This window comes from Balaenoptera borealis (genome assembly GCF_965194805.1).
Source record: "Balaenoptera borealis genome assembly, chromosome: 15".
Taxonomy (NCBI): Eukaryota; Metazoa; Chordata; class Mammalia; order Artiodactyla; family Balaenopteridae; genus Balaenoptera; species Balaenoptera borealis.
The window spans coordinates 11,854,165-11,993,703 of NC_138871.1; the positions used below are offsets into that span (position 1 = coordinate 11,854,165).

General features: G+C 45.4%; 2 protein-coding genes, 2 long non-coding RNA genes and 3 pseudogenes across 11 annotated transcripts; 3 read left to right on the plus strand and 4 right to left on the minus strand.

The window, feature by feature from the left end:
• The first annotated feature begins 12,805 nt into the window (after window positions 1-12,805).
• Window positions 12,806-17,549, plus strand: CHCHD5 (coiled-coil-helix-coiled-coil-helix domain containing 5). The gene is made up of 4 exons (XM_082357904.1): window positions 12,806-12,944; window positions 14,146-14,286; window positions 14,388-14,553; window positions 17,375-17,549. Coding segments are annotated over exons 1-4 (333 nt in total). The 5' UTR covers window positions 12,806-12,942; the 3' UTR covers window positions 17,399-17,549.
• A 142-nt stretch (window positions 17,550-17,691) lies between these two features.
• Window positions 17,692-28,637, plus strand: LOC309612306 (axin interactor, dorsalization-associated protein pseudogene; annotated as a pseudogene). Its single transcript has one exon. The product of its transcript is annotated as an axin interactor, dorsalization-associated protein pseudogene (transcript).
• A 96-nt stretch (window positions 28,638-28,733) lies between these two features.
• LOC309612328 lies at window positions 28,734-35,145 on the minus strand. The gene is made up of 2 exons (XR_014235094.1): window positions 34,323-35,145; window positions 28,734-34,004 (listed from the first exon to the last, which is right to left on the minus strand). It is a non-coding gene; the product is annotated as an uncharacterized lncRNA (long non-coding RNA).
• Window positions 35,146-37,286: 2,141 nt separating this feature from the next.
• On the minus strand, window positions 37,287-69,676 carry LOC309612324. The gene is made up of 3 exons (XR_014235088.1): window positions 69,071-69,676; window positions 66,276-66,345; window positions 37,287-37,950 (listed from the first exon to the last, which is right to left on the minus strand). It is a non-coding gene; the product is annotated as an uncharacterized lncRNA (long non-coding RNA).
• LOC309612321 (large ribosomal subunit protein eL21-like) lies at window positions 38,953-41,757 on the minus strand (annotated as a pseudogene). Its single transcript has 2 exons — window positions 41,447-41,757; window positions 38,953-41,078 (listed from the first exon to the last, which is right to left on the minus strand). The product of its transcript is annotated as a large ribosomal subunit protein eL21-like (transcript).
• LOC309611720 (cleavage and polyadenylation specificity factor subunit 5 pseudogene) lies at window positions 38,953-49,005 on the minus strand (annotated as a pseudogene). Its single transcript has 2 exons — window positions 41,593-49,005; window positions 38,953-40,492 (listed from the first exon to the last, which is right to left on the minus strand). The product of its transcript is annotated as a cleavage and polyadenylation specificity factor subunit 5 pseudogene (transcript).
• A 299-nt stretch (window positions 69,677-69,975) lies between the features above and the next one.
• On the plus strand, window positions 69,976-85,359 carry SLC20A1 (solute carrier family 20 member 1). 5 transcript variants are annotated; one of them, XM_082357831.1, is made up of 11 exons: window positions 69,980-70,189; window positions 70,652-71,267; window positions 71,427-71,567; window positions 71,760-71,845; window positions 76,972-77,068; window positions 79,521-79,640; window positions 81,168-81,440; window positions 81,563-82,121; window positions 82,714-82,899; window positions 83,450-83,534; window positions 84,378-85,359. In XM_082357831.1, exons 2-11 carry the CDS (start codon window positions 70,922-70,924, stop codon window positions 84,537-84,539), a joined length of 2,055 nt encoding a protein of 684 aa, XP_082213957.1. In that variant the 5' UTR covers window positions 69,980-70,189; window positions 70,652-70,921; the 3' UTR covers window positions 84,540-85,359. The 5 variants fall into 5 exon arrangements, with proteins under 5 accessions (XP_082213961.1, XP_082213957.1, XP_082213958.1 ...); XM_082357832.1 differs by lacking the exons at window positions 69,980-70,189; window positions 70,652-71,267; window positions 71,427-71,567; window positions 71,760-71,845; window positions 76,972-77,068 and adding an exon at window positions 77,198-77,216; XM_082357834.1 differs by lacking the exons at window positions 69,980-70,189; window positions 70,652-71,267; window positions 71,427-71,567; window positions 71,760-71,845; window positions 76,972-77,068 and adding an exon at window positions 79,921-79,999 and having other exon boundaries at window positions 77,223-79,640.
• The last annotated feature ends 54,180 nt before the right edge of the window (window positions 85,360-139,539 follow it).

Sequence of the window (139,539 nt, forward strand, 5' to 3'; positions counted from 1 at the left end):
AAGGTCTTGTCTAAGACTGGTCCCCAGGAGGGAGCTGCTCCCCTGCTCCCAGGGGGCAGAAGAGTCCGAATCCAGCCTCACGAGGGCACCGCGTCCTCCTTTCACCTGCAGCGTGCCTGCCATCACTCAGGAAGGCTGTTCCTGTAGCTTCTCTAGGACACAGCCACAGCTTCCACCTCTTTCCCAAATCCTCCCCTGCCCAGCACCTTAATACAGGCCTGAGAACACGGCAGGAACCTGCAGGTATACCCTCCTCCAGGCCTCCCTGCCCTGCTTAGACCGGCAAACGGCTGGAATCCAGAAGCTGGAATCGAGGATGGAATTTTTTTTTTTTTGTCTGGGTCGGCTCTTCGTTGTGGCATGCGGGATCTTTCTGTTGCGGCGCTCGGGCTTCTCTCTAGTTGTGGCGTGAGGGTTTTTCTCTCTCTTGTGGTGGCACACGGGCTCCAGGGTGCATAGGCTCTATAGTTTGCAGCACGCGGGCTCTAGTTGACATGTGTGGGCTCAGTAGTTGCGGTGCGCAGGCTTAGTCGCCCCACAGCATGTGGGATCTTAGTTCCCTGACCAGGAATCGAACCCACGTCCCCTGCATTGGAAGGTGGATTCTTTACAAATGGACCACCAGGGAAGTCCCCACTGAGGATGGAATTTATCACAGTTCCGATTTTTAAACTAAAGGGCCTACGATGGAGAAAAGGGGGCAAGAGACCCCCTCAGAGTATGTGGTTTCCTCTAACAATTTCCTGTGCCACTATTTCCACAGGACGGGAGGCCCTGAATGCCTACGTCACTGAGAAAAGGTGGAAGGTGGCTGGCAGGGCGTACCCGCTCACCGCTGTCCTCACACCGGGAGACTTTGCATGTGTTGGGCTCCTCAGGATTTGCCTCCCCTCCAACATGCCCTACAACCTCAGATCAGGAGTGGGGAGCTTCCAGAAAAGATAGAAGGAAGCCCAAGAGTTGAGGGTGGTGGGTGAAGCCACCCGAGAGGAGAGGAGCCCATGGGACCAAGAGACCCTCTCCTGGTCTACAGAGCCTTCTCGTAACACCCCGTCAGGAAACCACCTGTACACCCAGGCACCATCACAGGCTGCCTCGCAGCCCCTTCAAGGGATCGAGGGTCAGCACTCACTTTGCTGCCAGGTCGGAGACCATCTGGTCAAAGTCATGTCTGTGCTGCCTTCCGTGACGGCCCTCAGTCTGGCCAGGGATCGAAGCCCTGAACTGAAACTCTCTCCGGGTCAGTCTACAAGTGCATCCTCCCATCCACCACCCTGCACCCACCCCATCACACAACCCTGCCCCTCACCAACTCTGACACGCCCTCCCTGGAGGGCTCTATGCTCGGTGAAATAAGCTAGACGCAGGAAGACAAACACTGCATGATCTACTTGATATGTGGAATCTAAACAAGTCAAACTTCCCTGGTGGCGCAGTGGTTAGGAATCCGCCTGCCAATGCAGGGGACGTGGGTTCAAGCCCTGGTCCTGGAGGATCCCACATGCCGCAGAGCAACTAAGCCTGTGCGCCACAACTGCTGAAGCCCGTGTGCCCAGAGCCTGTGCTCCGCAACAAGAGAGGCCACTGCAGTGAGAGGCCCGCGCACTGCAATGAAGAGTGGCCCTGACTCGCTGCAACTAAAGAAAGCTGGCGCGCAGCAACGGAGACCCAGTGCAGCCAAAAATCAATGAATAAATAAATTAATAAAAACAAACTCTGGAGCTAAAACATAATTTAAATAAATAAATAAAATTTAAAAGTCAAACTCATAGGAGCAGAGTAGCCAGGCCCAGGGAGTGGGGGAAATGGGGAGATGTTGGTCAAAGGGCACAAACTCAGTTACAGGATGAGTAAGTCCTAGAGACCTAATGTACAGCATGGTGACCACAGTTAGCAATAATGTATGATGTACTTGAAATCTGCTAAGAGAGTGGATCTCAAATGTTCTCATCACACACACACAATGGTAACTATGTGAGGTTGATAGGGATAGAGAAGGATAATTAAATGGTTAGTTCAGAAATCCCACTAGGGGATTAAAGATAGAAAGGAAATTTTAAGAGAGTCTAGGGGACTCTTGTAAGCTAATGACACTCAAGAAAAGGATCCAGGAATCTAGCAACAATCTACTCTACCTTGAAGGAACACCAGGCACATTCAAGTGCCAGGCACACTCAAGCCACAAATCCTGATAGTTAAAACACAAGACAATAGGGAACTCCCTGGCGGTCCAGTGGTTAGGGCTCTGCACTTTCACTGCTGAGGGCCCGGGTTCAATGCCTGGTCGGGGAGCTAAGATCCCACAAGCCATGTGGCGTGGCCAAAAAGACAACAAAAAAACCACAAGACTATAGATATGGGGTCTATGTCTTGTTACATGAAGTCGGGGAGTTAATGGTCCTCGAAAAGTATCATTTCTGCATGTAGCCAAGACAGGACTTTGTGTAGGTGAAAGGGTGAAGAAACTAGGTGAAAGGGGACATTATACCAAAACCTGAGATGAATTACCATATTTTAGTATATGTCACCACCCTAATATACATAGGATTTAAATAGCACCATGACGGTCTCAAACCATATAGGGTTAAAGGAGGATCTAATGATGTAAGCCTTGATGTCTACCCAAGAATGAGGAAAAAGGTGGTCTTCTCCCCTCCCCACTTTTTCTTTGATTATAAAAATGGAGCCCTCTTTGCTCTCGGGGCTGTGCTCCCTTGCCTGCCCGCTTGTCTCTCTCACAACTGTCCTATGCTAATAAACTCACTCTTTGAATGCCACTTTACCTCACGCTGAATTCTTTCTGCATCAAAACAAAAGAACCTGAGCTTCAGTAAGTCCTGACACCAGGTGAGCAGTTTCAATGAAAAGACAGTGGGCTCGAGTCCCCTCCTAAGTAAGGGGTCATGGGTTCAAGTCCCAATCTGAGTTCTGGCTGGGTTCAAGTTCCATCCGAGAATGAGTGCGGTTTCAAGGTGATGGATACGTTAACCAGCTTAACTGTGGTAATCATTTCACAATCTATACGTATATCGAAACATCACATTGCACACCGTACAAATATAATTTTCATTTGTCACACATACCTCATTAAAGCTGGGGGGAGAGGGGAACAAAAAAACAAAACCCTGATATGCCCTGACCCCTTCCCTCTTTCCCTGGCCAGTCCCCTTCCAGACAACCTGCTCCCCTATCCCGTTTCTTTCACCACACCCTTCTCCCTTCTTGCTGAAATGTGCAAATCTCACATAAAATCAAACAGCTGATTCTTCGTCTCCCTCTCAATCTCCCCCAATTCTCAGTGCTATTCTCAGCTAAGCGTCAGGAAGAAAGCAATTATTAACCCTGCTCAGAGGGGCTTGCATTTTTGAATAGGTACTTTTTAACCTAAATGAATCTTTTTTAAAAATAAATTTATTTATTTATTTATTTTTGGCTGCGTTGGGTCCTCGTTGCTGCGCGTGGGTTTTCTCTAATTGCAGTGAGCGGGGGCTACTCTTCGTTGCGGTGGCTTCTCTTGTTGTGGAGCACGGGCTCTAGGCGCGCGGGCTTCAGTAGTTGCATCACACGGGCTCAGTAGTTGTGGTGCACCAGCTTAGCTGCTCCGCGGCATGTTGGATCTTCCCGGACCAGGGCTCGAACCCGTGTCCCCTGCATTGGCAGGCGGATTCCTAACCACTGCGCCACCAGGGAAGCCCAACCTAAATGAATCTTTAATTCAAGGGGGAGTTGTGTTTTTGTATATCTGTTTTTGAGTGTTTCTGCTTCTAGGATACTCCTCGAGGGCAGCAATACTAGGACCTCCATTCTAGATGAACTGGCCTAAAGGAGGGGCTTCCTTTCTGCCTCTCTGGCTTCTCACTGAAACCTCAAACACTATTAGGGGTAGACTTACCTTGGGAAGCTCACTAAAAACAGAATCCAGGGCCCCACTCACCATCTCACTCAGTGTATAAGCCAGAGTCCTTATAATTGCCTGTAAGGCCTCACCCATCCAGCCTCCTGCTGCTGCCCTATCTCCCTCATCATTCGCCACATGGCTCCCTCTACTCCAGCTAAACTGGCCTGTCCTCGTGTTCCTTGAATGTATCCTGCATGTTCCCACCTCAGGTAAGGGCCTTTGCATTGGCTGTTCTCTCTGCCTGGGACACTTGTCCCTGCGGCTCCCTCTCTCACCCTCTTAGGCCTTTGCTCAATGGTACCCTCTCAGGGAGGTCTTCTAAAGTTCTGCACCCAATTCCAAAGGGTGGAGTGTTCACCACCACCAAGCAATTCTCCAGATACCAGCTGGGTGTCCTATAATTCAACGGAATTCTGATCCTATTGTTACCAAGCTCGGTTCATTTTCCCAACACGCAGCAAGCCAAGCACTGAGATGCCGAGGTTTGCAGCAAAGAGTTTACTCACGAGGCAGCCAAGCAAGGAGACGGCAGAACGAGTCTCAGATCTGCCTCTCCAAAGGGATATTTATGGGATAAAGAAGCAGGATGGGACTTCCCTGGTGGCGCAGTGGTTAAGAATCCACCTGCCAATGCAGGGGACACGGGTTCAATCCCTGGTCCGGGAAGATCCCACATGCCGCAGAGCAACTAAGCCCATGTGCCACAACTACTGAACTTGTGCTCTAGAGCCTGCAAGTCACAACTACTGAGCCCATGTGCTGCAACTACTGAGGCCCGTGCGCCTAGAGCCCGTGCTCTGCAACGAGAAGCCACCACAATGAGAAGCCCGCGCACTGCAACAATGAGTAGCCCCCGCTCGCTACAACTAGAGAAAGCCCGTGTGCAGCAACAAAGACCCAACGTAGCCAAAAATAAATAAAATAAAATAAATAAATTAAAAAAAAAAAAGGGGTTTCCCTCGTGGTGCAGTGGTTGAGAATCCGCCTGCTAATACAGGGGACATGGGTTCGAGCCCTGGTCTGGGAAGATCCCACATGCCACAGAGCAACTAAGCCCGTGTGCCACAACTACTGAGCCTGCGCTCTAGAACCCGCGAGCCACAACTACTGAGCCCACGTGCCTAGAGCCCATGCTCCAGAACAAGAGAAGCCACTACAATGAGAAGCCTGCACACCGCAACAAAGAGTAGCCCCTGCTCGCCGCAACTAGAGAAAGCCCACACGCAGCAACAAAGACCCAACACAGCCAAAAATAACTAACTAAATTAATTAATTAAAAAAAAAGAAAAGAAGCAGGGTGGCCTTAGTTAGGCATGGGGAAGGGGTGGCTGCAGGTAGGGAAAAGTGAGGTGTTCTGCTCAGGCATACCTGAATTACATGCTTCTTCATGAGATGCATGTTCAAAAGTTAGTTCAGATCATTAGCATGATCTGAGGGTGGAGTTTCCAGTGCTCTGACATCAAAAAGTCATTCATCCGACACTTGTGCAGGCCCAGTTCTAGGGTCAGTGGTCTCAACCAGTCTTAATGAAATTGAGCGGAGCCCTGCAAGGCCGTCCCAGTGGCAGGCCCCTCCATGTTCCCCCACCTCCGTCTTAGTTTCTCAAGTTTCAGAAAAGAGACTCAAGCAATTAATCATTTAAGAAAGGGCAAAAGCAGGGGAACTCCCTGGCAGTCCAGTGGTTGGGACTCGTGCCATGGCCTGGGTTTGATCCCTGGTCAGGGAACTAAGATCCCACAAGCCGCATAGCGCAGCAAACAAACAAACAAACAAAAAAGGGGCAAAAGCAGGAACTAAAAGTTCCATCAGAAGGAAGTCACACACCCTGCAGCCCTCAACCCAAATTTTGAATATAAAAACTTTCCCCCCCAAACCATGGGGGAGTTTGAGGTTTTTGAGCACAAGGCATCGTTCTCCTTGCTTGGCCCTGCGATAAACCTTTCTTTGCTCCAAACTTCATTGTTTCAGTTCATTTAGCCTCACTGTGTGTTGGGCACGCAAACTTTTTAAAATTTATTTATTTTATTTATTTTTGGCTATGTTGGGTCTCTTGCTGCACGCAGGCTTTCTCTAGTTGTGGTGAGCGGGGGCTACTCTTTGTTGTGGTGTGCGGGCTTCTCATTGCGGTGGCTTCTCTTGTTGAGGAGCACGGGCTCTAGGCACAGGGGCTTCAGTAGTTGTGGCGCACGGGCTTCAGCAGGTGTGGCTCGCGGGCTCCAGCAGTTGTGGCTCGTGGGCTCTAGAGCACAGGCTCAGTAGTTGTGGCACACGGGCTTAGTTGCTCTGCAGCATGTGGGATCTTCCCGAACAAGGGCTCAAACCCATGTCCCCTGCATTGGCAGGCAGATTCTTAACCACTGCGCCACCAGGGAAGCCCCACGCAAACTTTTTTAACAAGCTGTTCCCTTACCTGCTGTTCTGTAAGACAAGCTCAAGAATTTCTGTTAGTCACCAGTTTCTGTTAACCCACTGGGGCAGAGTTTCCCTATCTACTGAGAGATAGCATCAGATTCCACAGCTTAAGGGCTCAGTCCTACAAGACTGCCTTCCCTTGCCCCCCGTACGCACACACACTTCAGAGGGCAATCCTGAGTCCAGGTCGTCACCTGTGCTTCTGACCAACTGGCTACAGATTGGAGGTTTCAACAGTCCCCTCCTTTTGATCAATTAAGTTACTAGAGTGGCTCGCAGAACTCAGAAAAAAAACATTTTACTTGCTATATGACCAAGGATATAACTGAGGATGTAACTCAGAACAGCCAGATGGAAGAGGTGCATAGGGCAAGGTATGGGGAAAGGGCTTGAATGAAGCTTCCAAGTTCTGCAACAGGCCACTCTCCCGCAGCTGCACATGTTCATCAACCTGGAAGTTCTCCAAACCCCTTCCTTTTGGGTTTTTATGGAGGCTTCACTACATAGGCATGAGTAATTAAATCACTGGCCATATATAATTGATTAAACCTCTGGCCCCTTCCCTCTCCCCAGAAGTCAGGAGGATGAGACTGAAAGCTCCAACCATTTAATCACAGGGTTGTTTCTCCTAGCGACCAGCCCCCATCCTTAGGTGTGGCCCCAAAGTCACCTCATTAACATAACAAAAGACACCTTTGTTGCTCTCATTTTGTAGGAAATTCCAAGGATTTCAGGCGCTCTGTGCTGAACAGTGGATGAAGACCAAATATATGTTTATTATAATCATATCATCACACCTTCCCTGGACATTCTACCGAGAAAGTTGTCACCCTCTCAACACTTCCCATTCCCTTCCCAGTTTGATCATCCTCTTTAGCGTTCATCACTCATTTCGTATATGCTTTTCTTTTTATTTTTTTTATAACTTTGGCAGCAGTGTGGTGGATTAAGTTATGCAGAGTGAGAGAGAGACAAGTTAATCAGTTATTTTGATTTCAAACTGAGAAATGTTGTTTTTTATTTTATTTTATTTATTTATTTATGGCTGTGTTGGGTCTTCATTTCCGTGCGAGGGCTTTCTCTAGTTGTGGCAAGCGGGGGCCACTCTTCATCACGGTGCGTGGGCCTCTCACTATCGCGGCCTCTCTTGTTGCGGAGCACAGGCTCCAGATGCGCAGGCTCAGTAATTGTGGCTCACGGGCCCAGCCGCTCCACGGCATGTGGGATCTTCCCAGACCAGGGCTCGAACCCGTGTCCCCTGCATTGGCAGGCAGACTCTCAACCACTGCGCCACCAGGGAAGCCCAGTATATGCTTTTCCTATTTACTGTGATGACTGTTTCTCCCACTAGAATGTTAAGATCCACTCTGGTACTGTTGAAATAAAACTTTACAGGCTCAAGATAGAGCCAATGGAGCCCTGGGTGCCAGGCCTGCAAACCGAAACTTAGGTAACTTTCATATCCCTGTAATGCTCCACTTGACCAGAAGCACAGTATGTCCAGTTAGCCAATCCCCAAATGCCAAGCCAACTCTGGGCTTATTTCCTTCTTCCTTCTCACCTCAAATAAGGTTGAATATGTGGCCCGAGCCTATCAGATATTTTCTGTTTCTCTCTTCCTTGTTCTTTATTTTTCATCCTATAAAAGCCTCCCGCCTTCCACCCCATTTTGTGGTTCTCTGCAGACTGTCTGCTTCACGAAGTGTTAAAATTTGTATCACCTGAATTGTCTTCTTTAACTTTTTATCAGTATAAATTTTTGTCTGTTTTATTCACTGCTGTCTCCCCAGCTGGTAGAACAGTTCCTGGCACATATATGGCACTTAATAAGTATCATATTAGTGTGCGAAATAAAATTCATATTTATGACAAGAAAAAAAAATTTTTTTTTTGGCTGTGTTGGGTCTTTGCTGCTGTGCACGGGCTTTCTCTAGTTGCGGTGAGTGGGGCTGCTCTTCATTGTGGTGTGCGGGCTTCTCATTGCGGTGGCTTCTCGTCACAGAGCACAGGCTCTAGGCATGCGGGCTTCAGTAGCTGCAGCACGTGGGCTCAGTAGTTGTGGCATGCGGGCCCTAGAGCATGCGGACTTCAGTAGTTGTGGCCTGTGGGCTCAGTAGTTGTGGCTCATGGGCTTAGTTGCTCCGCGACATGTGGGATCTTCCTGGACCAGGGATAGAACCCGGGTCCCCTGCATTGCCAGGCGGATTCGATTCTAACCACTGCGCCACCAGGGAAGCCCAAGAAAAATGTGAACATAAAAATTCTTCTCTGCCCTTTGGTCTCCCCTCTCCCCACCGCACTGTGCATTGTGTATCTGCATTATGCATTGACCAAACCTCCCCACTCAGCAGAAATACCTACTCAACCATAAACAGCAACATTCTCCTAGCATAAATAGACAACTCCTTAAAAAATTACGTTCCTTCTTGATCTTATAAAGGGTCACATGACCCACTGTGATGGTGCTCAAATCTGGAATTATGTAAACTGTCAATAATACATCATTTAATGTACAGCCCTCCGTCTCAAAAAACTTATGTAAACTGTGTCTTGACTTCTAAAGGGTGGAACAGTTCTCAGAACTTTCTGAGATGCTCCTCCCAGGTTATTATCCTCAAATTTGGCTCGAATAAAATTTTCCAGGGACTTCCCTGGTGGCACAGTGGTTAAGACTCCGCGCTCCCAATGCAGGGGGCCCGGGTTTGATACCTGGTCAAGGAACTAGATCCCTCCTGCATGCCGCAACTCAGAGTTCACATGCCACAACTAAGGAGCCCGCCTGCTGCAACGAAGACCTGGCACAACCTAAATAAATAAATAAATATTTTTTAAGAATAAAATAAAAATTTCCAATTCTCTCTTAGATCAACTGATCAGTTTTTTGTCAACAGTGAATAACTGGATCTCATGTTACTGTCAACAAAAAATTAATCAGTGGTCAATCTAAGACATGGAAAATTTTACTCAAGCCAACCTGAGGCTCATAACCCAGGAGACAGTCTTTCAGGAAGTTCTGAGGACTGTTCTGCTTGTTAGAGGTCAAGGCACAGTTATATAAGTTTTTGAGACAAAGGCTTATACATCAAAGTAACATATTGACAGTTTACACAGTCCAACAAGGAGAGTAGTGGGTCATCGTGATTGCTTACAGGATTGAGAAACGAATGTTATCTCCTAGGAGTTACTTTGCTGGTGCCAGGAGGAAATCGCTTTTTTTAAATCTTTGTCAAGTAGGCATTTCTGTGTCTTCTTAGGGGATCTAGTTGATGTATAATGCAGATGCCCAATGCACAATAAAAGGGAGGGGGTAGTGGCTCAAATGGGCAGAGAGAGAATTTTGTTTTCCTTTTTTTATTTTGAGAATTTTATGTTTAAATATTTTCTTGTCCTGCCTTAAAAACAATTTTATTTCATCATTATCCTCATGCAATCCTATGAGCACGCTGTTTCATTCATTCCACTACTACTCTGCCAGGCCCCATGCTGTGGGGTAGCCAGCAGTGACCATGACACAGATACACAGCCCCTTCTCTCATGGGCTTCACAGGGCTTTGAAGTAGGCAGAAAATAAGCCAACGCATATATACAGTAATAATTGTAACAAGTAATAAACAGAACCAAAATTAAAAGAGTCGGGAGGTCAGAAGGGGGCGCACTCACACCCTAACACATAACTGAACCCAACAGGAAGAGGCTCTTCTTCCCTAGCAAGAACTCAGCCGACGAGACTGTCAGGACTTCGCCAATAAAAAGCCGCTAAAGTTCAAACTCCCAATCCCTCCAATGGACTCTTTGTTTACTACAGTCCTCCCAATTTCCTTTTCCCCTCTTTAAAAGAGCTCTCCTCTCCTTGCTATGCTGGGACCTGCACCTGGCTTGCTATGGTTGCAGACCTGTTAACTGTATTTCTTTACTGATCTCGAATAAACCCACTTTTGCTGGAGAGATAACTGGCAGCCTATTTGTTTTAGGTCAACATAACAAACTCTGATAAGGCTAGAAAGAAAATACAAAGTGCTCCATACCAGGTGCTTTGCATATGTCATCTCAGTTTCTACACACAAGGAAATCCTGAAACATCTGTTACAAGGAAACTGAAACACAGAGAGAAGTACTCTGTCCGAGCTCTCAGGTTCAAACCCAGATCTGCTTCACTCCAAACCCTAGGGTCACTTGGGTCTCCCTTACCTTTGATTCCTAGGGAGGAAGTTAGTTACACTCTTGAGCCACAGGCCAAAAGGCAACTAGAAGTTTGGAGGCATGAGTGTCAGACGTTTGAAACCCTTCCCTGGAGGAAGCATATTACCTGGATTTTGGGATAAGACTCAGGGGGAGGGCATAGGACAGGTTAAGATTTCACTCTCCCAGGAAGGGAAAACATGAGAATTTAGTCTACATTTGAAGCCAAAGAGAAGAGATGCTGACGCTGTTCCCTTCCTCTCTTCCAGGCTCCATGCTAAAACGCTCACATACACTATGTCTTATGTGAAGAATTTCACTGCTATCATCCCCATTTTACAGACGAGCACACTTGCAACCAAGCAGGACCCTTTGGGGCCCTCCCAGAACACACCTCCTCCCCATGTCCTCTGCCTACCTTCTGTCTGTAGAAAAACTTTAGCCTCCTGGGCCTTCCCCGAGTTCCAAAGAGTAAATTTAATCAGAGAAGTGAGAAAATGCAGAAAGGAAAACACTCAAACAAGACAAAATAATAATAGTTTAGCCATTAAACAAAGTCAAGGCCCTTTAGCTCCTCCTCAGGGGCTACAGATAATATTCTGAGCCGTGTACTTTGAGCTGTTTTGCACATACTGAGACCCTCACCAGATGGAGGCACGTAGACCCCAGATTGGTTGGAACCAGAAAGTTGACGATGCTGACTCCCACCAGCCAATGAGAAGAATGTCTGGAGCTGATCACACACCCCACAACCCCGCTCCCTCACCCTGTCTTTAAAAACCTTTCCCTGGGAACTCCCTGGTGGTCCAGTTGTTAGGACTTGGTGCTTTCACTGCCCTGGGCCCGGGTTCAATCCCTGGTCAGGGAACTAAGATCCCTCAAACTGTGTGTCGTGGCCAAAACAAATAAATAAAAAAATAAAAGAATGACATAGCCGTTGCAGGTATGACAAAAACTGGCTAGAACGGATCAGGCCCAAGATGGAGGAAGATTCAACTTCCAGGAGACCTTGAACCTCATTATACACTAGCATATGCAAACAACACGCCCACAGGTGCCAGGACACTTCTGAGGCTGACCACAGGAGGCCAAAAAGTGGGCAGGGACCCAATTCCTGGAAATCCCCGCCCCTTCCCCTAAGCAGTTAGAATGCTCCTCCCACTTGCCTAAGAAATTACCCAGCCGATAAAAACTAACCACCCTAACCACTCCATATTTCCGGGCCACTCTCCCCTTTTGAGATGGGTTGCATTCTGCTTACGGAGTTTATCTCTCTAAATAAATCCACTTCTTTCCTATCACTTTGTGTCTCACTGAATTCTTTCGGCAACCAGACAGAAAAAACCTGAGCTTCCTTAAGTCCTGAGACCAGGTGTGCGATCTCCATTAAAAGACAGTGGGTTCGAGTCCCAGCCCATGGGGTCCAGTCCCATCTGAGCTGTGCTGTTTCAGTTCGGTAACATACATGAGACTCCAATCAACTGTCACTCACAAATGGCTCTTGTTCCTCTAAGCCACTATGATTAACTACATTTTATGTTCATTTTGGCTCACCCTGGGTCTGGAAAAACCTCTGCACACAAGACAGCAGGACTGACGCTCAGTTCTCTGACCAAGGGATACTCACACGGAGCCTCATACCTGAAGACAGCCGAGGAGGCGGAAACGCTGTCATATGATGAAGAATTACAGAGAACTAACTTCCCCAAGGTGGCAGGGAGCCAAGACTAAAACTCACGTCCACCATGGCTTCATAATTTATGCCAAGGGGTAGGGGACACGGTCTGGGTGACCCAGGCTGAGTAGACGAGAGGTCCAGTCCTCCTTCTCCTGCTCCCGGGGTGACCCGCTTCCCGCCCGCTCCGCCTCGCGTACAACCAGCGTCCCCAGAGGCTAGTGAGCGCATGCGCAGAGCAGAACGTGCAGAGGGGCATCAGGTGTCAGGTTCCGTGTCCGGGCGCCCAGCAGCCCGCAGCCACAGCGCCCAACCAAGCCGCGAACGGCAGCATGTCGAGGGGTCGCAGCAGCGGCGGCCGCTGGCCACCAGCTCCAGTAAGGTGGCTAAAGGCGCGTGCGGCTGCGGCCAAGTACAGGAGCGGCGCACACCAGCGCCGGACTCCCCTTAAAGCGGAGGTACCGCGATTCTTCCCAGTACTTCCGGTGAATTCCCGGTGCCGCCAGGGCCAGCCGGAAATGGAAGGGCACAATGTACCGAGCCGGCTGGGGCCGGAAAGTGGCTACGCAAGGCGCCACCATTAGCGGTCGGGGCCGGAAGGAGAAGTAGGGCGCCGCCATGACGGGTTGGGCCTAAAGGGAACGGGGCTGCCTGTCAGCTCTGCGACCGGGAAAATCCGAGGCAAGGAGGGCTGGGCTGGGCGCCGCCATGACAACCTGATACCGGAAAAGGCGGGGCTATCCTCCCTCATTGATCCTCCTCCGGCATCGGCCTCAAGATGTGAGTAGCGGGAGCCCCTACTCCGTACCTGCCCCCGTATTCTTTCTCTTCCCCAGTGATCTGGACTTAGGCCAGGACTCCGGGAAGAAGGATTGGCCTTTCTGTTCCCTGGAGATCCGAGCCTTAGGATTGAGCGCTGTCCTTCACGAGCCCCAGTTCTCCGCGTGTTCAGGCCCCGCCCTCTGAGCGTTTAGGCTCCGCCCCTCTTCCGGGTGATAAGGAAGGACTTTAAGGTCCAGGCTCTCAACACCCGAAGACTTGACCCCCAAAACCCCGGGTATCGTCCCTGACCCTGCAACCCTACGACTCCAGACTTATGCCAGGACCTCTAGGACTCCTAGAGCCGTCCTTTTAGAGCTCCAGGTTCCTCCCCCTGGATCATCTGACTTTACCTTTTGAAACTTCCGGGTCTGTCGAGTATCTCAGACCTCACCTATAGGGCCCACAGACTTGTTCTTAGACACCACTGATCTCACGCTGGAGTTCCAGACCTTGTTCCCAAGAACTTGAAGAGCTTATCTGTAGGACCCTCCAGATTTACCCCAGAGCCCCAGCCTCACCCAGGGCTTCCAGATCATGCCCCTAGGACCCTGAGACCCACCCCAGGACCCCCAAACCTGCCCCAGGGCCTCAAGTCTCACTTTCAGTACCCCTGTCTTCAGGTCTCATCTCTAAGACCCTCTGGTCAAGAGACCCTTCCCCAGGACCGAAGACCTCACCCCTTGGACCTCTAACCCTCACTTTTAGTTCCTTCGAACTCATTTAGGGCTCCCAGGTTCTCTCGGAAAACTCTAGGTGTTACTTCTAAGGCCCTAAGCCTTCTCTGCATGATTCTCAAGCCTAAACTGGCGGATGCCTAGACTCCCAGACCCTTCTTCCAGGACCTCCACAGCCTGCCTTGGAATAATCAGACCTTTTATGCAGGACCTCCACTATCTCCCCAGAAGCTTCCAGCCTGCTCCACAACCCCCAAGGCTCATGCCTTACCTCTCTACCTCCCTGGCCTTATCCCAGGACCCTTCAGACTCTGAGATTTGCCCAAGACCCCATAGATATACTGTATATCTGTTTAGGTACTGTATACATTAAAAGTATATATACTGTATACTCACTCTGGGGTGAGTCTACACCCCAGACTCGGATCAGAACTCCCTTTCTTGCCTGCTGCCTGGAATTATCCTCAGACTGTCACGTCCCACAGGCAGGCAGCCCTGGAGGTCACTGCTCGCTACTGTGGCCGGGAGCTGGAGCAGTACGGCCAGTGTGTGGCAGCCAAGCCTGAGTCATGGCAACGAGACTGTCACCACCTTAAGATGAGCATTGCGCAGTGCACGTCGGCCCAGTGAGTGTGGGCAAGTACGGGGCAGGTTGCCGGGGGGGGGGGGGGGGAGGTGGGCAGTGGGGTGGAAGTCTCCCTGGGCCTGAAATGCCCTGCCCCTGCAGCCCAGTCATCCGGCAGATCCGCCAGGCCTGTGCGGAGCCTTTTGAGGCCTTTGAGGAATGTCTTAGACAGAACGAGGCAGCCGTGGGCAACTGCGCAGAACATGTGCGCCGCTTCCTGCAGTGTGCTGAGCAGGTGCAGCCGACACACACACCCTCTACCGCAGAGGTAAGACAGCGGCTCCGCATCTCATCCCACCCCTGCATCTTTCTAGCTGCTCAGAGTAAAGACCTTGGGGTCAGCCTCAGCCCCACGCAGACCTTTACCGTGGATCCCGCTTCCAGAACATCAGAACGTGTTCCCCTCTTACCCATTCCATAGTCCCTGCTTTAGTCCCGCCATCTCCTCCACCCCTCCACAGCCGAGATCCCTGCCCCAGCCTTCTCCCTGGTCTCCCTGAATCCCCTCTTACCTTGCCTCCGTGCGGTGGCCAGAGAGAACATTTAGGAACTGAAAACTAGTCACATTACACCTTCGCTTAAAGCTCTTCAGTGACTTCTCATCCACACTGAGAACAAAATCCCAGGTTCCTGCTGGTTCTCTGTGTTCTTCCCCAGGCTGACCTGATCCACCTCCTCCCTTACCCACTCTCCCTTTCTCTTCCTCACTGCCTCTCAGCTGTATGGGCAATGGGGGTAAGGATGGGGCAAAAAAGTCTTAACTGTTTTTAATGTATACAGTACCTAAACAGATATACAGTATATCTATGGTATTAAAATGTCATGGATGGGTGCAATTTTTAAAAAATGTCTAAAAAGACTCCTTGTGGGGGCAAAAGGTTGAGAAACGCTGGTTTAGATGTTTACTGTCTCCCCCACTGGCCTGCAAGCTCCAAAGGCAAAAGACACATCTTTCACCAGCTCCCTCTCAAGCCCCTCTCATTTGCCCCTCTCTCGGTTCCTGGGGCCCCATCTTCTCTATTCGCACCCAGAAGAGAAGCCTTCTCTTGGACCTCCATGCTGTCTGTCTTGGACCTCCATGCTGTCTGTCTTACCTCAGTCAGTCCATTCTCCGTGAAGGTCCCAGAGTGATCCCAAAGGAACTCTGACTGCACACTGCTTCATGGCTCGCGTTGACCAGGCCAAGTCTACACTCCGGCACAGCCTCTCGGGCCCTGCAGGATACGGCCTTTGGCCCTACCTCTACCCGACATCCACCTCAAGCTCTGTGTTTCGTGCCCCAGTGAACATGCAATTACTCGAATGCCGGTCTCTCCTGCTGCCAGGCTTTTATCTCACTGTTTCCCTCTGCCGGGACTGCCCTTCCTATTCCATCTGGCTAATTCTTATTCCAGCTTCGATGTCACCTCCCTCAGAAAATCCCGTCATGGCCCATCTCCATCCTCCCAAGATGCCTGTGCTCCCTCCACTATGGCTTATATTTTACTGCTTTGTAACTGCTTCCCTCCCATCGCCTGTTTCAGAGGCGTTCTTGGCTGAAGACTGGGGGAATGCCCTTCTACCAGGTCCTGTAGACATTGGGTTGTTTTTTTTTTTTTTTAATAAGACACAGATAAGTGAAAGGTTCAGGTTCCAAGAGCAGACACCAGTGAGATGGACTTTCAGAAAATATTCAGTAATGATTGCATACTGTTCACACTAGTTTATTAATTCTGTTTTGGTGATACTTCTTGCAAGTTTTTTGAGCATCTGAACAAAGACCCCACCTTACTATCTTAGGGCCAGTTGCTCCCTCCCTCCTGGAATGAGCAACCAAGGCTCTCCCTGGTCTTCCTGGGGTCACCCCTGTCCTGCCCCCCGCTACTCTCTGTCTCCCCGCTGGTAGCCAAAGGAGCTTTTAAAAAGGGAAACTGGGTCACATCTGTCCCCTTCAAAGCCTGTGATTTTCCAGTGCGCTCGGAGTCATTAAGCCCACACCCGGCTCCTCCTCACTGTGCGCTCCTTCCCGGTGACGGCATCCCAGCTGCAGCTTTCCCTCTGACTAGGGGCAGTGAGATTCAGGCCTCCTCTCTTCTCTAGTCTCCACGATAGCAAGCACACAGGCTCATCTCATAAAACATGGTATAAAGACGTCTCACGTTGACGCAGCTGACAGCGTGAAGTGCTGCTTGTACCTCCCTCTCCGCACACCTCTGCTCTGTACCCTGATGTAGTTTTCTTCATAGGATTCACCCGCTGACACATTTTTGTTCACTGGTTGTCTGTCCCTCCCTAGAGTCAGAGATGTGTGTCTGCTGCATCCACTGCCAGGAAATTCTAAGAATTTTTCACATGATCTGAATTTTTAAATTGTCATCAATTTGTTCTTAATATCCTCGTATTATCTTAAGGTCTGTCAAACCTGTAACAAAGGCCCCTCTTTCATTTCTCTCTTTTTTTCTTTTGGCTGAGCCATGTGGCTCGTGGGATCTTAGTTCCCACCTGGGCCCTCGGCAGTGAGCGTGTGGAGTCCTAACCACTGGACCGCCAGGGAATTCCCCCCTTTTTCATTTCTTTTTTTAATTTATCTTATTTATTTATTTATTTTTGGCTGCGTTGGCTCTTTTTTTTTGCTGCGCCCGGGCTTTCTCTAGTTGTGGCAAGCGGGGGCTACTCTTCCTTGTGGTGGGCGGGCTTCTCATTGCGGTGGCTTCTCTTGTTGCGGAGCGCAGGCTCTAGGCATGTGAGCTTCAGTAGTTGTGCCACACAGGCTCAGTAGTTGTGGCACACGGGCTTAGTTGCTCCGCGGCATGTGGGATCTTCCCGGACCAGGGCTCGAACCCGTGTGCCCTGCATTAGCAGGCGGATTCTTAACCACTGTGCCACCAGGGAAGCCCCCCTTTTTCATTTCTGACATGGGTTATTTGTGTCTTCTTCCTTTTTTTCTTGGTGAGTCTTGACAGGAGTTTATCAATATTATTAATCTTTTCACAGAATCTGCTTTTGGCTTTGTTGGTGCTCTTTATTTCTTATATTTGTTTTTAATTTTTCTTGTGTGTGCCAGGCACACAAGAGGTGCTAGTAGATGTCGATGTGGCTTTTTTCTGCAGGCACAGCCACTTCCTGCCTCCTGAGGACCCTTCAGACCGTAGGAGAACTGGACATGAGTGACTGCACTTGATGCCTCCACCCCTGAAGAATGGCCAGGTGGCGTCCTGAGGGCTGTGGACATGGGCCTGGCTTCCCTGGACATCAAGACTCACAATAAATAAAGACTATACCAGGCTTTGGTTCCTGCCTTCAGCACCTGCGGGGCCCTAGCTTCACCAGTGTGCCAAGGAGGGGCCTGGGGCATGGGGCAAGCTGCTCTGTCTGTTCACCAGGGTTAAGGTGACCCCTCTTCCCCCCTCAGCTCTGCCAACATCAATTTCCTGTCTCCTGCCGCACGGATACGGAGAAGGGCTCCTTCTCACTTTAACTCTAGCATTTACAAGTCTTCATTGAGTGTTTCCTGGAGGCTTAGGGGGCAATAAATAACACACCTCCTTCCCTCTTGAGTTCAGAACCAGTTGAGCAATAGACATGGGCATGAGGCAATGCAGGTGAAAACACTGGCTTTTGTATTGAAAAGAGCTGCATCGACGGATGTGGCTTAGAGTTTGCTGCACTGGACTTCTCTTCTGTCTTGGTTTGCATCCTTCCAGAGTCCAACCCGGAGAATTTGAGTACAGGTAGTATCTGGGGGCATGATTCCAGGAACACTCGTAGGGAAGTGGAGAGGTGTGACAGAGAGGAAGGCAGCCAGTAAAAGGTGCATTACCAAGCCGGTCACTGCTGTGGGCAACTGAGGCTCAGTCCCACCTGGGACTTCTGGGAGACGGCACAGAACATACCTCAGTTCTCCCATCCCAGGGGCAAGGAAGTTGGGGTGTATGTACACCAACTCCCCATCTGACATTGAGGGATGTTTTCATGGGCATTGACTGCCCTATGCGTGGTCGAGTGCCCTCCTGCCACCAAGAGAGGGCCCTGAGCAGAGAGCAGTGGGAAGTCAAGTGAGCAGCCTTCAGCACACAGGAGAGGGTGCTGAGTGGATCGGGTAGGTACCAGCAGTGGCTGCTGCAGCTTCTTAATGTTTCTCTGCAGGATTACAGGCTCCGTGGGCTTAGCTGGTTGATCTGTCTTCCTGCAGGGGCAGGTCCTAAAGGGCAGAGGGTAGACAGGCAAGTATGCCGAGAGAGATAGCCCAGAGCCTGCACCCAGCTTCACCATTCAGATAAGTTGCCCTGCCCTGGAGCGTAATCCAGACTTACAGAAACTGGAAGTGACTGGTCAGCGCCGACCGGACTGGCCATTTGAAATCTAAGGCTTGTGCTCTGGCTTGGAAACATGAGCTGGGAGTCTCTCCTGGGGATTTGACACCTAAGACAAAGGAAGTCGTTGGTTGGCTTAGCAGCCAGGGTGGGGGTCCTGTGCAGTCAGGGTTGCAGGGGCCCTTGGATGCCATGTGGCCCAAACAAGAAAACCCAGGTTGTGGAGAGAGGATTGTCATCAGTTCCTGTGGTCCCTGGAAGGGCTGCTTGGGTCCTGGTGGCTTTCTGTTCCCAGCTCCAGTTTCCTTGGGCTGTGGATTGAGCCCTCAGACTTCTGTGTATGTTTTCAGCCAACCTGTCTTCACTTGAGTAAGCTAGGGTGGGGTTCTCTCCATGTGACTGAAAGAAGTGATAAGAGCAGACAAAATGGAGGTGGAGACCACGTTTTAGATCGTCTCTAACACGCCTGTCTTCCACTAGGCTAGACCAGCTTCCTTATATGGTGGGTCTCAGGGGTCCACGAGAGCAAAAATGGAAACAACGTCACCGCATTTACCACATTCTACTAGTTGAAGTAAGTCATGAGGCCAACCCAGATTAAAGGCCCTGGAGACTCTGCCTCTTTTTTGGCGGGGAAGGGACTCCACCTCTTGATGGCGTTTGCCTGCAAAGAATTTTTGCCCATATTTACCCATAAAAACTTCATAGTTTCTATTCTTGCGTCTGTTTGGGTAAAAATGTATTTTTCTAAGAATTTTTCACATGATCTGAATTTTTAAATTGTCATCAATTTGTTCTTAATATCCTCATATTATCTTAAGGTCTGTCAAACCTGTAACAGAGGCCCCTTTTTCATTTCTCTCTTTCTTTTGGCTGAGCCATGTGGCTTGTGGAATCTTAGTTCCCACCCGGCCCCTCGGCAGTGAGCGTGTGGAGTCCTAACCACTGGACCGCCAGGGAATTGCCCCCTTTTTCATTTCTGACATTGGTTATTTGTGTCTTCTTCCTTTTTTTCTTGATGAGTCTTGACAGGAGTTTATCAATATTATTCATCTTTTCACAGAATCTGCTTTTGGCTTTGTTGGTGCTCTCTATTTCCTATATTTGTTTTTAATTTAAATCTCTTCTTTATTATTACCTTCTTTTCTTGGATTTAATTTTCTGTTTTCTACCTTTTTGAATGTTTAGCTCACTGACTTTCAGCCTTTTCCCTTTTCTAATATATGCACTTTTTCCCCAAAGCATGGCTGTTTTGCTTTTTTCATTGATCTCAGATTATTTAGACGTTTAAAACTGTATTTTAAAATTTCTAAACATATGGGGATTTTTCTAGTTATCTTGCCTAATTGCAATTGGGTTGAGAACATATTTTATATGATTTCATTCTTCTGAAATCTGTTGAGACTTTCTGGCTTGGCATATGGTCAGTTTTTGTTAATGTGCCATATGTGCTTGAATCCTTGGCTCATGATGCATTATCTTAGCTTGGATTCCCCCAGAAACAGACTTTGAGACAAGGGTTTGGGAGATGATCCCAGAAAGCACTGGTAGAGCTGTGGGAAGTGAGGCAGGGAAGGGAAGGCAGCACATCAGAGGTGCATTTGCAAACAAGGTATCACTGTGGGAAACAGCTTCATTCTCTGGGCAACTCTGGGAAGCAGTGGAAATAGGCTTCCCACTCTCGTGGTGAGGGCATTTGTACACCCTTCATTTGGTTGAGGGCTACTTAAGGGGATGGTTTTTTTTGTTTTTTGTGGGGTCTTTTGTTTTTTTTAGTTTGGCCTGTGGGAGTTTGGTTCCCTGACCAGGGATCAAACCCGTGCCCCCTGCAGTGGAAGCGCAGTGTTAACCGCTGGACCGCCAGGGGAGTCCCAAGGGGATGGATTTTTAATTCCCTGCCACTTCCCACTTGCCACACACCAGGCAGAGTGGGCTCTGGGGGAGAGGAAGCTCTCCAGCAAAGATCAGCTGCCTTGCCTGCTTCACCCACTGGGTTCACTTCTGTGGCCGCCGCCTGTGGCCACAGCTGCCATTGCTGCCCTCTGTCACGGCTGCCTCAGCAGCAGCCAGCGTCATCCTGACCACCTCTGCTGCCTGTCGCTACTGATGCCATCACCACCTCCCACCGTAGCCACCATTGGTGGAGGTATTAAAATAACAAGAATGCCTTCAAAATGCTTGACTCCGTTCGCAAAGAATGGCTACATTCAACCCAGGAGGCCGATGAGAAGTGGTGGGCATGAAGGCGGGGGAAGCATTGGGAAGAGTGTGGGGAGGGACAGACAGCAGTGTTGGGGGGACGTGTGTGGGTGCTGAAGGGGTTGAGTGAGCTGATAACGTCAGGATTCTGAGGAGGCAGAATTCCAGTCAAGGCTTCGGAGCCGCAAAGTTCGGCTCTGGCGGCAAAGGGGCTTGGGCAGCTCCTTGGCGGGTGGTAGCGGTGGCCTAGCGGTTCCTCCTGGCCCTGTGAATGTCGGGGCCAGGTCCGGGGAGGATGGCGCCCTAGAGCCCAGCCTCGCTGGGGTAGGGGCGGGAGGGGACGGGGTGGGGACCGGCCATGTCGGAGGTGACCCGAAGTCTGCTGCAGCGCTGGGGTGCCAGCTTTAGGAGAGGCTCCAACTTCGACTCTTGGGGCCAGCTGATGGAGGCGATAGAGGAGTATCAGATATTAGCAAGACACCTACAAAAAGAGGCCCAAGCTCAGCACAGTAATTCTGAATTCACCGAAGAACAAAAGAGAATCATGGGCAAAATGGCAACATGCTTGGAATTACAAAGTGCAGCTTTACAATCCACACGGTACCAAGAAGAATTTAAACTGGAGGATCTGAAGAAGCTAGAACCAATCCTAAAGAATATTCTTACATATAATAAAGAATTCCCATTTGATGTTCAGCCTGTCCCCTTAAGAAGAATTTTAGCACCTGGTGAAGAAGAGAATTTCGAATTTGAAGAAGATGAAGAAGAGGGTGGTGCTAGAGCAGGGTCTCCTGATGCCTTCCTGCTAGAGTTCCCCATACTTTATTACCAAGGTTGCCATCAGAACCAGGAGTGACGTTACTCACTATCAGAATTGAGAAAATTGGCCTGAAAGATGCTGGGCAATGCATTGATCCCTATATCACAGTTAGTGTAAAAGATCTGAATGGCATAGATGTAACTCCTGTGCAAGATACTCTGGTGGCTTCAAGAGAAGAAGATATGTATGTTCATTTTAATGTGGACATGGAGCTCCAGAAGCATGTTGAAAAATTAACCAAAGGTGCAGCTATTTTCTTTGAATTCAAACACTACAAGCCTAAAAAAAGGTTTACCAGCACCAAGTGTTTTGCTTTCATGGAGATGGATGAAATTAAACCTGGGCCAATTGTAATAGAACTGTACAAGAAACCCACTGACTTTAAAAGAAAGAAATTGCAATTGCTGACCAAGAAACCACTTTATCTTCATCTGCATCAAACTTTGCACAAGGAATGATCGTGACATGAATACCCTGGAACTTCTGTGAATCTTACCACTCAGTAGAAACCATCCTAGCTCTGTGTAGCCTATTCACCCTTAAACAGGCAGGAAGCAAGCCGTACCCAGGCCAGCAGGCCAGAGTGAGTCCATTACAAAGCTGTAGCACAGAATTCAAAGTCCAGCACGTCACTGATGTAAAAGACTCCTTTGGATACAGGCTTATTGTAGATCTTGAAACGTTTTCACTTTTCTATTAATTGTGCAATGAATAGCCTCTTTTCTAATGTGCCACTACCCCTGCCCTGCTTCCTGGAACGACACTGTTGTGGGTGGAATGTGCTCACCTTCACACTTAATACAGCAATAAGAGTGTGCTAGAGTTTGCACACCTGTCCACTTCTGCTCCAACATGCTCTTCGGTTTTTCGAGTTAATGTCAGACTTTGGGTTGATGTGGGTAGGATAGTATGAAACTGCCTTTGAGAGGAATTGGACCAGTTATGCTGCCCAAGGTCAGTCTGGAAATTTATAGGCTGCTCCTTGGAGACGGCCTTGATTCACCCTGATCTCATGGTTCTCCTGCTTAGAAATAGTGTGCCTTGGCCAAATCAGTATCCCATATGGGCGTGTTCGCAGGTTGTAGCTGTGATTTTTCCAGATGACCAGATTGTTTTTCTGAAAGTGAGCGTATTTTTAGTCATGTTGATTAGCTTCTTTCTACATCACATCGTACATCACTCTTTCTGATAGTGATTCTGGGGTTAATGATAGAACCATCTCAGAATAATTACGAATTCTTGGTGGGTTTATAATGTCTTCTAAATCATGTAATCTAAAAATAATTTAAGTCAGATGCTAACAAGATACCACAGGGATAACTGCTGTTTTTCTGACAACTGATTGTGAAACCTTAAAACCCGCCTACCTCTTCTTATAGTGGTGAGTATGCAAATCTGGAGATATTCTATTTTTTTTTTATATAGGTAGATAGGATTGCCATTTATTTCCTATGTAGATATACTGCCATTAATCCATATGGAGATATGCAGGTCATTAGCTTTTTAAAATTTGACTATTTACATTCTTTTGACTTAATAATGGGGCATAAATAAAACTTTCATAGTACACACGAGGTGGATATTTGATACACAGAACATTAAGATTTGGGGTGGGCATTCTGTGGGTTAGATGTGGGGCCCACATATTTAATATTCACTATTTTAAATGACCAATGCTAGCATGAGGGGAACGCAGTGCCAGTACTTGGCCTATTTTTAAACTAGTGTAATAAGCCTAGTCATCCAGTTCAGTATGTTTGCTTTTTAAAGTAAGTAACCACAGTCAAGTTCTAGCCCTTGCACTTCAAGAGACCTAGTCTCCACTTTCAGTTGTCTGTTAGGTCAGTTCTGTTTACTATGATGGATGTTAAAAAACTATATGAGCCTGAAGAATTCTCAACCAAATTTAGTCTTGCCTCTCTCTTGATTAGTTTAATTCCAAAATGATTCCATCCACAGTAGCTTGAGGGGATGAAGAATTTGCCTCAATAAATTATTTTGTTGTTCACTCAACTCTTAGACTGTGAGTTGCCAGCCCACCTGCTGACCCCCGGACTGTAAGCTCCTCAGGGGGTAAGAACCACATGTTCGCCATGTCACGTACATTTTCTGAGGTGCTTGGCAGCGCTCTGTACCTTGTGGAGTACTCGGTACCTTCTGTTTGATGTTGCTGACAAGACCTAAAACTAATCCCTTAAAAAACCTACCATTAAAATGTAGCAAAACTGGAAGAAAAAAAAAAAAAAAAGCCAGTCAAAGGTGTGTGGAGGTGAGGAGGGGGGTATGTGAAGAAGAAAGCAGAGTCTTCGAGGGTCATCATTTTCACCTTTGATGGTTGAACTGAGGATTTTGTGCTTGTCACTGAACATACTGACTTGGATGATAAAGATAATCACTATATTAATGGTAATAAATATTTCAGTCAGCACTTACCTTCAAAGGGTAAGCAGCTCATTTATACCATCAGAAACTTTCAGGCAGAATGTGTGCAAATAGAAGCCAGATCTCTAAAGAAATTAATAATCATGAAAGAAAGTAAGCTAGTTTTTACCATAAAGTGTGCTGCTTTTCAAAAGTCCTGCTGCCACACCCTAGACCAATTAAATCAGAATCTCCTGGGGTAAGACCCAGACATGGGTATTTTTTTTAAAATACCGATTTTAGGGGGCTTCCCTGGTGGCGCAGTGGTTGAGAATCTGCCTGCTAATACAGGGGACACGGGTTCGAGCCCTGGTCTGGGAAGATCCCACATGCCGCGGAGCAACTAGGCCCGTGAGCCACAAATACTGAGCCTGCGCGTCTGGAGCCTGTGCTCCGCAACAAGAGAGGCCACGATAGTGAGAGGCCCGCGCACCGCGATGAAGAGTGGCCCCTGCTTGCCGCAACTAGAGAAAGCCCTCGCACAGAAACGAAGACCCAACACAGCCAAAAATAAATAAATAAATAAATAAATAAACATAAAATACCGATTTTTAATTTTATTTCAATATGCAACCAAGAACCACTGCCCTGGCGGAATTCCTCATTTTTGGTTGACTGCATTTTGTAATATTAACTTGTTTGGAAATAAAGTTCTGAAAGTTGTTGACCCTATTTCTGAAGCCCCTGATGATCTAGAATTTACAGAGTCTGGGAGCCTATGAGTGTCACAGTAGTATTTCTTTCTAACCCAATGAATATTTACCAGTGAGGTGGTGACATATGAAACAAGGTCAGATCTAAGTAATTTACATCCTTTCCTCCTTCTCTGATGGGCCAGAAATTATGGGATGCAAGGTGTGTCAGTTCAACTGGACAGAAGGAAAGGGTGTCACTCTAAAAAGTATTAAGCAGCAAAAATGTCAAGGACATGGACAAGTTTGTGCAATAAGGGGACCTGCCCTCCTGAGTCTTCCAAGGCCAGAGGCCTGGACACTGCCGCTGGGACTGCGCTGGCTGTGGAGCATGTCCAAAGTCAAATCTCTTACTTCCCAGGAGAAGACATTGAAGATAACACGGTGACCTCGATGCAGCAGTGTGAGGTGCTGGCGAGAAAAAGGGGGGAAATGCAGATCGGAAAAATGGAGAAAGAGAACAACTCCAAAGATTCTGTACCCAGTAGAGCGTGAGCCCCAGGGAACCAAGTCCAGGGAAGCATATTTACATATGTTCTTAAGACATGTAAAGGCAAGACTTTAAAAAAGAAGATGGCAAATAAAGTAGTACTAATTTAAATGGACATAACCTATACAGAATAAAAATGACAATGACATGTTTCTTCCTGTCTGATGATACAGTAAAATAGTTTTGCTTTTTCTGCTTCCTTTTCCAGTAATAATTCTCTAAACTACCTGCAGTCTTTAGGATGTCTTATTTTCTTTCATTTTGTGGTAAAACTGAGAATCCTAATGATTCCGTGTTCAATGCTTTTGTTGAGAGAATGTTTAGCTTGATGTCATCACATTGGCCTGACACCAGGAATCAGTGTGATGTGTGCCTTCTGAGAGTAGAACTTCAAGGCAAAGTGAATTTTACGTAATAGAGTAAAAGTGATAAAGTAAAACAAAACAAACAAACAAAAAACAAACAAAAAAATCCTCATTTAATTCTTCTTTACACTTCGAGAAAAGGAAAAGTGACCAAAATGCACATTATGAAAGCCTCAATATCACAGGTAAGTAAATCACATCTCTTTTTAGCAAAATGTGTCCAGGACACTTAGCAAGTAAGATCTTTTTGTTTTCTTTGGTAAGGAGGTTATACACTGAACGGGATTTGCCAAAATTTACATTTGCGCTCTCTGCTGAATATGCAGATAAATAAGCAAAGTCTAGTTTGTATTTGTATAAGAGATCAGCAATTTTTTGTTTTATGTTTTCTGCAACTTCAAGGCAACCTTCATAGAAATTAAGAAATGATTTGAAACTCCAGTTTTCATAAAAAAAGTACCTAAGAGCTAAGGGAAACATTTGTTCTGGCTGCCACGCCTCAGTTGAGTCACTGTAGAATGTATGATCATTGGTGAGATCCGATGGAGTCAGTTTTGCACTCTAAGGGACCAACACATCTGTTATGCTCTAGAGTTTACCCTTTTGTTGGCCCACAAGACATTTTAGTTGCAATATCTGAATGAGGAAATGTAATTCTACTCAGTTTCATAGAGCAGTCAAGGGAACAATATGCTAATCGTACATGTTAGTGTCAATTCAATGGCTGCTGTTTTCAGCTGAGCTTTGGTGTCTTTTGGGGAGACAAACAAACACACTGGCTTTTTTTTTTTAATATATATAAATTTATTTTATTATTTATTTATTTATTTTTGGCTGCGTTGGGTCTTTGTTACTGTGTGTGGGCTTTCTCTAGTTGCGGTGAGCGGGGGCTACTCTTCCTTGTGGTGCGCGGGCTTCTCGTTGCAGTGGTTTCACTTGTTGCAGAGCACGGGCTCTAGGCACACGGGCTTCAGTAGTTGTGGCAGGCGGGCTCATTAGTTGTGGCTCGCGGGCTCTAGAGCGCAGGCTCAGTAGTTGTGGCGCACTGGTTTAGTTGCTCCGCCGCATGTGGGATCTTCCCGGACCAGGGCTCAAACCTGTGTCCCCTGCATTGGCAGGCGGATTCTTAACCACTGCGCCGCCAGGGAAGTCCCAACACACTGGCTTTTGATAGATTTAGAAGTACTTGCCTGTCTCATCCTGAACTTGTGAGATTCAATCTCCACATGTGCTTTCATATACTCTTTTCCAGCATGTGCAATCCCCAATTTTTTCTGCATAGTATGCAGTATGATATATTTTGGTTACTTACGTTCCTAATCCAGTTATATATTTCCTTCCATTTGTCATATAATAACATAAACATTTAGTCTGTGTCTTATGTGTTATCTGGGTCATGCTGGCATTGGTACTATAATTATTCTCATTTTCATTATCTGAACTCCTAGAAAACAAAGTCATGATATTCACAATGTTAAATATTAAACTATCACTGTCCCAGTCCAAAGTACAACAGTTAATCCACAGAGACAGAGTATTAACATACAACTACAATGTACTTGTTACACATTTAAGTTGCATCATTCAGAGTGATGCAGCGATGGAGGATTCAATACTCTGAGTCAAATTATAAATTGGGAGGAAAACAACAACAGCAATGGCAGGGACTTCCCTGGTGGTCCAGTGGTTAAGACTCCGTGCTTCCTCTGCAGGGGGCCCGGGTTCGATCCCTGGTCAGGGAACTGTGATTCCGCAAGCCATGCTGCGCGGCCAAAAAAAAAAAGGCAGGTGGTCAACTTCGGAAATTTAATCTCCACTCAGACTTCTCTGCCAAACTCCAGACTTGCATATCAATTGCCTACCCAACGTTTCTTTTTTTTTTTTTTTAATTACTACACTTACTTTATTTTATTTAGTTATTTATTTTTTGGCTGCAGTGGGTCTTCTTTGTTGCCCCAGGCTTTCTCTAGTTGTGGTGAGCAGGGGCTACTCTTCATTGAGGTTCTGAGGCTTCTCATTGTGATGGCTTCTCTTGTTGCGGAGCACGGGCTCTAGGCGCGTGGGCTTGTAGCACACGGGCTTCAGTAGTTGTGGCACACGGGCTCAGTAGTTGTGGCTCGTGGGCTCTAGAGCGCAGGCTTAGTAGTTGTGGCACATGGGTTTAGTTGCTCCGTGGCACGTGGCATCTTCCCAGACCAGGGCTCGAACCCATGTCCCCTGCATTGGCAGGCGGATTCTTAACCCCTGCGCCACCAGGGAAGTCCCAACATTTCTATTTTGATGTCTTGAAACATCTCAGTATTACCGTGTTCAGAGGTGAGCTTCTGATTCTCCTCCTAAAACTGTTCCACCCCTGCCTTCCCTAACTCAGGCAGATCCCTTCTGCCCGCTGCTCAGGCCAAAGACCTTGGGAGCCTCCTTAACCCCGCTTTTCTTTCACACCCAATATCCAGTGCATTTGGAAATCCCATTGGCTCCTTCTTCAAAATATGTCCACAATCCCCCTACCTCTCAGTACCTCCTGTTACCAAATCCAGCAGGAACCACCATCCCTCACACCTGCGTTTCTGCACAGCCTCGTCCCTGCTCTCCAAGCTTCTCCTTCCTCCCACCCTGAGTGTGTTCTCAATACAAAAGCTAGAGGGATCCTTTTAAATATGTAAGTCAGAATATCTGTCACTTCTCCATCTGAAACTGTGCAAAGGTATATCATCTCAGAGTAAAAGCCAAAGTCCGTAGGGTAGCCTGTGACGCCCTGCGCCCTTTGGGCACCCTCCTCCTCATTCCCTCTGACCTCATTTCCTTCCAAGTTCCCAGCCACGTGGTCTCATTCCTGCTCTTCGAACACTCCAGGAGTGGCCCTGTCTCAGGGCCTTTGCTTAATTCTGCTGGGAACCTTCTTCTCCCAGAGAAACATGTGACTGTCACCTCTAAGTCTTTTCTCAAATGTCACCTTCCTGCCACCCTACTTAGCACAGATACCTACCTCTTGCCCTGCGCTTTGGATAACCTGCTCTTTTCCTTTTATCACCTCTTCGCCTACCTTATTTATTAGTATTATTGCTTACGGTCTGTCTCTCCCACTCAAATAGGCAGGAATCTTTGTCTCATCTGTTCATTGGTATATCCAAAGCCTTGAGGATAGTGTCTGATAGGTGCTCAATAAATATTTTATTATTTTATTTTTGGCCATGCTGCGTGGCCTGCGGGATCCTAATTCCCCCACCAGGGATTGAACCAGTGCCCCCTGCAGTGGACGCTCAGAGCCTTAACCACTGGACCAGCAGGATCTCCCTCAATATATATTTTAGAATGAACGAAGGAGGTGATCACCATGCTCTCTTCAGGTCACAGCCTGGGAAGTGTGGCTGGAGCTGTCGTGGTGAGGTCCGCGGCCCCGGAGTGGCGGTGAAAAGGTGGGCTGAGGCCTCAGGGCCCAGGGGTTCACCGTTGCGCTCCCTCACCTCTGCCCTAAGTGGCTCTAGCCTGTTTATCAAGGTTGCATCATCGTCTGGGGAAGAAGTTTCACTGGAAATGCAAGTATCATCTTATTTTGAAAGACAGCCAGATCCCTCCAAGTTGCTCAGATCTGTAGGCAGGCTGTGCTAAATCAGGTGGTAGGGAATGCCCTCTGAGAAGATGACATTTGAGCAAAGACTTGCTACCAGGTCCAGGGCATGGGATCGAATCTCAGTGCAGAGAGAGGGGAGGGGGCAGCAACGAGATATGGTAAAAATTTGTTTCTCTGCTCAACCTAGTAATGCTCTAGGGCTCAGAGACCTCCACGTGACCTTCTGCACACGTCAAGCAGATGAAGGAAGAGAGAGAGCTCGAGGATCATGGAGAGGCTTTTTAGGGGCCAATTCTGGAAGTGCTGGTGTACATCACTACTGCCACCAACCAGAACTCGGCCCCACCTCACGGCAAGGGATGCTGAGAGATGTAGCCTACTTGTGTGCTCCGGAGGCAAAGCAAGTAAGCTCTCAGCACTGTCTTTGCCACATAGGTACCCTGCATAATTCGGGGACAATACTCAGGGCTGTAGAATAAGTAGAGTACCAGGCACACACTGGTGTGGATGGGAGAGGTGTGTGGCCTGGAACAGCCTTTCTGGAAGGCAATGTGGAAGAATCTTGTTCCCTTTGTAGGAATTTATGCTACAGAATCATGAGTGTACAGATGTAAGTGTACAAGAACGCATCCAGCAATGCAGTTCACAGTAATAAAAATTGGAAACATTGGACAAAAAAATGGCTTGCAGGTCATTTAAAAACAAAGACAGGGATTTCGTCGGCAGTCCAGTGGTTAAGACTCTGCACTTCCATTGCAGGGGGCACGGGTTCGATCCCTGGTTGGGGAACTCACATCCCACATGCCACGTGGCATGGCCAAAAACAAATAAACAAAGACAGATCTTCTTATATGGTCATCTGAACTGATGTCCAATAAAATGCAAATTGTACTGTAATTATAGTGTGATCTCAGGAAGAATATTTATACATTAATTTTTAAAATACATAGTATTTGCACATGGTACAAAAATTTGAAAGGTAGAAAAGGCTATCCACTGAAAAATCTCCCTGTCACCCCTGCTCCGGGTCATCAAGTTCATCTCCTTACAGGCAACCTATGCTACCAGTTTCTTGTATATCTTTCTAGGAGCATCTTATGTATACACCAGCAAAGGCATACATATGTGGGCACATTCCCACACACATGTATGTGTATCTTGATCCTCCTTTTTAATGCAAATGCTAACTTACTATACATATTTTTTTTCAAAACAATTTTTTACTGAAGTATAGACTTACAATGTTGTATTAGTTTCAGGTGTACAGCAAAGTGATTCAGTTATATAAGAGTATTTCAGATTCTTTTCCATTTCATGTACTACAAGATACTGAATATAGTTCCCAGTGCCACACAGTAGGTCCTTGTTGTTTATCCATTTTATACATAGTAGTGTGTGTATGTTAATCCCAAACTCTTAGTTTATCTCTCCTCCCAACTTTCCCTTTGGTAACCATAAATTGGTTTTCTATGTCTGTGAGTCTATTTCTGTTTTGTAAATAAGTTCATTTGTATCATTTTTTTTTTAGATTCCACATATAAGTGATATGTGATATTTCTCTTTCTCTGTCTGACTTACTTCACTTAGTATGATCATCTCTAGGTCTTTTTTCACCTAAAAATTTAACTTCTTGATCATTCCATTATGAGTACCTAAATAATTTTCTCGTTCTTTTTATGGCTACATAATATTTCCTTTTATGGATATAAAGAATGAGTTATACTTAAAATTAAGTGTTCTCAGCCCATATATACATAGAACTATATGCAAAATATCCTCAAACTCTTCACAGCTCTTGCTAAGGCCGCAGTGACCTCCACATGCAGTGAGCACTTTTCAGTCCTCCTCTTGGCTGCTCTTGATGGGTTGCCTTCTGACAAAGACTCTGCTTGATCAAACTTGAGTCAGTTTCCCCCAGGCCCTCTTTTTGATTAGGTCTCAACCTTGGCTGCCATCCTCCGTCTGGCCTGCACAACCCAGTCTCAGCAAAGAATTCTGCTAAGTTGGTTTAGGAAGAATTCCCTCATCTTTGACATCTGATCAAGTTCCTCATGCCCCACCTTTGACGTCTAAGTCCTTCACCTGCCTGAGCAAGAATTCTGTTAGGTCAGTTTCGCAAGAATTCCTTGAAGTCTCCTCTTAGTCAGTTTCCATCCACTGAGCCCTTCACGCTGCCCTTGGCTCTAAATCCCCCTTGTCCTTGTTGTATTCAGTGTTGAGTCAGATCTCTCTGCCCTACTGCAGTACTCCTATTGCAACAGTCCTGAGGAAAGCCTTTTTTTTTTTTACCATTTTAACAAGAGTCAGTATTAAGCTTTAACCTTGCTCTTTTAACCATTCCCTGAAACTCCTCTTCCCTTGTCTTTCTGTACACACTTTTCAGGCCTCCTCCTGCCTCTCTGGCCATCCCCCCACCCACTCCCACCCCTGGCGGTATTCTTCAAGGCTTGAACCAGGCCTCTTCTATTCTCTACTCTCTGCAGTGATATAATTTCTTATAGAGAATTGCAAACAATTCATTGGGTCACAGATGGTTTTCTTCAGCCCAGGCCTCTGCCACAGGCTTCCCCCCGACTACATGGATTTTTCTCTGATTTTCCAAGGGAACACTCACCATCCAGAACTAAAGGCATCATCTTCCCAAGCTTGTCTGTCATTTCCTTTGGCCCCCTCGCTCCTTCTCACGGCCATGTCATTGCACCTAGGCCTGGAGGGCTCTTGCTCGCCACGGCCAGTGTGCTTAGTTAATTCCTTCTCATCATTCAGACCTGAGCTCAGCCCAGAGTCCCTTAGAGAGTCTGCTCTGTCCCTGCCCTCCTCAGAGGCCAGATTCCACTTCTGTATGTTTTCACAGCAGTGCCATAAGCATCTCACTTGTGGCCCCACTTGAAAGAGGGAACCTCAGGCCGATCCACATGGAGAGACAGTCTGCAGAATGAGTGTCTTGGACTCTTGAAAAACATCAGTGTCGGGCTTCCCTGGTGGCGCAGTGGTTGAGAATCCGCCTGCCAATGCAGGGGACACGGGTTCGAGACCTGGTCTGGGAAGATCCCACATGCCGCGGAGCAACTAAGCCCGTGCGCCACAACTACTGAGCCTGCGCGTCTGGAGCCTATGCTCCGCAACGGGAGAGGCCGCCGCGACAGTGAGAGGCCCGCGCACTGCGATGAAGAGTGGCCCCCGCTTGCTGCAACTAGAGAAAGCCCTCGCACAGAAACGAAGACCCAACACAGCCAAAAATAAATAAATTAATTAATTAAAAAAAAAAATCAGTGTCATGAAAGACAGAAAAAGTCCAGGGACTGGTGCTAGAGAGACATTACTTGGGCCATCCATCTCTAAGCCATTATTGGGATAATTGGGGATATTTGAATATGTACTGCATATTAGACAATAAATGTTAAGTGCCTTGGGTTTGATAATGGTATTGAGTTAATATATGAGAATTATAGGGAATTCCCTGGCAGTCCAGTGGTTAGGACTCTGAGCTCTCACTGCCTTGGGCCCGGGTTTGATCCCTGGTTGGGGAACTAGGATCCCACAAGCCGTGTGGTGTGGCCAAAAAAAAAAAAAGTTGCTTAATATATGAGAATTATATAATATATAAGAATTCTTTAGGAGATACACGTTAAAGTGTCTAGGCGTGAAGTCTCATAATAAATGAAACTTATTCTCAAACAGTTCAGAAAAGAAATGTGAGTGTATATATGTATATACATATAACTATAGGTATTACATATACATCTATACCTATCATTCACATATGTATATTTATACATATGTACACATATATACATACTATATATAAACATATATCTATATCTATCTATCTAGAGAGAACAAATGTGTCAAAAGGTTAATAATTGATACATCAAGGTAAGGGATATACTGTATTATTTTTGCAACATTTTGTAGGTTTGAAGTTTTCCAAAATAAAAAATTGGAGGAAAATCAGTGAACATGTAAAGTATAAAAAGCTTTAGGGAAGAACTTCTTGATAACAGTCATTCAGGCCATGTTGTCATCCTTTTGTTTTCATCTACAGTCCAAAAAGATTGACTTTTCTGGGCTCCCCTGGTGACGCAGTGGTTAAGAATCCGCCTGCTATTGCAGGGGACACAGGTTCGATCCCTGGTCCAGGAAGATCCCACATGCCGCGGAGCAACTAAGCCCATGCGCCACAACTACTGAGCCTGCACTCTAGAGCCCACGAGCCACAACTACTGAAGCCTGCGAGCCACAACTACTGAAGCCCGTGTGCCTAGAGCCCGTGCTCTGCAACAACAGAAGCCAACGCAATGAGAAGCCCACGCACGGCAATGAAGAGTAGCCCTCTTTGCTCGCTGCAACTAGAGAAATCCTGTGTGCAGCAACAAAGACCTAACACGGCCAAAAATAAATAAATTTTAAAAAAAAGATTGACTTTTCTAAAAAAAAAAAATCTGAGACACAACTTAATGATTTAAAGTACAATCCAGTTGATAACACCTTAACTTAAACAGCTCAAGATCATAGAGATATAGTTTATTCTTTCTAGTTCTGAAGTTGGACACAGACTGTGCATGGGTTTATTCTATTATATTTTAAATAACAAATAAAGCAGGCCATGCATAGAATATTGATGACAGTATTATGGAAAAAAAGATTTTGCTTGGTCCAAGTCTGAGCTCTTGAGGTACAAAAAGCAGAAAGGAGGAATAAATAAAATTAAAATCTGATGTTAATGAAACAGGAAATAAAAAAGCAAAAAAAAAAAAAAAAAAAGGCTTAAAAGGATGAATTCCAAGTTGCTTCTTCAGGAGCCTGACTAAGGAAAAAGAAAGTAAAAAGTTAAAAGAGATGCATTAAAAATTAGAAAGGGGGGCTTCCCTGGTGGCGCAGTGGTTGAGAGTCTGCCTGCCAATGCAGGGGACACGGGTTTGAGCCCTGGTCTGGGAGGATCCCACATGCCGCGGAGCAACTAGGCCCATGAGCCACAATTACTGAGCCTGCGCGTCTGGAGCCTGTGCTCCGCGACAAGAGAGGCCGCGATGATGAGAGGCCCATGCACCGCGATGAAGAGTGGTCCCCACTTGCCGCAATTGGAGAAAGCCCTCGTGCAGAAATGAAGACCCAGCACAGCCATAAATAAATAAATAAATAAACCCAGAAAGTTAAAAAAAAAAAAAATTAGAAAGGAAATGTAACCAGAAATTGTCTGGAAACTACTGTGTGCCACTCTATTACAAAAATTTCCTGGGCTTCCCTGGTTGCACAGTGGTTAAGAATCCGCCTGCCAATGCAGGGGACATGGGTTCGAGCCCTGGTTGGGGAACTAAGATCCTGCATACCAAAAAGTAAAACAAAACAAAACAAACACCCATATACCCTTTACTCAGATTTACTTATTGCTAACATTTTGCCTCATTTGCTTTATTGCTTGTTTTCTCTCTCTCTCTGTATGTTCTTAACTTTTTTTTTCCCTGAACAATTTGAGAAGAAGTTGCAAACATCATGGCCTTTAACTCCTGGTGTAATACAAAGCGCACTGGTGAGGGAGCTTCTGGTAGCAATGAGAAATTCAGTGGTGGGGTCCTCCATAGGCTGGGGTGATGGTAAGGCATGGTACCACTGAACTGGACTGTCTTGTGTTACTGGGAATAACAGGATTCTGAAAAAGCAGAGGCAGGTGGGGTTACTTAACTGTCAGAAATGTGGACATAATTACTGGAATGGGCAGCAAGCTTGAGGTAGCAACCAGGGATCTTGATACACAGAGATCTGTGGCAATGACTAATGATCCATAGTGTCTTAGGGAAAGAGATATGACGGCATCTGAATAGAGTATTGTTTGGTTGTATAACCAGAAAACATGGAGAGCTGGGGAGCTAAAGCCTGATGGCCTTCACTACAGTGGAAAATCACAAGTTCTCACCCAGTTTCTAGATCTGAGTCAGTTCTCAGACTGACAGATGGGCAGTCCAGTTCCCTGTGGGGAAGGACTTGGAAAGGCCACTGCAAATATGCACAATATTCCTCTAGTTCCTCCTTAAAGGGACTCATGGCCATTTTCTAGAGAAACTGTCCACTACGGAAAAGGGAATTCCTAGATTTCTCGAGGGCTGTGAAATACTGGGTTCTGAGGTGACACCAATACCAGGGGATCTGAAATGCCATTGTGGTTCTCCTGGCTGGAATGAGGCTGAGAGATGAAAGGTAATAAATGAAATCCTGACTCATGTTTGTCTTACTGTGGGTCTAGTGGGCCCACAGATCCATCCTGCTGTTACATCTCCTAACTGTAATGGATTAACAGCTAGCAGAACTCACATATTGGTTCCCTCACCAATTATGTTAGGGAAAGCCTAGGGTGTAGTGACAAGACAGTACATAAAGAATAATATCCTATCAGGGGTAGAATTGCAGAGATTAGCACCTATATCAGACTAAAAGATGCAGGACTCCCTATCATATACCTATTTGGTTCTCATGAATATAAAAAAACAGATAAATTATGGGGGATGGCTGTGGATTTCCATCCACTTAACCAAGTGACAGTCCCAATTGTAGTTGCTGAGCTGGATCTTTTCTTTCTTTATTTATTTATTTGGCTGTGCTGGGTCTTAGTTGCGGCATGCGGGGTCTTTAGTTGTGTCATGTGAACTCTTAGTTGCAGCATGTGGGGTCTAGTTCCCTGACTAGGGATCGAACCCAGGCCCCCTGCACTGGGAGCATGGAGTCTTAGCCACTGGACCACCAGGGAAGTCCCACTGAGCTGGATCTTTACCTGAACAGATCAGTACAGATTTTGGCACTTGGTATGAAGCTATTGATCTGGTAAATGCATTCTTTTCAATCTCCACCATTAAAAAGGCTCAAAGGCATTTTGTTTATATGTGGGAAGGCCAGCAGAATACATTGACTGTCTTGCCCCAGTGCTATATTAACTCTCCTGCTTTCTGTTACAATATTATCCACAGAGACCTTGATCATCTTGATATTCTACAGAACATGATACTAACTGAACTTTGTTGAACAAAATATGGTAAGTATTCTGGATGCCCAGATGCCAACTAGTGGGAAAAAAGACTCCCTCAGAATTCAAAGCCTTTGCCACATTGGTGAAATCTTTAGAGGTCCACTGGTTTGGGACAAGATGCTGCACCTTATGCACCCCCTATCACTATGAAAGGGACAAATAGTATAAAAAAGAAAAATAGTATTTTTTGGAGCTCTTTGGATTTGAGGCATCATACATCACGTTGGAAATACAGCACTGATTCATTTATTTCCTAGTTCAAATAATGTCCAGAGCAAGAGGAGATTTGCAGTAGATCCAGAATATAGGGCAAATTGCCTGCTCCTTGGCCACTGCAACTTAGCAGGACCTGTGGTGCCCAGGTATCCTTGATAGGTAAAGATGCCATGCGGAGTCTCAGAAAGGTCCAGTAGGAGGTCTACAGCACAGACCTCTAGGGATCTGGAACGAGGTTCTACCTTCTGTAACAAAGAACTATTTGCCATTCATTTGAGAAGCAGCTCCTGTAATGCCACTGAGCCCTAAAAGGGACTTTGAAATTGATCATGGGGCATCCGATGACTTTGCAACTGGAACTGCCTTTCAAGTTGCAGCAACAGTTCATCATATAAGGGAAATGAACAGGTCCAGAGAACACAAGTAAGTTAAATGGATAAATGGTCCAGATCCCTATGTCATCCACCTCTGTTGCACTGACACCATTCTCTCAGCTCATGCATATAACCTCAGGGTATCTGTATGATCCACTGACAAAAGAAAATCTTGGGCTTTCTTAGTGTGAGCTGAAATGGACAGCTACCACATTACAGCTCTACTCAAGGTGGCCTTAAAAATAGCAATGAGGGGCTTCCCTCGTGGCGCAGTGGTTGAGAATCTGCCTGCTGATGCAGGGGACATGGGTTCGAGCCCTGATCTGGGAGGATCCCACATGCTGCGAAGCAACTAGGCCCATGAGCCACAATTACTGAGCCTGCGCGTCTGGAGCCTGTGTTCTGCAACAAGAGAGGCCGCGATAATGAGAGGCCCGCGCATCACGATGAAGAGTGGCCCCCACTTGCCGCAACTAGAGAAAGCCCTCGCACAGAAACGAAGACCCAACACAGCCATAAATAAATAAATAAATAAATAAATAAACCCAAAGTTTAAAAAAAAAAGACAACTTCCATCTCGCTTACACCTTTGAACTTTAAAAAAAAAAAAAAATAGCAATGAGGAGAAATCTTTCCAGCAATCAGAGATGTGAGTAGTGTATATTGACTGAAAAACAACAAAAACCAAAACATACAACCAGAAATTATGTTTTATTCGGGGGCCATACTGAGGACTATAACACAGGAGACAGCCTCTCAGATAGCTCTGAGCAACTGTTCCAATGAGGTAAGAGAGGAGCCAGGATATTTAGGAGTTTTTGTTGGAGAAAAAAAAAAAGAAAACCAAACCCATGTAGTTGAACATCAAAAAATTACTGCTAATCACAAAAAAACAGACAACTTAATGAATTTAGTGCTTTTCTATGTATGGGAAGATGCAAGAGTCTGCATCATTGAAATCATTCGTTTGATATGCATCTTAACTATCTAAAGCCAGTGTCTATTTTTCTCCATCCTGAAGAATCCCCCTCAGGGAGCACCGTGCAGAGGGTGATGGCCTGATGGCAGGCAACGTTCTTAGTTTACTGGAATGGCAGGAAACAAGTTTTGTCCACATATACTTTGTATTTCAAGAGAAGAGGTCTGAAGTAGGTATGTGTATGGACTCCTGAGCTGTGATGAGTAGTTTGTCTAGTAGGTCAGGGACCTAGAAGGAGTAAGATGGGAAGATTAGAGACAAAGGGGTCTGAGGAGGAGGATGAACCTGTGTGCATGAGCACAAGATGTGTGTATCTTTGTGTTTCAAGTCAGGGCCCACCAAAAGCATCCACATCAGAAGATGCACTCAGCAGCCGTGTGGGCAGGATGACATATCTGGTGGATATCAGCTAGGCTCTGTCTCTTATAACTCCATTGCTTGTGTGATTCACGGCATGGGCTCCATCTGTCCAAGGCTGATCTAACTTAACATTTACCATGTCACCAACTGTGCCACGTGGTACCATCCCTTGGAGGAAAACAGCCAGCCTCTTGGTGGCAAATTGATTACATCTGATCTCTTCTATTCTGGAGGGGACAGTGATTCATTCTTACTGAAGTTTAAGCCTAACTCCACACGTGGTTGTAATTCACTGCCTGAAGTGTCTCTGCCAGCACCACTGTGAAGGCTCACTGAATGCCTGATTTTCGTTGAGTTTGAATGACACATAACCATGGGTACCTAATAACGGAACCCACTAGTTCTACCATATACCAGACCATCCAAAAGTAGTCAGCCAGGTAAATGTTTGGAATGCCCCATTGAAACCTCAGCCCTGGCACCATCTTGGGAACAACATTCAGGGATAGGACATTCTTCTTCCTCCGGGGATGCAGTCTATGCATTGTACCAATAACCAGAATATATAGGTTCTGGAATCAAGGGGTAGAATGAAGAGTGCCTTTTCTCACATTGACTCACAATGAGTAGGTTGCCAACTTGCAACTTGAGGCTCTACTGGATCCAAGGGCCTGGTTCACGGAAAATGAATGCTTGTTCCAGCGGATGAAGTAAGGTTTCAGCTTCTTTGGATTTCTTTTGTCCTTTTTGCAACTTCTTAAGTAGGATACTTACATGGATCTTGAATCTTCAGCCTTTATTTCTCTCTAACACGAGCATTTAAGGCTATAAATATCTAAAGTGTGTTTGTGATATGGTAGTATATTGTCATTATTTTTCATTTCTGCATACTAAGTGATTTCCACAAGAGTTTCTTCTTTAACACATCAGTTATTTAGAAGTTATTTCATGAGTTTCCAAATATGGTATTTTTCTAATTTTCTTTTGGTTAATTCTTTTCTTTTCTCTCCTTTCTTAAGAAAGAAGTCCACTTTCTTTAATGTGGTACAGAAAGTATGTGTAGAACCAAAAATAAACATTATCACATTTGTTTACAACACAATCTAGTTTTTCATATTAACTTTACTATTCAAACAACAGAAAGTAGGTGGTAATTTAGGGATTGGGAAAGAGATAAAACCAAAAAGACTTTTCTAGCATGTTTATTCTACACTGTGTATAGCTGTGCTCACAAAGACAGCTTCTCCTTTTTTTTTAAAATTTATTTTATTTTTTTTATTGGAGTATAGTTGATTTACAATGTTGTGTTAGTTTCTGCTGTACAGCAAAGTGAATCAGTTATACATATACATATATCTACTCTTCTTTAGATTGTTTTCCCATATAGGTTATTACAGAGTATTGAGAAGAGTTCCCTAAGGAGCCCATCTGCCACAACTAAGACCCAGTGCAAACAAACAAACAAACAAATAAATAAATAAATATATAAGTTCCCTGTGCTATACAATACGTCCTTATTAGTTATCTTTTTTTGTTTTGGCTGCTTTGGGTCTTCGTTGTGGTGTGTAGGCTTCTCATTGTGGTGGCTTGTCTTGTTGCAGAGCACGGGCTCTAGGTGCGTGGGTTTCAGTAGTTGTGGCGCACGGGCTCAGTAGTTGTGGCGCACGGGCTTAGTTGCTCCGCGGCATGTGGGATCTTCCCGGACCAGGGATCAAACCCGTGTCCCCTGCGTTGGCAGGCGGATTCTTAACCACTGCGCCACCAGGGAAACCCAGTTATCTATTTTATATATAATAATGTGTATATATCAATCTCAATCTCCCAGTTTATCCCTCCCCACCAAGACGGCTTCTCTTACTTCTCTGCTGCGCAGGAATTCAGTTGTGTATAAAATTGAACCTGCTCAAAAGCTGGGGGAGGCTAGATATGATGGGTCCATATCTGGGTGTATTGTCATACAGGTCAAACAGTGGTGCAGCTACCAGCTCGTAATTTTTAGGGACTGCAAACAAGGCTTTCTCTTGAAGTTGAACCAAAATCAACTTCTTATGTTCCTTAGGTTTTGTAATATGTGCAGGAATCTATGGACACTGAGGAGGCTCAGAATTTGGTCTCCACCAGTTACTAGTGCGGTCATCAATGTCCCCGTCTTGCAGGACTCCATCTTGACGACCCAATAGCTCTGTCATTAAGCATTTTTGTCCGTCGACTTCATCTTCTCCTGGGTTAAGCTACCACCAGGTAATCTGAAGAAATTCTAGCTGTAGCAGCAACATGGGGTAGCCGGTGCTCAGGGACAGTCAAAACCCCTTCTACAGTCCTCCTCTTGCCAATTTTATCAAGTTCCTCCCTCATGCGCTGAAATCTGGCTGCAACAGAGCTGTACTTCTTTTTTTTTATTATTATTATTTTATTTTATAAGTAATATCTGGCCGTTTATTAACCAATGGAGTATATTGCACAACAAACTACCTCACATTTTTCAGGAAGCAAAACCACTACATTTGGAAACTAAAGACGTCACCCACTGAATTTGAACACAATTAAAATGTGCTTGAAATATTTCTTTGGGGGAGGGGACACAACATTTCCAGTCAATTAAGAGAAGCATTGTAGAGTCCAAGTCTTTTATTTTCTTTACACCCATCATGCCATGAATTCATAGGGAATGGGCTCCAACAGTTCAGACTCATTTTCATTGGTTCTCACAAAGTGTGCTTCTCTGGGCGGAGCAGGCTGGCGCTTCAGGTGAACCCAAGTACCCTTCTCTTTGGCTTCCTTCTTTTTTCTGATCATTTTCCTTCACACATTTCAGGAAGCAATCTCGGCTCTTAGAGTGCTTAATATGTTTGCTAGGCACATTACTTCTCTTGGCAAGAATCTTGCCCTTGTTCGTGTACAACGATGCCAACAGCAGGCTGGGTAACGCTGTAGACTCTTCCAGTTTTGCCATGGTAACACTTGTGGGATATTCCTTTTTGAACAGTGCCCAGTCCCTTGATGTCGACATCACCTTTCTTTTTTTTTTTTAATTTATTTTATTTAATTATTTTTGGCTGCATTGGGTCTTCGTTGCTGCACAGGGGCTTTCTCTAGTTGCGGTGAGCGGGGGCTACTCTTCGTTGTGCTGCATGGGCTTCTCATTGTGGTGGCTTGTCTTGTCGTGGAGCATGGGCTCTAGGCACGCAGGCTTCAGTAGCTGCAGCACTTGGGCTCAGTAGTTGTGGCTCGCAGGCTCTACAGCACAGGCTCAGTAGTTGTGGCGCACGGGCTTAGTTGCTCCGCGGCATGTGGGATCCTCCCGGACCAGGGCTCGAACCCGTGTCCCCTGCATTGGCAGGCGGATTCTTAACCACTGCACCACCAGGGAAGTCCCGACATCACCTTTCTTGTAGATTTGCATGTATGTGGCCAAAGGAACAACTAACTCCATGTTTTCTAAAAGGCCTAGAGAACATGTAGCGGGTGCTCCTCCTCTTTCCCTTTGTGTTGGTCATTTTGGCGAATTACTGGACGATGGTGGCTCCGACCAAAAGGCCTGAGCTGTCCTTCTCATAAAGGGGCTCTTTTGTACCAAAATGTAATTGGTGAGAGGGTACAGGTTGATGGTGTGCTCTAGGGTGAGGGGCTTGGTCTGCTGGAGGTACTTGTTGCTGACCTGGTTGACCCCCCCTTCCCCCCCCCCCACACCGGGGCCAGCGGGTCTGCGAGTGATTTGTGGCACCACAGATATGCTGGCGAGCTCGGACACTGGAGGCAAGGGGAAAGGGAGAGGCTGGGAGATGTTCCCTGTGCCAGCAGAGGTTATCTGCATTCCACTGAACAGCCGCCGCCCTTCACTAACAGGAGAGCGCAAGAGCTGGTTAATACTTTCTAATTTAACTGAATCAGAGAGTGAATCAGTCTTTTGAGATCTGATGAAAATAACCTTGTGGGATCTTTTTTCATAAAAGTTCCCTATGAGATTCACTGTTGTTCTATTTCTGCCCAAAAGTTAAGCTTCTTGGTTGCAGAGTTTAGTCAATAGAGTAACGTCTTGATCTGAATATTGCAGAAAGTAATGTGTAAAATACCCCACGGAGGGAATTCCCTGGAAGTCCAATGGTTAGGACTCCCGCTTTCACTGCCCAGGGCACGGGTTCAATCCCTGGTTGGGGAACTAAGATCTCACAAGCCACGCAGGGCAGCCAAATTATAAAAAAAAAAAAAAAAAAAAAAAATCCATGGAGAGTAGCATTGTGAATTTCTCTTTGTAGTTCTGTCCATTTTCATTTATATACAGTATTTTGACTATTTAGTTAGGTTCACACAAGTTTGTATTTGTTTTATGTTCCTGGCGTAATAAACCTTTTATCATAATGGAGTAATCCTCTTTATCTCTAGTAATGCTTTTTGCATTAAATTCTATTTTGCCTGATAATAACATGGCTACATCTGCTTTCTTTCCCTCAGTTTGTCTAAATACAAGTATATCCTTTTGCATTCCTCTACTTTAGATCTTTCTGAAAATTAAACCTTTAGATATTTCTTGTCAGCAATATAACGCTGCATTTTCTATAATCCATTCTGACAATCTGTTTTTTGTTTGTTTGTTTGTTTTTTGGCCGAGTGGCTTGTGGGATCTTAGTTGCCTGACCAGGGATCGAACCCGGTCCCTGCAGTGACAGCACCGAGTCCTAACCACTGGACCGCCAGGGAGTTCCCTCTTTGTCCTTTTTAAATTAGTATTTTTAGTTATTTGTATTTTATATACTCTTTTACAATTTATATGGTAATCAGCGCTTTCTTTGGATTATTTTTTCCATCTTATTTTGGGCTTTATATTGCTTTCTTTTCTATTTTTATTCCTCTCTGGCTTCTTTGGGATCAATTAAATATTTTTTCTAATTACTTTCTTAATTTTTACAAGTATGGGACATATTTTTAGCTTAATAATTTTTACCCTGATATTTTGACATTCATATTTAACTTAGTAAAATCTAAAATGAATAGCTTTACGGTCCTTCAAACCACACCAGGATATTTGAATATATGAACCTCACTTCCTCTCCCTCTTACATGTTCATCTTGCTGTTTTAAGCCCAGTGGACAGTATTATTGTTTTACACTGTCAATGTTCTTCATTCTTTCCTGCATCTCCGATCTTTTTTCTGGATTGCTTTCCTTCTGTCCAAAGTACATTCTTTAGAATTTCCTGAAGTTCTGTTGGGGGCACACCCTCTGCAGTCCTTCCTCGGTGTCCTTGGGGGACTGGTTCTAGGAGCCCCTGGGGATGCTCAAGTCCCTTATATAAAATGGTGTAGTACAGTGAATACAGTCGACTCCCGTATGGGCAGACTTAACTGTCGATCGAAGTACTTGTGCACAAATGACGGAGAAAGAGAATACACGGTAAGGGGAGACCTCAGGTTGTTAAATAACCAGAGACTTTCCTGCTTATTATAACTCGTGACCCGACTGCCTGAAAGATTACTCACGCCTGAAAATGAGCAAGAAGCAGTCTCCAGGAAGGTTAAAATATTCTTTAGAGGAAATTGGGCAGCTCTGAAGCATCTGCCTGTGTCTGCTGGACTCACAGTAATGCCTCAGGGCAGGTTCAATGTGGGAGGCACAGGCTGAGCCTCAGAGGCTGAGGGTCAAGGAAGCCTGGAATGCTGGCGGTGGTGGGAGGGGGGCTTAAGGGCCAACAGGTGGGGAGACGGGAAAAGGCTGGAGGTCCCAGCTTAATTTTAGGCTGCAAGGAACAGGTTTCCTGTTTAGAAAGGCTGGGGAGGAAGTTTTACATTATAAATGCAAATATCTACAGGATGTGATCAGGCCCCAGGGCAGGAGAGAAAGCTGGGTCTTGGGAGATAGACTGAAAGGCCTGCAGAATTAACCCCTTTCATTGTTGTCACGGTCTCTTGCCCAGTCCGTCCTGAGGGAGGATAAGGGGTACCAGAAGTGAACACAAATCCCCAGAGTTTGCGTTCCAAAAGGGTTGCATGTGAATGCAGTTCCTTGTAAACACTTTTGGTTGTTCTACCCCTCCTTGTGACACTGCATGATAGTTTTTTTTAACCTAACCCTGATGTGCTCTCAGGGACCCTAATTCCACCCCAAGCCCTCTTTGACCAGAACCAGAAGGTGGGAGATTTATGCCTTGGGGCAAGACTACTGATGGCTCTGATAAGGATGCAAATAGAGCAATTTGCCAGGTCACTGACCCATACCTCATACCTGATATGCTGTTCGTCTGCCTAAGGAAGACACCTGGGTACCTCTTCGTGCGAGGCAGCTGTAAACACTGGGGCTGTTCTTTGGCTGCCTTTGCGATTGTCCACCGTCTTCTGCTAGGATACATCTGGTTTGTGCTTGAAGTGGATGTGATTAAAGAGGGGTCTGAGAGGCACCTCCACCTCTGCATTCCTTCATCTTTATGGGTGGCACAACTCCCCTCCCCCCTCAGGATGTGGGATTATTTGTGACTTATGATTTTGGTCAGGGGAAGCAGGTTCAGAGGTTTCCACTTGACCTTGCCCACTGCCATAGCTCTTCCCCACAGGCTAAGGACCACGTAGGGGTTCTTCCAACTGTCAAGCATGTCCATTGCAATTCTGTATTTGTGGATTGGGGAAATGACCATCAGGTGGATCCATGGACATGGTAGACTCACTAAGGAGGCCTGGTCCAGGAGTCCATTATTACCTGGCCCCTGTAACGATGACGTTTCAAGCCTCGGGATTTTTTTTTTTTTTGGCTGCAACTCGAGGCTTGTGGGATCTTAGTTCCCCAACCAGGGATTGAACCTGGGCCCATGGCAGTGAAAGCGCCAAGTCCTAATGATTGGACCGCCAGGGAACTCCTAAACCTCGGGATTTCTTTCTTTCTTTCTTTTATAGTTTAGTGTTTTATTTTGAAATTTTTTTAAGTACAAAAAAAACCAGAATAAGGCAATGAATACCTATATGTTTCATCTAGATTCAATAATTGTTAACATTTTACGCATATAATTTCTCTCTCTCCATAAATATGCACATATTAATGTAATCATGACTTTTTCAGAACCATTTGAGAGTGAGTTGATGATATCATGAATCATCACTCCCGAATACTTCAGTATATGTATAGTAAGAACAAAGACATTCTCCTAGATAACCACAATACAATCGTAAAATCCCAAACCTCAGGATTTCAGTGTTAACTCAGATCCTGTATCCAACGGTCCTTGAAATATCTGGTTATGCCCCTATCCTCAGTTTCTAGTGACTTAAGCACATGACCCCCAGGTCCCTTTGGAGAAGGACCAGGGGATCATTACTAGATGTATTTGCCATGATACTGTAGGATCCTTCCATAAGCAGTCCGGCCTCCCTTTCAATCAAAGGTCTGAAAACTGGGCAGGAGATCACATTTTCTTATTGGGATGGCTGCTTTGAGCCTTTATCATCTACCCTGATTCCCTTTAGTTGTGTAAAGTAGGCTCTATCCTGCCCCGTGGGAATACTATGCTCTATTACCATCTCTGCAATTCTCTCTGGGAAGAGACTCCTCTGGCTGTCATGTATTATGTCTGTTCTTGTCATGTGTTTCAGTCATCTCACCACCTTGCTTGGGGCAGTGGAGTGTTGTCACCTGGCCTCTATTTCAGGATTCCATCACCCCCACTAGCAGAGAAGAGCAGTTCCGTCTGTAACAGCATCTCCCACTACCAGCCCCCGCCTAGAGAAGGCAGCCACTTCTGAGCTACTCCCCGATGCTGGTGGCCCTTCTCACTAGCGCATCCTTTTCGCTTGGGTAAATAGGATGTTCTCCAGGTCCTCCTGTGGGTTTTCTGTCCTCAGTAGTATATCTACTCCAGCATGCCCACTTCTCTGAGCCTTTGAGCCCTTCACCTGTTATTTGCCACGGTGGTTCTGGCAGTTCTATTTCACTTACTGGGAGCCATGGCTTTTCTAAGCTTCCATGAACCAATGAAATAGAGTATCAGCACCGTCTCCAGCTCCTTGCTAGGGTGGTAAGTTCTGTACCATACGGCAGTGCTCCCAAATCAATGAGCTCTTCTTTATCCAGCTTTATGTTTTGTCACACCTGATGCAGTACAAGACGAATCCAGTCCCGTGTCTGCTCCTGCTGGACACTTTGGCCATGACCTGCAGTTCCTTTGGTGGACAATTCCTTCCCCCCCTCTGCAGGCCCAGTATTTTCTTGTCAAGTGGCAAGCCGTCCCTAAGCAGCTGTGAAGTATCAGGCCTGGCTGAAAGAACAAGCCACTAATAAGGACCTACTGTATAGCACAGGGAAGTCTACTCAAGACTCTGTAATAACCTATACGGGAAAAGAATCTAAAAAAGGGGGGATATATGCATATGCATAACTGATTCACTTTGCTGTGCAGCAGAAACTAACACAACATTGTAAATGTTAGCCATAAGGTGTATCTGGGATCCCACTTGACCCTCTGTGAGATGGCCTCTGGCCAATAAGAATTTAAAAAAAGAAAGAACGAGCCCATTTTCAGATTAGGCAGTTTATGACTCACACAGAGAGTGAAAGTGAAAAGTCAGAGGTGCCAGATCCTTGTGGTCCTTGTGCAGGGTGACACCAAGACAAAAGGGGTCCAGCGTGGTACCATGGATGATGTCTGGTGCCCAGGCTGTGACGCAGCTAAACAGCTTAGAGCTGGCAGCCGTGCTCTAAGCAGGAGGAGGGGTGGCAGGCAGAATTCCAAGGGGGCCCCCAAGAGTCCACCCCCTGCTGTACATGCCTTCCCTGTGTAACTCCCTCCCCTTGAGTGTGGGTGCCCTCTCTCCTGGCAGAAGTGCTGTGGGCGGAGTAGGCAATCCCACACCCATAGGATGTCTGTGTTGACTTACCTTTATTCCCCACCACCGCTGGCCTGTGACACTGACCAGACAGGTAAGGTAAATGCAGATGCTGTAGAAATCACTAGCCCTGCATCTTTCAAATCTTTATGGAACTAATTTCTGCAATGTCCTCCGGGGCACAGAATTGTTCTTAGGTTATTATCTTGGCTGTAGGAGGCCCTTTCCAGGACTCCAACTGGCCATTCCTGCCATAATAGACATTATTCCTCTGGTAAGGGAAGCAAGACTGGCAAAATAGCCACAAGGTGTGTCTGGGATCCCACTTGACCTTCTGTGAGATGGACTCTGGCCAAGACTTATCTTCCTCCTGACCTGCCTAAGCCTCTCTGTCCAAAGAATCCTAGTACTCCAGGGATTAGGCTCAGATAAGCACCATTATCTACAAATGTGGCTTTCAGTAAAATGAGCACAGACTGAGATTAAAGAATCCAATTCCAGATCCTCTCACTTGCTAGGTGTATACCAGGCAAGATCCTTAAGCTTCCTGAGCCTGTTTGCTCATCTGTAAATTAAAGCCAAAAATATTCTTCTGATAGTTTCTTGTTTGTGCTGCTGTGATAAAATTACCTACCAAGTGCTTTCCACACTGCCTAGAATACAGCCTAACGACCATCAATACCATTCGATTCTTCTTCTGGAAAGTGTAAAGAGGAATAGAAATGTATATTACATTTATTTGTATTTTAACAACCCACGTTGTCAGTTTTTAATTATTCCTCATTTATTTCCAACTTCTGTTGTTTTTTAATAACATAGAATTTAGGGATAGGAATTTAGGATTAGGTCACCCATCACGTTGAAGGAATATTCTTACATGACAGATTGGATAGATTAAGTCCTCGAGAATCACATGAATTGATCCTTATTTTCAAATAATTGAGCTATAAGATTTATCTTTTACTTCTATGTTTATGATTCAAAACTTGTATAGATTATACTCCATTTAAAGTAGATTTATCTTTTACTTGTTAATATATAATCTCTATCCCTAGCCTAGGATTTAATTTGGAAAAGATTTTTTAAAAAATGCAGAACTCTAGAAAATGTGTGCTTATGACCATAGCTGTTAGGAATGTGAATTGGTAAAGCATTTCTGTAGAGCAGATGTTATGGCTATTTAAAACAGATTTCAGAGGGAATTCCCTGGTGGTCCAGTGGTTAGGACTCCGAGCTCTCACTGCTGAGGACCTGGGTTCAGTCCCTGGTCGGGTAACTAAGATCCCACAAGCCGTGTGATGTGGCCAAAAAACAAAACAAAACAACAACAACAAAAACCCCACAGATTTCGGGACTGCAACTTTAGAGTATATGATCCAGTGGGACTGGGGGAGGGGGCTGAAGAATCTGCATTTCTGACAAGTTCCCAGATGATGCTGGTCCTGAAGCTGCTGGACCATAGACCACACTTTGAGAACTACTGATGTAGAGAATTCTGGTAACATTTACTTAAAGCCAGAAAAATATTCATAAACTGTGACCCAGGATAAATGAAGATGAGCAGCCCCCAGCCTGCTTTGGAGGCTCTCCAGCTGACCCCCCAGGACCTGCTACAGCCCCACCTGGTCATGCAAGGCACACCCCCCAGCACCGAGGAGTGTGGCGAAGCCATGACCCCCCCAGGGCAGCCCCAGGTTCTCAGGGTGTGGCCGGGGCAGCAGAGGGGAAGGGCAGTCAGGACCACATCCCAGCTCTCTGACCCTGCTTACGTTTTTTCTATTGCACTTATCAACATATAACATATCATAGATTTGACGGGTTTATCGCATTTGTTGCCTGATCCCCTCACCTCTCATCAGAATGCAAGTTCCCTAGAGCAAGAATTTTGGTATATTTTGGCCAACAACAGTGTTTGGATCATAGCAGGTACTCAGTAAATATTGACTGACTATACCCATATGTCTGTATGTTCATAGTACTATTTCTATAAGGATGCACAAGAAAGTGGCAGCAGGCTTTCTGTGGGCAAGGGAAATGGGGAAAGGAGTGGCAGTGAGCACCTCTTTCTACTGACTCTGTTCAGTCCTTTGAATTTTTCCTACCAATTGTTAAAAACAAGACGACATGCCCAAGATGGAGCTGCTCATGCTAAACCCCACGTCACCAAACTGAAACTTATTTATACTTTTGGCTCTCCCTGAAATGGAATCTTAGCCCAGCCAATCAGGAATTGCCTGACCAGCACTAGGGAGGTCAGCTGCCTAGTAGACCTCTGCCGACCCCTAAAGGGAAGTAACCTTGCAATAACCAATCTGCTTTTTTGCCCGATATAACTTCTTGTTCCTGCTCCTTTGTGCCTATACACGTTTTTCATTTTGTACAGCTACTTGGGGCTCTTTTCTATCTGCCAGATTGGGTGCTGCCTGATTTGAATCGATTTTTGCTCAAATAAATTCTTAAAAATTGTAATATGCCTCAGTTTATTTTTTAACACCACATATGTCACCTAGCTTAAAAAAAAGTTAGATCCCTATTATTGATTAGGAAGAACAAGTTGTAAGAGAAATAGGCATAATAGGAAAAAACGTAAGGAGCACACTCACACACACACTCACACACACACACACACACACACACACTTAAGTATGGTTTGGTTAGTTAACACCTGAGACAGGCTTGAAGAAAAGTTCAGTGTTCACTGATCATACTCTTCAGTGGCCTGGACCTGAGGCCCTACCCCAGGCCCTCTCCCAGGCTCACTCCAGGGGGTCCCACAGGTCCTTTCCAGCCCTTTCTCCAGGCCCACGTTATTTGCAAGTGTCAAGTAACAACAGTTAATAATTAATGAGGGAAAGAGAACCCGGCCTGGGGTTGCTTCAGGGAAAAAGAGAAAATCTCTAAGTCTAAGGAACTATAGGCCAGATGAGAATCCCGGTGTCCAAAAGGGACACAGAAGGAAACATTTAAAGAGAGAGAGAAAGGGGAGAAGCTGTGAACGAGATCTGACGTGATTTGTAAGCATCTCCGCTGGGAACCGGGAGCTGGGTTGAGGGGTTAGAAGAGAGAAGCCTCCAGGATCCTGAAGGAAGAAGGCCAGGTTGGATCTCCAGTAGAAGCAGTTGGAACTGGGAGAGTCAGGGAGAAGGACCTACTAGAGCCAAAAAGAGGGACAATAAACTGGAACTGTTCTCCCGAACAAAGCCAGGAGCGGTTTCTACCTTGGGTAACTGCTGAGCTAGTTATTTATTCCGTTAATATTTATTGGGCACATCATTGGGTCAGACCCTAGGTCAGAAAAATCATTCTCATTAAATGCAGAAGACTTAAGAGACCTGAGACTGTCTTACTGGAGACTTTGTAGGAGGCACTGATACTTTCCCCAGCCTTCCTGGCAAGGTGGCAGAAAAGCGGAAGACCTTTCCCACCTCCCAGAGGCGGGGACTCCAGGAGAGGGGCGCCTCCTTCCCTTGGGAAGCAGCTTCTGTGCTTGCCCAGCAGAGGGCAGCCAGAGCCTGGGCACCAGGATCCCAGCCACCTGCTCAGGAAACCGGACAGATGGGTACCTATCCCTCACTGCCCACTGCAGTTTGGGCGTGATGCCCACTTGCTGGAGGCGGTGGCAGCCCTAGAGAAACAGGATGCACCAGGAGGCTGTAAAAAAATGCTGTTTTGAATTCTCCCTAAGCTGTGTCGCTTCTGCCTGGCGTATGCTCAGCCCTGGCGCCCTGCCACGCTCGCCCTCTCTAGCATGCTGGGGCGAAGGATCATTTCCTTCTCACCCCAGGGCAGCCTGCTTGCCCCGTTTCTACTCACTATTCAAAAATCTGTCTTTTCCAGGGCATAGAATCCTAGAGCCCCAGAGCTGGAAAAAAAAAACCTCGGGGGGCTGCTTGTCCAGGAGTTGCCATTTCAAATAACTTCAGAGGCAGGCGGTGAGCCTCGATTTGTGATGCCAATTTAGGGCGAGAGACAGTGGGGAATTACAGTGGCGAGGGTGAACCGGAAGCCCAGCCTTGTGCAAAAGCACCTCCGTTCACTTGTTTTTCTAATTGGGAAAAAATAAAACATGGCCCTGGGCTGAGTTGGGGTCCTGACTGCCAGGTCTGCCCCTTCATCTTACAGTGAGAAACTAAGGGGCGCAAAGGGCGGGGGGAACTACTTGCCCAGGAGAGGGCCCGACTCCCTTTCTCACCCGAATCCCGTCTCTTTCGTGTTGTTTGTCCCTTGGAGGCACAGGGTCAATATCAAGCTCCAGTAGTTGGGGAGGACTTGGGCTTCCAGCTTGCGCTGCCCCGCGGCTGCTGATTAGTCTTGGATTGCTTCATTTCCTTCCTTGGCCACCGATCCCCTGTTTGGAGCAAGCAGCCTCGCCGGGAATACAGGGCACTCCTTTTCCTCGCGGTGAGTCACAGCCTCGGAGCTGACTTGCAGACAGCCTGACTCCGAGTGAGGATCCTCTCCTCCTACTGCTTTTTCCAATGAAAACCTCCAGCTGTGGCGTTCGCTTCCTCTGGCCATCTCCCCCTGGCTGTGTACTTTTATTTACTCCGGTTTTACTCCTTGACATGAGGTCCTACGGTTTTCTAAAATTCCAATCTTATATTTTTTTATTCAGGCAACCTGGCATTGCTGCCCTCTCAGGAGAATCGGCAGGCCACGGTGGGCTCGGTGGGGATGCTTCATTAGGGCACAAAACTTTCGCTTCAGCCTCCAAGTAGCAGGAACTCCCAAGTAGCAGGAATGGGGCTGTGGCCCCATTATCAGTCGTAGAGATACCTTTGGGAGCTGGGGCAAGGATTTACGCCAGCTCATTCTCACCATGACTAATCCCTTGAGGATTAGCACCAACTGACCCCATTGTCATGGAGCTCCTGCTTGCAACACCTCCCAAACTGAAGTGCAAAGATGACTAGGGTCCTGAGAATCTGGTCTCAAAAGAACATGGTCTTAAGAATATCATTTGAGTGGAGGAAATAACCTTCACTCAAATAACTTTCAATAACCTATTTATTCAAGGAAAAAGAACCAGAAAAAGGAATAAACAAACAAAAAAACCCTAATGAGATTAGTTACCTGCACAGCATAGTGGGAACAGGATTGAAAGAATAAAGGAAATGAGGGGAATGACACTTCTCTGAAATAGCTTTTTGTTCTGACTTGCCTTTGGAACCATTGTAACATTTCAAATTTCAAAAATAAATAAAAATATAATAAAACTCCTAAAGATGGGGAAAACCCTAAAATTAGATATAGAAATAAGCAAATAAAAAAGAATGTCCTTTGACTTCTGTCTTACCAATTTATAGTAAATAATAGATCCCTGTGCTATGTGTTAAACATTTTCCTATAGTTTCATTTAACTTCTGCAACATCTCTAAATTGTAGGTACTATTACTATCCTAGTTTTACAAGAGAGGAAGTTATAGCCCAGCGGCATTAAGGAAGCTCCCAAGGTCCCAGAGACTTGAACTCATATTTTGTATCATATTTGCATTAGATCAATCCTGAGATCCTATTATGTACTCAGCTCCGTGCCAGGCACAAAAGTATGAGTTAGTGTCTCTGGGTTCCAGGAATCTACAGTCTCAGTGATAAACACTTAACACGATGAGGCTATAAAAATAGGGAAATGAATGAGTCCCTTATTCATAACAATTTAAAAGGATAAAGATTTTAGGAATTCTAAGTCCTCCTTGTGGGTTGGCTTCCTGGAGGAGATGAGATTTGAACCACATCTTGTAGGTAGGATTCAGGTAGGTGTAGTACATGGGCAAAGGAATTCCAGGCACCAGAACATACTGGTGGCAGAGGTGTAGAGAGGGGCTTGGTGTGTGGAGAGCCAAGGAGACGAGCCTTTGCAGAAGAATGGACAACACAGAAGGACACATTATAACTCTCCTGGGTACATCTTAAAAAGAGTTCAGGGACTTCCCTGGCCATCCAGTGGTTAAGACTCCGTGCTTCCACTTCAGGGGGCGTGGGTTCAATGCCTGGTCAGGGAACTAAGACCCCGCATGCCAAGTGGTGCAGCCAAAAAATAAATAAATAAATAAATAAAAGAGTTCAAAGTCAAGGTGAATATCATGGAAAGAAAGCAGATTCCCAGCCTCTAAAAGTTAGCCCTCTGCATTGTTAATCAACTAGACTCCAAGGAAAAAAAAAAAGTTAGCCCTTTGGATAGCTGCATATCGATATTTGCCTAGTTGCTTTCCAATTACTAGGCTCAGAGAGATTACTAAGAAAAGGCAGACACTATATTCTAGATCTACAGACAAAAACTGTTTTTGCATAAAGGGGAAATAAAATCTTAGCTCTGTTGGTTGCTTTTGCTTTTCTCTTCCATTTCTACTTTTACAAGCAGAAAGAGAGGTCACTCCCTGTTTGCTGAGCTGAAAATCAGACCTTCAGCCCTGCTGTGTCTTTCTCAGCCAGCTTGCAGGCAGCCCTCGAGGGGTGTAAGGAGAGGTATCAGGGGAAGGCACTGGTGCTCAGCAGGGATAATGAGAGGAAAGCAGGCTGGTAATGAGCCTGGTGGGCAGACACCAACACTGGGTCTAGCTGGACAGCAAGGCAGAAACGTTAAGAAAAGCAAAATATGGATATTTCTATCAGACTTATGAACAGTTCACTGTATTTCTAAGTTTGCATCAGGACCAATGTTCAAACCTGAAGAATCCTTGAACCAGGGACAAACGCAACATCTGGTTCTCAAGCTGCTGCCTGCCCTCCCCCAACCCCGCCCCGGCCCCTGCCCCATGTCATCCCCTTTTTGAAACAATAGGAATAATCCCACATCTCCCCCAGGGGAACATCCTCAGCTGGCCGCTTCTGATCTTTCCACTCCTGCCTGGCACCATTGCCCCTGCGTCCTTCCCCAGCACCTGCTGAGAAGCCCCTGGCCCCGGGGTGGCCACAACAACCCCTGCAGCTCTGTATTCACACCCTAACGCCCAGTTGGGAGCACTGGGACCCTGGGCAAGGCGGTGGCTCGCCAGGCGCTGGGCACACCCCTCTGTCAGTGTGGTTTTTCACATCCTGTCCTAGTGGTGTGTTTGTCTTTTCACCCCCGGATCCAGAGTTTAAGTGCAGGAACCAAGTCTTGCTTTTTTCTCTACCCTAGAACAAGATACAGTTTTTGAGAGTATTTGTTTAATAGCTGATGGATGTTTTCCCTTAAAGCAATGTTTCTTAAAACCACAACCTCAGTAAGAAATATTTTTACATTATGATCCAATTTACACACTCATCCACACATGTATATAACTGAAACAAGAGTTTCAAGAAATAATACTATGTTAGATGCGCTCTGTTATTTTCTCTTTTATTTCGTTTTATTCCTAAATGCTTTGTTGGGACTTGGCAGGTGGAAAGCCACTGTCCGAAAGCATGAAAGGAGAAGAGCTTCCCTTCCAGCCAGGATCAGATTAGGATTAAACTGTAAACAAATGAGGGCCTCAGCCAGCTCTGATGTGCAGACAAGGGTCTTGGCCTCATTATGAAGCAGAGGCCCAGGTAGGGTTAGTGGATACATGCTGGACGTCACACTCCGGGCAGTACCTGGGCCTGGGCGTGCCCTTTGCAGCTTTCTCGTTCAGTCTTTTCTATCTTTCCTTCATTCCTTTAACAGGGCCACCTCCACCTCACAAAGACTTCCTCTCACTCGGCTTGGGGCATCACCTATATTTTGTGCATACCTTTGTGATTGGTCTTATCACACTGGCCTGTGATGCAATTCCTCTTCACGCGGCTGGCCGCTCACCTGAGTGCCTGGAGGGCTCCTGGCCCGGGAAAGCCACCCAACAGGACTGCCTTGTGTGAATGAGGAGAGATGAAGGACTGCTCTCAGGGAGTCCGCGGGTGTCACCTCTTCCTCATGGTTGCTGGGTCGGGAGTGGCCGAAGGCTCCGAGCTGCCGCAGGAACGGCAGGCCAGGGCAGGCTGCTACGAGCAGGGCGGAAGGAGCTGCCCAGGGGCTGTGGCTGGAATTCAACAGTGAATTTCCAAAACTCGGTTATCTCTTCACTTTGTCCAGAAACCTCACAACTGAAGAAATCAAGACGATAAATCTGGGCTTAGGGTGAACTTTGGTGCTGAGGCAGGCTCTGAGGACTGGGGTTCCTGGAGCCCTGATTACAATGGCGGATGACCACCGACTCAGGGCCTGGCACTGAGAGTCTGAATGTGACCCAGCTCACTCGCTGCTGGTAAAGTCAACCCCGGGGCCTTGGAGCTTCCTCTGCTCTCTTGCTGTGCCTCGCTCTGAGCAGATGATGAGTATAAAATTGTGCCGGAGGGCAGTCAGTGCTGTGTCTCCACCTCCCATGCCAATGTACCAATATTCCGGGTAGCAAGTGTTTTTGGAACGGTCAGGAATGACACAGATCATGAAACATAAATAGTACATACATCACATTATGTCGGAAAATGTAAGTCACGGTTCTGCTGGTCCTGTGCTGGTGGTAACCACACATCTTCCACGCAGAAAGAAACAACAAACACAGAGCTCCGCTCCGCTCCGCTCCGTAGAGGGTTCGCCACCTCAGGAAGGAACCGGGGTGAGAACATCCCAGAACATTCCAGCTGGCTGCTGCCTGTGTCTGGGCCCCAATCGCTTTGTGTCTTTGCTCTTTCAGATCCCACATGCCGTGGAGCAACTAAGCCCGTGCGCCACAACTACTGAGCCTGCGCTCTAGAGCCCGCAAGCCACAACTACTGAGCCCGCGAGCCACAACTACTGAAGCCCACGTGCCTAGAGCCCGTGCTCTGCACCAAGAGAAGCCACTGCGATGAGAAGCCCGTGCACCACAACGAAGAGCAGCCCCCGCTCGCTGCAACTACAGGAAGCCCGCGCGCAGCAACGAAGACCCAACACAGCCAAAGATAAATAAGTAAATAAAATTTAAAAAAAAAAAAAGAAAAAAAAAAGACAGGTAAAGTGGGAAGGCCTCCAGGGGAGGAGCACAGAGGGGTCTCAGCCCTGTGGTTTCCGGAAGTGACTGACACCTTCTGAGCCCCAGTTTCTTCTCGTCCTTGGAATTAGGATGACCGTACTGCACCCAGGCCTGCTGGGAGGAGGGAAACGAGGGGATATAGGTGGCAGCAGCTGAGGTTTGTGAGAAGTCGGTAACTTTCTCGGGTGACGTTGGAGCCCGTTGCCTTCCGCGTGCGGAAGGAAAGTGGTAGCGAAGAGCCAGACTAGGCCGACTGGATTTTTCCCGTGGTGAATCAGTGGAAAAGAGAGCTGGATGGACAGAGAAGGGCCCCGGCCAGCCAGAACCATCCGGAGTGTGTCCTGGCATTGGTCGTGCAGGGAGCCTTCGTGAAAGTCATGGCCTAACAGATTAGTCTGGGCACCTGTGTAGCTCGGTTGGACGTGGGGTGAGGCTGCGGGCTGGGGAGTAGGGGCGAGTGGCTGCACTGAGGGAGGAGAGAGTGAGGGGAGGGGCAGGTGTGAGAGGGTGGCCACGGGAGGACTCAAAACTGGGCTTCCCTGTGCTCTTTGTCAGCCCCCTCCCCCCTCCCTCCCCCAAGTCTTGCTCTCTGTCTTTGCCTTTCTCCTCCAGGTCCTTCTTTTTTTAACTATTCATTTATTTATTTATTTGGCTGCACCGGGTCTTAGTTGCGGCATGCAGGATCTTTAGTTGCGGCATGTAGGATCTTTAGTTGCGGCATGCGGGATCTAGTTCCCTGACCAGGGATCGAGCCCAGCCCCCTGCATCGCAAGCGCAGAGTCTTAACCACTGGACCATCAGGGAAGTCCTCCTCCTCCTTCTGTCTCCACGCCACCCCTACTCCCCACATCCGCCCTGTGTGTCCTTCTGCCGCCCAGGTCAGTGCGTATGTGAGGCTCAGCCAGTGCTTCAGACAACGCAGCTGCTGCCCAGTGGGTGCTCCCTGGGTGCAGGGGGGTCGGGCTGGCTCTGACTGGGTCATGAGCGGGAGGGGCATGCCACCCTTTCTTTAGTCTGTGAGTGAGAAAAGCTCGTGCTGGTTACACCTCACAGGAAGCTCGAGCCAAAGGGTAGCACCTGACATCAGGTGCGGCACAGCCGGCTGGGTGAGAAGGGGAGGTGACACCTCTGGGCTGCTGAGGCCGGTGGCTCCTTCCACTCAGGGCCAAGGAAATCAGGTCACCCTGCCCCTCTTCCCTCTGCTAGATGCTGAGGCACCGACTGCTGCCTCTGGGGCATCAAAGACATATTCACGGACTAGCTGGCCAGGGCAAGGTACCTGGGTGAGGGTCTCAAACTGGTGGCCCACAGGGCCATCCCCCCTGCAGATGGCTTCTGTTTGGCCCACACAGGCCCTCTCACTCTATTACACATCTCCCTTGTCCCCTCTCTGCCTCCTGTATTTGCCTTCCTTGTCTCGCCCCTGAGCTTATGAATTTACCAACCCCACCCTAAGAAACACAAAGATGCTCCAGGAGCTTCTGACATGGCTGGGAAAATAAGACAAACATACAGGCCAAGAGGACTGAGCGTGCCAGACCCAGTGTGTGGGACACACATCCTATTTTTGGAGTTTAGACGAGAGATCTCCCACGGAGGTCATGATAGAGGAATGTACAGAGGTGAGTTGCACACTGAGCCTCCCCGGAAGAGGAATGTTGGGATGGAGGCTAGGGAGGAATGTTCCAGGAAGGGGAAGGCCAGGAGGGGACCGCCTGGAGAAGTTTCACCTGGCTGGGCTTCATTCCACACGCAGCAGGGGGCACCTCTGAGGTGTTTGCATAAGGGAGCAATGAGGAAGGCACAGAACAATCCAGGGAAGGTAGCAGGGGCGCGGATGGGGGTGGGAGCCGGAAAGAGGTACCAATTTGGGAGGAAGTTTGAAGGACGTAAAGACTGGGCAGTGTGGAAGCTGAAGGATCCAAGGACACTAAGCTTGAAGCTTCAGAGCAGCACAGAGACAAAGCTCTTGAATCCTGGAGATGGGGAAGTCGTGAGAAGGCAGCTGCCCGGGGTGGGGCGAGAAGTTGAGAAATTTTGGTTGAAATGTGTTACATTTGATGGATGAAATAGGTAGCAGGCATTTAGAACTGTGGACTCAGAGATGGAGGTGGTGATTTAGGGCGGCAGTGGATTAGAGCAAGAATCCCAAGGGAGATGTGGGGGGGTGGGAAAGAGAAGAGAGAGAGAGAGGCATTGGGGAAGAAGACGGGCGTGGAATCGGAGAGGGAGAGCACACAGATGTCAGCAGAGAGGACAACCTTAAGAAAGAGGTCCACTGACATCATCAGGTGCAGAGGATTCAGGAAAATCAGAGCAGAGCAAAGGCTGGGGTTTGGAGCCAGGGAGTGGCAGAGGTTTTGGCAGGTGTGGAGAAGACGGCCATGTATTTCAGAGAGAGACAGCCACGGGTGGAGAAGAGGCTCCTCATCTCAAGGAGCGCGTGGTAGATACAAGTGATGTCACCGATACCGCCACCGGGTTGTGGTGAAGGAAGGTACAGCATTCATCTGCAGGGCACCAGTACCCGGGTGGCAGGGGGAGCGGGGTGGGGGGTGGGGTGGTGGCGGTGGAGGTCTTAGTTTGGGCAGAAAACTTTAAGATAGTGTCACATTGTGATGTATATCCCTTGAAGACTCTGGGATGTAGGGCTAGGACTGGGATATAGAACCAGGACTCTGTTTTTTCGCTGAACTATTGTCATTACTTTTCTTGTTTAACTGCTTTTCCTTTGTTTCTGCATTCCCTCACTTCCCTGCTGAGTAACTCCTTGTTCCTGCTCTGGAACTCAGGGAAGTTCTAGGCGACTAAAGCCTTTTTCTACAAACAAGAAAGGGGGGACACGGAGGGGCTTTTGTATCTGGGAGGGCCCCGTAGGGTCCTGCTTGGTTTCAGTGACAGTAAGAACAAAAGGAGATTCCTGGAAGTTTGAAGGCAGAAGGAGATAGTGGTGAGAAAAGTAATAAATCTGCTACGGAGAGATGATAAAATGAAGAAAGGGCTCAGACGTGGTGGAGGCGGTGGATGGAGATGCTAAGCTTGGATTTCACAACAGGCTGCACGCCCTCACCCCTCATCTCGGGCCCGCTCCTGGGTCCCCCCACTGTCTGTGCTCCTCCCTCTTGGGCTTGGGCAGCAGAGGGAAGTCGGGCGGCTGGCCAGGGGAGGCACTTTTGGGGAAAGGCGAGGGTGTTCTCAGCTCAGCATTGGGGCCCGGAGCACCAGCATCAATTCCTTTTCCCTCTTGCCCTGGATTCCACTCTCCTTTCTCTAGCAGAGGCCCCCATTAGAACTGGTAGCTGTTGTCCAGAGGGTTGGAAACGTCCGTGAAGCCCTCTGATTGGCCCCCGTTTTAGGCTCCCCAGGCACAAGCAGACAGACAGGAAGTAGAAGTGGGTAACCACGAGGAAGTGGGGGCGGGGTGAGGCCGGGGTTAATCATCAGAGTTCTTGGCAGCAAGTTCTCAGCCAGCCTTTGCTGAGGTGGTGAGTAACTACAGATTTAAAGTCCTCTCAGTGGCAGAGCGTGTCTCTTCAGGATCTGGTTACCCACGCTGACCCCCTAATGAGCACCAGGCCAACAGGCCCTGTGGATATAGGAACATCAACAAGCAAGGAGGTGACTTCGAGGATGACCTCACTGGAAAAGCAAACATACACCCCCAGGGGGGAAGGAGGTGCATGACCACAGCTGGGCTGGGAAGGCTGCTCTAGAGAGTGCAGGGCAGGAAGGGAAGACGGACGGAGGAAGGAGAGTGGTCTTGGTCTACACTGCGAGGCACAGTGTGAAGGGGAAGACAGATTTGTGCAGGAATGACAAGTGAAGAGCTGGAAGGAGAAAAAAAAAAAAAGTCTACTGCTGGGGATGAGGGTCCAAAGGTCTCATTCTCAAAGAAGTTCTGACTGTGGGTAAAATGTTATCAAACAGTACGGCACGCTACAGAGAAACTGTTCTTGAACAGAAGAGTTGATTGACGCGGCCAACTTCATTGTCTTATTTTAAGAAACTGCTGCAGCGACCCCAACCTTCAGTAGCCACCACGCTGATCAGTCAGCAGCCCCCAACATCAAGGCAAGGCCCTCTACCAGCAAAAAGATTATGACTTGCTTAAGGGTCAGATGATGGTTAGAATTTTTTAGCAATAAAGTATTTTTTAAATTAAAGTATGTACATTGTTTTTTAGACACAGTGCTATGGCACACTTAATGGACTACAGTATAGCGTAAATATAACTTCTATGTGCACTGGGAACCGCCCCCCCCAACCCCCCCCAAAAAAGGTCTCATTCTGACAGAGAGTTCAGAGATGCTAAAGAGGGAGGTTGATATTGATGAAGGAGACGTAGGTGGGCCATTAGGCCACTGACCACGTGTGACCTGAAGGAGATCTAAAACATCCTGAGCCTTGAAACTGGCATTTTCTCTTATAGGCTCACAGGTGGGCACCTAACTCGTCGTTTGGCAATACCCTATAAATGAGAACATTCACATAGCCTATGATCCAGCTACACCACTCATGCTAGGACACACACGCACGGACACATACACCTTATGATGGACTATTATGCAGATTTTAAGAGAAAGGAATCAGGGAGCTCTATATGCAAAGGTATCTAAAAATGTTAAGTGAAAACAACCAGTTGTATAACTGCGTGGTAGGATTTCACTTGATTAAAAAAAGAAACATGGTATGTATTTTTTTTTTTAAAATGGGTTTGTTTTTTTTTTAAATTAATTTATTTATTTTATTTATTTTTTATTTTTGGCTGTGTTGGGTCTTCGTTTCTGTGCGAGGGCTTTCTCTAGTTGTGGCGAGCGGGGGCCGCTCTTCATCGCGGTGCGCGGGCCTCTCACTGTCACGGCCTCTGTTGTTGCGGAGCACAGGCTCCAGATGCGCAGGCTCAGTAGTTGTGGCTCACGGGCCTAGTTGCTCCGCGGCACGTGGGATCTTCCCAGACCAGGGCTCGAACCCGTATCCCCTGCATTGGCAGGCAGACTCTCAACCACTGCGCCACCAGGGAAGCCCGGTATGTATTTTGTATTATAGAAAAACATAAATACTTTCTATGTGTGTATCACAGGAATTTTTTAAGAAACCACTTTGTTGAGGTATGACTGACATACAAAAATCTGTACATATTTAATTATATTAAATGATGTCATGAGTTCACAAGGAACTGTTAATAGCAGTTATTTTGGGGGTTAGATTAGAAAATTGGGGTTCTAAGTAGGGGCACTTTTAACTTGAAACTCTTCTGTATGGTGTATATTTTTTTAATTTAATTTTTAAAAATTAAAAAAAATTTATTTTATATTGGAATATAGTCTAGTAACAATGTTGTATTGGTACAGCAAAGTGATTCAGTTATACATATATGTGTATCTATTCTTTTTCAAGTTCTTTTCCCATTTAGGTTATTACAGAATATTGAGTAGAGTTCCCTGTGCTATACAGTAGGTCCTTGTTGGTTATCTATTTTAAATATAGCAATGTGTGTATGTCAATCCCAACCTCCCAATCTATCCCTTCGCCCCATCCTTCCCCCTTGGTAACCATAAGTTCATCTCTAAGTCTGTGAGTCTGTTTCTGTTTTGTAAATAGTTTATTTGTACCACTTTTTCTTTTTTAGATTCCGAATATAAGTGAAATCATATATCTGTCTTTCTCTGTCTGACTTCTCTTAGTATGATAATCTCAGGTATCCATGTTGCTGCAAATGGCATTATTTCATTCTTTTTAGTGGCTGAGTAATATCCTATTGTATACATGTACCACATCTTCTTTATCTATTCATCTGCCATGGACATTTAAGCTGCTTCCATGTCTTGGCTGTTGTACATTGAACATTGGGGTGCACGTATCCTTTCGAACCATGGTTTTCTCTGGATATATGCCTAGGAGTGGGATTGCTGGATCATACGGTAGCTCTATTTTTAGTTTGTTAAGGAACCTCCATACTGTTCTCCATAGTGGCTGCACCAATTTACACTCCCACCATGTATGGTGTAGTTTTTAACATCTGCCCGTATTATTTAGCTTGATCGTTTTTTTAGTGACCACAGTTTGTGAACTAAATAGTCAGAATGCAAATCTGATAAATACGAATATGAATTCTTTTTTTTTAGCTGCGTTGGGTCTCCATTGCTACGTGGGGGCTTTCTCTAGTTGCGGCGAGCTGGGGCTACTCTTCGTTGTGGTGCGCTGGCTTCTCACTGCGGTGGCTTCTCTTGTTGCGGAGCACGGGCTCTAGGCACGCGGGCTTCAGTAGTTGTGGCACACGGGCTTCAGTAGTTGTGGCGTGCAGGCTTCAGTAGTTGTGGTGCATGGGGTTACTTGCTCCGCGGCATGTGGGATCTTCCCAGACCAGGGATAGAACCCGTGTCCCCTGCATTGGCAGGTGGATTCTTAACCACTGCACCACCAGGGAAGTCCAAATATGAATTCTTATGGGGACAATGGAACAGAGTATTTGAAATTGAGGTCTCTCCTTTTGCTCTCTCTCCCTTATCTGGCCTGAAAGCCTCACCCCTGAAAGTCGCTCCTCTGGTTTACATTGGAGGCAACCCTGGGTGGCGGGAAGAACGCTGGGTTTTGAGTCATTCATCCAAGGCCTGCCAGGGCATCCTGTACCAGACAGCATTCCAGGCCCTGCTCCGCCACTTACCGTGTGGCCATGGGCTCTCAGATTCTCATTTCCCTGTACAGCAGGGTAATAATACTTGTTCTGCCTACATCACACAGTTGTGAAGATGAAACAACGCTTTTGAAGGTACCTGGAGGGTAAGAGCCCTACACAAATATTCAAGGTTTTCAGAAATCATCGTCAGAGGCATTATCCAAGGTCACAGTGAACAAGTTCAATTCCCTGCAGATGGCGGGTATGGAATAAATTAAATGGACAGTCCTGAAATGAATCTATTCGGGGGTAACAGTAGGTTGCCCCCAGGAATAAAGTCACTTTTAGAAAAGAAAACTGGGAAGCAGGGACTTTCCTGGTGGTCCAATGGGTAAGACTCCGTGCTCCTGATGCAGGGGTCCCAGGTTCGATCCCTGGTCGGGGAACTAGATTCCACATGCATGCCGCAACTGAGTCCGCAGGCTGCAACTAAAAGATCCTGCAGGCTGCAATGAAGATCCCACGAGCCGCGACGAAGACCCAGTGCAGCCAAAATAAATAAATAAATAAATAAATAAATAAATAAATAAATTTTTTTAAAAAAAAGAAAACTGGGAAGCATCTGTGCATAGTGGATGAGACCACCAACTCCAGAAGCATTTCATCTTAACAGATGGTAAGTGCAGTATATAGAAAATTGGGGGACACCCAAATCCAATTAGTATCCAAGTGTATTGAGTGCTCGCTAAATGCCAGGTATGAGCCAAGCACTTTACTTATTTAATCCTTATAACAACCCTATTATCTCCACTTTACAAAGGAGGAATGTGAGGCACAGGGAAGTGAGGTAATTTGCCTAAGGTCATAGCAGGGAAATGGTAGAGCAGGATTCTCATCGTAGATAGTCAGCCTAGGTGCTGAACTACCCCTTAGCTAAATGCTTGGAGTGCTTGCTCAGGAAGATCAGATTTAAAACAGAAAATAGTGGTGGCTTTTCAACATCCGACTGAAAAAGAAGGTATTAACATATTGTTTCTAAACTTTCCAGATAACAAGAATCATTATTCTTCTTGTAATTGCTTCTCAAACTGTAACGTGCCTATGAGTCCCATGTGGACCTTGTTAAAAATGCAGATTCGGGCTTCTCTGGTGGCGCAGTAGTTGAGAATCTGCCTGCCAATGCAGGGGACACGGGTTCGAGCCCTGGTCTGGGAAGATCCCACATGCCGCGGAGCAACTAAGCCTGTGCGCCACAACTACTGAGCCTACGCGTCTGGAGCCTGTGCTCCGCAACGAGAGGCCGCGACAGTGAGAGGCCCGTGCACCACGATGAAGAGTGGCCCCCGCTTGCCGCAACTAGAGAAAGCCCTCGCACAGCAATGAAGACCCAACACAGCCAAAAATAAATAAATTAAAAAAAAAAAAAAGTGCAGATTCTACATAGAGAACAGACTTGTGGTTGCCAAGCGGGGTGGGAGGAGGATTGGGAGTTTGGGATTAATAGATGCAAACTATTATATAGGATGGATAAACAACAGGGTCCTTCTGTATAGCACAGGGAACTATATTCAATAACTTGTGATAAACCATAATAGAAAAGAATATGAAAAATGTATGTGTATGTATAAATGAATCACTTTGCTGTTCAGCAGAAATCAACACAACGTTGTAAATCAACTATACTTCAATAACACATTTTTTAAAATGCAGATTCTGATTCTGCAGGTCTGGGGTGGGCCTGGGGTTCTGCCAGCTCCCTTGTTGCTGCTCTGCAGACCACACTTGCAGGAGCAAGGCTCTAGGCAGAGGGCAAGAGGGAAATTGGAAATGGATTTCCCCACTGAAAATGAAGAAACTGGGCTCTGTTAGAACCTCAGTCTCCCGTGAGGCAGTTCCCAACAGCTGAAGCCCCTCCGAGCCCCCAGACATCTGAATTTCTGGGCCTACGGGGGCCGGTCGCTCCCCTAACAGACAGCTTTTTCTCCAGCTTTACCCACTGAGCCCTGGCGGGCTCTTCTTGGAGAGCTTTCTCTTGCTGAGGGGATCAGATGAGTGAGGGACCCTGAGCCAGCTGGGGGGACGCCCATGGAGAGCAGGGGGAAGCCTCCTGTGCTCTGGAAATGTTTGCTGAGAGAAGAACGATGAATCAGAGTGACCTGGATGATGAACTGTGTGGGCCGGAACAGGAGTGGCAGGTCTGAGGAGGGTGGAAGGTTGACTTTGCCTTCTTGGCTGTTGTGCTAAGGGCTGGTCCTCGGTGTGAAATTCTGGGTGTAAGGAGTTTGTGTTTTGTGAGGGCGAGGGCTGGTCAATCTTGTTGCTCTGCCAGATCCATACTAGACTTTTTTGTTCAACGAGTGAAAGAATGAAGAGCTGGGAAAGCAATGGAGCGCCTGAGGCCATTACTCTCTACCCAGCCCGTGGGAGGGCCGTGTGGATGACTCACATCCTGCTGCCCACTCACTTTCTCGGCCTAAAGCCAAGTGTCCAGGGGCACGGGGACGGCGAGCTGACCCCTTGTCCCTTCTGCCACAGGAGTGTCATCACACACGGTTCCTGAGTTGCCAGCGAGCTGCCTTTCTTCCGTGCTTCCCTGGTAAGAGCTGAGAAAGTTGGGCCTTGGGGAAAATGGAGTCCTGGTTGAGGTCTCCGGAGAGGACTTTCTGAAGAAGTGCCCAGGAACAACGGGCTTGATCGTTTTTTTAGTGACCACAGTTTGTGAACTAAACAGTCAGAATGCAAATCTGATAAATATGAATTCTTTCTTTTTTTGTTTCGTTTTGGTTTTTTTTTTTTTTTTTGGCTGCGTTGGGTCTTCGGTGCTGCCCCCTCTGTCTGGGTCCTACGCCACATCATGCCCAAGTGTGTGAACTCAAAACCAAAGGGAAGAGACCAGGGATGAGCAGTCGGAAGGAGGCACGTAAAGTCTAGAGTGGGTGGGCTAGTCCCCCACCCCTTGTGTTGGCAGAAGAACAGACTGACCCGTTTGTCTGGCACAAACAAAATCCAGCTCTTTATGGCTGTGGGATGCTGGCCTGAGGCAGCTCTCCACATCAGAGCTTGGCTGTGTGGGTGCTTGAAAGCGTCCCTCCCCTACATTCCCTCTCTCTCCGCAACTGTCCCTGGACCTTGTGGGGGCAGAGCCACGGATACTGGGTGGCCAGTCCTGTTTGATGGGGAGTGAGGAAATATTTGACGATGGAAGCCAGCCACATCCAGAGCAGGTGGGAGTGTGGTGGTGGGATGGTGATGTGTGGTCCTTACTTGAATCGTTATTTTGAACCTATTTCTGTAGGCATTGACTACAGCTGGGTACAAGACAGGTTCCCTTTCTTTCTTTTCTCTCCTTTTTTTTTTTTGGCTGCGCCACGCAGCTTGCATGAGATCTCAGTTACCCGATCAGGGATTGCACCCAGGCCACAGCAGTGAAAGCCCAGAATCCGAACAACTAGGCCACCAGGGAACTCCCCCATGTTTCCTTTCTTGAGAAGTCTGAAGAGAACAGAGTTTTCAGCAACTCTAAGACATGGTCAGGCCATTGCATCAACTTTCTTTTTGGGAAGAACATGTGCTCTGACTTCCTGCCTCTTCTTACTCTGGAGAAAGGGAGGGCAATCTTGAAGTCAGGTCTCCTAGAAATGCCCTTTTCTATTCTGACAGGGTTGGAAGAGGCTTAAAATACAGGCTGTAAAAGCAACAGAGTTAACAAAAATAAAGAGGAAAGAAGGGGGAAGTAAACGGGTTAAGTGCAAAGAAGAGTTACCACCTAAGGGCATCCTATTTGCCTCTGCACTTACTGACAGCCAGGGAAAAAGCACTTACAGACTCGAAGTTTGTGGGGTTCTTCACTGGTTTAACTGTTGCTTCATTCTCTGTGCCTCAGTTTCTTCGTCTGTAAAATAAGGTAAAAGTACGTCAAGAGAGGTTTATTAGAGCATCACGTGAGCTAATGCATGTAGAGCATCTGAAACAGTGTCTGGCGCAGAGTAGACATGGTAGATATTACCACTACTTCATTCATTTGTGACTGCAGTCAAGCGGAGGGGAGTGGTGGGTAGAGAAGAGGTGGTTTTCCTTTACTCAAAGGCTCCCACCTTCTTCTCCCTGAATGTGCCTCTCCCATCTCCCATCCAAGTCTGAATGGATGGCCTCTGAAACTGCCTTGGATCCTGGTCTGGCTCCCTCCACAATGTTTCCGTTCCCCCCTGCAGTGCCCCCTCCTCCAAGCAGACCCTTTCCAGGATGCTTCCTTCCTGCTCAGTGAATGGTGACCTCAGATGCATTTCTCTGACTGCAAGGGTCTCCGAGCTCAGAAAGTGCAGAAGTGGTACTGCCTCTTCCTTTTGTCCATGCTTCTGCAGGTCTGGAGGGGCTGGTGGGTCAGCTTTCCCAGCTCTCTACAATTTAACTCCACCCATGGAGTCACTGAGAGATGGAAGCATCTCCAAGAAAACTCCAAACCCATAGTGCCCAGGTTGGTGTTCAGCGGCACACGGCAGGCTGTCTTGTTCAATTCTTTTTTAATTTTTTGGCTGCACTGCCTGGCTTGTGGGATCTTAGCTCCCCGACCAGGGATCGAACCTGGGTCCTCGGCAGTGAGAGCACAGAATCCTAACTACTGGACTGCCAGGGAATTCCCTGTTCAATTCTCTTTGAGGTGAGGGTGGGTAAGGGACCCTTAAGCTCCCGGGCTCTGTGGCAGGGACTCACCAAAGATCCTGGGGGCAGTCAGGATCTGAGCCAGGCCAGGCCTCTCACTCCTAGGCCAGCAAGCCCACTCATGTGCCCTGAGGCACACACTATACCCCATCCCACCCCGCCAGGGCCCCGGCAGCGGGCCCCAGTTTCTCGTGGCCCCCCATTCTTTATCAGCAATGGGAGAAGTCTGAAAGAGCTTGGCCTGGATGGCAACTCTGACATGTGACACACAGTTCCTTTTAAACATGAGCTCTGCACAGTAGGCCTTCAGCTAGATACTGAATTCAGTAAGAGCGCCGAGATCACACCAGCCGCGGAGTAGACATCCTTTCAAAGGACTTTACGTACACTGATTGAGTCCTCACAACAGCCCTAGGAAGTAGCAACTCTTAATCTCTCCCCTTTACAGATGAGGAAACTGAGGCATAGAAGGTACTTGCCCATGGTTATGTGACTAGTGAGTAGCAGAGCAGGTAGTTCAGCTTTATTGTCCATACGTTTAACCACTAGACCAACTGGCTTCGCTAGGGTCCAAGAGAGTGTGTCCAACGCCTTGATTCTAACAGAAAAACATCATCCTTGGGATCTCTGCCCTCTTTCCTGTGTTCAGCCGTAAGGTCAGAACCAGCGCCATTTGTGTGTGAATTGGTGGTCCTCATTTTTTCCATCTTTTTCCATTTCCAAGGCACTGTAACTTCTCTCCATAGGCAGAGCCCTAGCTCTCCTCCCCAATGGGAGGATGAGGCGTCCCAACCATGGTAAGTCCAGGTCTCTAAGGGCTGTACCCCACTGATCCTCTCTCCCCAGGTGAGGTGGCCAGGACCCAACGCAACCCCCCACGTCCCTTTACAGCCCAGTTCACTCTGAGTGTCGTCCTAAGGAGAAAGGGTAGAACCCTTCTAGAGCCTGAAGATGTTCACAGCATTCATGTGTGTCGCAAGGGGAATTTCCTGAATCTCTGCCCCAGCACTCTCCTCAAACCCACCCCAGGAGGCCTGGACTGTGCCCTTGCCTTGACAGATATGCACCATGGCTGCCCCACGGCCTTCAACAGACACTGTCCAGCAAGTGTTTGCCAACTTAAAGAGCTAGTACCACAGACCAGCAAAAGTAGACAGAACAGACAGAATGAAAAAAAACACATACTGGGAAAAGTTCCAGGCAATTGCCTTAATAACTGCTTTGAAAATTATTGTTTTCAATGGCAGAACACTAAGGACCTTTAACAGACCAGTCCTTTATTTTTTTTTCATAACCTGGAAATGAAGTAAAGGTGGAGGGAGGAGTACAATTTAAGATGTCAGAATTACATCAGATTTGCACCCCAGGGTCAGTGCTCCCGGACATGCATTTTCTTTTTTTGGACATGACCTTGGGACTTAGAGCTTTGTAAGTTACTCATATAACTCCACCAGATTTTCTAGGCAGGTCAGAGGATACTCCGGTGGAGTTTAACCCTCTATAGATGACCCGGACATAGCAATGATTTACAACGTCTTCGTTCCTGCTATTCAGTGCCCAGCTGCTAGAGATGGCAAACGGCGGGGAGGGCTCCAGAACATTCTAAGCCTGGTAAATATTTCTGTTGGGAATTCTTTAATCTCACTACAACCCTGACAAGAGACGATGACCTTAATCTCCCCTGGCATGATTGGTTCGTCTTGAACTTAAGCCAAAGAGTGAAATGCCCCTAAATGTGCAGAGCAAATCTTACTAATGTCAAAACTACATTATATACCATGTAGGGGGGCCAGAAATCAATCTATCTCAAAATAGGAAAGCTTCCGGGATGCAAAGAGAACACCCTTACAACCTTTTCTACATTCTAAAACAGGAATATTCACGGAAAGAGCAAGATGGAAATTAGCATTCACTGAACTCCTACTGAGTTCTAGTCACATTCACACACGTTAACTCACTTAATCCCCGCTACCAGGTAGGTAGGGATTGTTAACAATTTACATTCCTGAGAATGCCGTCAGAGAGATCTGGAAGTCGCTCAAGGTGACACACTGCAGCAAGCAGGAGTCAGGATCTGAATCCGGAGCAGCGTCCTTCCCCACGCGCCACAGCTGCGGCGCAGAAAACGCAGGTCTGCCGCGGGGAAACTGATGACTCGCAGCCGTCCTGGGGCTCTGCGCCATAACTGGGAGACAACCTGGTTCTCGTGACTGCTCAGTCTGTTTTCACCCAAGTGCATGACTGCGGGAGTAAAGCGACCACGTGAGCCCTTTCCCTCCCCCGGCGAGGGACAGTGCCTGTCTGGCCAAGGGCAAGTCACAGGTGCGACAACGTGCCGGGACTGGATTCGGAGCCCCGGGGCGCGAGCTCTCCTGCAGCGTCACCGGGAGGACGGGAGGGAGGGAACTCGGCCAGGTGTGGCCTCCGGATGCGGCAGGTCACAAGTGCGCTGAAAGTGCGGCTTGAGGCGCGGCCAGCTCCTTAAAACTGGGCTCGCGCGGGAGGAACTATGACCTTGGTCGCGGCCTCTACAATCCCCGCTTGACGAACTCCAGCGGCAGGGTGAGGGCGCCCCGCGGCCTCCGCCGCTAACCAGCAGGCGCGGCCAGAAGGTGCCAGGACGCCAGGGCAAGGCCGCAGGGAGGGGGCTGGCCCTCCCCACGTGGACAGGCTCCCAGCTGGGGGCGTGGCCGCCGGCGCTGGGCGGGCCAATGATCGCCGCGGTCGGGCTCATCCGGCCGGCCCTCCGGGTTCGCTGGGGCTGCGTCAGCCCGGGGGCGGGGCTCCTGGGCGGCGCGAGGCGCGGCCGGTCACGCGGTGCGCGGCGCCGGCTATAAGTAGAGGCCGGTGGGGTGCGCTGCTGGAGTGATGGCTGCTGGTGCGCGCTGAGTGATTTTCCTTCTCGGCTGCTGAGGCGTCCGCGGCTGCTTCCTGGGTGGGTCGCCAGCCCCGCCGAGCCATCCCTAGAGCCTCCGCCCCAGGCCGTGTGCTCGCCGACAGCAGGTGCGTGCGTCCGTGGCCCTAGCCCGCCGCCGCAGCCTGGACCTCGTCTCCCGCTCGGCCCCTCGTTTTCTTTGGTGAGTGGCGGCGCCACCTTGGAAAGGCTCTTTCTTCTCCCCGGGGCCCGGCGCGGACGCGGCGGCGCGGGGGCTGGCCGGCTGGGCCGGGGCCGGCGGCGCGGTGGGGTTCTGCTTTCGGCTCTACCCGCCTCCCTCCCCCACCCCGCCCCATGCCACCCCGTCCGCCCGCCCGCGGGCCTTTTTGGCGGTCCCCGGGAGGCGCGCGCGGGAACGGCCCTTTTCCGGTTTTCGCGGGGAGGGCGCGCGCGGGCCGGCGGCGCGGGGGCCGGGCTGGGCGCGCGCGGGCCGAGGTGGTCCCCGGCGCCACGTGCCCGCCGCCCGGCGCGTCCTGCTTGGGGCGCGGGACAGCGGATCGCGGGAGGCGGGCAAGGCCGGGGCCCCCAGTCCCGGTGGGCCGTCGCGGGGTGGCGGGACCGCAAGAGCGCGCTGCTATTGTTATCCACCCCCCCCCCCTTCCAGGATGAACTTGCGTCCTTTCTCTTCTCCGCCATGGAATTCTGCTCCGTGCTTCTAGCCCTCCAGAGCCAAAGAAACCCCAGACAACAGATGCCCATACGCAGCGTATAGCAGTAACTCCCCAGCTCGGTTTCTGTGCCGTAGTTTACAGTATTTAATTTTATATAATATATATTATTTATTATAGCATTTTTGATACCTCATATTCTGTTTACACATCTCGAAAACCGCTCAGTAATTCTCTGATTAATTAAAGAACCACTACTCTAGAGAATGGCATCTACCATGGCAACGCTGATTGCCACTACTATTGCTGCTACTGCCGCTTCTGGTCCGTTGGTGGACTACCTATGGATGCTCATCCTGGGCTTCATTATTGCATTTGTCCTGGCGTTCTCCGTGGGAGCCAATGATGTAGCAAATTCATTTGGTACAGCCGTGGGATCAGGTGTAGTGACCCTGAAGCAAGCCTGCATCCTAGCTAGTATCTTTGAGACAGTGGGCTCCGTCCTGCTGGGGGCCAAAGTGAGCGAAACCATCAGGAAGGGCTTGATTGACGTGGAGATGTACAACTCGACCCAAGAGCTGCTGATGGCCGGCTCTGTCAGTGCGATGTTTGGTAAGTTTTTTATTCGTATCGTCCTAATAGTGGTGGGCGAGGAAATTCTTATCATGGGTAGTTCCATTCTTGTGCTCTGCCTTGATTCAGATTCGGTAATATGCACTTCGTACATAATGGAATTTTGTCACGTACTTAATAAAACTTGATGTCTTTCAGGTTCTGCTGTGTGGCAACTAGTGGCTTCGTTTTTGAAGCTTCCCATTTCTGGAACCCATTGTATCGTTGGTGCAACCATTGGTTTCTCCCTGGTGGCGAAGGGGCAGGAGGGGGTCAAGTGGTCAGAACTGATAAAAATTGGTATGTTTAATTCTAAATGGCTTTTTATTCTTTTCTTCTTGTCGTGTTACCATGGCGTTGTGTATGGGAGAATATGGTGTAAAATTGGAGGGACGGACTAAAGTTTTGAGAAGAGAGGACTAAAATTTAAAGTGTGTTTTGGTTCCTGATTTCCATTAGTTGACATTTTTTTCTTAATGTGTTCTATTCCAGTGATGTCTTGGTTCGTCTCACCGCTGCTTTCTGGTATTATGTCTGGAATTTTATTCTTCCTTGTTCGTGCATTCATTCTCCGTAAGGTAATCTTTCTCTCCCCCCATGACCTGTAATAAGTCACACTCAATGGTATTCAAACCGATAGCATTTTTGCAAATGTGATCGGTGTGTAGGAGTGTGGCCTTGGAAAGTTAGAAAAATTCTTTGTTTTGTATACCTCTTCTCGTATGTTGAATTTTCTGAAAGAAGCAAGTTTTCAATACCCAAGAAGGCATTTGGGAAGGAAAAATTGAACACTATAGTATGCCAAGAAATTGGAGAGACTGAAAGAAAAAATTAAGGAAATGTATTTGGAGTGGCTTTGTTTAGCTGCATGCGGATTACTACTTTAAATCACCATCATATGCAGGCCAGTCTGAGTTGTAAGCTTAGGGTTCAACAAATCACAATGTCCTGGGTGACTTTTTCGTAGCTGCCAGTTAAAGTGGAATAGTTTGGGTCCCTACATAGTTATTTCTAGAGTGTTGATTATTGAAACCAGCTTGTAAGCTTCATGGTGGACACCCTACCTCTCACAGTGACCTGACTCTAATAGCTCAGAATAGGTAAAAAGGAACCAGTAAAGGTAATTTTGTTTTGTTTTTCTTGGCAAAAAAAAAAAAAAAAAAAAAAATTCCAGACAGCCATTTAATTTCCTGTCCATTTGAAAATCCCTTTTGAGGGACCTGATAGCATTTTTTTTTTTATCAAGAAGTCTGATGCTGGCTCCAAAATAAATGTAGACAACAAGGGATGTTGTCGTTGGACTGAGTTACAGTAAGAATAAATGCATTTTTCTCAGGAAACAAAGTTGTCCTTTTCCTGAGGTGAATGGCTCTTAACGGTCCATTGTAAGTTCTTAAAAATTCTTCTAAACTGAAGAAATCTGAGTGAAGGGAGATAGGTAGCTTAATCCCAAGGGGTAAGAATGTATTCAGAGCCATTTGTTTGGTCTAGTTCTAAGCTTCTCTAGGGAAGGATATGTACTTTTCTATAGAAATTCAATAACTGGTAAAGTGACTCACTAACCACTATTTACCATGGCCTGAGTCTGGCAAAAGATAGCAGTGTAATACTTTGAAAACTTGAAACCTCTATAGCTTGGTATAATTTGAGAGTAAACAGTTCGTTGATATTAACGGACTCAAAGTTTGGCATTGTCTTATTTAGCAAGCAGGTAATGAATAGCACCTACCCTCCTACTCCCCACAGCTGTAGAATATGATAATGTGATGCTTCCATTTGAAGCTTAGTAGTAGTCAGGGATCAGAGCTCTTCGTATTTTTAGAGCCGTATAGCTTGCTCCTTACCAGAGAAGCAGGAGAATTGCTAGGATCCCCTGTTATGGATTTGTGCTCATAAGGGTTTACACTGGGTCTTTGTGGATTATTGAGAGACAGATTGTTCGGATTCTGGAGAGGCTTTGTGTGTCTCAAGCCAAAATAAACTTCTTTTCTGGAGGAGGAATGGTCATGCTTTCAGGTGCAAAGTGGGATTTTCAGGTGCCCAGACCTCTCATTTGGGGAATGCATGCCAGGCATTTTTATCCTCAGTTAGAGACCTTAAGTTAGATATATTAACTTCTTAATTATATATTCTTCATGGGGTATGAGGATGGACATGATCAAGAATGATTGGAATAGGTCTTCCCTGGTGGTCCAGTGGGTAAGACTCTCTGCTCCCAATGCAGGGGGCCCGGGTTCAATCCCTGGTCAGGGAACTAGATCACGCATGCATGCTGCAACTAAAGAGTTCGCATGTCGCAACTAAGAAGTCCGCATGCCACAACTAAAAGATCCTGTGTGCTGCAACTAAGATCCGGCCCAGCCAAAATAAATAAATAAATATTAAAAAAAAATGATTGGAATGATTGGAATAGTGTTTAAAACTATTCAATATGGACTTTGAGAATCTATCCGCACACTCACACAGGCAGGCACATACTCTTGTGTTGAATCTACCAATAACAGATGAATTTTTAGGTGATGAGGCTGAATATTTCTGGTTACTGTTAGATTTTATTTTATTTAAAAAAATTTTTTTTAAATTTATTTTTTTAAAAAAATTTATTTTGTTATTTTATTTTATTTTGGCTGTGTTGGGTCCTCCCTGTTGCGCGCGGGCTCTTCTCCGGCTGCGGTGAGCAGGGGCCACACCTCACTGCCCTGTGCGGGCCTCTCACCGCGGGGACCCCTCCCGCCGCGGAGCACGGGCTCCAGGCACGCCGGCCTCAGCAGTTGTGGCACACAGGCTCAGTAGTTGTGTTTAGTTGCTCCGCGGCATGTGGGATCCCCCCGGACCAGGGCCCGAACCCGTGCTCCCCGCACCAGCAGGCGGACTCCCAACCACTGCGCCACCAGGGAAGCTCTACTGTTACATTTTAAATCTCAAAAAAACATTTTTACACTAGTAACCTTTGGTGGTCTTGGCTGTTAAAATCTAAATATTTGACCATTAAGATACTTTCCAACTAAAGATTCTGTTTTGGAAATTAACATTAAAAGTGCTTTTAAAAATTTTCAACTTTCTGAATGTTCCAAGGGTGTTGGGTAGTCTAGTAGGAAAAAGCAGAGTGGAGGTTAAGGATTGGGAACAGTAAACAAGGAATAGGGGAAAGGGAGCTTTCCTGTTGAGTGTTTAAATTCTAGTCAAAGAAAGTGGGCCTTTCAGCATTCTCCCTTCTGTCAGGAATCTCATTAAATATATCTAGGGCATCTTTTCAAACTCAGGAACTTTTTTCTTTAGTTTACTGGAATGTCCGATATATAAAAAATGAACTATTATGGTTGAAAATGGGTTATGAAGACCCCCTTTCCCATCCCATATAACTGGATGATGAGATATTTACTTCTAAGTTTTAAGTGTTAGGTGAGTCATATGGCGGTAAACACTCAATAAAATGTTAGCCCTGGTTACCTCCTGGGGGAGTGGCTAAGAGGAGTTCGGAGGTAGCAAAAGGGAGAAAGAGAAGCCCCTGCAAATGTCTAGAACCCTTATGGATTTTGATTTCGGGGGGTGGTCTTAGGTTCCTTGGAGAATTTCTTAAAAGCACAGATAGTTCTTAGAAGAAAAATGTATATACACCTCAGGTTCATAACCTTACCGGCTACCCTTGGGGTGGGACCTACATGGTTGAGTTACTCAGAGATGATGAGGTTTTTTTTTTTTTTTTTAAATTAATTAATTAATTAATTTTTGGCTGCGTTGGGTCTTCGTTGCTGCACGTGGGCTTTCTCTACTTGTGGTGAGCGGGGGCTACTCTTCGTTGCAGTGTGCGGGCTTCTCATTGCAGTGGCTTCTCTTGTTGCGGAGCACAGGCCCTAGGCGTGCAGGCTTCAGTAGTTATGGCATGCGGGCTCAGTAGTTGTGGCTCGTGAGCTCTAGAGCGCAGGCTCAGTAGTTGTGGCTCACGGGCTTAGTTGCTCTGTGGCATGTGGGATCTTCCCGGACCAGGGATCAAACCCGTGTCCCCTGCATTGGCAGGTGGATTCTTAACCACTGCGCCACCAGGGAAGCCCTGATGCTTAGGTTTTATTGGCTATTTTTGTTTTGACCAATTCCCTACCTGTAGCATTCTTTTAAACTACGGATAGGGAAGGTAATATTCAGAGTGGTTTTCGTTGAGGGCCCATCTCTGCTGATTTGGAGTGGCACCTCTACTTTCCGTTTCCTTGATCTTAAGCCATTACCTCACTCTTCTGATGTATTTATGATTCTTCTCCTTGTCTCTTCCTCCCCAAGATTTTCCATTGGATTGTGATTCAAGATAGCATTAAACCTTTGGCCTCACAATATCTTTAAAGTTTAGTCTTCCCATGTATTCAGATCTGTGCTCTTGTTTTTAACTCTTGTTTCCAATCACACTGGCCTCCTTGCTGTTCCTCAGACAATTCAAGTGTTTGCCTCAGGGTCTTTGTACTTGCTGATGTCTCTGGGATATTCTGCCCTCCAGATAGCCTGCTCTCTGGCTGCTCTTTTTCTACCCCTGCGTGTGTACCTGGCTTATGGCTTGTTGACCTAACACATTTGTGTCTTTGCTCCACTGATGGTCTTTGGACTATCTCCCGCCCCACCCCCCAAGAATTAAAGTGTGCACCTCCTTCCATCCCTGCCTCCTTCCCCTTCTTTTTTCTTCATAGCGTGATTCTGTACTAGAATGTAAATGTCAGTTCTGTGAGAGCAGGAACTTTGTCTCATTCACTCCCATATTTTAGTGCTTGGCACAGTCTGTTAAATGAGGAGGTGACCTAGTGTACGATTGATTTTTATCTTAGCACTTTGGTAAATCATTAGTTGTGGCATATTTATCAAATGTCTAGATAAGATGGTTGTTGCTGGTATATTCTACTACGTGTTTTGTTTTTAAGAAGTCATTGCAGGTATAAAGTCAGGTAAGAAATTAATATCTCATAGTCTGTTTCTTGATCTCTCCTATATAGTACATTTTCAGGTGTGTGCTCAGATTTATATCTGGACATGAGGTACCTTAGAGCACTGGGGGTTGAAACTGATTATTCAGGGCATCACCAGTCACTAGTAATAGGTAGCCTTGTTAAGAATAACAGCAACAGGGACTTCCCTGGTGGCGCAGTGGTTAAGAATCCACCTGCCAATGCAGGGGACACGGGTTTGAGCCCTGGTCCGGGAAGATCCCACATGCCACGGAGCAGCTAAGCCCGTGTGCCACAACTACTGAGCCTGTGCTCTAGAGCCCGTGAGCCACAACTACTGAGCCTGCATGCCACAACTCCTGAAACCCTCATGTCTAGAGCCCATGCTCTGCAACAAGAGAAGGCACCGCAATGAGAAGCCCGCACACGGCAACAAAGAGTAGCCCCCGCTCGACACAACTGGAGAAAACCCAAGCGAAGCAACAAAGATGCAACGAAGCCAAAAAAAAAAGAATAACGGCAACAAAAACCTAACCAACCCCCAAACATTAAACCAAACACATACTTAAATTCAGATAGATGTAGAAAATGAGATCAGCCTTGGTAGGGGAACTTCCAGGAGCAAATGTAGGAGAAGACCATTTGGCCTTGGAAACTACTCTGGAGAGATAGTTATTGGAACTAATTCCTGAAGCTGCCCTTTGGTAAGGTTCTATGGAAATGGGTTAAGTTTTTACAGCTTTTAAGATCTTGATCTTAGTGCTAATGATATTTTACAGGCAGATCCAGTTCCTAATGGGTTGCGAGCTTTGCCAGTGTTCTATGCCTGCACAATTGGAATCAACCTCTTTTCCATCATGTACACTGGAGCACCTTGTAAGTACATATCAGAATATTTAAATGTGAATTTAAAGTTGTTTCTAAAACTTGCATTAAATGCCCAATTTACCCCTTTTTGTTTACAGGGCTGAAATCTCCTAGAAGGTGGCTGGCCTGCGCCCATTTCAGAAGGCTGCAGGCTAGTGTATGCTGAGTTAACCTAGATAGTTTTGCAACCAAAGAGACCTGCTCAGATTCTAAATCACTACAGACCTTTACTCTTTAGTCTTCACAGGATCCACCGATAATTTGATCTTCTCCCTCCCTCTTTCCTATCTATGCTAAAAATACCGGAATTGATGTTACCTCGACTACTGAAGAGTCATTAGTTACATTTGGTCTTCGATGATCAGTCATTTAGGACTGGTTTGCTGGATAGTCTCATTTTTCTCTCCCAAGTGGAGCTCCTTTTTGTTTCTAAATTTACTCCCCTGAATCTGCTTGAATGAGAAGAGTTGGGATGTTTAACACCTGCCCTAAGTGCACTTGGAAGAAGAATTCATGCAGCTAAGAGGAAAAATATTTGTGAGAATATAAAGATTGAAATGTTGATTACTTTTATGTTGGAACGAAGGCAAAACGTGGATTAAATTGTGATACGTGTTTCATTTAGCACTTGAAAAAGATTGATAACCTGTAACTTGTTAGACAGGACGGTACATGTCTTGATCAGTCAGTTTTCCTGTCTAGGTTCATTTGGCTTGATGGCCTTTGACCCGTCAGGTCAGTGGCTTTCAATCTTTTGACTGTTGTGACACACTGGAAGAAAGACATTGTACATTGCTGCCCGGCACACACATACTTAGAGAGGGAGGGGGAGAGAGGGAAGGATAACTGGAATAGTATCTTGAAGCTACTTAACCTTGCTACGTGCTATGCACTCATATTTGCAAGTATTCTTTTTAGCTTTTTAAAATGCTCATTGTGGCCCACCAAACTGATTTCATTTCTGACTAATGGATTGTAACTTGCTTTGTAAACCTCACTGAAGTAATAAGTCACTGACAAAAAACGGAGTTAGCTAAGTATTTTTAACCATGTCTTTATTAGAATAATCAGGAAAGAAATTGGACAACTTTATGAGGATATTGATCTTATTTAGGGGATACCAGACTCCTTACCAAATGCTACAGGCAAAGGAAAGCTTGCCTGCTGCCTTTCCATTCTGTTTTAAATTGGCTTCTTCATGTTAAACTAAAAAAGTCTCTATGAGGCTCTAAGCACTGATGTTTTATGTGGTAGCAGCAAAGCTCATAGTTCAGTGAAATTGAAATTAGAAACTTGCATTTTCAATCATCTTTGAAAAGGGAATGTGGATATTTTTGTCCTGTCCTTTGGTCGATCATTTACAAGAAAAACCAGTCTCATTTCCCTTTTTTGACTTGGAACGTAGGCAAATTTAAATTGTGATACAGAGATTGATTAAATTTCATGTATATTTTAGTTTGTGTGACTAACTCCATGATTAGAATTGATAGCAGGAATTAAAATGGAAAGATTTAGTCATTACAGAACTTTAGTTTTGAAGGGGCCTCAATTTATATCTGATTTTTATATACTAATCATTTTGAAGAACAATAGAATTTCCATTTTATAAGTAATTCCTAATAAGCAAAACAACCACAAGTAACTAAGCTGTTCTTGGATAAACCACAGATCATTATAACATCTTTTAGTCTTAAATAGTGTTGTCTAGTGCTTTGCTTCTGTCATTAAATATAGACGAGTGGCTTGGAGGCTGTTGGCGTTTAAGTGATAACCAGATAACTAGTTAATGATCCCTGAGCCATGTGAGAAGTAGGCATGTCTCTGTTTAAGATGTGGCTTGTTAGTATGATTACCACTCTATTTTCTTTTTGTGAAAGACAGCCCTTTGAACTATTCTTATCCCTTGATAGATAAGTGTATCTTAGTTTGATAATGCGTCCTAAGAGATAATCTTGCTCTAAAGGATTTTGCTAGTACAATGGAAGTGATAACTTCCACAGAGAACTAATTATATCAGTATGAGAAATGTGAAGACTGGGGCACTTTCCTTTTTTAACGTTAAAATCTTATGTGCAAATGTAACGTGTGGCCGCTCCCATCTGGAGGCTGGGCAGTGGAATGTTTCCATTTTTTTTCATAGCTAGTTGCAGATCCTCAGTGTAGTAATCTGTCTTCTAAAGCAAAGAAAGGAAAAAGCCTAATGTGAAGGAGCTTGGGAGATGTCAGTCTAGCAGGTGTTTAAAGTGGGCAAGACTGGTGTGGATTTCAGATGCTATGGGATTTTTCTCCCAAATTTGTATAGCCACTAACACAGTAAATCCTGTGGACCTAAGGCTGGCAACAGCTGTAAAGGGTGATGGGCTGGCTTGGGGAACCCCAGAGTCCCCAGAGGAGGGTTTACACGTTATTACAGGGGGGCAGTTGCCCTGGGGTTTTCAAGATGCACCATTTTATCTCCTAGTGCTGGGCTTTGACAAACTTCCTCTGTGGGGTACCATCCTCATCTCGGTGGGATGTGCAGTTTTCTGTGCCCTTATCGTCTGGTTCTTTGTATGTCCCAGGATGAAGAGAAAAATTGAACGTAAGTAACAAATTGTAGCAGAAAATTTTAACTAGTAATGTTGTGCTTGCTGCTTTTTGTTTAGCCATCTGTAAAAATCCGCTACTTGGATAGATTGGTAAAGCCAGAAAATTTACATGGAAATTTGCGGATATAGGTTTATTGTCCAAACTATGTTCTTATTAACTTAAAATGACCTGAGACCTAGTCATAAGGCATATTTGACCTTATTTGGGCCGCCAGACAAGCTAGGCACGTAATCTATTTTTTCTTTTTTTACTGTACCTTGATCACTTGCCAGTGACATGCTAGATAAATACAGAGAAGTTGTAGTCTACATTAATTGAGAGGGATGAGGATACCTTAATGAAAAATAAAAGGTAGGTATGAAATATTTTCACAGGAAACATTTACCAAAACGAATGCCTTCAGATTCAGATATTCAGAGCTATGCTAATATATTATCTGACTTTAGATTTGGTTAATTCTCAGAATTGGAGCACAGATTCCAGAGGTAGACATTTTCAAGTGTCATGAAGGGATCATTTAGACCATTACTGTATGGAGTATTTCAGTATAATCAAATATGGCATACCGTTTTGGTTAGTATAGGTCTTAATTAAATCTTGTATTCCTTTCCTTACTACTTGAACTCTCTTGAAATGATCTTTTTCTGCCCTTTTCATCTGCAACTGCTCGGGTAGCGATTTAAGTTTGTTCTTTGAAGAAGCGGAGGGCTGCACAGACAGCAGTGGCACCAGAAGAGCGCTGCGTCATGCATCTGCGCTCCGGAGCCTCCGAGAGGCCCTGCGCTAGTCTGCCGGCCTTCGGGCCTTCGTGACCTTGATTCTCCCTCAGTCTGGGAGAAGATGAGACGGGTCTCGCTAATGTTCTATATCCTGGTTTGTAGCTTGACTGGGATGCCTGAACACGGAAACAGACTGGGCATTGGTACAGAGGCAGAAAGCGTTCCTACCTGGCCATGGGACCTAGAACCATAAGGCACATGTCTTTGTTTTCTAGAGGTGGACATTCAAGTCACCTTTAGTTGCCTGCGTTGAGCCGTGTCATTTTGCTTGAACTCACAGACTGAAATTTGGGGCCAGTTTTTAAAAAGAACGTGCACTAGATGAAGTCAGAATTTTCAGTTTTCTCTCAGCCCCATGCTTGAGCTGCTTTCCCCTCAGAAGGGGTCAGCAGGAGGCTCAGAATGGTTTCCACATTTGTGAAGGGTTCTATAAAGAACAAGAATTTATAGCAGAGTCCACAGAGCCTAAAAGATTTTTACCGTCTGGCCCTTCACTGAAAAGCTTTGCAACCCCTAGTAATAGGGTGTTCTGCATTTGTATTGCTGGTTTCTTCCCAAGTGAGAGATTAAGCGATACGGCAGATAAAGCAGACAGGAAAATTATCCTGAATTTTCACTGAAGTTTACATGTGGTCTTATTTCGAGAAGGATTTTTTTTTTTTTTTTTGAGGTGAGGGAAAGGGGAAGTGTAGAGCAAGTTAGTTTGGTCAAAACCAAACAAAAACATCCTTCTTTTCTAGGAGAAATCAAGTGTAGTCCTTCTGAAAGCCCCTTAATGGAAAAAAAGAATAGCTTGAAAGAAGACCACGAAGAAACAAAGTTGTCGCTCAGTGATACTGAACCCAGGAATCCCGTTTCGGAGGTAGGGTCGGCAGCCACTGGGCCCCTCCGGGCTGCAGTGGAGGAGAGAACGGTCTCGTTCAAACTTGGAGACTTGGAGGAAGCTCCCGAGCGAGAGAGGCTTCCCAGCGTGGACCTGAAAGAGGAAACCAGCATAGACGGCACCGTGAACGGTGAGTGGACTCTCCCTCGGGCGGGGCAAAGCGAGTTTCCCGTTGTTAGCAGTACTGCTGCGGGGCTCTGCGTTCGGACTTCACGCTCCTGGCATTGAGTGTCACCTTTTGGTCTTGGCCAGGTGCAGTGCAGTTACCGAACGGGAACCTAGTTCAGTTCAGTCAAGCTGTCAGTAACCAGATAAACTCCAGCGGCCACTATCAGTATCACACCGTGCATAAAGATTCCGGCTTGTACAAAGAGCTGCTCCATAAGTTACATCTTGCCAAGGTGGGCGACTGCATGGGAGACTCCGGCGACAAACCCTTGAGGCGCAATAATAGCTACACGTCCTATACCATGGCGATCTGTGGCATGCCCCTGGATTCATTCCGTGCCAGAGAAGGTGAACAGAAGGGTGAAGAGATGGAGAAGCTGACGTGGCCTAACGGAGACGGCAAGAAGCGAATTCGCATGGACAGTTACACCAGTTACTGCAACGCCGTGTCTGATATTCACTCAGCGTCCGAGATCGACATGAGTGTCAAGGCCGAGATGGGTCTGGGCGACAGAAAAGGAAGCACCAGCTCTCTAGAAGAATGGTGTGACCAGGACAAACCAGAAGTGTCTCTCCTCTTCCAGTTCCTGCAGATCCTCACGGCCTGCTTTGGGTCATTCGCCCATGGTGGCAATGACGTCAGGTCAGTCGATTATGATTCTTGGCACTGCTCGTGCTATTTTTACACCGCCTAATCCTTTTATAAGGCTCTGCTTGTGGCCTTGGTACTTATACCACCCGTGGGACACTGAATAATGTAGAAAGGGTGAGGTAATAGCAGTTAATTGACTTAAAAAAACAGGAAGAAAAATTTTTTCTTCAGAGAGATTACAAAGAATATGTTTGTCTCTGTAGGTGATAAACACATATATCTTTCACAGAGAAGCCTTTTATCGAGATGGGAGCCAGTTCTTTGATAGAATCACTGCCCCCTAGAATGAATTTGTAGGTGGTTAATCCTAGTTGTGTGGTTTGTCAGCTGTTCGTTGGAACCCAAAATTTGCTTTAGGTGGGCCTGTAGGAAGACAGGCCACCAGATGCGTGGCGTTTCCCCTCTGAGAAGAGCTCTCATTTTCTTCTGTTGTGTATGTTGGGGTTCCATTTATTTCCTTTGAAAGACCAGTTTCTAATGAAAGCTTTGCTTTAGAAAACTTAGTAAGTCAGTTAACAAATAGATTCTTGCCAAGTTTTAGTTTTGCCTGAAAAATCATCCCTGCCCTCTTTTTTTCTTTCAGCAATGCCATCGGTCCTCTGGTTGCTTTGTATCTGGTTTATGACACGGGAGATGTTTCCTCGAAAGTAGCAACACCAATATGGCTTCTGCTCTATGGTGGTGTTGGTATCTGTATTGGTCTATGGGTTTGGGGAAGGAGAGTTATCCAGACCATGGGGAAAGATCTGACACCAATCACACCCTCTAGGTAAGTTGGTAAAGCAGGTCTTATTAGGTTAATGCTCATTTTCTTAAGATACGTGATACTGTACAGTGCTACTACATAAAGTAACCAAGTTTGTCTAAGTTCCCGATGTTACTCTCTTTGGTGTGAACTTTTTAAGATTTTCCTTATCGTCTGGCCCTTAAACATAATTTATCTGTTCAACTCCAGTGGACTCTTTTTAACAAAATAACTTCTGAGAAAGGTGTGTGTGCTAAGACTTACTAGCTATGTGCACTTGGCTTTTATCTCTCTCTTTATGGAGCCAACACTGATGCTTACTGAATTCAAAGTGAAAGTGCAAGCTTTAAAAGAATGGGCTTCCAGAAAACCTTAAAACCTCAAACGCTGGAAAAGAGAAGAGGAATCTCATGGCCTGATTTCAAGCAGATTTCAGGAGTTAGAGCAAACTAAAGATGTTGGTGGCATTTTTGTCACCGGGTAGAGCACAGCAAGATTGCGTGCACTTTGGGATAGTGCTAACTTACCAAAATTTAAGTTCCATTCTTGACAGGTGATCTATTTGTGTCCACAGCGGCTTCAGTATTGAACTGGCATCTGCCCTCACTGTAGTAATTGCATCGAATATTGGCCTTCCCATCAGTACAACACATTGTAAAGTAAGTGTAATGTAGAGGTACTGTGTCTTTTGAGTGGTTTTAGTAGATATGTTGAGAGGTATTTTTTTGTTCTTTTTGTTTTTTGTTTTTTTTCCTTTGGTAATTTGGTGTTATACCGTGGGAGTCTCGAAGAGTTCACAAGTTTAGGACAAGTTGACTATAAGAATGTAAATACACATTGTGCAATTTCTTGTGTCTATTACTTTTATTTAAGCAGATAGTATATTTTCTCCCGAAACGAGGCAAAAGCCCCTTTTTATAGAGGTAGCAAGTCTGTGAGGCTTGTTGGACTGTTGAAGGGCAGTTTATTTGAAGCAAGCATATATTCAGAGCATCTCAGGATTGAAGTCCTGAGAAACTTATTGAATCCTAAGGTTGCTTGATGACCATCTAATAACCATAGGATAACTATAGGGAAAGGAAGAAACTGGCTTCCTTAAGGGAATTTAAGTTGGTTCATCATGGAGCCTTTGAGTCATTCTTTTTCTTCCAGAGAGATCTGTGGGTGATTGGCTATTAGGTCTAATAGCAGCCTCCCTCTAGAATCTTTGGGAAACCTAAAACTTAAAGGAATCTATTATTAAAGCAGTCTTTGTTATTATTAATGTAGTTCATTAAATTCCAGCAGCTCAGAAGGGAAAAGGGAGTTTTCTTTCCCTCTTTTACCCCAATTAGCACAGATTCCGTGATTGCATTTTATATTGCCTTCATCTTGTTACAAACCAGCTTTCATGGATCGGTCCAGCGGTCTGGGGCTCCTTACCTACATAAAGTCACGGGTCTATTTAACAAAATGCCATTGGCACTTCAGTAACCAGTTTCCTCGATTGTTTTCTCCCGTAGGTGGGCTCTGTCGTGTCCGTTGGCTGGCTCCGATCCAAAAAGGCTGTTGATTGGCGGCTCTTCCGCAACATTTTTATGGCCTGGTTTGTCACAGTCCCCATTTCTGGCGTTATCAGTGCTGCCATCATGGCAGTCTTCAAATACGTCATCCTCAGAGTGTGAAGCTGTTTGAGATGAAAATTCGGGTCAGTGTTTGGGACCACCTTACACATTCCTGTTCCTTTGAAGAATGATTACAGTGTTATAGAAGACTGACAGGAGTCTCTTTTAAAGTTTGGGAGCTGTGGGAGGGAAGCGTTACTTGTGCTATAATTGCTCTTGTGCTAAATATGACTTGTCTCAAAATTAGCTATGTAAAGTAGCCAGGTTTCCACTGGTTCCTGTTGAGGTCCCTTTTCCTTCTGGGCTGTGAATTCCTGTATATATTTCTCTACTTTTTGTATCAGGCTTCAATTCCATTATGTTTTAATGTTGTCTCTGAAGATAACTTGTGATTTTTTTTTTGGTTTGTTTTGTTTCGTTTTAAAACAACCATTCAGAGCCATTTGACAGAGTGTGCTCTGCTTTGTTGGTTTCACCAGCTTCTGCCCTAACACGCACAGGGACTTAACAGCAAACGCCGTAACCGAAGCTTCCCTTGTAGTCTCTTAGAAAAATAGTCATTTGTACCCTGCCCTCCTGTCGGTAGTGGCAGGTTCTGTCGGCATACGTGAACTTCTTATAAGGACAAGGTTCTTTGGACACGGTGAAAATTTAAGTTAGGAGTAACTTCTTCGCAAGCAGTTCACTGACTATTATTGCTAAGAAGAAGTAGGAAGAAAAGCCCTTCTGGCAGTCTTGGTTATTCCTCTTTAGGATTTCTGGCCGTGTGGGATGGATGAACGCAGTGGAATGTGAACTTTGGGTGAGTTACACGGGCCAGCCTTCCGTGTTCATCTGCCTACCTCTTAACTGAATAAAAAAGCCTGCCGTTTTTAGGAAACACGTCTCATTGGTTTTGTTCATATATTTGAAGCATCTGAGCTCCCGATCAGTCAGCCTTACGCAATTCTTAGGAGAACGTGGTATCTTAACAAGTGAGAACTGCCCTCTAGCTTAAAGTTCCCCACTCCTCCCTGGTACGTTTCTTGTGATCCCAGAATATACGTGACATTCCTCCATGGGGCATTTCTAACCGTTTGGCATTTTTTACCAGCACATCCTAGACATTTCCGTGTTAGCACGTATCTACTCATTGTCTTTAACAGCCACAAAGTTTTTCTGTTTGAATGGATTATTTTGTTTTACTAGACCCTTGTTTAGATTATTTGTAGCTTTGCTATTACAGCGAATGCTAAAATGAGTGTTCGTGTTTCATGAGTGTAGCTCAGCTTCATTTAAAAATTCTCAGTGTTGGATTCTTCAGTCTTGACCCATTATCTCTTTTACGCTTGATCAGGACGGCACTTTTGGTGCATGGCTTTGCGAACTAGATTGATGGGTCCTGTCCTTAGACTTATAGCAAGATGCTTTTTAGAAGCCAGACTGCAACAAGGATAAGGTTATGCTTGCCTGACCTGTGCCTGAGAAATTGGACCCCTGGTTGTGTACCTGCCATGGATTCACTTAGTAAAATGTTCACCATTTCATGTCAGGCACTGCACTAAGCTTTTTATGTACGTTGAATTCTCAAGACCTTTTGCAGTAGTTCTTAGCATTATTTTGTAGATGATGAAAGATACTGAACTGTATCTTTCCTGATCTTAAGAGAATGGACAGGGACTTCCCTGGTGGTGCAGTGGGTTAAGACACCGTGCTCCCAGTGCAGGGGGCCCGGGTTCGATCCCTGGTTGGGGAACTAGATCCCACATGCCACAGCTAAAGATCCCGTGTGCTGTGCAACTGAGACCCGGAGCAGCCAAAATAAAGAGAATGGACAGCCCCAGGCTAGCTGAAGGTAGCCATGTGACTATTTGAGGAAGAAGAAGGGGGCCTGGGGTAAAGAGGAACCTAACAGTAGGCCCAGAACTGAGGGTTCTGCAGGAGACCCTCTGAGTTTTTGTGCTGGCTTCCTTTCCTGGTGCTATATGACCTCACACAAACCCATATCCTGTCTTTGCCCGGTGATTAAATGGAGAGTAGTAACTCTCCCCAAGATTTTCCCCTTGGCCCAGGAGAGGACAGCTGAGGAAGCACTTGAACCAAGGATGTGTTTCTCTAGGAAGAGCAGCTAGATCTGGGGAAGAGGAACCCCACGAGCTAGTAAGAGGCCAGAGGGGATCTGTAGCTGCTGTGGGCCAGGGACACAGGCTGGTGAGAACTGTGGCCTGTTTCTCTTGGGCATTAGATGTTGCCTCCTTTTTTTTTACTCTTCCCCCATCCAAGCTATTTTCATCAAGGTTGCATGTATGCCTAATAAAGTAGTCAAGTGATTCAGCAAGGCTTCTATGGAAAAGGGATCTCCCACCACCATTTCCCTCTTTCCTGAGGCAACCACTTTCTTTTCTTTTGGTATTTGTATTACTATTTGGCCCTTTCAGTTTTTAGCTCTTGATGCCCCATAGTGAAAAATGATGTTTAGTTCTAGTCTTCCACTGTTATCATACACAGACCCTAACCTCCCACCTTTGCTGTATAATTGGGTCTTAATTTTGGTAAGATCAAAATTGAGAGTATTTTAAAAATATCACTGAGCTGCTGAGTCTTATAATGCGTATACTGTGATCATTTTGTTTTTCCTGGAATAAGCTCTACTGCCCCACCCCACCCGTTTTTTTTTTTATTAAGTGCTTATCACCCTTTTAAGACTATCAGAAGCAACAGGAAAGTTCCCGATATTTTAGGGAAGCTTCACTCACAGCTTCTGATCTGTTCCAATCTAGACAAGTTTCACATCTGCATCCTAAAATTTCCCTCTGCCATTCTGGGAATTTCTTTTACCTCCTTTGTTGGATTTCCTATTTCCTGTAGCCCATGTTTTTGTTTTTTCTTGGTTTATTCCCCTGTTTTGGGGGAGAACACCCTGTAGCAGCTTCCTGAGAAAGAATCTCGGGTGGTAAAGGCCTAATTGTTCGGAGTTCTGGGGCTCACTGGGGCAAAGGTCACTGTGTATTTTAGTCTCCCTGTTTTCAGTACCTTGTGTTTTTGCGTGGTTCTGAATGCACGCGCTCATTACCACAGTTTTTAGGTAAGTAACACCAGTCCCCCAATAACACGGTTCAGATTTCAGTTGCCATGGTATATTTTAACTGAGGACTCGCGTACAGTACAAACTTTAATGCTAGCTCTTTGGTCCACGAATCCCATTTCCAAAGGAACAGATGCACATAGGCCCAACGAATGACCTCTCAGGTCGCTTCTTTCAAAGTCTTCTTGGTGTCTGGTTGCTGTGCAGCTATTATTCAGTTCACTCACTGACAACAGAGCTTTTTGGTAGTGATCCCAGCGGTAGAGAGATGCTGTAGGCTTTTAGCGCTGCTGTTGGATTATGTTCCAGGTTCTCTTGGGGGCTTGAATGAAAGTGTGAAAACTTGCCTTTTACCATCAAATGCAGCTTTCATTGATCCAGCCAACAAAGAGTTTATTTCCAATTTTAACAGATTTGGAGAGGCTATTGATGCTATAACTGGAGATTGTATGATTGCTTCAGCTGAGGCTTGGAAGAAATTGAAAGCATCATGGCAAAAAGCAGCAGTAATTTGCAGTGTGGCAGAAACTGACTACACTGCAAATAACTGCAGGATTCAAAGCGGACGTGAATTGAGTTGTATTGGAACACGGGAGGGTTGACGCTGCTGCTGTTGGAGAGATTCTAGGTAGGCAGCCAGAGGCACTTCAGTGAAGGTGAGCGTGTCAGCATAAATGAGGAAGGTGATTGTGATGAAAAGGATGCAGATGTCCCAGAGGAAGTGATGCTGGCCTGGCCCGAAGTTCACATGAAGGGACTTCCCAGAGCTATTTCTCAACAGTGAAGAAAAGGTAAAATGTTGGAAGCCGAGCCTCAAACACTTTAATTAATTAATTAATTAGTTTTCTGCCGATGAAATTTAGATATTTTTTAATTGAAATATATTGTGCACATAATTGTATAACTTGCTGACTTTTTGCACACTGGACTGATCCCTGAAACCAGCAACCAGAACAGGAAAGGAACAGTATCATTCACAGGATTAAAGGGTCAATGTCGAGTCACCTGGTTAAACTACAATATAGTAACTGAGAACTAGATAAATATTACACAATCATATTTACTTGCAAGCTGCCATCACTTCAGCAAGCTGGGCTAAGCTCTAGGCTACTGCTGCTTTCAACAGTTCATTTCCTGACTGGCAGGATATAAAAGGATTTGTTCTCACCCTACCTCACCCTTTCACCTTTAGGCAACAAAAAGTTGCCTAGAGACCAAAGGTGACAAAATTAAAACACTTGGCTCATAAAAAGCTGGGTTGCGGTGTTCCCTCTACAACATAGTGGTATAGGGATGTCTGGTCTATTAAACACGTCCTCCACTGTGTTTGTGCAGTGTGTACGATTTGCAAATATTTTAATTGCCATGGTTTTCTCTTGCTTCACAGGAAAATCTTGTTTAGTGCTCCAAAATTTCAGTAAGGTTACAGAACTCATACCCCATGGTGTGAAAGTCCTTTCTCTTTAACTCCGTTCTCTGCCTTTGTCTTTTGCCTCTACTTGAGAGATTTAAATTCTTTAACCATCCCATTGTTTACACCCAAGACACAGTGATATCTTTGAAGTGTGAGAAAGATCAGCTAACTGGAGATTGCTGGGGTGCTTCTACCAAACTGTTACTTTTGTGAAAGATGGAGACTTTCGAGACTTTATTAATAGTTTTTTTTAATACTAAAATATTAGAGCTGCTCATTGGCAGTAATGCTTGCCTTTCTAATGATTGGGCTCTTGTGGAAACCAACCCCTTTTGTTATATTCAGAGATGAAGCAGGGTTTCATCTCAGCTGAACACACTGTGACGCAGTGCAGATTGCTACTTATGAAAAGGAGCAAGATGTTTATTTTTCTGGGGACTGCTGACATTAGTGCAAGGTCTCCCCTCCCAGAGGATTATTGCTGAAGACCTAGATAGCAGGTTTCTACTTCCCATTCATTCTATTTCTAGAAGCAAGCAAATGTTCTCTAATTGCAGGCTTGGGCTGAATGCCTCCGTAGTGTTTCCCACTGTGCTAATTGGAAAAATATAATTTTCAACTAACTGTGACCTGCTTTGCAAAATAATCGTTGACAGCTGAGTTGCCAGTTTGGTTTCTAAAGTGAAATAGTACTTTTTAGTTTAGCACTAAGGATAATGGAGCTTTGGAAGTCCCAGGGCAAGCCTATGCTGTGTACAAGGACCATTAGAGATCAAATTTCAGCCTGTAAGAACCAAGAGCCTATTGATTTGATGTCTTTTTCTAGGAGCTCTTATTAAGTTGAATTTCAATTAAAAATTTTGAGGGGGCCACATTCTGGGAATGTTAGTCAGTGTTGCCCATTAGTTGAATAGTCATACAATGGGCCTTGTGTGTACCTTATTGATTTGGAAGGGAGGTAATCTTTTAGCTAAGGTCTTGGCTTCTGGCAAGCTCTCCTTCAGTCTAAATGTGGTTGGCCTTGCCAGCTTTTTGGAATTACTGTCGGCTTGTGAGTATAGAGTTGTTGTGACTCTTCTGTTTAGGATCTTTGGTTTTTCTTAGAGTGGTTCTGTCGTCACTGTCTACCACAGAAAAGGGCTTTAAATTCAAAGTTGCCATTGGAATCGGAGATCTTTTTTTTTTTTTTTTCATTTTTAAAAATTTATTTATTTGGTTGCACCGGGTCTTAGTTGCGTCAGGCGGGCTCCTTAGTTGCGGCTATGTGAACTCTTAGTTGCAGCATGCATGTGGGATCTAGTTCCCTGACCAGGGATGGAACCCAGGTCCCCTGCTTTGGGAGCGTGGAGTCTTATCCGCTGCGCCACCAGGGAAGTGCCAGAATCAGAGATCTTAAAGACAGTGATTACTTCCTGTGTGTGGTGGAGTGTAGTGGTTACAAACATAAGCTTTGGAGCTAGACCTATCTAGGTTCAAATTCCAGCTCTACCACTTGTGTATCCTTGAGGTCATTTAATCTTTCTAAGCCTCAGGTCCCTGTCTGAATATTGGTGATAATAATGGTACTTATATCACAGGATTTTCATGAGGATTAATTAAAATAATGCATGTAAAGTGTGCCGTGCCTGACACTTCTTACGCACTTCTTAAATAGTGTTTATTAACTGCTCTCATCCTCCACATAAACATATGTAACTTTTCTTGACACGGTAATGTTTAACTTGACATTGATCCCCTAGATACCCTTCCTTGACTATGGAGTGACTTTAAAGTAATTTTCCTTAACTGTACCTTTATGTATTTCTTAAATCTGAAATGAAGGATTTAATTTTGGTGGCTTGCCTTTGAAGAAAAGTGTATTCAGACCCTGTATAAATTAGGATTCGGTTAAACTGTGAGTGATGGAAAATCCCGAGAACACAGAAGAAAGTTTATTCCTTCCCCCAGTTACTGATGGGCTGGTACTGGTGTCTCAGTTTGGAAGGAGTCCCATGGGCCTGGGACCCAAACCCCTGAGGAGGGCACGCCGGCAGCTAGTGACTTTAACAAGAGGTGTGTGAAGAGGCTGATTCTGTGAGGGCTGAAAAACTACCAACAGGATTCAACTGGTTGGGGTGGGGGAACTGCTGCTGTGGGAATGAAGAAATGTGAAGAAATGGAAGGAACAGGAAGCTAACCAGTAGTTTCTCTTCCTGGCCGTCTCCTCACAGCTCCCCCTACTGAATACATGTGAACAAGTGGAACGAGACTCCACGCTCCCAATGCAGGGGACCCGGGTTCCATCCCTGGTCAGGGAACTAAGGTCCCACATGCATGCTGTGAACAAAGCCGGTGAACACATGTGGTTGAGAGAGTTCCAGCCCCAGCGGCACCGCAAAGTAGGGAGGGCTGGGTTTGCAGCTGAGATGTGGTATAGCTTAGCAACCAACACAGGGGCGTCTGCCGGATTTCTTCATCTTCAGAGCATGTTTGGAATTAATACCTTATCTGTGGGGTGAAATTTTGAGATTGTGTGACTGTCCTGTGCCTCACAGCCGTCTTGCACTCAGTGGCCTCAGTATCCATTGATGAATCTTGCCTGAATCCATTATTGCCAAACTGGTTGTAAAATGGGTGATTTTCTATTTTTCTTACACCTTGAACATTTATTAGTTGGCATTCTTCGTTTGGTAAAGGAAAGCTCTCTTATCTCCCTCGTACTTTGCTCTGGGAAATGGCGGTTTTCAGTTGGGTGACCACATCTTGGCTAAAAGTTGGAGTTGTATTATTAAGAACTGGGTAGAACAGACACGGTGTAGGCAGCTGTCACTTTGACACAGTCCAAAGCCTAAGCAGTCTTATTTCTGTCATTGGATCCATAATTGTCTTGAATTATAAAAGCTTTAGAAGGAATAAGAATTAATGATTAATTAATACTCATTAATTACTCATAATGATTAATTAATACTTTAGTTGCTCATAAATACTCATTAATTAATTAACGAGTATTTTACATATGAAAGGATGAGGGAAAACAACCTGAATTCACAGGTGGTGTCTCATGTGTCAGGGTGTAATTCTCTTGAGAGGACCAAATAGGCCAGTGATTCTCAACTGTGCCTGCCCCATTGGACTCATCTGGAGACCTGAGGCCTGAGTTCTTTCCAGGGGCATTGGGATTTGATTGGTATAGGTGGGATCTGGGCACAGGATTTTTAAAAGCTCTCTTGGGGATTCCAGTATGCTTCCACGGTTCAGAACTTGGAAACAGGCAGCCGACAGTGGTCCCGTGGGGTAAATGAGTGCTGTCTTAAATTCTGTTGAATGGGAATGAAGGAACTGAACTAGGTATACTGGCATGCCTTGTTTTCCAGTCAGCACTTTTAAAAATCTTCCCACTGTTAGTGTTTGACCACATGTCATATTTGTAAATTTATTGGTTTGTTAACTTTATATTGGAGTATACTTGATGAACAATGTTGTGATAGTTTCAGGTGTACAGCAAAGTGATTCAGTTATACATATACATGTATCTAGTCTTTTTCAAATTCTTTTCCCAGTTAGGTTGCTACATAATATTGAGCAGAGTTCCCTGTGCTATACAGTAGGTCCTTGTTGGTTATCCATTTTAAATATAGCCGTGTGTACATGTCAATCCCAAACTCCCTAGCTATCCCTTACCCCCACCCGTCCACCCTGCTAACCGTAAGTTTGTTCTCTAAGTCTGTGAGTCTGTTTTGTAAGTAAGTTCATTTGTATCATTTCTTTTTAGATTCCGCTTATAAGGGATATCATATGATATGTCTTTTTCTCTGTCTGACTTCACTCAGTATGACAATCTCTAGGTCCATCCATGTTGCTGCAAATGGCATTATTTTGTTCGTTTTTATGGCTGAGGAATATTCCATTGTATATATGTGCAACTGTAAATTTGATTTCTTTCCCTTGGGGAAAAAAAAAGTTACTGTTCTCAAAATCCAGTCTGACTCAGTTGGTCCAGATCCAGGCAATCAGATAAATGTGGCTTCTCATGACCTTAGTCACACACTCATTTGAACTCCTGTAAAAATGGAAACACCTTTTTCTAGCTTAAGGGTGGAGTGAAGGAGAGGGTCCCAAGGGTGAGTAAATAACAAGGGGTGGAATGTCGGAGTGAAAATGAAGGCAGTTCCTACTGGACATTGAGCCTTTGTCTCATCCCCAGCGTTGTACACATACTCACTATAAATAGGTCTTTATTCATTTGTTTATTTTGGCCACGCCATGGGCATGGGGGATCTTAGTTCCACAACCAGGGAATGAACCCGTGGAAGCGTGGAGTCTTACCCACTGGACCGCCAGGAAAGTCCCTATAAATAGGTCTTTAAAACTTTCAAAGTTTGATGTGAAATATTTCAGACATAGAGAAGGTTATAAAAAGAATAAAACAATGAACACCCTTGAACCCACCGTGTAGTTTAAGATTCCAGGGCCTGGACTGTTTTACTCTTGTTCCATTCAGGACTACTGACAACTGACCGAATTTAGTGTTTACTGTTTCTTTTTACTTTCACTACCCATGCTTGTTTCCCTAAATGAGACATAACATTGTTTTGCATGTTTCAAGCTATATGTAAATGATTTCACACCATATGCATTTTCATTCTAATTACTTTTTATGCATTGTAGTAGTGAGATTCCTCCGTGTTAGTATGCGTAGCTCTGGCCCATACATGACCACATCACAGTTTATTATCTCTTTTCCTGGTCAACATTTAGGTGGTTTCCAATTTTTGGCAATTAAAAACAGTGCTACCCTTAGTATTCTTGCATTTTTTTTTTTTTTTTTTTGGCCCTGCTGCCAGGTATGCAGGATCTTCCCTGACCAGGGATCGAACACGTGGAAGTGGAAGTGGAGTCTTAACCACTGGACCACCAGGGAAGTCCGTCCATTAGTATTCTTATATGGATTTCCTTGGGCATCTGTGCAGGAGTTTCTCAGGGTCTAAATCTAGGCATCGAATCACTTCATTGTAGTATATGTTCATCTTTAATCTTATCATATATTGCCAAGTTGGTCTCCAAAACTTGAAGCAGTATATGCTCTCACGAGCAGTGTATAAAGTTCCAGTTCTATGCCTTGTCAACACTTGGCATTGTCGGATGTTACAATTTTTGCCAAATACGTTATTTATTAATCCTCCCAGCAATCTTATGAGTAGGCTTCTTATTTCAGGTGAGGAAATTTGAGTGTCAGATATTAAGTAATTTGTTCAGGGTCACAGCAAGTCATTGATAGAGTTGATTCTAACCCAGGTCTACCAGATGCCAAAGCTCTTGATTAACAGTACGTCATTGCAATGAAGTGTAGCTTCTGAAACTGTAACTAGAGATGAGCGTCAGCAGGTGTGAGAGATGACAGATGGGCAAAGGACCAGGATTTAGGAAGGAATAAGAGAGGCTGAGGTGAGAGGAAGTGTATGAGGTATGAAACGGTAGTGCCTTGTCTGTCGCTTCGGCATGCAAGCTGGCATAAGAAAAGGGTAACTGTGGCAGTGTAAGAATGGCCACAAATTCTTTGACCCTCTCCCCATAGAGGTGGAGTCTGTGTCCCCTCTCCTTAAATCTCAGGGTGGGCTGTCTCTGCTTTGAGTCATAGACTTTGGCAGAAGTGACTGCCAATTTCCAGACCTGGCCCCTTAGAGGCTGGCAGCTTCCACCTCCTGTCTCTTAGAACACTTGGTCTGGGGAAGAGACTTGGCTGCAGTGTTGTGATGTAGCCCAGGCAGATTCATGGAGAGGAACCAAGGTTCCTGGTCGACAGCCAGTCCCAGCTTGCCAGCCGTGTGAGTGAGCCATGTTGGAAGTTGATTCTCCAGCCTCACCTGCTGCCGTGTGGAGCAGAGAAGAGCTCCGTTTGGAGCCCTCCCCAAATTCCTGATCCTCCAAATCATGAGCGAAATAAAATGCTTCTTTGGAGCCGCTAAGTTTTGGGATAGTTTGTTATGTGACAGTAGGTAACCAGAGCTATAGTGAAGGTGGAAACTGAAGGGAAGATGTATATATATATATATATGGCTGTCACAAAATATATGTATTACATGCATTTCAAAATTTTAAATCCACACAATACGACTATTTTGGGTTGACTTTTCCCATGTTATACAAACAGTACATTATAAAATCACCTACCTGGGGCTTCCCTGGTGGCGCAGTGGTTAAGAATCCGCCTGCCAATGCAGGGGACATGGGTTCGAGCCCTGGTCCGGGAAGATCCCACATGCCACAGAGCAACTAAGCCCGTGCACCACAACTACTGAGCCTGCGCTCTAGAGCCCGCGAGCCACAACTGCTGAGCCTGCGTGCCACAACTACTGAAGCCCGTGTGCCTAGAGCCTGTGCTCTGCAACAAGAGAAGCCACCGCAGTGAGAAGCCTGCGCACCGCAACGAAGAGTAGCCCCCGCTTGTGGCAACTAGAGAAAGCCCGCACGCAGAAACGAAGACCCAACGCAGCCAAAAATAAATAAATAAAATAATTAAAAAATAATAATAATAAATAAAATCACCTACCTGGACCTAGAGAGTGTCATACAGAGTGAAGTAAGTCAGAAAGAGAAAAGCAAATATAATGACGCATATATGTGGAATCTAGAAAAATGGTATAGATGATCTTATCTGCAAAGCAGAAATAGAGACACAGACGTAGGGAACAAATGTATGGATACCAAGGGGGAAAGTGGTGGGGTGGGAGGAATTGGGAGACTGGGATTGACACATATACATTATTGATACTATGTATAAAATAGACAACTGATGGGAACATACTGTGTAGCCCAGGGAACTCTACCTAATGCACTGTGGTAACCTAAATGGGAGGGACATCCAAAGGGGAGGGGATATCTGTATGTGTATGGCCGATTCATTTTGTTGTGCAGTGGAGGCTAACACAACATCGTAAAGCAACCATCCTACAATAAAAATTAATAAAAAAATAAAATAAAATCACCTACCATGACTCCCAATCTACTATTTTATTTGTCCATGTTCTGTTATAGTCTTTGCTTTAACTGCATATTTAATTTCTAGTTAAATATGTAATTATGAAATAGGTACAGTTTAGGTCTTCTGTGTCATAATTTTTAGATGGATTTGGTCAAAGGGAAATCAACAATTAGGTTGGTGCAAAATTAGTCATAGTTCACGTTAATTTAGCACTGACTTTGCTTTAATTCATTTAATATTCATAATAATTCAATCAGGAAGTTATGTCTTACAGATGAGAAGACTAAGGGATTCTTGAGGTTAGGGAATAATCCAAGGTCACACAGCCAGCACACTAGGGAATGTGTCGTTACTGCAATGGAGAAGGTGAAAAGCAACGGAGGACAGTTTATCTGGTGCCCATACAGAGAGAAAACATTCAACAGGTAAGGCAGGAGCATTTCCAAATCTGAGATAAATGAGATTGCTGGATGCCAATTGGACTGCTCCTCTTAAAGTGAGTGCTGGGAAAATTATTTAAGGAGCATTGAAACAACATTTGCTGTGTGCTTTGGCAATAGCTCCTTCAGAAAAATCTGCAGCCAGCAGAAGATCTGGATACCACAGAGACAACACCATTGACACTTCCTCATGTGCTTGGAGAAAAAGAGTCCTTACCATCAAATCTGTGACCTGTGCTTTTGGGGTCTTCAAAGCCAATAAAGATAACTGGCAATTGAAGGAGAAGGAAAATAAAGAACAGGGAGGTTATGGGTGGCTTTGTACATAGTAGAGATGCCTCTGTTACCCATTTCTGGGGTTTTATTGCTGGGGTCTTGTACTCTTGGGAAGAGCGCCTCTACCAATGAACAAAGGAGCAGTGTTGGACTAAACATAGTCTGATTTGCAGGCATAACTATAAGGATATTGACAACGCTGCCATTTTCTGAAAGCCTGGCATGCACCTCTGGCATTCCCAGTGCAACCCCATGGTCTGTGGCAGCTTGGTTGAGCCTGACCGCAGGAGGAACCTTGAGGCATCATGTTGCCAGAACAGGCTAAGCTTTGATTTGCCCCCCACCTCCCCACCCACTGCCATCTTGCAGAAGTTTCTGTTAAACAGAGCAGAGTTTGTGGGTAGGAGCAACGGATCTACTTGATGACGCAAAACTGCTGGAACCAGCAGATGAGAAGCATGTTTCGAGAAGATAGAGGGACTGTTCTGGGCACTGCTTTCCCAAAGCTGCTGGGCTAACAGCAGGCTGGGGCTTGTTGCTTTCTTGCTTCCTCCTGAGTAGCCCTCCTGGCATCAAGGAACAGCTGAGCAACTCAGGAAGGACAGTGGCTATGACAGACCAGCCTGCATCACCAGGGCACTTATTTTTCTTTTTTGGCTGCACTGCCGGGCATGTGGAACTTCCCGACCAGGGAGCGAACCTGCGCCCCCTGCGGTGGAAGCACAGAATCTTGACCACTGGACCGCCAGGGAAGCCCACCAGGGCGCTTTTTGCTATGATAGTTGCAAATTGTTTTCCAGACAAAACACTGTGATGTGGCCCCTGTCACTTAGAGCTTGTGTGTGCCCTTTATGGAGGGGCTGGACAGATCAGGCAGCGAGAATCTGGCTTTGTCTGGTATTGGAGGTCTCGTTCCTGATTTAGGTCACATGCATTTTCAGGGTCTTCATTTCTGCATTTCTGGCTGACAGGGTTTTTGAATCCTGAGCTCGGGAAGAAATGATAAAGATGTTATAAAGAAAAATGATGTTATGAATCTATCTAAGATGTAAGGGGCAAAGTTTCTCCAGTGATACAAGTATTTCTTTTCAGATTTCAGGCTCCAGGCTGCTTCCCTCCCGGCTTCTTCAGGAAGCCTGGTGCAGTGGACACGTCGGGGTATCTCAGCAACCATCCTGTTTTCCCTCTTCCCTTTCCCCCGCAGGCCCAGATTTCTGGTGGGGATTTAAGTGGTCCCAGCTCTAAGCTGATCAAGACAAGCCAATTCTACCCTTCTCCCAGATGGACATGTGAACAAGTACGGTCCAATCAAAGTGAACCTCAGGACTTTTGCTGGGAATTCTGGGGCAAAGAGTTTTCTGCTGCGTGATTATCAGCACAATGCCAAGGGAACCGGGCAGCGTCCATCTGGGAGTCCCAGGCCTTTCCCAAGGACGCTGCTAACGATGAGGAAGACAGTGCAGAGCCCAGGAAGGAAGCAAGTCCTTGTAATGTCACTGAGCTACTGGAGGAAGGCTCTCTGTGGACTTTCTGTCACCTGGGCCTAGAAACTTCTTTTATGGCTTAAGCCAGTTTGAGTCAGGTTTCCTGTTTCTTGCAACTGAAGCCATCCTAACTGGTACCCTTGGGATGCCTGTCACTAGAGTCTTTGAGCTGTTGTCTCTGATGCAGAGGGGGACAGAATTCTAGAATCCCTGGGTTGTGGGCTCCATGGAGGAGGCAGTGCTGCCCTATTTATCCCAATAGTTGTCCTGGCAGAGGTGGGCCCTCCTTCCCAGAGGGGAGGGGGAGCTAAGGTCCTGGTCCTGAGGGAATTTACCAGCGTCCACGTGACTGTGATCCATTTACTGGGCTTAAAGGACTAATTCCTTTTTTAAAAAAAATAAATTTATTTATTTATTTTTGGCTGCATTGGGTCTTCGTTTCTGCACGTGGGCTTTCTCTAGTTGCGGCGAGCGGGGCTACACTTCGTTGCGATGCACGGGCTTCTCATTGCAGTGGCTTCTCTTGTTGTGGAGCACAGGCTCTAGGCACGCAGGCTTAGTTGCTCCGCAGCATGTGGGATCTTCCCGGACCAGGGTTCGAACCCATGTCTGGGCGGATTCTTCACCACTGCGCCACCAGCGAAGCCCAGACTAATTCCTTATAGGGCTATATTCAGCTCCTCTGGAACAACAGAAGTCTATAGATACCGTGTAAATAAACATCCTGTTCCCCAGCTTCCTTCCCCCAGACCCACTTAGTAATACCAGCAGTTCAAAGCACTGCTTCCTCTTCCTGTTTTTATTTTCTGTAGCTCCTTCCCTTGGGGTCGCACCAGATGATCCTGGGGATGCGGCTTCCAGATCCTATGAGGCGCCTTTTTCTCTTATCAGCCTCAGGCAGCCTTGTGCCTGTTCCACCCAGTGTGGGCCTCCTTGACATGAAGGTGGGGCCTCCCATGCCCCAGATTCCGTTTGGGTCTCTTTTGTTCCCCGCCCCCCCCCCCCCCCCCCCCGGCAACTGATCAATAAGATTAAGTATCCTCCGTGAAGGATTAAAAGAGACTGGGAAAGCAAGAGTGTAAACTGGTTAAAGGTTAATACAAAACTACAATAAGGAAAATAGTTTGGTACTATTTTCTATATAGTCCAAGAATAGACATCAAATAATTGGAACTGAATAGAAAGTCCTGAAATGGACCCGGGTGTATATGATATATTAGAATATACTTCGTTGTCGAGATGGTATTTCAAATCATTTCCAGGGAAGGATAAATCAGTGGTTCTCAACTGGGGATGATTTTGTTTCCCAGGGGACACCGGGCAATGTCTAAAGGCATTTTTGGTTGTCACAACTGGGGTAATGCTACTAGCATTTGATAGATGTCAGGAATGCTGCTAAACATCCTACAATTTGCAGGACAACCCCAAAACAAAGAATTACCTGGCCCCAAATACCAATAGTGCCACTGGTGAGAAACCCTGGGATAAATGAGATATTTGGAAGAACCATTCAGGGGGAAAAGAAAAATGAAATTAGATTCTGAAATTAGATTTTGAGTCATACCACAACAAAAATAATTTTATTTTATTTTATTTATTTTTGGCTGTGTTGGGTGTTCATCGCGGTGTGCGGGCTTCTCATTGCGGTGGCTTCTCTTGTTGCAGAGCACAGGCTCTAGGCACGCGGGCTCAGTAGTTGTGGCGCACGGGCTTAGTTGCTCCATGGCATGTGGGATCTTCCCGGGCCAGGGCTCGAACCCGTGTCCCCTGCATTGGCAGGCAGATTCTTAACCACTGCGCCACCAGGGAAGTCCCAGAAAACACCATTTCTTAAGTTTCTGTTTCTCTAAGTTCAACTTTGAAAAATTCTACATATAACTGATATCATGCAATATTTGTCTTTCTGTGTCTGGTTTATTTCACTTTGCATATTATCCTCCCAGTTCATCCATGTGATTGCAAATGACAGGACTTTCCTCTTTTTTTTAAAAAAATTAATTCTTATTGGAGTATACTTGATTTACAATGTTGTGTTAGTTTCAGGTGTACAACAAAATTAATCAGTTATACACATACATATATCCACTCTTTTTTTTTAGATTTCCTTCCCATTTAGGTCACCACACAGCATTGAGTAGAGTTCCCTGTGCTATACAGTAGGTTCTTATTAGTTATCTATTTTATACATAGTAGTGTGTATATGTCAATACCAGTCTCCCAATTTATCCCTCCCCAACCCCCTGCCCTGCTTTCCCCCTCGGTAACCATAAGTTTGTTTTCTATATTTGTGACTCTACTTCTGTGTTGTAAATAAGTTCATTTTTACCATTTTTTTAGATTCCACATATAAGCAATATCATATGATATTTATCTTTCTTTGCCTGACTTACTTCACTCAGTAGAACAAGGATTTCCTCTTTTTTAAGGCTGAAAATATTCCATCATATATATATATATATATATATATATATATTTCCCCATTTTATTAGCATTGATAAAATATCTCACAATTTCTTTATCTATTCATCCATCAACAGATACTTTGGTTGTTTCCATATCTTGGCTATTTTGAATAATATTGCAATGAACATGGGAGTGCAGATATTGCTTTAAGATCCTGATTTCAGGGACTCCCCTGGTGGCGCAGTGATTAAGAATCCACCAGCCAATGCAGGGGACACGGGTTCGAGCCCTGGTCCGGGAGGATCCCACATGCCACGGAGCAACTAAGCCCGTGTGCCGCAACTACTGAACCTGTGCTCTAGAGCCTGCGAGCCACAACTACTGAGCCCATGTGCTGCAACTACTGAGGCCCACACGCCTAGAGCCTGGGCTCCGCAACGAGAGAAGCCACTGCCATGAGAAGCCCGCACGCCGCAGCGAAGAGTAGCCCCGCTCGCTGCAACTAGAGAAAGCCTGTGTGCAGCAACAAAGACCCAAAGCAGCCAAAAAAACAAACAAAACAAAAAAAAGATTCTGATTTCATTTCCTCTGGATATATATATACTAAGAAGTGAGATTACTGGATTATATGGTAGTTCTATTTTTAAGTTTTTGAGGAACTTCCATACTGTTTTCCATAGTGGCTTTACCAATTTACATTCCCACCAACAGTGTAGAAATGTTCTCTTTTCTTCAAAACCTCATCAACACTTGTTATCTCTTGTCTTTTTGATAATAGCCATTCTAACAGATATGAGATGGTATCTCACTGTGGTTTTGATTTGCACTTCCCTGATGATTAGGGATATTGAACACCTTTTCATATACATGTTGCCCATTTGTATATCTTCTTTAGAGAAACATCTATTCAGTTCCTTTGCCCATTTTTAAATTGGACTACTGTTGTTTGCAATTGAGTTGTATAATTTCCTTATACATTTTGGATATTAACCCCTTATCTGATATATGTTTTGCAAAGATTTTCTCCCATTCTGGAGGTTGACTTTTCATTTTGTTAATTTTTTCCTTGCTGTGCAGAAGCTTTTTGTCTGACATAATCTCTCGTTTATTTTTGCTTTTATTGCCTGTGCTTTTGATGTCATCAAAAAAATCATTGCCAAGACCCATGTCAGGGAGCTCATTCCATATATTTTCTATTAGAATGCTCATCGTAGCATTGTTATAATTGGGAAAAACTGGAGAAAACCTCAATGCCCAATAATCAGGAATCGGTTAAACATTCATCCAATGGAATATCATGTCATCATTAATGATAATGTAATAATAGTGTGAAAGGATATTTCACTTGGAAAAATGTTTACTATTTATTCAGAGGGAAAAAAATACAAACTGTTGTAGTAGTATCACATTTTTGTAAAAGACAAAGTACATATATGTTCACACAAGTAGAAAAAACACTATTTATTTTAAAAAGATACTAAACAGTTGATGGGATTATCTCTGGTTGGTGGGGCAGGGGGTGGGTGGGAATTGGGTGATGGGATTTTTTTCTGTGTATTTTCAAAAAATTCTAAAAGAATCTGCTTTGTGGTAAGAAAAGAATGTTATTTCAAAACTTCCAAGCAAAGTGGTTGTAGAACACTAATCAGGGACGGCGTGGGTGCTCTCCCAGCTGTCTGCAAACTTGGCCTCTGGTCTTTGGGCAGCCCCTTCCCCTCCTTCTCTGTGACCTCTGTCTTCTCAACTCCTGAATGTGGGTTGGAAGAGCTTAGACTCTCAGATGCCTATAGTTTGCAGCTGCTGCTGTCTGCTGACAAGCCCTGTGAGGATTTGTGCCAAAACATTCCCTCATTCTTCTTATCCATTAATAGCATGCGGGACTCACAAGTTTCTGACAGATAATTTACTTACAAAAGACTTTGCATGTGTGTCTCATCCCTCACTGGGCCTTTGCTCCAAGGTAAACACAAGGTAAAGCGGGATCAAGGGTCCATTTTAGAGCCCAGCAAGCTGAAGTCCAGGGAGAAGGACATCACATGGGTTTGGTGTTTTCCTGTCCAGGGCCATTTGAACTAGACTCTGTTAACCCCAGGGCTTTTGTATGTACAGGGAACCCAGAGCTAATTAATTAACTAATTATTTTTTCAATGAAGTTAACAGTTTTTTTTCTTTTTTTTTAATTGAACCATAGTTGATTTACAATGTTGTGTTAATTTCTGCTGTACAGCAAAGTGATTCAGTTATACATACATTCTTTTTCATTATGGTTTATCATAGGATATTGAATATAATTCCCTGTGCTCTACAGTAGGACCTTGTTGTGTATCCATTCTCTATATACTAGTTTGCATCTGTTAACCCCAAGCTCCCACTCCGTCCCTCCGCCACCTCCTCTCCCCCTTGGCAACCACAAGTCTGTTCCCAGAGCTCCTTTATTATTAGGTTGCTGAGGAACACCGGGCAGAGACTGACATGGAGAAAGAATCTATGAGTGACACAAATGAAAGCCTTTTTATTAAAGTAAAAGCTAATTTTAAAAAGATATTTGAAAGTGGCTTCTGGGACAGAAAAGTCCCCAAACTCCTGGGGAAAAGGTTATCTTCCTGATTGATCATCAGGGGATATCTAATAATTTGCTCCAAGTCTCAATTTCTTTATCTACATTGGGTGGGGTGAGGAGGTTTGGATTCTCTGATCTTTTCAGTTGAAAAATTCCAAGATTTTTATGTTTGATGGGGATTTTTCAAACCCACATTCTGCGAGGTGCAGGGAGAAGAGGGCAACATAGGAAAGAGAGTTGTAATGACTCTGTCCATCCAAATAGCTGTCTACTGTGTCTTCTTGGTTTTCTCAACTAGCGCTGTCCAATAGAAGCATAACGCGAGCCTGTATGTAATTGTAATTTTTCTAGTAGCCACATTTTGAAAAGTAAAAAGAAACAGGTCAAATTAATTTTAATAATATATTAGATTTAACCCAATACATCGAAAATATTGTGTAATGACTATAAAAATTATTGAGAGATTTTATATTTATTTTTTGGTACTAAGTCTTTGCTATCTGGTGTATATTTTACACTTAGAGCACATCTCCATTCAGACTAGCCACACGTGGCTAGTGGCTACCATAGTGGACAGTGCAGCTTTAAGCCCTACGAGGTAGGTAGGGTTTATTTCTCCCCTTATACAGATGGGAAAAGAGAGGCTTAGAGGGTCTACAGTGCACCTGGCAGAGCGGAGACAGGGCCCCAAGCCTTCCGTCTCCCCCTCAGCCGATCCTCCCATTACACCCCACCCTTCTCCACAGCCCGAGGTACAGTCTGGCCTCCTTGGACCTCAAAGGCAGGTGGGGAGACAGAACCAATTCAGTTCTAGTGCAGTGACACACCAGATAGTGCAATGAGGTTCACAGGAGGGAGGGGGCTGTGAGGCCTGGAGGAGGAGACAGGTCAGGTTATCTCTCAGCAGCAGGACGGCCTGGGCTGTGGCTCTTGGCCGGGTAGGTGTCCCTGATAAGCCGCCCAGACAACAGTTTCCTGGAGACCATCTCGAGGACCCATGGACCCGTCTTCCATGACCTGTGGTTTCATCTGTGCACAGTATTTCGGTGAGGCTTGGCCCTTCCAGAGAGGCTTAACATGCCCAGGAGAAAGAGGAGACGCCATCCATGGGACTTCCCTGGTGGTGCAGTGGTTAAGAATCCACCTGCCAATGCAGGGGACACGGGTTTGAGCTCTGGTCTGGGAAGATCCCACGTGCCACGGAGCAACTAAGCCGTGTGCCACAACTACTGAGCCTGCGCTCTAGAGCCCGTGAGCCACAACTACTGAGCCCACGTGCCACAACTACTGAAGCCCACGTGCCTAGAGCCCATGCTCTGCAACAAGAGAAGCCACCGCAATGAGAAGCCTGCTCACTGCAAGGAAGAGTAGCCCCCACTCGCCGCAACTAGAGAAAGCCCGCACGCAGCAACAAAGACCCAACGCAGCCATAAATAAATAAATAAATAAATAAATAAATAAATAAATAAATAAATAAATAAATAAAAAAAAGAAGAGACGCCATCCATAAAAATAGCAATGGTAATATGAATACTAATAGTGATAGCGGTGTGCGTCCACCCAGGGTAAAGTGGTTTTGTCCCTGGTAGTGCGGTATTTGCCCAGCAACCCTGAGAGGCAGGTTGGATACACATTGTTCCCCATCCTGGAGGCCTTTCCCCACGGTTCCCAGGCCCAGTGCTGACCTTCAGGGGGACCACCCCCACGCCAGGGTCCTGCTGTCCTGCTGGGGTCTCAGGCTGTCTTTCCCTGAGTGTAGCCAACCAAGAGACTACTCCATGTGATCCATGAATTTAGGTGATTTTTCCACTGAAGACTTAATTATAATAAAAGCAACTACCCATCAAACACGAACTCCTGGGTTTACAGACAAAAATGTAAAGGGACAGAGTAGGGCGTGCGTTACACAGGAAGGGACTGTACAGCCGAGCCCAGGAGGGGCAGGATTGAGAACAGATCACGTCTCAGCCTGGCCCTGCTACTCATCATATGGCCCTTCAAAGGTGTCTCCAAGGAGATTGCAGAGATCCAAATATGCTTTAGGTGATTTTAATAACATAGTTCTACCTAACCATGTCAAACAGTATTTGTCAATGAATTAAATCCTCAAAGGGCTTTTCTGAATTGATACGAAATTTTACAGCATGAACTTGAGCCTGGATAATAATGCATTTCCTGTCTTTAAAACTGCTGTGAAGGGTAGTCCAGTGGTTAAGACTCTGCGCTTCCAATGCAGGGTGCACGGGTTCCATCCCTGGTGGGAGATCCTGCATGCTGCGCTGTGTGGCCAAAAAAAAAAAAAAAAAAAAAGACCAAATATAATAGTTTAAACGAAAGCACTCTGTAAGCCAGGCAGCTACAAATACATGTAGCGTGTTTTTGTGATTAATTATCACTATTAATTTTCTTTTAACCTAACTGCAGCTGATATTAATCTTTGGAGCCTCTGAGAATCTTCTCATCAAAAAGCCCTTTCAGCCTTAAATTCTCTGGATAAATATATGAATTGGTCCTCAGCCCAGAGCCCACCTTCTCATTATTTTTTTCACCAATTTCTTTTTACTTTATTTTTATTGGAACAATTTTTCCAGTTGTATTGAGGTATTATTGATATATAACATTGTATTAATAGTATATAACATAATGATTTGATACATATATGTATTGAGAAATGATCACCACAATAAGTCTAGTTAATATCCATCACCTCACATAGTTACATTTTTTTCCACTTGTGATGAGAATTTTTTTTCTTCCAGTTTCATTGAGATATAACTGACATACAGCACTGTATAAGTTTAAGGTGTACAACATAATGATGTGACTTATATACATCATGAAATGATTATCACAGTAAGTTTAGTGACCATCCATCATCTCATATAGATACAAAATTAAAGAAATAGAAAACAATTGTTTTTCTCTCTTAAAACTTTCATATATAAAATCAGCAGTGTTAGTTCTATTTATCCTGTGGTACATTACATCCCTAGTACTTATTTATCTTGGAAGTTTGTACCTTTTGACTACCTTCATCCCCTCCCCCTCCCACCCCCAACCTCTGATAACAACAAATCTGATCTCTTTTTCTGTGAGTTTGTTTTTGAAGTATAATTGACCTGTAACACTATGTTAGTTCCTGTTACACAACATAGTGATTTGATTTTTCTATACATATCAGAATGATCACCATGATAATTCTAGTCATGTCACCATACAAAGATATTACACAGCTATTGACTGTACATAGCAATCTATATGTATATGTGTGATTATTTTAAGTTGCTGATCACTTAAGTTCAAATGCATTTTAACAACCCTGTATTGTTACTCCTATCCACTACACTTACTGTTTTTGACATCATAATTTATATCTTTTTGTTTTGTGTATCCCTTAACCACTAATTGTGGATATAGATGATTTTACTACTTTTGTCTTTTAACTTTCCTACTAGCTTTATACATGGCTGATTACTACCTTTACTGTATATTTGCCTTTACCAATGAAATTTTTCCTTTTGTAATCTTCATGTTTCTAGTTGTGGTCTTTTCTTTTTAGCTTAGAGAAGTCCCTTTAACATTTCTTATAAAGCTGGTTCGGTGGTGCTGAACTCTTTTAGCTTTTGCTTGTCTGTAAAACTTTTGATCTCTCCATCAAATCTGACTGAGAGCCTTGCTTGGTAGAGTATTCCTGATTGTAGGTTTTCCCCTTTCATCACATTAAATATATCATGCCACTCCCTTCTGGCCTGCAGAGTTTCTGCTCAAAAGTCAGCTGACAGTCTTATGGGAGTTCCCTTATATGTAACTAGATGCTTTTCCCTTGTTGCTTTTAATATTTTCTCTTTAGCTTTAATTTTTGTCATTTTAATTACAGTGTGTCTTGGCATGTTCCTCTTTGGGCTCATCCTGTATGGGACTCTCTGAGCCTCCTGGACTTGGGTGACATTCAGTCTATTCAGGTTAGGGAAATTTTCAGTTATTATGTCTTCAAATATGTTCTCAGCCCCTTTGTCTCTCTCTTCTCCTTCTCGGACCCCTATAACGTGAATATTAGCACTTTGGATATTGTCCCAGAAGTCTCCTAAATTGTCCTCAGTTCTTTTCATTCTTTTTTCTTTTTTTCTGTTCAGTGTCAGTGATTTTCACTACTTTGCTTTCCAGTTCCTTGATCTGTTCCTCTGTATCATTTAAGCTATTGTTGATTCCTTCTAGAGTATTTTTCATTTCAGTTATTGTATTCTTCATCTCTGTTTGGTTCTTCTTTGTATTTTCTAACTCTGTTAAAAACTCCTAACTTCTCATTTTGGTCATCCAATCTTCTGTGTTCTTGAACATCTTTATGATCATTACCTTGAACCTTCTATAGGGTAGATTGTCAATCTCCACTTCACTTAGTTCTTCTTCTGGGGTTTAGCTTATTCCTTTGTTTGGAGGATATTCCTCTGTTGCCTTACTTTGCCTAATTTGCTGTTTTTATTTGTATGTATCTGGTAGGTTGGTTACATTTCCTGATCTTGGAGAAGTGGTCTTTTGTATGAGACATCCTATGTGTCCCAGCAGCACACTCCCCTCTGGTCACCAGAGGTGTGTGCTCTAGGGATGCCCCCTATTTGGGCTGTGTTGGTCCTTCTGTTGTGGCAGGCTGACTATGTGGGGGGAGAGGGTCTGGTAGGTGTGGCAGGCCCCCAGTCTCTGCCTTGTGCAGAGGCTGCCTGTCACTGGTTGGTGGGACCTGGTCATGAGACTGCTGGCTGCAGGGCCCTGGGAGGGGGGACTGGGGCTAGTGCTGGGCCACTCGCGGGCAGAGCTGTGTTCTGGAGTGGGTGGGTGTGGTGCTGGCGGTCCCAGATCTAGTGTTGACCTGCTGGTGGGATGTGAAGTGACTGTGGCCGTCATGGTCATTACCTTCTTGAGTCTGCTTTTCCCATGAGGTTGCTCATCTATTTTCCCATAGGGATAAATGCCAATTCTTTTTTTAAAAAAATTAATTAATTAATTAATTTGGCTGTGCTGGGTCTTCGTTTCTGCGCGAGGGCTTTCTCTAGTTGTGGCAAGCAGGGGCCACTCTTCATCGCGGTGCACGGGCCTCTCAGTGTCGCGGCCTCTCTTGTTGCGGAGCACAGGCTCCAGACGCGCAGGCTCAGTAGTTGTGGCTCATGGGCCTAGTTGCTCCGTGGCATGTGGGATCTTCCCAGACCAGGGCTCGAACCCGTGTCCCCTGCATCGGCAGGCAGATTCTCAACCACTGCGCCACCAGGGAAGCCCCCTAAATGCCAATTCTTGAAAAAAAATGGAGGCTGCAGCCAACTCACACACATGGTGCTTTCCTGATGAAGATGTCCCGAGCTCGGGGTTGGCCAAAGGCAGTTGGCCCTGCTCAGAGCGATGATCCAGGGAATGTCTCACCCTCCTTTCCTGCAGGGGGGGCAGGGAGAGGAGAGTTACTCCAACTGCTCACCTTTGCCTGGTATCCCTTGGTGCCTGGGCCAAGGATGGGGAGGGATGGCTAGAGGCCCGGTGACTCTTCTCTGACTCTTGAAAACTTGGCCTCCATCTAGTCATGGCCTGCAACAGTGGGCTCACACTCTTCCATCATTCATTCATAAATACCATCAAGCACACACACCAGAGTAAATGTAACCCAGCATATCAAGTTCTCACTCAAAACCCCCTCCTCTATTTTTAAAAAATCAACTTTATCGAACCCTAACCCAAACTCTAACCCTAACTTTGCATACAATAAAATGCACCCATTTTAAGTATACAGTAGGATGAGTTTTGACAAATGTATACACCTACTCCTGTTTTCTGTCACTGTAGTTTTGCCTTTTTTAGAATTTCAGATAAATTTCATCAAGCAGTGTATATTCTTTTGTGCCTGACTTTTGCACTAAAATAATGTCTGTGAGATTCTTGTACATTGCTGTGGGTATCAGTAGTATTTTCATTTTTGTTGCTGAGAAATATTTCATTGTATGGGTATACCACAATTTTTAATCTCCCTCTTATTTTTTTTTTTTATTTATTTATTTATTATTTTTGGCTGTGTTGGGTCTTCGTTGCTGCACGCGGACTTTCTCTAGTTGAGGCGAGCGGGGGCTACTCTTCGTTGCGGTGCGCGGGCTTCTCATTGCAGTGGCTTCTCTCATTGTGGAGCACGGGCTCTAGGCACGCAGGCTTCAGTAGTTGTGGCACAAGGGCTCAGTAGTTGTGGCTCACGGGCTCTAGAGCACAGGCTCAGTAGTTGTGGCACACGAGCTTAGTTGCTCCGCGGCATGTGGGATCTTCCCGGACCAGGGATTGAACCCGTGTCCCCTGCATTGGCAGGCGGATTCTCAACCACTGTGCCACCAGGGAAGCCCTCCCTCTTATTTTTGACTTTGCAACAGATGGTCTATTCAGTGCCCCCTCCTAATGGGGGTGAACTTCTGGGCCACTTCTACATATGTACTGAATTTTTTTTAAGTGTATTTTTAAAAAAATTTTATTTATTTATTTATTTTGGCTGTGCCGGGTCTTAGTTGCGGCATGCGGGATCTTTAGTTGCGGTGTGTGGACTCTTAGTTGCAGCATGCATACGGGATCTAGTTCCCCTACCAGGGATCGAACCTGGGCCCCCTGCATTGGGAGCGTGGAGTCTTACCCACTGGACCACTAGGGAAGTCCCTATACTGGATTTTTTGTTGTTGTTGTTGTTCTAGGATCCAGTCCAGGTTGCCACTTTGCATTGAGTTGTTGTGTCTCTTAGTCAAATTGGGTCTGTGACAATTTCTTGTTTCCTTGTTTTTGTTTTTTTAAAAACTTTGGGTTTATTTATTTATTTATTTATTTTATTTATGGCTGTGTTGGGTCTTCGTTTCTGTGCGAGGGCTTTCTCTAGTTGCGGCAAGTGGGGGCCACTCTTCATCGCGGTGAGCGGGCCTCTCACTATCGCGGCCTCTCCTGTTGCGGAGCACAAGCTCCAGACGCGCAGGCTCAGTAGTTGTGGCTCACGGGCCTAGTTGCTCCGTGGCATGTGGGATCTTCCCAGACCAGGGCTCGAACCCGTGTCCCCTGCATTGGCAGGCAGATTCTCAACCACTGCGCCACCAGGGAAGCCCCCTATACTGGATTTTTATCTCCTACTCCTTTCTGCTAATCTGAGCCCTTTCTTCCCATCCCTGCCCCCTCCTTTGCCTTAGGTCTGCTGCAGAGCGGAGCAACTATTCTGATGCTTAAGATTGTGTAAAAAATAACCATTTCTTGCACAAGTAACATAAAGTAACATCAAGAGATGCCAAATTAAAAAACTAAAAAAAATGTGTGCGGTTTTGACAGCCCACCAAATAAGATTCTCAACGCCTTTAGCAGACTACCAAGCCCTCACCACCTGCTTCTTTAAAAGGCTATGCTTTTTGCCAGAATGCATATTTTAATTTAGCATTTCTCTTATATAGACACTCTGATATATCTGTAGATGTATCACATTTCTTTCTTAAGTAATTATTTTAAACGTTAAAAACATTTAAAAATAATATATGAATATGGTTAAAAAAAGATTCAAACAGTATAGAAGAATGTAAAAGGAGAAGAAAAAGTCTTCCTCCCCACATCATTTTCATTTCTCAGGGCAGCCACTGGGAGCAGGTTGGGGAGAATCTCTGCTAACATTTACAATGTCCGATACACATGCTGTATGTAATCCAAACAAAACCAGGCCTCCATGTTCTTGCCTTAACACAGTGATACGTACACAAGAAACGCAAATCTGGCTTCACTTTTGAAAACAGTCTAGGTCTTTGCTAGGTCTTTACTGAAGCTCTCTTGAGAGCACTATGGAAAGTCGTTCACAGCACACACACATGTGCCTCAGTCAGGAGTCTTTATTTAATTTAATTTAATTAATTTTTTTATACAGCAGGTTCTTATTAGTCATCTATTTTATACACATCAGTGTATACATGTCAATCCCAATCCCAATTCATCACACCACCCCCCCACCTGCCACTGCTTTCCCCCCTTGGTGTCCATACGTTTGTTCTCTAGATGTGTCTCAATTTCTGCCCTGCAAACTGGTTCATCTGTCCCATTTTTCTAGGTTCCACATATATGCGTTAATATGTGATATTTGTTTTTCCCTTTCTGACTTACTTCACTCTGTATGACAGTCTCTAGATTCATCCACGTCTCTACAAATGACCCAATTTTGTTCCTTTTTATGGCTGAGTAATACTCCATTGTATATATGTACCACATGTTGTTTATCCATTCGTCTGTCAATGGGCATTTAGGTTGCTTCCATGACCTGGCTATTGTAAATAGTGCTGCAATGAACATTGGGGTGCACGCCTCCTTTTGAATTATGGTTTTCTCTGGGTATATGCCCAGTAGTGGGATTGCTGGGTCATATGGTAATTCTATTTTTAGTTTTTTAAGGAACCTCCATACTGTTCTCCATAGTGGCTGTATCAATTTACATTCCCAAAAACAGTGCAGGAGGGTTCCCTTTTCTCCACACCCTCTCCAGCATTTGTTGTTTGTAGATTTTCTGATGATGCCCATTCTAACTGGTGTGAGGTGATATCTCACTGTAGTTTTGATTTGCATTTCTCTAATAATTAGTGATGTTGAGCAGCTTTTCATGTGCTTCTTGGCCATTTGTATGTCCTCTTTGGAGAAATGTCTATTTAGGTCTTCTGCCCATTTTTGGATTGGGTTGTTTGTTTTTTTGATATTGAGCTGCATGAGCTGTTCATTTATTTTGGAGATTAATCCTTTGTCTGTTGATTCATTTGCAAATATTTTTTCCCATTCTGAGGGTTGTCTTTTCATCTTGTTTGTAGTTTCCTTTGCTTTGCAAAAGTTTTTAAGTTTCATTAGGTCCCATTTGTTTTTTTTTGTTTTTATTTCCATTACTCTAGGAGGTGGATCAAAAAAGATCTTGCTGTGACTTATGTCAAAGAGTGCTCTGCGTATGTTTTCCTCTAAGAGTTTTATGGTGTCTGGTCTTACATTTAGGCCTCTAATCCATTTTGAGTTTATTTTTGTGTATGGTGTTAGGGAGTGTTCTAATTTCATTCTTTTACATGCAGCTGTCCAGTTTTCCCAGCACCACTTCTTGAAGAGACTGTCTTTTCTCCATTTAATATCCTTGCCTCCTTTGTCATAGATTAGTTGACCATAGGTGCGTGGGTTTATCTCTGGGCTTTCTATCCTGTTCCATGATCTATATTTCTGTTTTTGTGCCAGTACCATATTGTCTTGATTACTGTAGCTTTGCAGTATAGTCTGAAGTCAGGGAGTCTGATTCCTCCAGCTCCATTTTTTTCCCTCTAGACTGCTTTGGCTATTCGGGGTCTTTTGTGTCTCCATACAAATTTTAAGATTTTTTGTTCTAGTTCTGTAAAAAAATGCCATTGGTAATTTGATAGGGATTGCATTGAATCTGTAGATTGCTTTGGGTAGTATAGTCATTTTCACAATATTGATTCTTCCAATCCAAGAACATGGTATATCTCTCCATCTGTTTGTATCATCTTTAATTTCTTTCATCAGTATCTTATAGTTTTCTGCACACAGGTCTTTTGTCTTCCTATGTAGGTTTATTCCTAGGTATTTTATTCTTTTTGTTGCAATGGTAAATAGGAGTGTTTCCTTAATTTCTCTTTCAGATTTTTCATCATTAGTGTATAGGAATGCAAGAGATTTCTGTGCATTAATTTTGTATCCTGCAACTTTACCAAATTCATTGATTAGCTCTAGTAGTTTTCTGGTGGCATCACTAGGATTTTCTATATATAGTATCATGTCATCTGCAAACAGTGATAGTTTTACTTCTTCTTTTCCAATTTGTATTCCTTTTACTTCTTTTTCTTCTCTGATTGCCGTGGCTAGGACTTCCAAAACTATGTTGAATAATAGTGGCAAGAGTGGACATCCTTGTCTTGTTCCTGATCTTAGAGTAAATGCTTTCAGTTTTTCACCATTGAGAATGATGTTAGCTGTGGGTTTGTCGTATATGGCCTTTATTATGTTGAGGTAGGTTCCCTCTATGCCCACTTTCTGGAGAGTTTTTATCATAAATGGGTGTTGAATTTTGTCAAAAGCTTTTTCTGCATCTATTGAGATGATCATATGGTTTTTCTTCCTCAATTTGTTAATATGGTGTATCACATTGATTGATTTGCATATATTGAAGAATCCTTGCATTCCTGGGATAAATCCCACTTGATCATGATGTATGATCCTTTTAATGTGTGTTGGATTCTGTTTGCTAGGATTTTGTTGAGGATTTTTGCATCTATATTCATCAATGATATTGGTCTGTAATTTTCTTTTTTTGTAGTATCTTTGTCTGGTTTTGGTATCAGGCTGATGGTGGCCTCATAGAATGAGTTTGGGAGTGTTCCTTCCTCCACAATTCTTTGGAAGAGTTTGAGAAGGATGGGTGTTAGCTCTTCTCTAAATGTTTGATAGAATTCACCTGTGAAGCCGTCTGGTCCTGGACTTTTGTTTGTTGGAAGATTTTTAATCACAGTTTCAATTTCATTACTTGTGATTGGTCTGTTCATTTGTTCTATTTCTTCCTGGTTCAGTCTTGGAAGGTTATACCTTTCTAAGAATTTGTCCATTTCTTCCGGGTTGTCCATTTTATTGGCATAGAGTTGCTTGTAGTAGTCTCTTAGGATGCTTTGTATTTCTGCAGTGTCTGTTGTAACTTCTCTTTTTTCATTTCTAATTTTATTGATTTGAGTCCTCTCCCTCTTTTTCTTGATGAGTCTGGCTAAAGTTTTATCAATTTTGTTTATCTTCTGAAAGAAACAGCTTTTAGTTTTATTGATCTCTGCTATTGTTTTCTTTGTTTCTATTTCATTTATTTCTCCTCTGATCTTTATGATTTCTTTCCTTCTGCTAACTTTGGGTTTTGTTTCTTCTTCTTTCTCTAGTTCCTTTAGGTGTAAGGTTAGATTGTTTATTTGAGATTTTTCTTGTTTCTTGAGGTAGGCTTGTATTGCTATAAACCTCCCTCTTAGCACTGCTTTTGCTGCATCCCATAGGTTTTGGATCGCTGTGTTTTCATTGTCATTTGTCTCTAGGTATTTTTTGATTTCCTCTTTGATTTCTTCAGTGATCTCTTGGTTATTTAGTAACGTATTGTTTAGCCTCCATGTGTTTGTGTTTTTTACGTTTTTTTCCCTGTAATTGATTTCTAATATCATAGCTTTGTGGTCAGAAAAGATGCTTGATATGATTTCAATTTTCTTAAATTTACTGAGGCTTGATTTGTGACCCAAGATGTGATCTATCCTGGAGAATGGTCCGTGTGAACTTGAGAAGAAAGTGTAATCTGCTGTTTTTGGATGGAATATCCTATGAATATCAGTTAAATCTCTCTGGTCTATTGTGTCATTTAAAGCTTGTGTTCCCTTATTAATTTTCAGTTTGAATGATCTGTCCATTGGTGTAAGTGAGGTGTTAAAGTCCCCCACTATTATTGTGTTACTGTCGATTCTTCTTTTATAGCTGTTAGCAGTTGCCTTATGTATTGAGGTGCTCCTATGTTGGGTGCATATATATTTATAATTGTTATATCTTCTTCTTGGATTGATCCCTTGATCATTATGTAGTGTCCTTCCTTGTCTCTTGTAACATTCTTTATTTTCAAGTCTATTTTATCTGATATGAGTATTGCTATTCCAGCTTTCTTTTGATTTCCATTTGCATGGAATATCTTTTTCCATCCCCTCACTTTCAGTCTGAATGTGTCCCTAGGTCTGAAGTGGGTCTCTTGTAGACAACATATAGATGGGTCTTGTTTTTCTATCCATTCAACAAGCCTGTGTCTTTTGGTTGGAGCATTTAATCCATTCACGTTTAAGGTAATTATCGATATGTCTGTTCCTATTACCATTTTCTTAATTGTTTTGGGTTTGTTTTTGTAAGTCCTTTTCTTCTCTTGTGTTTCCCACTTAGCGAAGTTCCTTTAGCATTTGTTGTAGAGCTGGTTTGGTGGTGCTGCATTCTCTTAGCTTTTGCTTGTCTGTAAAGCTTTTGATTTCTCCATCGAATCTGAATGAGATCCTTGCCGGGTAGAGTAATCTTGGTTGTAGGTTCTTCCCTTTCATCACTTTCAGTATATCATGCCACTCCCTTCTGGCTTGTAGAGTTTCTGCTGAGAAATCAGCTGTTAACCTTATGGGAGTTCCCTTGTATGTTATTTGTCATTTTTCCCTTGCTGCTTTCAAAAATTTCTCTTTGCCTTTAATTTTTGCCAATTTGATTACTATGTGTCTCAGCGTTTTTCTCCTTGGGTTTATCCTGTATGGGACTCTCTGCACTTCCTGGACTTAGGTGGCTATTTCCTTTCCCATGTTAGGGAAGTTTTTGACTATAATCTCTTCAAATATTTTCTCTGGTCCTTTCTCTCTCTCTTCTCCTTCTGGGACCCCTATAATGCGAATGTTGTTGTGTTTAATGTTGTCCCAGAGGTCTCTTAGGCTGTCTTCATTTCTTTTCATTCTTTTTTCTTTATTCTGTTCCGCAGCAGTGAATTCCACCATTCTGTCTTCCAGGTCACTTATCCGTTCTTCTGCCTCAGTTATTCTGCTATTGATTCCTTCTAGTGTATTTTTCATTTCAGTTATTGTGCTGTTCATCTCTGTTTGTTTGTTCTTTCATTCTTCTAGATCTTTGTTAAACATTTCTTGCATCTTCTCGATCTTTGCCTCCATTTGTTTCTCGAGGTCCTGGATCATCTTCACTATCATTATTCTGAATTCTTTTTCTGGAAGGTTTCCTATCTCCACTTCATTTAGTTGTTTTTCTGGGGTTTTATGTTGTTCCTTCATCTGGTACATAGCCCTCTGCCTTTTCATCTTGTCTATCTTTCTGTGAATGTGATTTTTGTTCCACCTCAGTCAGGATTCTTGATTGGAAGCAACAGAAATCACTGTTTTTGGGTTTTCCTGGTGGTGCAGTGGTTAAGAATCCGCCTGCCAATGCAGGGGACACAGGTTCAAGCCCTGGTCCAGGAAGATCCCACATGCCATGGAGCAACTAAGCCTGTGCACCACAACTACTGAGCCTGCACGCCACAACTACTGAAACCCATGCACCTAGAACCCAAGCTCCACAACAAGAGAAGCCACTACAATGAGAAGCCAACACAATGAGAAGCCCGTGCACCGCAATGAAGAGTAGCCCCCACTGGCCGCAACTAGAGAAAGCCCGCATGCAGCAACGAAGACCCAACGCAGCCAAAAAAAATCACTGTTTTCTATTAGACAGTATTTGGTGCTCATGTAATCTCTGGATAGCTCACAGCTGGGAGGCTCTGCAGATGAGACCAACCCCCAAATCATGTCCCAGAGTTGGTCTGGTTAAAGTACAATGACCACTGACAAGGGTGCTGTTGACTACAGCTGGCAACACCACCAATGCCCACTCTGGACCCTGGTTGCAACTGCCTCCCTGGAGAGTGAATGTCCTGCCATCACGGCTGCTTTATGTTCCTAATTTCTGATTCGAACACTGGGTGAGTCTGTCTGATTGGTGGAGCCATGCATGGGTCCACACCCTACCTGCAAGGTGAATTGGGAAAGTGAGCTTCTGCCATCTTCTGCTTCTATTGTGAAGGGGATTCTGTGCCTTATATTTTTTAAATGTTTATGTATTTATTTATTTGGTTGTGCCACGCATCTTGTAGGATCTTAGTTCCCCAACCAGGGATTGAACCTGGGTCCTTGGCAGTGAGAGCACGGAGTCCTAACCACTGGACCGCCAGGGGATTCCCGGGATTCTGCCTTCTAAAGAGGAGGTTTTCTTATCATAGACAGAAGTTCAGATGCTGAATGGCCCAAAGAAATGGAAATTGCCTTCTATCGTACCACCCTGCAAAACTCCTTAAAAATGCGGTACAGCATTATTGCAGGTAAGCCAGACTGTCTCCTTGATTCTTCATCTCGCTCATCCGTCTTCTACTGCTTTGTGGGGCTCCCTTCTTCCTTAGGGGGTGCTGGGGAAACTCCGAATGCTTATACTTTTATAATTTTGTTCCTGCTACACACACATATGAGAGGAACAAAAGTTGTGTGCATTTTTTACAAAAAGTGGTGTCGTACTCTGTATATCTGGCACCTTGCTTCTGATAGCACAGCTTGAGATCATTCCATTTCAATACAAATAGAGAACTGCTTGTTGCTTTTTGGTGGCCGAATAGTGAATGAACCATGATTAATTTCATACGTTGTCTCCTGATGGGCATTAAGTTGTCAGTCTTTCAGAATTCAAACAATGCTGTGTCCTTGTGCTTGTATATTACTCCCCTTTGTAAGTAGGGGCATTGCTTAGTCCAGCTGGGGAAGAATTTTAGCCCTTCACACCCCCGGGGTGTGAAGCTATGGTGGGCTGGGTGGGCCTCCCAGGGGTTGCTTCCAGCGAGGGCTCCATATGCCTTGTGGGTGGATGTAGAAACCTGAGTGAGGCTTGGCAGGAAATCTAGTGAGAAATGTCACAACCCAAACAGTAACTATATGCACAGCGCTTTACATTTCTTGTTCCACTGTGACCAGCTGCCATTACCCGGAGCTAAAAGACTGAGTGAAATGGCTAGAGGAAGTGGTTGGAACTTGTTGGCAATTTGGCAAAATATCATTTGAACATTTGGATAGCCACTGAGCAATTCAAATTCTTAATTTTAGGGACAGATTCAGAGGTTCGTCCTTCCACTATCAGACTGGGATGAAGATTTTTGGTTGCCTGACCTCTTGGCATTCACTCTTTATTTTGGATACAGCAGCCCCATTTCCTTCTGGGGAAATACATGTCCAAGGTCAGGTGCCTTTAGGAAAGCAATCATCTCTAGCCAAGGTGTGAGGCCATATGACTCCATCTGGGCCAACGAGACCATCTCTCCTGGACTTTGACTCCTGCGTGGGGTGACGTGAGAACCGGAGAAACGTGGCTGGTGCTGGCCCATGCCAGAGGCACCCTATTCTGGCTCCCTGAGCTGGCCCTTGCAGCTGCCCTTACCCCTGCCTTTCTGACTTTAGTTTCTGCTGCTTCATTCTGTGAGCCCTCCTCATCAATGCTTTTTTTTTTTTTTTTTGCTGAGGTTGCCCCTGTTCGCTCTGTTGCTAGGACCGGCAAGTCTGAACTTGACCTCTGGCTTCTGCAGGGAGGCAGCAACAGTGACCACAGGCACCCTTCCCCCACCTCCCCACAGTCTGTATCCGCCCAGCTTCTCCCGCTTTGGTCCAGCCTGGTCCACACTCTACCTCTGCTGCCTGCCCCGCCCCTCCATCATACCAGCTTCTCCCTCCTCGCAGCAGGCCCTCCTTTACCCGTCCCATGCCTCCCTCACTCCTGCACCCAACCTGGAGACTGCGGTCAGAGCCAGCCTTGACCTTTTTCTTGCGACCCCCTGTGCCCGCCTTTGCTCTCCCTCCGGAGCCTCAGTCTCTTGGCCCTCCCCCAGATTAGATGCTGGGACTATCTAACCCCCCGAGATCGGGCTCAGTTTCTCCCCAAAGCTATGGCTTTTCCTCTGGGCACCCTGAGGCTACTGTGGTCAGGCTACTTGGGGAGCAGAGGGCAGAGCTGTGGAGAGGGAAGATGGAGGGAGAGTGAGTCATGGAGAGAGGGGCGGAGCCCTTAAGGAAGGAAATGAGTGTATACACGTTGGTGAACACCAGGATTCTGTGATTTGAGGGTCCCAGAAATCTCTCTTTACTTAGCAGTCTTTTTTTTTAAAACATCTTTATTGGAGTAGAATTGCTTTACGATGGTGTGTTAGTTTCTGCTGTATAACAAAGTGAATCAGCTATACATATACATATATCCCCCTATCTCCTCCCTCTTGCGTCTCCCTCCCACCCTCCCTATCCCATCCCTCTAGGTGGTCACAAAGCACCGAGCTGATCTCCCTGACCTTTAGCACTCTTTTACTAGCCTGGATTAATACAGGATCTTCATGCCAATGAAAATAGTGAAATGGCGAACCCATTAAACTCCAGACACTGTCATTTGCATTTGTTTATCATTAAGACCTAGCAAAGAGCCAGCACAAAGAGGATGAGACACAGGTGTTTTGAAAAAAAAAGAAAAATCAGAAAATCTGCATTTGAGACCCAGCTCCCCACTTACTACTGAGCCCCCTTAACAAGGTATTTAAACCTTCTGGATACCACTCTTCCCTGCCATACCAGGGCTATGATAATTATGTGTTTTCTTTATCTTACTGGATACTTGGGGAGGAGGTGGAGGGGATCAAATGGCACAGGAGCTTTGAGCAGCTTAAAACCGCACAGCGAGGTTAGTCATCGCTGCTATTTTTCTCCTGGGAAGAGACACAAACTCTCTGTCATCCCCGCAGGAGTGGGTGCGTGTCAGCCCTTTACTGCCTGCCCTGGTCCTTGGGCTTGTGGCTGGGGGTAGGGGGACAGAAGGGTGGAGGAGGGGGATTTCTGGGCAGGATTTTCCGACAGGGTTGAGGAAGAAGAACTGGGGTGTGTATTCAGACTGGAAGCCTGTGAAGAGACTCGGGGCTCACAGAAACCAGTGTTTTGTGTGGGTCGGAGGCTCTCCAGACTGTCTCTGGTTGTTCTGTTTCCAAACGTAAGTCCATTCTGAGGCCGAAGGGTTGTGAACGGGCCCTCAGGTCCAAAAGGGGAGCGCCCACAGTGTTGAGATTGGAAGGGCCTAGAAAGGCCCCCCTCTGCTCCGAATTTGGTCTGGACCGCAGAGCAACCCTGCCTGTCCCGAGGCAGAGCGCGGGCGAAGATCTGGGAGGGCTGGCGAGATCCCTGCCTGGAGCAGGAAGGAGTAGGTGGTTTTAATAAGCAGGAGGCCTGAGTGGCTGGAGCAACGCGAGCAAGGGGAGGTGGGGTGATGAGAGGGGAGACGAGGTGGGAGAGGGGTCAGGGGCCCGGCTGGAAAGGGCTGAGGCCGGTTACGGAGGTGAGGCTCTAACAAGTTCTTCCCTGGGCTTTGGCAGCCTCTGCGGCTCCATCTGCAAAATGGGTCGAGGCAGGTGAAGGGAGCAATGGCTGTGCGGGGTGACTTGGAAGCGAAGCCGGGAGGAAAGGCGGGAGAGGCAGCCCCTCATCCACCGCCCATCCCCGAAGGGCCCAGCCTCCAAGCCCCAGCTGGGTCTCCAGGGAAATGAGGCAGCGAACCCTGCGCAGGCGCTCTGGGTTTTCCTTCCTCTGCCTCTGTCATCGTTGATTAGAGGGAGAGTAAAGACCCAGCAAACTCGCAAAACGTCTCCTGAAGTTCAGCCTGGCGGTAAAGTAGGGGGTAGGTAAATAGGTCAAATGCGGTAGCCTCAGGAGAGAGCTGCTCATCCCCTCATACGACCCAAAAGGGCCCAAAAGATGCCCCACTTCATAAGAAATCTGGCCGCTGGCTTGGGAAATCCACTCGGCTCTTGGTGCCCCAAGCGGAGTCCCTTTTTGAACCCATCGGACCCCAGGCTGCTCAGGCAGATCCCAGCGGGGCCCCGGCAGCCGGCTGGGTTTTGTGCGCCCTGAGTTTCCAAATCAGAGAGTGTCCTGGGCTCTGGAGCACCCGCCGGGCCCCCGTGAGACCCGGATGCACAGGATCGCTGGGGGTGTTGGCTCCAGGGTGGGGGGTCGCCGTCCCGAGGTGCCCATGCTTTGCAGGTTTACTGCGGCTTGTTTTGCTTCTGCCTCCACTGACTGCAGTTTTTTTAAACAAATGGTTACTGCATTAAAAAAAACGTTGATCCCTGATCTCCAGGAATTTGTAATCTAACAATATTTTTAGTGAGAGGAAAAAAATTAGAGACTTTCTTATTGAAGTAAAATGGTGGGATTCTAAAAATTCAATACATTTTTAGTTATAAAAGTAAGACATGCAATGTGAAGAAGTTGGAATCCTTGTGTGTTGCTGGTGGGAATGTATCAATAAAATGGTGCAGCCACTTTGGGACTCAGTATGGAGGTTTCTCAAAAATTAAACATAGAATTACCATACGATCCAGCAATTTCACTTCTAGGTAGATAGCCAAGAGATTTGAAAGCAGGGACTCAAATAGACGGGTATATACCCATGTTCATAGCAGTATCATTCATAATAGCCAAAAGGTGGAAACATCCAAATGTCCATCCACAGATGAATCGATAAATAAAATGTGACATATCCCTATAATGGAATACTATTCATTCATAAAAAGGGGTGAAATTCTGGAATCTAAAAAATAAAAATGAATTAATATAACAAAACAGAAACTCATTCACAGATATAGAGAGCAAACTAACGGATACCAGTGGGTAGAAGGGTGCTGCAGGGGCAAAATAAGGGTAGGGAATTAAGAGGTACAGACTATTATGTATAACATAAATAAGATACAAGGTAGTAATGTATAGCACAAGGAATATAGCCAATGTTTTAAAATAACTTTAAATGGAGTATAATCTATAAAAATATTGACTCACTGTACTGTACACCTGAAACTAATATTATAGATCTACTATACTTTAGTAAAAAAAAGTGTTATGACAATGTCCTCAGGCATAGTCATATGAATAAAGTTTTACAGTATAAAAAAAAGGGATAGGGAATTCCCTGGCAGTCCAGTGGTTAGGGTTTGCTCTTCCACTGCAGGGGGCATGGGTTCGATCCCTGGTTCGGGAAACAAGATCCTGCATGCCACACAGCGTGGCCAAAAAAAAAAAAAAAAAAGGGGGGGTAAAATTCTGACACACGCTACAACATGGATGAACCTTGAAACAATTTTGAATGAAACAAGCCAGACACAAAAGGACAAATATTGTATGTTTCCATTTTCATGTGGTACCTAGAATAGACACATTTATAAAGACAGAAAATTGAATAGTGGTTACCAGGGGCTGGGGGACAGAGGAGATGAGGAATTATTGTTTAATGGGTACAGAGTTTCATTTTGGGAAGATGAAACGTTCTGGAGATGGATGGTCATGATAATTGCACAGCACTGTGAATGTACTTTATGCCATTGAACAGTACACTTAAAAATGGTTAAAGTGGAAATTTTATATTATGTATATTTTACCATAATGAAAACAAAGTAATACATGCACATGGTAAGCATAATCTGTTCAAAAGACTAATGTTTTCCAGTCGATCTTCCCCATCTCTTCCCCTTTTCCCCATCTCTTCCCCTTTTCCCCGTTCTCGGTCTCACTCCTCTGAGTGACCCATTATTGGCAGATGTCAGTGGATCCTTCCAGACAATTTTTTTTTTAAACATCTTTATTGGAGTATAATTGCTTTACAATGGTGTTTTAGTTTCTCTTTATAACAAAGTGAATCTGTTATACATATATATATATACCCATATCTCCTCCCTCTTGCGTCTCCCTCCCTCCCACCCTCCCTATCCCACCCCTCCAGGTGGTCACAAAGCACCGAGCTGATCTCCCCGTGCTATGTGGCTGCTTCCCATGAGCTGTCTATTTTACATTTGGTAGTGTATATATGTCCATGCCACTCTCTCACTTTGTCCCAGCTTACCCTTCCCCCTCCCCGTATCCTCAAGTCCATTCTCTAGTAGGTCTATGTCTTTATTCTCGCCAGACAATTTTTATAGACATGCTTGTCCTTAATCATATTTTATCTTTACACAAATAGAATTATGGTGTTTACTATGCTGCAACTTGTTTTTTCACTTGCTAATATCACAGCCATTTTTTTGTTTTGGTATAGACACACCTACCTCATTCTGTAGAGGGTTGCATTTTAGGGCACCTCATAATTTAACCAGTTTTCTACTGGTGAACATTTTTTTTTGCTCTATAAACTATGCTGCATTAAAAATCTTTATATGCCACATTAATTATCTTTTACATAGCTGTGGGAATATATCTGTTGGGTAAATTCCCAGAAAAGGGAATTCTGGGTCAAAGGGCATGTGTGTTAAAAGTGTTTATAGATATTGCAAAATTGCCCTGCAAAAAGGGTGCACCAAATTACATTCCTATCCGTAGACTCATTGGTCCTCCATTTGCCCTTCCTCATTTCCGTCCCTTCTCTTTCTCCCTCCCCGTCCCCCTTCCTTCCACTTAACAAACAGACAAGCAAAAACTTTACTTTTTCCATAGTAACATGACAGGAATGAAAATAAAACATATATTACAGTTTCTCATAGTTTGTTGGTCCAGCTGGTTCTCTGGCATCCAACTATTGACAATATTCATCTTTTTGCTTTAATTCACATCATGTTATTACTCTAGGAATAAGTTATCTTGAAATGTTTGGGTCTTATGTATGCTTTTTGTCTTGTCAACATAAAGTTAAAAATACATCTTTCATTCTAAAGAATGACTGCTGGGTTCAGGGTATGATTTTGTTTTTGGTTATAATTACACTTTCTTTATATGAAAATTGCCCTGTAGTTTTTTTTTCTTAATTTAAATTTATTTATTTATTTATTTATGGCTGTGTTGGGTCTTCGTTTCTGTGTGAGGGCTTTCTCTAGTTGCGGCAAGTGGGGGCCACTCTTCATCGCGGTGCGCGGGCCTCTCATTATCGCGGCCTCTCTTGTTGTGGAGCACAGGCTCCAGACGCGCAGGCTCAGTAATTGTGGCTCACGGGCCTAGTTGCTCCGCGGCATGTGGGATCTTCCCAGACCAGGGCTCGAACCCGTGTCCCCTGCATTGGCAGGCGGATTCCCAACCACTGCGCCACCAGGGAAGCCCTGCCCTGTAGTTTTTAATTTAATTTTATGGCTCACGATCCAAAAATATGAGCTGGTGTCCTGTGAAAAGTCTGTCTCGTTTCCTTATTCTCCATCTCTGGTTCCTACCGCCTTCCCTGTCCTCTGAAACCTTGTTTTTAGTTTCTTATATATTCTTCCAGTGTTTCTTTATGAAAATACAAGCAAACAAATATGGATTCTTTTCCCTCTCTTTTTACACGAATGTAGTGCATTATTTGTTCTGCAACCTTTTTTCCTTCCTAGTTATTGGCATACATTGGAGATCTTTCCTTATTAGTAGATGGAGAGCTTCCTCATTCTTTTTCATGGTTTTGTATATATATATATATATGATATGCCATTATGGAGGGACCTTATTTACGTAACCAGCCCTCTACTGATGAGTATATCCTATTTATTTTTACTATCATAAACAGTGTTGCAGTGTGGTCCATGTCCTTGCCCATGTGGTCATTTTGGATGTGTACAAGTCATTCTGAAGTGTCATGAGGAACCGATGGGTCAAAGGATTTCTCTGAATTTTGTAGATGCTGCCAAATTGCCTTCCTGAAGGGACTGTACCAATCTGCACTATCACGAAGAACGTGTGAAAGTTCCTTTCTCCACAGCCTCACTGCATGTATTATCTTGTTGGAGTTTTGCCAATCTGATAGGTGAAAATTGGTATCTGTAGTTTTAATTTGCACTTCTCTTGTGAGTGAGCTTGATGATCTTTTAAATTTAATTAAAAATTTATTATCTTTAATTGAAGTATAGTTGATTTACAATGCTATGTTGACGATCTTTTTTTAAAATATGTACATTTAAGAGCCATTTGTATTTCTGTTCTTTGAATTATCTGTTCATTTTTCTCTTTTGGGTTATGGGTATTCTTCTAGAAGCTCTTTCTGTAGTAGGGAGGTTTGACCTCTGTCTGTGATATGAGCAGCAAGCCCCCTTCCCTGCAGTTTGTCACGTCTTTTGGCTTTGCACATGGTGTATTCCATTGTGGCTTTTTTATTGTCATGACTAATTTTTTTAAATTTTGAAATAATTTTGGGCTTGAAGAAGTTACTAAGATAGTACGGAGACATCCCTTATGCCCTTCTCCCAGCTTCTTCTAATGCTAACATCTTTCATAATCATTGTACAATTACTGAACGCAGAAAATGAATATTGACTGAGTACTTTTAACAAATCTATAGATTTTATTCAGGGTTCCCTAGTTTCTCACCTAATGTTCTTGTTCTGTGCCAGGATCCCATTTTGCATTTAGTTGCCATATCATCTTAAACTTCTCCCATCTGCTTCTTAGCCTTGTCTTGTCTTTCATGACTTTGACAAAACAGTAATGGTCAGATATTTTATAGAATGACCCTCAATTTGAGTATATCTAATGTTTTCTCATGATTAGGTTAAAGTTATGGATTTTGGGGAAGAATAACACAGAAGTAATGTGTCTTTCTCAGTGCACCATATGGGGTACATGATATTAACTTTGATCATTTAATTAAGATAGTGTCTGTCTGGTTTCGCCATTGTAAAGTTGCTATTTCCCCCCTCATAATTAACAAGTGTTTGAGGGGAGATACTTTCAGGCTATGCAAATATCCTGTTTTTTTCCTTAATTTTTTTTTTTTGTGGCTTGTGGGATCTTAGTTCCCCCACCAGGGATTGAACCTGGGTCCTGGGCAGTGAAAGCCCAGTGTCCTAACCACCGGACCACCAGGGAATTCCCTCCTGTTTTTCCTTAAACTTACACCCACTAATTTTATCATTCATCTGTGGATATTGCCTACAGCCAGGACCAGCTGCATAGTTTGTGGGACCCAGAGCAGAATGAAAACGCAGAGCCCCTTTTCCAAAAACTATTAAGAATTTCAAGATAGTGACAGCAGGGCATAAAACTAAGCATGAGACTTCAATTATTACTGTGGAGTTCTATGAGTTTTATATTTCCCTCATTACTTCTACATTTATTAATAGGAATTCTTCTGTAAGGAAAGGCTGTCTCTACTCCCCTATTTATTTAGTCATTTATTTATATCAGTAGGAATTCATGGATATTTATTTTATTCTTTGAGTTACAAGCCAATACGATTGTTCATTTTGCTGCTCAAATTGTTTCAGCTTTGGCTGTTGGGAGCTCTTTCAGATCGGCTCCTGTGTTCTTTTAATATGGCCCCATCTTTTATTCTTATTTTTAATTTTTTTTTAGTACTTCCTTACCTTCTGGTAGCACAAGATGCTTCAGACTTGTTTGTATTCTCTGTCTCAATCCTGGAATTACTCTCCAAGGATCCCTGATTCCTTTTACTGCAGAATGGGATTAGAAACCAAGATCTGGATGTTAGGTGTGCTCTTTTTTTTTTTTTTTAATATATATATATATATTTATTTATTTATTTTTGGCTGCATTTGTCTTCGTTGCTGCGCGTGGGCTTCTCACTGAGGTGGCTTCTCTTGTGGCGGAGCACGGGCTCTAGGCATGCGGGCTTCAGTAGTTGTGGCTCGCAGGCTCAGTAGTTGTGGCACACAGGCTTAGTTGCTCTGTGGCATGTGGGATCTTCCCAGACCAGGGATCGAACCCGTGTCCCCTGCACTGGCAGGCGGATTCTTAACCACTGCGCCACCAGGGAAGCCCTGTTAGGTGTGCTCTTAACTACTGGGGTGTCATCACTTCCAGTCCCTCAGTGAATGGAGCTAGAAAATACTAACCCATATAATATGTACACATTTTCTTTTCTACCTTCCCTCCTTCCTTCCCTCCTTTCTTCCCTCCTTCCTTCCTTCCTTCCTTCCTTCCTTCTTTCCTTCCTTCCCTCCTTCCTTCCTTCCCTCCCTCCCTCCCTCCCTTCCTCCCTCCCTTCCATCCATCCGTCCCTCCCTTTTGCCCTTTCTAGAATGTTTTTAGTTGAAATAATACAATATGTAGCCTTTTCAGATTGGCTTCTTTCACTTAATAACATGCATTTAAGTTTCCTCCATGTCTTCTCGTGGCTTTATAGTGCATTTCTTTTTAGCACTGAATCGTATTCCATTGTCTGAATGTATCACAGATTGTTTATCCATTCACCTACTGAAGGACATCATGGTTGCTTCCAAGTTTTGGCAATTGTAAATAAAGCTGCTATAAACATCCATGTGCAGGTTTTTGTATGGACACAAGTTTTCAGTTTATTTGGGTAAATACCAAGGAGCGTGGTTACTGGATTGTATGGTAAGTATGTTTAGTTTTGTAAGAAACTGACAAACTGTCTTCTGAAGTGGCTGTACCATGTTGCATTCCCACCAGCAATGAATGAGAACTCCCTCTGCTCCACAGCCTTACCAGCACTTGGTGTTGTCAGTGTTTTGGATTTTGGCCATTCTAACTGGTGTGTAGTTGTAGCTCTTTGTTTTAATTTGCAATTCTCTAATGACATATGATGTTGAACATCTTTTCATATACTTACTTGCCATCTTTATGTCTTCTTTGGTGAGGCACCTGTTCAGGTCTTTTGCCCATTTTTGTATCGGATTGTTTGTTTTCTTATTGCTGAGCTCTAAGAGTTATTTGTATATTTTGGATGACAGCCCTTCATCAGATGTGTCTTGCAAATATTTTGACCTAGTCTGTGGCTTGTGTTGTCATTCTGTTGACATTGTTTTTCAATATCATTGATTTTTTAAAAACAGATCTTTACTGGAGTATAATTGCTTTGCAATACCGTGTTAGTTTCTGTTGCACAACAAAGCGAATCAGCCATATGCATGCACGTGTCCCCATATCCCCTCCCTCTTGAGCCTCCCTCCATCCTCCCTATCCCACCCTCTAAGTCATCTCAAAGCACTGAGCCAACCTCCCTGTGCTATGCTGCTGCTTCCCACCAGCCAACTATTTTACATTCGGTAGTGTATATATGTCGATGCTACTCTCACTTTGCCCCAGCTTTGCCCTCCCACCCTATGTCATCAAGTCCATTCTCTATGTCTACCTCTTTATTCTTGCCCTGCAACTAGGTTCATCAGTACAATTTTTTTTTTTTTTTAGATTCCATATATATGCATTAGCATATGGTATTTGTTTTTCTCTTTCTGACTTACTTCACTCCGTATGACAGACTCTAGGTCCATCCACCTCACTACAAATAACTCAGTTTTGTTTCTTTTTATGGCTGAGTAATATTCCATTGTATATATGTGCCACATCTTCTTCATTCATTCATCTGTCGATGGACATCTAGGTTGCTTCCGTGTCCTGGCTATTGTAAATAGTGCTGCAATGAACATTGCGGTGCATGTCTCTTTTTGAATTATGGTTTTCTCAAGATATATGCCCAGCAGTGGGATTTTTAGTTTTTTAAGGAACCTCCATACTGTTTTCCATAGTGGTTGTATCAATTTACATTCCCACCAACAGTGTAGGAGGGTTCCCTTTCACCACACCTTTTCCAGCATTTATTGTTTCTAGCTTTTTTGATAATGGCCATTCTGACTGGCATGAGGTGATACCTCATTGTAGTTCTGATTTGCACTTCTCTAATAATTAGTGTTGCTGAGCATCTTTTCATGTGCCTCTTGGCCATCTAAATATCTTCCTTGGTGAAATGTCTATTTAGGTCTTCTGCCCATTTTTTAACTGGATTGTTTGTTTTTTTGATATTGAGCTCCATGAGCTGTTTGGATATTTTGGAGATTAATCCTTTGTCTATTGTTTCATTTGCAAATATTTTCTCCCACTCTGAGGGTTGTCTTTGTCTTGTTTATTGTTTCCTTTGCTGTGCAAAAGCTTTTAAGTTTAATTAAGTCCCATTTGTTTATTTTTCTTTTTATTTCTGTTACTGTAGGAGGTGGGTCAAAAAAGATCTTGCTGTGGTTTATGTCAAACAGTGTTTTTCCTATATTTTCCTCTAAAAGTTTTATAGTGTCTGGTCTTAAATTTAAGTCTTTAATCCACTTGGAGTTTATTTTTGTGTATGGTGTTAAGTAGTGTTCTAATTTCATTCTTTTACATGTAGCTGTCCAGTTTTCCCAGCACCACTTATTGAAGAGGCTGTCTTTTCTCCATTGTATGTTCTTGCCTCCTTTGTTGTGAATTAGGTGCCCATATGTGTGTGGGTTTATCTCTGGGCATTCTATCCTGTAGCATTGATCTATATTTCTGTTTATGTGCCAGCACCATACTGTCTTGATTACTGTAGCTTTGTAGTATAGTTTGAAGTCTGGGAGCCTGATTCCTCCAACTCCATTTTTCTTTCTCAAGATTGTTTTGGTTATTCAGGGTCTTTTGTGTTTCCATACAAATTGTAAGATTTTTTTGTTCTAATTCTGTGAAGAATGCCACTGGTAGTTTGATAGGGATTGCACTGAATCTGTAGATTGCTTTGGGTAGCATAGTCATTTTCACAATATTGGTTCTTCCAATCCAAGAACATGGTATAGGTATATTTCTCCATCTGTTTGTGTCATCTTTGATTTCTTTCATCAGTGTTTTTTTTAAAAATTTATTTTTATTTAATTTATTTTATTTTTTGGCTATGTTGGGTCTTTGTTGCTGCATGCGGGCTTTCTCTAGTTGTGGTGAGCGGGGGCTACTCTTTGTTGCAGTGTGAGGGCTTCTCCCTGTGGTGGCTTCTCTTGTTGCAGAGCACGGGCTCTAGACATGCAGGCTTCAGTAGTTGTGGCTTGCGGGCTCTAGAGTGCAGGCTCAGTAGTTGTGGTGCATGGGCTTAGTTGCTCCTTGGCATGTGGGATCTTCCCAGACCAGGGCTCGAACCCATGTCCCCTGCATTGGCAGGCGGATTCTTAACCACTGCGCCACCAGAGAAGCCCTAGGAGGCTTTTCTGAAGATTTGGAGCAGACATGGGGATGTAAGGAGGATGGAGCAGGGGTCTGGGCAGCCGGTGGCACAGCAGGCAGCCCTGTCTTTAGAGTGTCCTGTCTCGGGGGCACCACTAGCTTTCTTTGCACACGTTACTGCTTTCCTTTTGTCTCTTTTTCTCCCCATCTCTCCACCTTCCTCACGGGGGCAAGACTCCTGACTCCTGCAAGAGAATTATCCCTGTCCTTCGGTCTTACCTTACTCTGAGGGGCTTACCTGCCGGCCATAACAGAGCATGGCCTGTACAACCATATGGGGGGGTGGTGTCTGCTGCTATTTGCTCTTCCTGGGTTTTCCAGTGCTTTCTGGAAACTCTGCTTTCTAAGGCGCGAGGTATGGGAATCAGGGCATGTCCCAGTGTGGCAGCAATGAAGGAAGAACAGACAGAGAGACTGTGTGACATGGGTGAGAGCAGATTGAAAAAGGACAATTTAAAAAATTTTTAGTTAAAAAAATTTGGAGGCGGGGAAGCAATACAAACACAAGGAAAAAAATTCAAATTGTAAAAAAGTGTACGGTGAAAAACCTCCCCTCTCTGCCCTCAGTCCTTTAGTTCACTTTCCTGAAATAACCACTGTTACCAGCTTCGTATGGATTTTTGGGAAATGTTTTATGCATATATAAGCATAAATTATATGTATTAGGTGTAAGTATTCTCCCCCTTTTAACAAGAAATAGTAGCCTGTTATACATAAGGCTTTTCTTTTAACTTTTGAAAATATAACAATATATCTTTACTATTTTAAATGGAGCTACTTATAAATATATGTACATAAATACACACACAGAAACACATATATATCAATATTTTCTTGTATTTGCACAAAAGGCAAACCTAGGTGACCTCCTTCATCTGTCAGCGGGGAAGCCTTCTGGGGCACGGGAGTTTCCATTATGAAAGGGATTCTTGTTGCCAAATATTCCTGATGTCAGGTTCAGTCCCAGGATGTGATAACAAACACTGAGCATTGTTTCTGAGGGCTCAGAGCTGTGGTCGGTGGTATTCTTGCCCCCAGTTATTTTCTGTCCACTCTGTAGAGGGTTCTGCACACCCGGCTGTGACCAGTGGTGCCTCCCCGTGGGAGGAATGTACTTCTTCCCCTCACTGGCACTGGATTGGCCACATCACCTCCCTGGGCCAACGGAAGTGAGTGGGAGTGATTCCTGCCACGTCGACATCAAAGCCTTAAAAGCCAGGGTGGGCTTCTGCTCTGTCTCTTTGTCCTTGGTCATGAGAATGGAGAAAGGGCTTGTTCCTTCAGCTTGGGTCCCAGAACAAGTAGGCATTTGGAGTAAAGCCACAGCTGATCCACATCTTATGAGTAATGTGGGTGAGAGAGAAAGCTTCCTCGTTGAAGGGTTGTTTGTTGCAGCAGCCTCGCCTCGTGAAAGCTGACTCATGCAGGGGCTGTGCTTTGTTACAAAGTCCAGGTGGCTCTGAGGAACTGGTATCTGGTAACACTGCCTCTGGGTTGGATCTGGATCTACCACCAGTAGGTAAAGGAGTTCTGGTTGTTATTACAGGAATTAAGATATGCCATGGGCACTATGATATCTCATACTTTGCTCACAGCAGTGCCAATCACTTCCAATGTTCAGAAAGCTGTTTGGTCATGTATAATAAGAGTCCTAAATAATTTTTACTTCTGGAAATCTAGCCCAAGAAAAAAAGTCAGAGCTCTACAGGGAGGTCCATTGTAAAGTTATTTAAAAAATTGGAAACAATATAAATGCCCCATCACAATGGAAGAGTGTATATGTTATCCAATATGATGGACACTGTGCAGTCATTAAAAGTCAAGTAGCTGAATATTTAATGAGGTGGAGGATATGTTTGTGTTTTAATACTGAGTGAAAGAAACAGGATACAGAACTATATCCTTATGACAATCCTAACAAATTTGGGATCACACTGCTTATAATTTTGTATCTTTTTTCACTTACCTTATGTGAATAAACATTTCCCCCGAAGGTCAAACATGTAAATATGTACCAAAAAAAAGACCATGAGGAAATAAGCAAAAACAGTGGTTATCTCTGGGTAGCATTTCCTTGTCTGTACTTTCTGTATTTTCCAAACGTGCTATGATGAATATGTGCTACTTTAATAATCAGAAGTAAGTAACTGCTGTTTAAAAATAATTATTCTGGTTACTTCTAGAGCTGTGCCTTTGCGCTGTGGCTGCCCAGGGGCCTTAATTGGGGCTCCTTGTCTAAGAATAAGCCTGTGTGTTTAATTAGGTCACTCTCCTGCCGACCTAGAATCTTTGCACAGGGCTTAGCTTGTGCTGCCCCAAACCCCTGGGACGTACCCTGTCTGAGCTGGGAGCCTCACAGGCAGGTGCCGGACTGCTGCCTGCCTTTCGCTTAGTCTGGATTTGAGAAATTTATGAACTGTCACCCTGATGCCTCTCTCCCTTAAAAATTAATTGAGACCTAGTAGTTTTAGTTATTTATTTATTTTATTAATTATTATTATTATTATATTTTATATTTTTATTTTTGGCTGTGTTGGGTCTTCGTTTCTGCGCGAGGGCTTTCTCTAGTTGTGGTGAGCGGGGGCCACTCTTCATCGCGGTGCGCGGGCCTCTCACTATCGCGGCCTCTCTTGTTGCGGAGCACAGGCTCTACACGCGCAGGCTCAGTAGTTGTGGCTCACGGGCCCAGTTGCTCCGCGGCATGTGGGATCTTCCCAGACCAGGGCTCGAACCCGTGTCCCCTGCATTGGCAGGCAGACTCTCAACCACTGTGCCACCAGGAAAGCCCCCTAGCACTTTTATTGAAGAGAAAACGAAGACTCGTGAAGTAAGCATCCTACCCGTTTTGGGTTGGTTGTAATCTTGGTGAGGACAGCTGCTGTGCCCGGCAGCCATTGTGCACTGTCCCCTGTGGCCTTCCAGGTCTGTCCCGTGTCACATACATGAAGGCCCTGGAGAGGCTGGTGAGCGGATGGGGGATATCTCACGTGTGAGAGCCAGAAGTCTCCTAGGGAAGAGCTCAATCCAAAGGAAAAGGAGACCCGTATGACCAGGCTGACCCTAACCAGGGCCTCAGGTGTCAGTGGGCCAGCCAGGGCCACTCCGTTCCTGTGGTGTCACTAAGCCTTTTTCCAGGTTTGGCCCTTGTAAGTGTGTGCGGTGTGTGGGCGAGTGGGTGTCCACAGTGTTGCCCAGCAGATGCTACCGTGGATTTGGGGACCAGACCTGGGGACAGACAGGGAAAGGGCGGCTGGGACCGGCAGCCTTATTGGAACAGGGCCTGCGAATAAACTAGCACAGAACCATCCACTTTCCAAAATAGTTTTTCTTAACTGTTTCACAATTATTCACAATTGAATGACTTTCCTGTCCATGGGGCATGGGTTCCCTCCCCTTCCAGACTCCATCAACCTCCCTGGGATCTGCTTCTACCCTGCACCACAGGGCCTGGTCCTCTCCCAGACTGCTCCCCATCTGAAATCTTCAAATCCATCATCCTTAATTTTTTTCCTTGAGGTCTAATGTACATATAATAAAGTACATGAGTTTTTAAAAAAATTTTTATTTATTTTTAAAAATAAATTTATTTATTTATTTTTGGCTGCATTGGGTCTTCGTTGCTGCGCATGGGCTTTCTCCAGTTGCAGCAAACGGGGGCTACTCTTCGTTGCAGTGCGCGGACTTCTCATTGCGGTGGCTTCTCTTGTTGCAGAGCATGGGCTCTAGGTGCACGGGCATCGGTAGTTGTGGCACGTGGGCTCAGTAGTTGTGGCGCATGGGCTTAGTTGCTCCGCGGCATGTGGGATCTAGTTCCCGGACCAGGGCTCGAACCCGTGTCCCCTGCGCTGGCAGGCGGATTCTTAACCACTGCGCCACAAGGGAAGTCCCAGTACATGAGTCCTTACGCTTGATATTATGTCTGTGAGATTCCCCCATGTTATCGTGGGTAGTACAGTTTATTCTCCTTCTTACCCCATTGGATGGATAGGACACCATGTATTTATCCTTTCTGGTCCTGATGGGCATTTGGATTGTTTCCAGTTTGGGATTATTGTGAATAAAGATGCCACGAACATTCTTATACAAGTCTTTTGGTGGACGCACGTTATGTCTTTTAACCTGATTTCCATCCTTTGCCTTCTCTGTCATTTATTGAGACCCTTGGTCCTGCAGCCCCGAGGTCAGTCTGGCTCTGTAGCCCAGTCTCATTGCTTTTTATGGTCAAGGCTCCTGCAAGGGGAGGGCTTCACACGCTGCTCCCACCTCCCTGCCCTCTGCCCCCACTCGACTGCTGTCCCCTCTTGCCACTGATGCCCTGCGGGTCCAGGTCTCCTGTGACCTTGGGCCTTTTCTGACCTTGGCTTTTCTGTGGTGATGTCCCTGCTCACAGCTCCCGCTTTCCACCCTGGGTTGGAGGGACAGCTCTTCCTTCTACTTCTCCCCTGCAAATCTGGCAGCTCCCTCTCAGCCTCTTTTGTTGGAACCTCTCCTGCCTCTGTCCCTATATGGTCGTTCCCAGGCCTCTGTTCTCAGCTCTCTCCTGCTCCCATCTCTCCGAGGGGCCCTCCTGCCACTGGGTCGTCAGCTACCACGGGTGCTGATGCACCATCCCTCTCCTCAATCCCAGGTCCCCAGACCCAAAGGATTCCAAACTTATTTGGTGGCAGCCTTGATCGTCTCAGACATGAGGTTGTTTATTGTCTTTGTGGACCCACTTTGTGTGAATGAACATTCATGGGTTGCCTGCACGAATGTCAATGGATTTGATTATGGGCTGTTGCCCTAGACTCCACCCAAGGTGTGATCGTGCATATATATGGTAAATCATGTGTTGCCTTCTTAAACTTAGAAAATATTGAATTCTGAAATATATCTGGCCCCCAGGGTTTCAAGTTAACGTCGGTGGAGCTGGAACTCTCTCTCCAGCTCGTGGATGAGGCCTTCGCTCTCCCAACGAGCCCCTGCCCTTCCCGTGTCTCTGGGTTGGTGGCCACATACTCCTCTGGCTTCTCATCATCTCAGCCTCGTTCATCTCCGGGATCCCCTCCAGTTAATCAGTTTCCAGGTCCTGAAGAACCTAGTGACTCTCTGGCCGTCCCTCCGCTCTCCCTTCCCCACGAATTCAGGCGCTCACAGCTCCTTCCTGGGCCATGGCTGGCAGCTCCCGTTGTCCTAGCCGGCCGAGCCTTCCCTGCCCTGACACCAGAGGCAGCTTTAACACCAGGTGGATCACGTCCTCATCCTGCTCAAAATGCTGCCAGGGCTCCCCACCACCTGCTGGGTCAAGGTCAAGCTCTTTATTAGGACACAGGAGCCTTTGTAATCTGGCCTTCTCCCCTCCCCCACTCCCTTTGGGCCCCAGGAACAGTTGTGTGTTCATTACACCCCTTCTCCCTTTCACACCTGCAGTTGCTCTGCCAGGAATTCCTCATGTGGTCTCCGGGGAGCTCCTGTTCACTTTTCAAAAGAGGCTGGTGGGCATCACCTTCTCCTGGAGCTGCGCTCACTCCCCAGCATTTGTGCTCTCCTGTCCCTCTGGCTGGCTGCCTCTGGACATCACGGGCAGCGCCCTGCTGTGCTCAGGACACCCTGTGAGGTATCAGCTTGTGTGGGGGTGAGATGGGGGTAGCGGGTGAGGGATGGTACAGTCAGCACCGATGGGCTCATCCCTCAGTGCCCTGTGCCCGGCTCAGCAGGGCAGGTGCTCGTGAAATGCAAAAAAAAAAAAAAAAAAAGTTTTACTCAAAAAAAAATGAATCAATGTATGTATCATTTTGTGTTCTGCTGTTTTTAGTTAGCATAAGCATTTCTTTTTAAAAATTTATTTTATTGAAGTGTAGTTGATTTACAATGTTGTGTTAATTTCTGCCGTATAGCAAAGTGATTCAGTTATATATATATATATACATACACATTCTTTTTTCATATTCTTTTCCATTATGGTTTATCACAGGAGATTGAATATAGTTCCCTGTGCTATACAGTTGGACCTTGTTGTTTGTCCATTCTGTATGTAATAGTTTGTGTCTGCTAATCCCAAACTCCCAGTCTAACCCTCCCCCTCACCCCTCCCCCTTGGCAACCACAAGTCTGTTTTCTATGTCTGTGAGTCTGTTTTTGTCTCACAGGTAAGTTCATTTGCGTCATATTTTAGATTCCACATATGAGTGATATCATATGGTATTTGTCTCTCTCTTTCTGGCTTACTTCACTTAGTATGATAATCTCTAGGTCCATCCATGTTGCTGCAAATGGCATTATTTCATTCTTTTTTTTATGGCTGAGTAGTATTCCATTGTGTCTATAGCTTAAACATTTTTTGAAGTTTCTATGTCATTTTATGTACTTGAATCTTCATTATTTAACCACATGTCAGAAAATTTAGATACCGAAGATAAGAAGTTAAATACAGCCCTGCATTTCACCCAGACCCCTGGGTGATTCATATGCATATTAAGTCACTGTTCACCTGAGTTATTTTTTCCATCCTTTGTGTATGCATTTTGTAAATGGTTGACACGCCTGTGCAAATACAATTTTGGGTTCTGCTTTTTTCCCCCCATGTGGGAAAAGCATTTTCTGAGTTCATCTTCTTAACCACAATTAGCAGAGTTTGTGTAATCGTTTAAAAATAACAGATTCACTCTTCTCTAGTTGGACATTGAAAGGGCCTCTGTTTTTTCATGAGTCCTCTTCTTGCATTTAGCTTTTTCTATTTTCTATATTCTTTAAGGACGGATTCTTGGACCGGGATGGTTCAAACGAAATGGACATTTTCATGACCAGATCTGTACGTACCACGTGGTTTTTTTTTTTTTTTTTTTAATTAATTAATTTATTTTTGGCTGTGTTGGGTCTTCGTTTCTGTGCGAGGGCTTTCTCAAGTTGCGGCAAGCGGGGGCCACTCTTCATCGCGGTGTGCGGGCCTCTCACTGTCGTGGCCTCTCTTGTTGCGGAGCACAGGCTCCGGACGCGCAGGCTCAGTAGTTGTGGCTCACGGGCCCAGTTGCTCCGTGGCATGTGGGATCTTCCCGGACCAGGGCTTGAACCCTCACGGGCACACACCCAGCCCAGTACCCCCACTGGGTGCCCGTAGGGTGTCCCCAACCTCCACTCGATCTGGGGAGGTTGTGCCTGGAGCCTGGGGGGCCAGCTCTTCTCTTCCTGGGTCATGTGGCCATTTTTGCACCAGGCACGTGGATGGCAGCAGTTCCGGGCTGCCACTCATCAGCTCCACCAAGAGGGAGATTCGGGTAAGAGTGGGGTGCCGAGGGAGGAGGGGATGGGCCCAGCGGGGCTGAAGGTAGGGCTTGTGCCTCCGGGCTGCCTGACCGGATCCGCTCCGTCCCAGACCCCAGAGCCCAATTACGACTCCCCCCGTCTCCAGGAGCGCCACCTGGCCTTGTCAGCCAGCGCCCCCTGCTGGCCATGTTCCGAATGACAGAAGTATGCTCTTAAAAGGGCCTGCGGGGTGATGGGTGGGGCTTAGCCTGTTCCTCAATCTCCACCGTTAACCTTGAGAAGTGCCGGCCTCCTGGGTTGGGTCCTCATGTGACCGACTACCTGGCTAGCGTCTGGGGTCAGCCAGACAAGGGGCCTGAGAAGACGGGATCTAGGGCCGGTGGAAAGGACATGTTCCCTTGTGGTATTACTTGACCAGTCACCAAAGCTGGGAGAGTCCCACAGGCCACATCAAGGGGATTCAGGCCACTTGGCCTTCCCAGGCCCAGCGGGGACCAATAGTGAAGGATCTTTGCTGAGCCTCTTATAGGGTATTTGATCCTCCCACAGCCCCGCGAGGTGGGCTGGGCAGGGATCGTCACCCTTATTTTACTCACGGGGGAACTGAGGCACAGAGAGGGGAACTAGCATGTGTTCAGTCACTCTGGGAGTAACATCTGGACCGGTTTTCTAGACTCTAAAAGAAGGGCCTGTGATGGGGGGGGGGCCGGAGTGGGGACTGGGCGTGTGGGCCTCCCGCAAAGCCCTCTGAGGAGGCATCAGAAGGTAAGTGATGCTGAGAGTTTAGTGCAGGGTGGTCGCTCTCCAGGGCCAGGCAGGAAACTAACTGTGAAGCGGGAAGTGGAGTCCGGGGCAAAGCGGGGAGCTGCCCCACTTCCCAAAGACCCCGGCTGGCCGGGCAACACGGCGGCCCCTTCCCCGTAGTGGGCTGCGGGGGGGGGGTAGGGGGGAAGGGGGGTGGGTGGGGATGGGATCTCTGCCAGCGAGTCACCCTGGAGCTGGACCAGTGCTACATCACGATGGGCAGCCTGTTCCGCTGCGGCTTCCGCCAGATGCTCTTCTCCAGCCAGCTGATGCGCTATGCCGACCTCTACACAGCCACCTGCCTCAACTTCCTGTACCACCCGCTCAGCTCTCTGTACCGGGCGGCCCCGGAGCTGGTGGGTCCCTGCAGAACCCCCCTTGGCATCCCTGACCCTCCGTCCCAGAAGGATCCACTGGTCCCCAGCCCTGCCAAGAGCTTGTGAGGTCACCAGACCCACGCTCCCACCTCTAGGCACAAGCGGGTCAAACCCTTGCAGATAACTGTCCACACGGTTAAAAAAAAAAAAAAAAAAAAAAGCTCTAGAGGGTTTGCGGTTGTATAGATACGATGCCTCTGCTGGCGAGTTTTCCTCCTGCCCTCCTGCTTTAAACTGAGACCACATTATCTCCCTAGCACATATGATACTGGATTGAAGGAGGAAGGCTATGGTCTCCCTACCCTCAGTACACATACAGTGATCGCAGAGGAAGTGGACCAAACAGCAGTCCATACAGTAAACGCTCCAGCTGGTTTTCCTCGGGAAGACCTGGAGATGTTTCTGGGGCAAGAGCAGGAAAGTGGAGGCGGCGAAGACGCCACGGAGTTCATGGGCGCCGTGGGACTGACCAGCGCAGAGCTCCCCGGAGGACACCCGTCCCTCTCCCAACAGGCGGTCGTTATGTCCGTCGTAGATGGTGTGCCATCTGCAGTCAAGCATCTGGACTTGAAACTAGTTCTCTGGGGCTCCCTGAGCCCTGCTTTTCTTGTCACTCTCAGCTGCCTTCCTGATATTTGAGAGGAGGAAAAACTATTTTATGTTTCTGGGCTGGGTGTTTGCTGTTTTTTTTAAATCGATTCTTCTGAATGCTTAACATAACCCGGCAAAGTAGGTTTTCTTCTCCTCATTTTACCACTGGTGAATTTTAAGTGCAGAGAACCTAAGTAACTTGTGATCACACTGGTAGACAGACTGCACAGTCGGCATTTGAACCCAGGGCTGCTGAACTCAGGGGACACGCTCTGTCCCCTGCATCACACTGCCACATGCTGGGGGAACCGAGTTCTCAACGTGCAGCTTCGTCTCTTCTCTGGGCTTTTAGATGAGCAGGGCTGGCGATTTCCTGCTGGCAAAGCTGGGGGTCCGAGGCATAGTTATAGTGCCGTTTAGACATTGTTGCTGAAGTAGAGGCCAGACAGGTGGAGAAAAATCATCCCGAGCACCCAGGTGAAGCAGTTAAAGAAACCTGGCCCTTACCCCGCTGTGCTGCCTGGGATTTCTTTCTTTCTTTTTTTTTTTTTGAAGTTAAGATTTTTTTTTTTTTAAATTTATTTCTTTATTTATTTTTGGGTGTGTTGGGTCTTCGTTTCTGTTCGAGGGCTTTCTCCAGTTGCGGCGAGCGGGGGCCACTCTTCATCGCGGTGCGCGGGCCTCTCACTATCGTGGCCTGTCTTGTTGCGGAGCACAGGCTCCAGACGCGCAGGCTCAGTAGTTGTGGCTCACGGGCCCAGTTGCTCCGCGGCATGTGGGATCTTCCCAGACCAGGGCTCGAACCCGTGTCCCCTGCATTGGCAGGCGGACTCTCAACCACTGCGCCACCAGGGAAGCCCTGCCTGGGATTTCTGAGGAAGTGAAGTCCATCTGCCAGAACCTTCCTTCTCCTGCTGACCCTCCT

What these genes read in the sequence shown, in the direction of transcription:
- CHCHD5 (XM_082357904.1), top strand. An exon ending in GCGCAGTGCACGTCGGCCCA is followed by an intron (nt 14,287 to 14,387) that starts GTGAGTGTGGGC and finishes CTGCCCCTGCAG; the next exon opens with CCCAGTCATCCGGCAGATCC. An exon ending in ACACACCCTCTACCGCAGAG is followed by an intron (nt 14,554 to 17,374) that starts GTAAGACAGCGG and finishes TTTTTTCTGCAG; the next exon opens with GCACAGCCACTTCCTGCCTC.
- SLC20A1 (XM_082357831.1), top strand. Translation starts at nt 70,922, where the DNA reads ATGGCATCTACCATGGCAACGCTGATTGCCACTACTATTGCTGCTACT. An exon ending in GTGCATTCATTCTCCGTAAG is followed by an intron (nt 71,846 to 76,971) that starts GTAATCTTTCTC and finishes GATATTTTACAG; the next exon opens with GCAGATCCAGTTCCTAATGG. An exon ending in GATGAAGAGAAAAATTGAAC is followed by an intron (nt 79,641 to 81,167) that starts GTAAGTAACAAA and finishes CTTCTTTTCTAG; the next exon opens with GAGAAATCAAGTGTAGTCCT.